This window comes from Mercenaria mercenaria, chromosome 6 (genome assembly GCF_021730395.1).
Source record: "Mercenaria mercenaria strain notata chromosome 6, MADL_Memer_1, whole genome shotgun sequence".
Lineage (NCBI taxonomy): Eukaryota > Metazoa > Mollusca > Bivalvia > Venerida > Veneridae > Mercenaria > Mercenaria mercenaria.
The window spans coordinates 58,173,388-58,295,283 of record NC_069366.1 but is presented as its reverse complement, the minus strand read 5'-3'; the positions used below and the strand labels follow the sequence as shown (position 1 = coordinate 58,295,283).

The 121,896-nt window shown below is 35.2% G+C and overlaps 4 protein-coding genes and 1 long non-coding RNA gene across 6 annotated transcripts; 1 reads left to right on the top strand and 4 right to left on the bottom strand.

Moving 5' to 3' along the window:
* Positions 1 to 575: 575 nt before the first annotated feature.
* On the top strand, positions 576 to 2,541 carry LOC128558137 (uncharacterized). Its single transcript, XR_008371540.1, has 3 exons — positions 576 to 657; positions 1,275 to 1,525; positions 1,877 to 2,541. It is a non-coding gene; the product is annotated as an uncharacterized LOC128558137 (long non-coding RNA).
* A 40,217-nt stretch (positions 2,542 to 42,758) lies between these two features.
* On the bottom strand, positions 42,759 to 50,361 carry LOC123548795 (uncharacterized). Its single transcript, XM_053546994.1, has 3 exons — positions 50,129 to 50,361; positions 46,376 to 46,524; positions 42,759 to 43,811 (listed from the first exon to the last, which is right to left on the bottom strand). The coding sequence occupies exons 1-3, from the start codon at positions 50,211 to 50,213 to the stop codon at positions 43,509 to 43,511; spliced, it is 537 nt and encodes a 178-aa protein (XP_053402969.1). The 5' UTR covers positions 50,214 to 50,361; the 3' UTR covers positions 42,759 to 43,508.
* Positions 50,362 to 56,897: 6,536 nt separating this feature from the next.
* Positions 56,898 to 73,233, bottom strand: LOC128557774 (carbohydrate sulfotransferase 14-like). Of its 2 annotated transcripts, none has more exons than XR_008371373.1 (3): positions 72,943 to 73,233; positions 63,138 to 65,700; positions 56,898 to 60,945 (listed from the first exon to the last, which is right to left on the bottom strand). XR_008371373.1 is itself a non-coding variant. In XM_053546040.1 (3 exons), exons 1-3 carry the CDS (start codon positions 73,025 to 73,027, stop codon positions 60,160 to 60,162), a joined length of 1,020 nt encoding a protein of 339 aa, XP_053402015.1. In that variant the 5' UTR covers positions 73,028 to 73,233; the 3' UTR covers positions 56,938 to 60,159. The 2 variants fall into 2 exon arrangements, 1 of the variants encoding a protein (XP_053402015.1); XM_053546040.1 differs by having other exon boundaries at positions 56,938 to 60,945; positions 63,138 to 63,286.
* Positions 73,234 to 81,791: 8,558 nt separating this feature from the next.
* Positions 81,792 to 99,707, bottom strand: LOC123548793 (carbohydrate sulfotransferase 14-like). Its single transcript, XM_053546041.1, has 3 exons — positions 99,567 to 99,707; positions 88,830 to 88,978; positions 81,792 to 84,334 (listed from the first exon to the last, which is right to left on the bottom strand). The coding sequence occupies exons 1-3, from the start codon at positions 99,649 to 99,651 to the stop codon at positions 83,549 to 83,551; spliced, it is 1,020 nt and encodes a 339-aa protein (XP_053402016.1). The 5' UTR covers positions 99,652 to 99,707; the 3' UTR covers positions 81,792 to 83,548.
* A 7,524-nt stretch (positions 99,708 to 107,231) lies between these two features.
* On the bottom strand, positions 107,232 to 121,709 carry LOC123550468 (carbohydrate sulfotransferase 14-like). Its single transcript, XM_045338896.2, has 3 exons — positions 121,700 to 121,709; positions 120,804 to 121,078; positions 107,232 to 108,111 (listed from the first exon to the last, which is right to left on the bottom strand). The coding sequence occupies exons 1-3, from the start codon at positions 121,707 to 121,709 to the stop codon at positions 107,323 to 107,325; spliced, it is 1,074 nt and encodes a 357-aa protein (XP_045194831.2). The 3' UTR covers positions 107,232 to 107,322.
* Between the last annotated feature and the right edge of the window lie 187 nt (positions 121,710 to 121,896).

The window sequence follows — 121,896 nt, the reverse complement described above, 5'->3', positions numbered from 1 at the left end:
ATATACATTGTCGTTTTTATACATGTATTAATACGTTATTACAAGAAATGCCTGTCATCCGTATCACCTAAACCAGTAAATGGCGCACACATCGCGTAATTAGGTTCTCTTGTATATTTTTGGTAAAATATTCTTAGCAGGCTGGGTACATTTCACGGGGGATATCATCTCGATCGGGATCAATCGTACATCGAATTGTATCCATAGAATACGGATGCCCCCACCTACTTCGCCATCTTTTATGGTCATATTCAGATGGGTTGTGCATCTGAGCAACTTTGATTCCATTCCTTCAAAAAGTGTATGAGGAGTTGAACACACCAGATTTCTTCACTATGGCCTATTTTGTGAAATTAAGAAAAAAAAAATAGTCACAGAAGATGTCCATTATTTATGGTCATCTTCACATCAGGTACTTCATCTATGAAACTTTCAAGCATATCCTTTCAGTAGTGTTTGAAGAGTTGGACACAAGATTTTTCTCTATATTCTATATAGCAAAAGTATCAAAGGGGCATAACTGCGGTAATAAAAGTCACAGCAAAAGTTCATTCCTTTATGGTCAGCTGCATATTACAGGGGTGGTATAGTACGTCATCAACAGGTGCGCGCAACACTTCCCGATGCGGCTTTTTTGTGTCAAAACATCTCGATTCGGTGAGTAAACTTGCGATTATTACATTGATAACGAATAGATTCGGAAATGACATATAGTCTAAAGTACCCGTACATGCGTCTAGTTTATCACTGACGTTTGCATTTTTCAAGAAAGCCTTCCGTTTAAGAGAACATTCGCGCACAATGCACTTCATGGAAACACTTCCCTATTCACCACACCATATTATGTCGCATAACAAGAGTTTACATGCATTTCTGATAAATCCGAGCATTGACGGGTGTTATTTTATGGTAAACAGATGTCAGTGATACCTTCATTAGTGACTGGAATCTAAACTTTCCGAAAAATCAGTAAACTAAAATTTTGCCTTCCCGGTTCACCAACTGAATTGATGTCCTTCCCGGCTCACCAATTTCCAGCATGACTAACATCGGGCTTGTGCTCCTGTAAACGTGATCACGCTTGCCTGGAAGTTCTATTAATTCGAATAACTGATTGTCAGAGTGCTTGCACTAGATGGTCCGTAAACTTCATTTAAGCATTTGAAGATAATATTAAAAGAACGAGGCATATCTTGAACATATGTTGTATACTATAAACGTGCATATGTATGATATAATTATGTTCTATCATGTCCTTATATTTGTTATTTTAGGTACATGAAAGATGAAAAAGGAAACAAAACTTCTAGTCTGCATCAATGGAATTGTCAATATATGTTAAAAAGGATTGCTGAGTGATCGGCATGCAAGACATAATTGACGTATTATATTTTCCAAAAGCTGTACGACATAATATTTGAGAAGTGGAGAACATCCTCTAACAATTACCACAGACAATGATTTCAACGCTCAACTAGGTCTCCGTACCAAACTTTGTCACGACTATGTCGGTTGCTGTTTGAAGGTATGGATATAAATAACTGATTTAATTTCAATAATGTTACAGTAGATAAACCTTAATAAGGGGTATAGTTAGATAGGCACTTCGACACATAATAATATACTAGTAAATAGAAGGTATTTTGGAAACCATTAGTTAACTTGTTACTCTTATTATTTTTTCATAACTATATATGGCGTGTCATCGAAAATAGTAGAGTATGGTGGCTTTGATTCCGAACTTGAGTGCAAGGCAAGTCTCGATGAGGCAAATAAGAATATGCATTGATAATATGCTAAGTAAAGCAAAATTATATAGTTAATTATTGTCACTTGCTGTTTTTTAAAGGAGCAATCTTTTAATATATTTTTAAAGGTATAAAGTCGCACCAATGCAGTTCATCACAATTGCTCGGGAAAAATGAGAAATTACTGTATCGCGCCAACGAAATGTTCCTATTAAGGAGTTTTAGATGTGCGTAGGGAAAGACCAAGAGTGACTGCAACCGAATTATAATTACCACGTAGTAGAATGGGACATCGATTGAATCTACACTAGAAAGCGGTTCAGGATTTAACATTTGACTAATGTTCAGATTTTGCTTGAAAATCTTAATGCACCCAATTACATGTTAAAACTCGAAGTGAGCTTGAACAGTGGTAGAACAATTTTACTTGCAATGTAAATTATTTTGCTTTTCTTAAACTGTTTAGTTGTTGAAAATGTTGTTGTATAAAAGATTATTTAAAAAAAGAAATTTTACTGATGTTTTATTTAAACCCTTACACAGTGGAAGCCGTTGTGACATAAACATACGCACATACACTTTCAAGACATAGCAACATCTTCCTTTTATCAGCTAATGTTATATATTTACATAAATCAACGAAAGTAGATTTATTACTTGATTGTAGCAATTCTAGATTTTATACACACTTATAAATACGAGTATTATGATAACGTTTCATTAACTCTGGACGTAATTCTTTATAACTCAACATTTAAAAAAATGAAGTTCACCTTAAGTTTCATTAAGATCGCATATCTGACACATTCTTTCCACATTGTATGTTAATTTTCTTCGATCAAGAAGTAGTGTACATCTCTATGTCACATATTCTCAACAGTTGGAAATATTCAGACACCACAGAAAGACATGAAGTGGAGATGCACTGCCTAAACTTCAAAATCAACAAAAATCAGAATATAATAAGTCTTGAAACCATTAAACTGGAAAATGTTGAGGTTTTGCGCAGTTACACCAATTATACCTCAGAAATTTCATTAAAACACACAAAAAATTGATAAAGTGGCAATGTAGTATAATCTGTGAACGTTTATTGACCGAAACATAGAGATAACAAGAATATTTACATTGTTGTGTTTTACCCGTTATGAGCATTAGTGTCAACTACATTTCATACAAAGTTTAATACTGCTGTTGCCTTTCATCAAAATCTGTCAAATGTTATTTAGAAGAAAGGAGAGGCACTGACAAGACTCTGTGACTTCAACACAGACAGACAAAACAAAACATGTTTCAATAAAAAACCACAATTGTTTGAAGTCATGCAAAATCACATTAAATTCCGTCTACAAAAGTTGTCCATGGCTAAATATTGTACGGTAGTGGTCACACGTAACAGTGAGCTGTTTTAAACGGTGTCTGCACATATTGCCAGTGAGTGAACCTCAAACAACGCCTACTTTTGTGGTCTTCATTTCTGACTTTTTCACAAACATCCACAACAAGGGGGTATTGTTCTTTCTACAATTCTGATTTTTTTGACGTGTCATTTTATTCCCGAGAAATGCATGAGTTACTATATGCAGTTTACGTTCATCTGTCTACGGATATCATACTGCTGAACCCCAAGTGTTTAGCTTCATAATTTAATTCTGATAAACAGAATATCTCAGGTGTTTCTGTTGTGATCTGAAAAAGAAAGAGTAAATCTGTCATAATATAGCCCTAGAAGGTAAATTAAACACTGTTTTTACTGACATAAACGTTCATTGCTAAATACTAGTTTTGCTGATATGGCAACCGAAGTATTATGCGTCAAAATAAATTGAAAGGCTACATATAATTAAGTCAAACACGATGCCACACGGGCGGTGAGCCGGGAAGTGCATCGTTTTACCTGGTGAACCGGGAAGGCGAAATGTTATATTACTGATTTCTTTGAAACTATAGATTGCAATAATTAATTAAGGAATCACTGACCTCTGTTTGCCATAAAAGAGCACCCGTGAAGGCATTTAGTCATTAGAAATGCATGAAAACTCTTTATGCGGTATAATATGGTGTGGTGAATGGGGAAGTGTTTCCATGAAGTGCATTGTGCTCGAATGTCCTCTTAAACGGAAGGCTTTCTTGAAAAATGCAAACGTCAGTGATAAACTAGAGACACATGCGGGTACTTTAGACTATATGTCATTTCCAAATCTATTCGTTACCAATGAAATAATCGCAAGTTTACTCACCGAATTGAGGGGTTTTTGACATAAAAAAGCCGCATCGGGAAGTGGATTGCGCGCACCTTCTGATGATGACGTACCTATTACACCCCCCTGTAATTAAGCTTGTTCATCTGTAAAATTTTTTAAAGCAAATCATGCTAAAATGTGTGGTAGGTTTCGAACACACAAAGGATTCCGGGACGTACGGACGCAGCAACGCTATAAACCTTCCCCCCCCACCCCCTCCCCCCACCCATACACACATACATAAATTGGGGGAATAAAATTATGAAAATTGACTTCTTCGGGACGAGAAACCAAGTGTTTTCTTCTTCTTACCGTAGATTTAGAGTACCAAATCCCCTTCGGGAAGTAGGTAAAAATTCCCCAAATTGGAAGTGTAACCATACAGTAGAAAGAGCCTTTTCTTAGCACCAATCGACCTGATATTTTCTTATCCTGAGGCATTTCAAATGAATGTTGCACGTATGGGCATGGGTTTGCTTTGACAAAGATGATATCTTCACTGCATATTGTTTTCTCTACATATAAACCTGTGTCATTTTCAATTTTATCTTTTATAAATGTTGAGAGCAATGTTTGTGATGGATTTATTTTTGATATACCTGTGAAAATTAGACCATTTTTGAAGGAATTACATCTCTGTTCAGTGACATAATCGTGTAAATCGGAATTACTACTTCTTAGTTTTTAAATGTGCCTTTTTTTTTAATGTACCTATTTTCTGATTTAACTGCCTTCAACTGTTCATTCACTGAGCTCCGGAAATCTCGAAAACCATCACAATAGTCACTCATATTTTGACATGAACTTTCAACATTCCCATGTTTCTGCTTTATTATACAGTTCTCTGTGTTTAAGCGATTCAATTTGGTTTTTATTTTCAATTGATGCCAACTTCGGCAAAGCTATTTCTATATTGGAGAATCTGCTGTCGAAATTGCTGTCTATATTGGAGAATCTGCTGTCTATATTGGAGAATCTGCTGTCGAAATTGCTGTCTATATTGGAGAATCTGCTGTCGAAATTGCTGTCTATATTGGAGAATCTGCTGTCGAAATTGCTGTCTATATTGGGGAATCTGCTGTCGAAATAGCTGTCCTAAATTGGGAGAATCAGCTGCCACCGTACACCTTTAGTCAAAATCTGCTAAAAAGGGTCGGTTTGGAACCATTGCGAAGATGAAGTATATGATAAGTATTGCTAATAACGGAGAAGGTATTCCTCATATGAAAGGTTCATTTGATACAGAGACTGCTTGTAGATCTGCTTCAGGATAACTGTGTGTCTGGTTTTACACCTATTAGCATTTTTTTTGATTCTGTTATTATCAATTGTTCCCCATACAAGACTGGTGCATTGATTTTTACGTTAATATTCACTGTACATGTAAATATTTGAAAGTCAGATTAATCGAGAAATAATAAACCGAGGATAATAGTAACGTCATTGTAAATTCCTCTACCATGCCTTTAAGGGACGACTAGAGCAAAAAAAAAATAGAAATACTTCTACAACGACTTGTTCTCCCTCGTGAACAGCATAATGGATCCTCATCAAACTTGGTCTGTAGCATTATTGTAAGTTCTCATACCAAATATATTTAAATGGGGGCACTTGGCCTTTTAGGGGCCACTAAAGGTAAAAATAGAAATGCCTTAAAACGTCTGCATCTGATGTAACACAGGATTAATCTTCATTAATTCGTCAAAAGTATGTAGCGTCATTTGAAGTTCTCCTCCCAATTTTGTTCATGAAGACGCTTAGCCACTTCTAGCGGCCACTGGAACTAAAATATCATGTTTAAAATAGAAAAAGTGGAAACTCCACAGGTCGCTCAACACGACAAAAATGTAAGTGCTGCAGACCCGGTTTGATTGAGCCTGTTCATACTTTTACTTATGAACCACTGGATGGATCTTCATAAAGGTTGGTCTGTAGCATTATTGTATGGTCTCCTCCGAAGTTTATTCAAATGGGGGACACGAGACACTTTTAATGGCAGGGGCATACCTGGGCATAAGCCGATACGCCTGTGAATGAAATAGCTTAAAATATGAAAAATGCAATGAAATGTAAAGCTAAACTAAAAGGGGTTAGGCGGCTTTTTCATGTTCTTCTATTAATAATATTATCTGATTGAGATTAAATTTTGTCAAATTCGTTTTTGAAATAGTAGATTTATTTGTTTTGTAATTATGTTGGAAAAAGTAACTGTATTTTTCTTTGAAGTATAAGGCGAAACAAACACAGCCAGAGCCACACATCGCCAAATAGGCCCGTCACAAATAGAAGCACAGACGCACATATGCACGCACGCACGCACGCATGCAAGCCTACAAATAATTCAGTGAAAACCGAGCTTTGGAAGCTTTCAGCAGTTATATTTTTCATCGATCACTTGAATTGTACTGATATAACCCCATGGATATTTATATATTTGATTCGACTGTGTATCCTGTACGACTGAACTGAAGATTACTAGCTGTTATACTAGTATTTAACAGCTATTAAATATTGCTTACATGTATTCAAACTGGTTGATTTACAGCACCATTTCTGGCTATTTTTTCCTACATACCCCTAGTTGCGATACTCCTTCAAATATGACGGTATCTTGTGCATGCCAGGACCAAGTGCTCGTTTTCTACAATGCGTCTAGTTACAACATTCCTACATAACATCGAACCTTGGTTTTCTCAATTTGAGCATGTTGGAAATACATTTGCACGAAAAGGATCATCGCCTGGTCGTCCGAGGTCTCGAGTAAGAAAATGCTTGCGCTAAATTCAACGTGAATATCGAGGTGCAACTACATCCAGATCCGGATACCGAAATACCAAAGCAAATTACGTGGTCTGAATTTTCGTTTTGCCAAAATTAGATGTTGTTAAGTTGACTAAAAAATGTTAAGTTTCGCATGAGAAAACTTGAAACATTTGCGATGTGTGGGTAGACGCATTTATCAAAAACCTGTCAAAATGCGGATGCATAACACATGCATTTAAATTAAACATTAACGATGATTTCAAAAACAATAACAACAAAAACTAGTATATACCCTTTCACTTGAAAAATTCAAAATTCGATAGATCTTTATCAAACGACTTCACCATCACTGTAAGGTTTTCTTCTAATTTTGTTCAAATGGAGGCACTTGACTCCTTTTAGGGACCACAGAGCTAAAAATTGAAATACCTTTAAATTACTTCTTTTCTTGAACCGCTTCATGGATCTTCGTTAAATATGGTCTTTACTTATTCAAACTGGGCAGTTGGCCTCTTTTACTGCCATAAAAATAAAAAATAGGGAAAAAAACTTTAAATGATTTCTTGTTACGGAATGCTCGGTCGATTGGGTCACTAAAGTTAAAAAAGAAATCCATTAATAAAACGTTTTTGATGAACCACTGGATGGATCTTCATCAAAGTTGGTCTGTAGCATCATTGTAAGGTCTCCACTCAATTATGTTTGTTCAGATGAGGACACTTGACACCTTTTAGGGGTCACTAGAACTGAAAAGAGCAATACTTTTAAAATACATTTTTTATGAACCCTTTGATGAACCTTTATCAAACTTGGTCTGTAGCATCAATATAAGGTCTTACACTTACTTGTTCAAATAGGGGCACTTGGTCCCTTTTAAGGGTCACTATACCTAAAAATAGATATGCCTTTAAACGACTTCTTCTTCATCAAACTTTGTCTCCTCCCAATTTTGTTTAAATGTGCCACTTGTACGCTTTTAGTGACCACTACAGCTAAGAATAGAAATAACTTTGAACAACTTTTTCTTATGGAAAACTTGATGGATCTTAGTCAGGCATAGCTAGTACCATCACGGAATGTCCCCTCCACATTTTTTTTTTTTCAAACTGGGGCACTTGGCTTCTTTTAGGGGCCACCAGAGTGTGAAATTGAAAAAAACAAAAACAATTATGAATAACATCTTCTCATAACCGCGTCATGGGTCTTCATCAAACTTGGTCTGTAGCATCATTGTAAGGTATTCTTCCAACTTATTCAAATGGGAGCACTTGGCCCGTTTTACGGCAACTAGAGAGAAAAATAGAACGAAAAAAAGCTTGGTATTTTGTATATTTTGGCCGTCACAGCAAAATGCAGAATAAGCCTTTAAATTACTTTTATTGACATGACCTGCTAAAAGGACGTTCACCAAACTTGGTCAGAGGCAAGGTCAAATGATCAAGGTCCTCTTCTGATGAGCGAAGTAGGCCAATAATGGAGATCTTGTTATGAACTAATGTTAGTTTGATCTACATGATAGTATATGGAGTTATGGAACTAAATGTGCATGATATGTATTCAGTACGTTGATAAACTCGTAGTTTCAAAAAGTTCAAGCCAGTGTTGTTGTTGTTTTTTTGTTGTTGTTTTTGTTTTGGGGTTTAACACCTGTTCTCCGCAAGTAGCTGCCAATTTCCCCATATGAATCAGAGATGAGGATGAATTATTTCAGAGACAATGTTTTTTTTTCAAATCGTCACGGAGAACATACGCCCCCCCCCCCCCCCCCCCCCCCCCCCCTCAACGAGGATCGAATTCACGACCTGCCCTCTCGGGTAGGCTTCCAGTGTTGAATCAATATAATATTTAAGTTACAATATGTTTTACTGTAAAAATGATTTACTTCAACAATGTGTGGAATGGAAGGTACTTGGAAATTTAACACTTTAAAATTTAGAGCTTTAAATTATCAGAATATTGTATCGACATAAAAAGGTGGTTTCAGGCTTGAAAATCTAGTAAATGTTTACAATTTTCTGAAAATACAAAAATTCTGGCTTAATGCAAAGATTTTTTCGTTTTGTCACAGGAGTCTAAAATTCTGTCAATAACACTCCAGAAGTCTATCTTTAAAAAAGTACCCATTACATGCTGTCCTATGCACAGCCTCATCTTTTTTTAATATACCCGTTTCCATTTCATGGTATTGAGAAGACTATGGCAATACTAATTACTAAGGGCCATCTTTAAATTGGTACCACATGGTCAGTAAGGTAATACATAACATTTTTATGTAGTTGATTGGCTGAGAACAGTAAAAAACTTCCTTACTTTCAAATAACCAGTACAAAATGTTCGAAAACAATAAAGGAAAGGATTTCAAAAATACAAATGTGAACACTTAAAATATACGAGTATATTATATATAACTATGAAATTAGTTAACGTGAGAAAACATATTATTATATATTCAGAATTCCTTAAAAGTGCAAATACTACAGTTCTAATATAATCTATTCAGTCTTTCTTTGTTTGTAATTTCTTAAAATTAGATAAAAAAAAAAAACAACAACAAAAAAACAACATATTATTTAATCATTCGCTACATATAACAAACAAGTATATGTTTTATGTGTATAAAAGCAATTTTTTAAATTTTAATATATTTGTTCAAGCATTGAATACTCAAAGTATGGCTGAGATTTCTTTTGCTGAAAAAAGGAAAATGAATTATTTTTAAATTAGAAAAATTTTCGGGTAAAAACCGTGGGGGCCTTACAAAGGTGGTTTTGTTTTGTTTTTAAACAAAAAACATTATAAAAATTAAATATATATATGATAAAAATTTTTGTCAATAAACAAGTATTATTTAAAGAAAATAGTCAACAAAAATACATGACTTCCGAATTTTACATATAGAAATATGTTTTTATCCCATACTTTGCCGTAATAAAGTTAAAACTTAAAAAATAACTCTTTTTAAAAAAGGTTTTAAGTCAATCAAAATTTTCTTTCGTTTCATGAAACATTTGAGCCGCGCCATAAGAAAACCAACATAGTGCATTTGCGACCAGCATGGATCCAGACCAATTTGCGTATCTGCGCAGTCTTTTTCGGGATCCATGCTGTTGGGCTTTTAAAGCCTTTTTGCAATTAGAAAAATCTTTTTGGGGAAACACATGGATCCTGACCAGACGGGACCCCAGGGCCCCTTTAATCGAATTTAAAAACCTAGATTTAAATTAAGACAAAAAAACGATCAAATTTCAGTAATACCTGGGGAACAAGGGGGGCTTTAAAGGGGGTCAAGCTTTTCCTTTGATTTAAACCTGGTGACCTAGTATTTTGACCCCAAAGGGACCCGGGTTGAAAAAATTTGGGCCTAAGATCCAAGAAAAACCAACTTTTCAATTTTGTGCCCAAAATAAAAAACCAAAAATAAAACCCTTTTATATGGCAAAAAAGGGCCAAAAAAAAAAAATTTTTTTCCCCTCAGAGGCGTAACCCCTAAAAAACCCCCCCAATTAGGAATCTACCATCTTAAAAAGGAACCGGGGAATTTTTATTGTGACTTAATTGTATGAAGTGTGGTTAAAAAAAATTTAAAAATTTTTTCCCTTCAATCGTGTTCAAAAGGGTAAAAAAAACCAAATTTTGGTTTTTTTAAAGGGGTCAATTGGGGCCGTAACCCGGGAACCTAAAAAGGGGATCAAGGGATTCAACATGGGTTCTAAAAAACTATTGTTTTTAAAAATATCTTAAAGATTGTATAAAAACAAATCATAAATGAAGCCCTCTAAAGGCGGGAAAAAACCCAAAAATAGAAAAATTTTGGGCCCTTTTTAAAAGGGCCATAACTCGGGAACCCATGAAAGGATCAAGTTGGAGCTTGTTTTTTAATATCAATTTGCAAAATATGGTCAAAAAGGGTTTTTCACAAACCAAAATTGAAAAATTTTTGGGGTACCCTTTTAAAAGGGGCCATAACCGGAACCAATAACGGGATCGGGCCTTTTTTTCCGAAAGAACCGAGTTTTTTTAATCCAAAAAAAACTTGTTTTCAAGTTTGAAAAAAAATAAAATTGCAAAATGTGGTCTCTATCTTTGTTCAAAAAGGCCAAAACGAAAATTTTAAGCCCTTTGGGGGGAAAAGCCCTCCGGAACGCATAAAGGGGAAGGGCCCCAGTTTTTCCCAAAAGGGAAACCCCGGAGAAAATTTTTCCATTACAATTTGGGTTTTAAAAGTTTGTTAAAAAATCAATTGCAAAAAAATGGCCCCTCTATCGTGTTCACAAAAAAAAATTGGGGAAGGGACGGAGGGACAACGGACAAAGGGGGCGATCAAAAAAGCCACCTCAGCCCCTTTTCACTACGTGACAGGGTGGCAAAAAGGGGTAACACCCATAAAAATACTGTTTTAAAAATTCGGGTTTTTCATACAAACGGGTTTTTAATTCCCTTAAAAAAAGGCCAATGTACTTTAAGTTTTTAATTCCCCCCTTAATTTAAATCTTTTTACTAAAATCTAAACAAAAGCATCTCAAACTTTTTTTTACAAAAATTTTTTTCCCAAAATTTTTGGAACTTCAAAAATAAAACTTTGACCACTTTTTTGTTTTTCCGGGTTAAAACAGATGTGATGGAAAAGGGAAAAAGCCAAAATATATAAAAGTCTTTTGTAAAAATTTCCCCCATTTTTTAAAGAATCAGCCCTTTGGGGAACTTGGGTTTAAAGTAAATTTTTTAACAGCTTATCACCGTTTCAAAAAGTGTAACCTGTTTAAATTCTTTTTGGGTTAATCAATTTTTCCACTGGCCCCCGATGTGCTGCAACAAAGTTTTTGATATCGTCTTTAAAAAAGGTTTTTGAAGCCCAAATAAATCAACGCATTTCAAAACGGGGCCGAAAACCTTTTCAAAATACGGATACATTTTTCCCTGATTATTTTTTTAAAAATTGGGTTTCGCCCTAAAAAAAAGTTGCAAAAAATTTTTTTAAAATGAAAACGAAGGGTCCCTAAAGTGCTTCCTATAAGAAACGTTTTTTCTCTATTTTCAGAAGAAAACCTTTCTAGGGTGCTTTTTACCAACATTACATGATACAAGTTTCCCCGACATAATTTGTGGGGAAAAATTCCTGCTTTTTTTTCCCGGGTAAAACCCCACCGTAAGCACTGTGAGCCCTTTTGAAATCCCCATTAAAGTTGTGGCAAGAACTAAAGCACGCGTTTTGTGTTCGTCAACCCCTTTTTAAACAGTTGAAAGCAAATTGTTAAGTTATAACGCGACTTCCAAAAAATTCTCGACGTACTACAATTTCATTGGGTTTAAAAGTCGTAAATTGTTTTCCTTAGAAATGTTGAAAATTTTCCCTTGAAAAGGGTTTTGCGGGTTTGTTTCGCTGAAAAGTTTTTTGCCCTTTTTTTCCATTAAACAACTTGTGCTTTATTTTAAAAATTGACAAGAATTTAAAAACAAATTTAAATCCCTTTTAAGTTAGGATCTCTGGGGACTTTCTATTAGGTTTTTTAAGAAAGCGACATTTATTTCATATATGATAACTCAATCCGTTTTGTTTTGAAAAAACATCGAGCCCTTAAATTCCTTTATATGAGCCCCAGGGAAACACCCAAAAAGGGTTTTTTTTCTCTATGGGTTTTGATGGAATTCCATGACTTCCCCAACAAAAAAGATTTGATATAATAATTTTAACCCCCCATCTAAAAAAGATAAAAGGTAAGGGTAGATTTCCCCGGGAAACCCAAAAGGGCCCAAAACACACCATAGACCTTTCATCTTAAACTAGGCCCACAACAAAAGAAAACTGTAACGAAAAAAATTTTTGAATGGGGACTTTCCAAAAAACTAACAACCCAAAAAATTTAAAAAAATAGCAAAATACAGAAAAAGGGGGGGTTTAAAGGTAAGGGAAAATAAAAGGGTCGGATGTTGGGGAAAGGTGGAGCAAGGGGGAAAAAAAACAGGGGGAAACCACGTTCCTTAAACGTATTTTTCCCCGGGGGGGGAATCACGTGACTTAAAAAGGGAGCTTAAAAACGGAAAAATGGCCGATCATTTTTCCGATTTTGTCAGGGGAAAAACCAAAGGGATTTCTACTGTTTAAAACCCTTTTTTTTAAAATGGTTTTAAAATATCCTTCATATCCCCTTAAACCCTTTCCCAAATTTTCCCCCGGGACCCAAACTTTTTTCCCATTCACCTTTTTTTTCCCCAGAAAAAAACTCAGGGAAAATTTTTATTCCCTTCGCAAATTTTTGGGATGACGGGGTTTCCCCGACTGAAAACAATTTTGTCCACAAAATAAATAATTAAATGAAGTAAAATGACAATTTCAAACCATGAAAAATTAACCAAGTACCCAGTCCAACATAAACATTAACGTACTAAAAATGGGAAAGCTGCCAAAAAGATTTTGAAATTTATGATATCGGAAAACCTTTTTGTAAAAAAGTTTTTGGGTATGTAGAAAATTTTACCAATTTAAATCCTCCAACTTTGAGCATGCTCTGGCAAACGAATAAGTTGCGAAATGTAACACCGTGTTTAAACCGCTCGAGAAAAAAACCCATCAAAGGTTTTGGGGGGTTTTTTAATTTCAAAAACCTTTTATCGTAAAATTTAAAATTTTTAAAAATTTCCATTCACAATTGTAAAAATTTTTAAATTGAACTCTTTTTTATAAATGTTTTCACCATTTTTGAAAAAAATAAAGTTTTCCAATTTAAACCCCAAAACCACCATGAAAAAACACAATTTCCCCGGTATTTTAAAAATGTAAAAAATGAAAAAGACAAAAAAGGGCCCCAAAATTTATAATGCGAAAAACTGCGTTCGGGATAAATGGTTAACCAAAGTTGATGTTTGCTTTCCTCTTTTAAAAAGAAAGAACTGTCAAAAGGGGCAAAGACAAGAAGGGAAATTGCCCTTTAGAAAAACCCCATAAAAATCGGGAAAAAATTTTCACCCGTGCCTTTTAAAGACCAAAGGTGTGAAAAAAGAATTTTTTTTGCTAAAGTAAAATTTTTCCCCCAGTCCAAAAACTTAAAAAAATAACCCAAAAACAACCCGTCAAATAAATTTATTTTTTACGTATGTAACGTACCCAAAAACACAAATTTTTGGATTGTTGACGTCGTTTTTTTACCAATGAAATTGGCCCCAAACCAACCCCATTTCCCCAACACTTTTGTAAAATCGGGGCGTTTAAAAGGGGAAAATTTTAGACGACAAGATAGGGGTTTTCAATGAAGGGGAAAGCGATCACTTAACATTAAAATAGGTTTTTCATTAAATTTTTTTATTTTTTGTCACATTTTAATTTTTCCCCGGGGAGCACCCCAACCCCAAACCGCTAGAGAGGGGGGAGCCCCCTATTCCAACACTTATCCATTTACGCTTTGCAGTTAAACCCCATTTGTCCAATAACCAAAAACATATTGGCCCAAATGATTTGTGAGGGTTTGGGTGGGGGGTGGGGCCCCGGGGGCCGGGGGGTTTAAGGGCCCCGACTTCAAATCACTTGCCCCCCATAATTTGGGTTCAAACCACACTCCCAGGGGGCTTCCCTTTTCCCTGGATGGCTTATTTAAGGTTGGTGGGTTTTAATTTAAGGGCCTACAAATTTAAATAATGCCCCAGGGCCGGGGATCTGGGGTTTTTTCCCCCCACGGCCCCAAAACTGGAGGGGGCCGCATAAAGACCTATAATTTTTTTTTCGGTGTGAGGCTGAGTTCCCAAAAAAAAAACCAAAACAAAATGCAAATTTTTTTTTAGACTGTGGGACTTCCCAAAATTTTGTTTTTATTTAATCACTTTTCCCTAGTCCTTCCCGTCATATTTAGTTTCTTTTGGTCCCCCAACTCCATCACTTTCGATCACTTGTTTTGTTAAAAGTAATTTTTTTTTTCTCTCACTGCTTTTTTGGGACCTCAATATGGTTTTTCCAGCAATTCGCAAAAAAATTGAAAGAAAGTAGACAGTTTTGTTAAAAAAAAAGGCCAAGATGGCCCCCATTCGCTCACCTGGTTTTTCAATTTCACTTTAGGACCAAAAAGGCCTTAAAAAAATATCTAAGTCCAAAGGACAGGAACAACAAAGGGGAAAAAAATAAAACCCAAAAAAAAAAAAATCTTACAAGGAAAAGATAAAAACAAAAAACACCTAACAATTTGAGGGACCATCCATGTTGTACCAGAAGGAAAATGGGCTCCGGGTTTTTCCCCCCCGGCCAATAAAAAAAAAGTTACAAAAAAAAAGCATTTATAGTAATGTAAAAAAGGGAAAAAATTAAAAAAAAAAAATTGTAAGTGAACAAAAGAAGGATCTGGCCCCCAAAAAAAATCGTTGACATAAATGAAATTTCAGGTTTAGTAAAACTTCAATTTGTTTCGGAGATAAACCCATTTTAATTTGAAATCAAGGGAGGTAATTTTTACCTTTAAAAACAGTCCCTTTTTTAAATTTCCCTTTTTGGGGTCAGTCCAACAAAAAGAAATAATGAAATTTTTAAATAAGTCCAAAATTTAAAATACTTACTGATATAAAACCATTTTGAATTTCAAACAGTGGAGGATTTAATATAAAAAACTCTGGAAAACCCCCAATTGGATCTGATTTGTCAAAGGAATCCAAATTTAAATTTTTTTTGAAATATTTTAATTTGTAACAAATAAAACCCCTAAATGAATTTTCTATATGACTGCAAAAGCCAAAATAGCCAATTCTGGACCTTTAAGGGGCCATAACTCTGGAACACATGATGGAATCTGGCCAGTTCAAGAAAGGAACCAAGATATTGTGGTAATACAAGTTGTGTGCACGTTTGGTTAAAATCAAATCATAAATGAAGCTGCTATTGTGCAGACAAAGTCAAAATAGCTAATTTTGGCCCTTTCAGGGGCCATAACTCTGGAACCCATTAAGGGATCTGACCGGTGTAAAAAAGGAACCGAAATCTTAGGGTGACACAAGTTTTGTGCAAGTTTGATTAAATTCAAATCATAAATGAAGCTGCTATTGTGCAGACAAGGTCAAAATAGCTAATTCTGGCCCTTTCAGGGGCCATAACTCTAGAACCCAAAATGGAATTTCGCCAATTGAAGAAAGGAACCAAAATCTTATGGTGATACAAGTTGTGTGCAAGTTTGGTTAAAATAAAATCATAAATGAAGGTGCTATTGTGCAGACAAGTTCAAAATAGCTAATTCTGGCCCTTTCAGGGGCCATAACTCTGGAACCCATATTGGAATCTGGCCAGTTCAAAAAAGGAACCAAGATCTTATGGTGATACAAGTTGTGTGCAAGTTTGGTAAAAATCAAGTTATAAATAAAGCTGCTATTGTGCAGACAAGGTCAAAATAGCTAATTTTGGCCCTTTCAGGGGCCATAACTCTGGAACCCATAATGGGATCTGGCCAGTTCAAGAAAGGAACCGAGATCTTATGGTGTACAAGTTGTGTGCAAGTTTGGTTGAAATAAATCATAAATGAAACCACTATCGTGCAGACAAGAAATTGTTGACGCACGGACGGACGCACGCACGGACGCACGGACTGACGACGGACGAAGGGTAATCACAAAAGCTCACCTCGTCACTATGTGACAGGTGAGCGAAAAAATGGAAAACGAAGACTCGTTATAGCTTACCTACAAATATTCATATTCATATATATGAACAAGATTTAATTACCAATCACATCACTCAAATTTCTATTATTGGAATATGGCTTTTCCTTGTGGATATTAAGTAATAGAAAGAACATTGAAACTAGAGGGTAAACGATTTGTACGAGGGGGCGTAGCCCCCGAGTATAAATCGTTTACCCGAGAGTTTTGATGTTCTTTCTGTTTTGTATCATAGCCATCCATATATGGTAGTTTAAGGCGTTCCACATTGCCATATACAGCAGTTCAGTGAGTACTTAAAATCCTTGCTTTATAAATGTGTAAAGCCCAGGTAAAACAAGTGAATGAAGTATTGCCATGCAATACAAAGTCCCCTACTGGAAGGCACCTAATTTTTTCTACTGCAGTATAACATAATGAACTGATATCTGTCAATGATGTATAAACAATATTGTACTACATATACAATATGTTATAACATTATAACAACACACTTGGATTAAAATGTGCATATATAAAAACCCACAGTTGTTTTCATATTGAATTTTTTGGGCTGATTATAAAAATGTTACCATGTAAGTTATTTATAGTAACAACAAAGGGAAATTAATCTTTAAAAAAAAAAAAAAAAAAAAAAAAAAAAAAAAAACAATAATAATAATATAAGTCCACAAGAAACTCTTTACCAGGTAGAGATAGGTCAAAATACACCTAAGAAATTGGATGTAACATGCATGCTGTACCACAGAAAAGTGGTCTCGATTTTTCTCTCCCGCCAGTAATAAAAAAGTTACAATAAAATCTATTCATAGTAACAACAAAGGGACGTAATTATAAAAACAAGGGTGCCTCATGGTGGTGAACATTTGGTCCAAGTTACATCAAAATCCCTCTATGCATGAAGAAGAAATGTTCCGTACAAAGTCATTCTTGAATTTGACCTTTGACCTCTAAATATGACCTTGACCTTAGAGCTAGGGACCTGGTTCTTGCGCATGACATGTTGTCTCATCCAGGGGAATATTTGTGCCAACTGATATCTAAATCCTGCTTTGCATGACAAAGTTATAGACCGGACAGGAAAAAAATCCTCTTGACCTTTGATCGCAAAGTGTGACCTTGACCTTTAAGCTAGGGTACTGGGTTTGCGCATGACACGTCGTCTCATCATGGGAAACATTTGTGCCAAGTAATAATAAAATCCCTTCATGGATGGCAGAGTTATGGACCGGACAGGAAAAAAACTCTGTTGACCTTTGACCCCCAATTGTGACCTTGACCTTTGAGCTAGGGGTCCGGGATTTGCGCATGACACGTCGTCTCATCATGGGGAACACTTGTGCTAAGTGATATTAAAATCCCTTAATGAATGTCAGAGTTATGGACCGGACACGAAACAGACCCTGTTCATGCTATGTTAACATTTGACTGCTAAGTGTGACCTTGACCTTTGAGCTAGGGGTCTGAAAGTTGTGCGTGACACATCGTCTTATTATGAGGTACATTTGTGCCAAGTAATATTAAAATCCCTTCATAGATGGGAGAGTTATGGACCGGACAGGAAAAAAGCCTTGTTGACCTTTGACCTCCAATTGTGACCTTGACCTTTAAGCTAGGGGTCCAGGTTTTGCGCATGACACGTCGTCTCCTCATGGGGCACATTTGTGCCAAGTAATATTAAAATCTCTTCATGGATGGGAGAGTTATGGACCGGACAGGAAAAAAGCCCTGTTGATCTTTGACCTCCAATTGTGACCTTGACCTTTGAGCTAGGGGTCCGGGATTTGCGCATGACACATCATCTCATCATGGGGAACATTTGTGCCAAGTAATACTAAAATCCCTTCAAGGATGGGAGAGTTGTGGACCGGACAGGAAAAAAGCCCTGTTGACCTTTGACCTCCAATTGTGACCTTGAGCTTTGAGCTAGGGGTCCGGGTTTTGCGCATGACACGTCGTCTCATCATGGGGAACATTTGTGCCAAGTAATATTAAAATCCCTTCATGGATGACAGAGTTATGGACCGGACACGAAATTGCGGACGGACGGAAGGACGGAATGACAGAATGACGGAATGACGGAAAAGAGCATTTCTATAGTCCCCAAAACTGGTTTTTAACCAGTAGGGGACTAATAAACCAATGCTAGAGCAGAAAATCAATAAAATACACTTCGCTGTCTACTGTTCCAGACACTCTGGCATACCTTCCTATCCAACAGTGCGGTAACTAGCATGCGGGTATTAAATACCTGCACACTTTTAGTTACCACACCCTGTACTCAAGAGTATACGAATTACCTGCACCAAATTTGTTAAGAAAAAACACCGAGCTATGATACAATCCTTTTTACTCCGAAATTACAAACATATTTGAATTCTAAAAACACCTTATTTACTTATAATTGATAAATACTAATAATGAAAATGTGATCAATTGATTTGGTGTGAGTAGTTGAATTTAATTGAATGAAGTTGTTAGATTATAGTAAATATTGTACGATCGTATTCATTCTAGATTTAAAAGCCTAAATACGTATACATACTTTACCTGTCCAGAAATTTATAATAGTTCGGCGTTAAGATGTATGTTGTTAAATCTCGTTCAAGTGAAATTAAAGAAAATAAGGCCTATTAAACAAACCCGATAGCAAGCTTAATAAGAAATTTAAATTGCATATCTTTTTTTGCGTTCAGAATCCGCGTCACACGAAGACTATTCCAGTTGTTTGATGGGATGGAGTGTGGAACACACACTAGTGAGGCAAACGTGATTTGAAGTCAGCAGCTTTAACCATGCGGCTACAGAGCCTCCTTTCAATTTAAAGCAAGATCTATAAGAAGATTCTTTCTGTAGCAGAGAACGCAGCCAAACATCTAAAACTTTATTTTAGTTTTGTAAACAAGCTAGTTAAATCTCAAAGGCAACACTCCGTGTGTCTAAGATATGACCACCTTGTTGCTGTACACGAAACAGTAGATGCCTGAAAAGTACTTGCTGAACAATTACCTGCCATCATATGAGCCGCGCCATGAGAAAACCAACATAGTGGCTTTGCGACCAGCATGGATCCGCGCAGTCTGGTCACGATCCATGCTGTTCGCTATCAGTTTCTTTAATTCCAATAGGCTTTGAAAGCGAACAGCATGGATCCTGACCAGACTGCGCGGATGCGCAGGCTGGTCTGGATCCATGCTGGTCGCAAAGCCACTATGTTGGTTTTCTCATGGCACGGCTCATATGAATAAGTATTTCTAAAATTATTTTAAATATAAAACAAATGTATCAGAAAAAGGTATATAACCTAATGTTTGGTTATTTCAAGGAATTTGAAATCAATTTCAAAGTTCAATGTTCTGATTTTATCTGCCTTTTGAAATTTAATATATATCTCTATCTTTGTTGGTATAGCTTACAGATAAATTCTGGATTTTAATTTTACGTTTAATTTATTTTTTTTACATTGTTTACTAAGGATCTCACTCTGATAACCCTTACTCAAAGACAATTTAAATAAGCGTGTTGTATTCCTGTGGAGCACGAAAAGTCATTGGCCATTCAAATAACTTCTTTTTATTGACATTTAACTGCACCAGTGACTGCTTTGATCGTTTTGTAAATGAGGCTGTCGTCAGCACAGAGCTTCATTAGAGAACTATTAAGAGTCTCGTATCGTTAATTAACGCTAAAAGTAAAAGTGGGTTCATAATGACTGTCCTTTCCGGGACCATAAAGTTGATGATTTAAATCCAAAGTCAGTACTTGTTGTTTCCAGTCTCATAAAAACATTTTCCAATCTCAAGAAAGAGCCCTTGATTCAGTAGAGATTTCAAAGTCTAAGAAAACGACATTTGCCACTTGCCTTCAGACAGTCCTGTTGCCCTGGAGATGATTTTTTCTTCTTCTTGGCTCAACTCATTTTACATTTTGCTGTTTAGCGGAGAGAAAACAAACTGCGAAATGATCTGTTTTATTCTTAACTATTGACATTTGACAGATAATTCACTTATCTATTTATTTACTGATTCATTTACTTATATATTTACGTCTCATCATTGTACACCAATTACATGTACATAATAAAATAGTGTTAAGTGCACATTCAGTTTTGAATTATACGAGACAATTTCTAAAGTATCCACTCTATCGTCTACAAATGAACATTCTTCTAAACATACCCATTATGTTACTCCTAAAGAGAGTATTTTAGATATTCTGATGAAAACTAGAAGTATGTATCTAGGACACGGATGACCCAACATACTGCGCCGTCCTATAAATAGTGAAGTTTTTTTAACAGACCATCTTCACATGAAGGATGTTCGACTAAAAATTTGAAGCAAATTTTATTCAAATAAGGTTGCGCACCTGAGAAACTTTGAATACATTCCTTCCAAAATTGTGTGAGGAGTGGAACTCACCAAATTTCTTCACAATTGCCTTTTTGTAAAATTAAGAAAGGGCCATAATTAAAAAAAATAGCACATAAAAAGTCCATAATTTATGGTCATCTCAAGGTCTTTCATCTGTGAAATGTTCATACATATATCCTTTCAGTAGTTTTAAGGAGTTAAATACATAAGTTTTTTCTCTAAATTCTATAAAGCATATATAGCAAAAGTGTCAAAGGGCCATAGCTGCTACAAAAATAGTCACATCAAAATTTCCTTCCTTTTTGGTTATATGCACATCAAGTTTGTTCATCTGTGAAAGTTTGAAGCAAATCCGGCTAATAGTGTGGTAGGAGTTTCGTACAGACGTACGGATGGACGGACGGACGTTCGGATAGCAGCAACGAATAAGAGCGGTGTGTAAAAAGTTTCTTTCTGTTAAAGTATTCCGAAAAAGTTATCGCGGGTTCGAAACCACACTAGATATTTTTTTTTCAATGTAATGTTATCGATACTGCTTTCATTCTCATATTATTTAATGTACCACATTTCATGAAATTTATTTTTTTTTTCTCTTGTAAAATTTATTTTCTTGAAACGCTGGTGACAAGCAATTTGTCTTCATATCACAGATAGGCCTAACATTTAAAGCAATTTTTATCCGAATTGTTTTACAAAGTTTTGATAACTTTCAATAAATGAACAATAAAAATTACGGTTAGTTTGATCAGGTAAGTAGTAAGTTTGCATATAAAACTTGGAAAAAAGATAGTTTGGCCTGACGCAGACTCGAACCAACAACCCTGAGAAGGGAGCAAAATTAAAAAAAAACTACAATGTTGAAGCCCAAATGGCAACAATTTCAAGCCCGTTGACACATGGCCTGAATGACTCGAACATTTAAGCCAGTTAAAACAAGCTTGACCCAAACTAAAGTTATTTAACAGAAACGATCATCCACACACAAGAAATAATGCTAAGTCCCCAAGAAACTTTCCCACGTAGAGATAGGTCAAAAAGCACCAATAAAATTGGCGTATCATCCATGTTGTACCATAGAAAAATGGTGTTGGTTTTTCTGTATGGCAAATAATAAAAAGGTTACAAAATAAGCTGTTTATAGGAACAACAAAGAAGAATTTCTAAAACAAAAGTCCACAAAAACAAATTTCTTTGCCTACAAAAGATCAAGTTTGAAGTCAATACCTTCAATGGTTAATAAGTTCTGCTCCGGACACCAAAAATGATGGACAGGGTTGACCTTTAGGCTCAGTTTGTAATCTTGACCTTAAACCTACAGACCAGGTTCATGTTCTCTGTACATTGTTTAAGCTCTGCTCCGGACACGAAATATAACAGACATATTATTACCTTTTAGCTCAATTTGTGAACTTGACCATTGGCCTACAGACCTGATTCTTGTGTTCTGCACATTGTCTCATCGCTACCTACCTATATGCCAAGTTTGAAGTCAATTCCTTGCATGGTTATTTAGTTATACTCCGTACTCTAAATATGATGGACAGTTTTGAACTTTTCGCTCAGTTTGTGACCGTGACCTTTCACTAACATCGTCTTATCGCCATCTATCTATATTCCATGTTTAAAAGCAATATCTTAGATGGTTATAAAGTTATGCTCCGGACAAGAATTATGACGGACGGACAGACGGACACACGCGCCATATCATCATACGTCCCGTTTTTCCAAAACGGGCGTATAAAAATGCTAAAACAGATGCACAAGATTAGTTATGCTAAATTATAGATCATTCTGCTTCATAATATTTGTACGTATCCCGTGATTTAGCCATTAATTCACTGTGTCAAATAAATAGTATGTTTAAACTTATCTGCGTGTGTTCTCAAAATTAAATAATTAAATGCTAGACTGAAAGCAACCAAAAAGAATGTTATATATATTTATCATCATACTGTTTAAAATTTATTCATAGCTGTAAAAATGTTTTGCATAAATGGAATCGGATTGGCTATAATTTAGTCTTCGTCTTTAGAAATCGACATTTCTTGCTGTTTTACGGATGTGTTACCATGTTTTAAAGATTATAAGAACTTACTGGTTGAAAATGATATCAACTGCCAATCACAGTTACGCGAGAGCCTAGTCGCCTCTGGTGATAGACCAGTTATAGATTATTTTTTATTGCATATCGCACTCCACCAAAAAACCAGTGCTTTTCTTTTAAGCACTATTTTAATACAACAGCAAACTGATAATAGACTTAGTAGTAAAAACTTGTAATATGAATTCTTTAAAGCTTTATTTTTACTTCTATATGGATAATGTTACTAGAGCAAGTACTTTTTGTAGTTTTGTAAATGACTGCACCAAAAATGGGTTTATTAACTAAAAGATGTACTAGCGGTTTTTTCTCTCTCTCAAGATATCCGCCATTTTGTAAAATGTTTCTTTGAATATTTCTTTCTAACAAATTTTTTTGTCAAAAAATAATGCTAAATAATTAGATTATGACTAACTCCATTTAACAAAAAGATTTTACCTGTTGCGGAAAAATCAACCATTATTACTGCCTGCCATGGCTGTTGCCTAAAACTGATGAACAATTAGGTAGGGGTCGGTAATTTCAAATATCTATTCAAGTACATCGGGTTTGGTTATGATATCTTTCTTACTGTTATATATAATGATAAGCTACAATTGAAATAAACGTTTTCAGCACAGCATTTCATATTATCTAGAAATTATGAATTAAAACAAAGAGATAAAAATATCAAGATTTTAAAGTGTTTTCTAAATATATTTCTTAGATGCAAAGTGACCCCAACATTTTTTCTTTACACTTTGAAGCATTTTTGTGTGTTATTAAAGCAGCAAAACATTTTTAAAATCTTAAATGCATATTTTTTTTGTAGATTTAAAAACGTTTTTCCATAGAAAAATGTTGGTGGGGTAATTATGCCAACATGTAAAAATGAAAAAGATTTGTTAGTGATATTAATGTTTATCTAATACTGATATCACCTTGTACACATAGTAACCTGTAAGAAATGAAATCCCGTTAACATTAAGTGAGATATTATATATTTATAGGTAATGGAGAAGTCTATCAAGGTTACAACACACTAAATAGCTGTTCTTCTTTATTAAATATTAAATTGACATATTTCCAATGGCCGCAGCACACATCAGGACCCATTTAAAATGTCTGTAACTTACATTTTCTTGAAGAATATTGTCAGTTTGATGCAAGTAACACAAAACTGCAAAATCAGCTAAGAAATGAGACCCCAAATTGTAGTGGTGGTGTATGATCTAAGTTTCCATGAAAAATTCTGTCATGTTGTTATTTCATTATGAAAATGCTACCTACATGTAAAGCATAGATGTGTCAAAACAATTGCAAAGAAAATAAGGAAAATAGCTCTACAGAGCAAAAAAAAAAAAGCTGAGGACTATTTGTATCCGCAATTATGCGACTACCAATGTTTTCGCGCCATTTTTCTGTTTAGTGTCTGTATGCCTCAATACCTCTCTTCAAACTAGGAGAATTTAGACTAATCTACTAATTTTACGGCGTTAGATTTCACTTTCTAGCGCAAATTACGGTGAGTCAGTCTAAAATGGCCCAATGCGCTTGCGCACAATTAAGTTTTGAAATCCTCTAAGACGAAAATAATTGTTCGATTGAAATAAAGAAATATAGTGTAATACTATTGTTACAGATGTTGGAAACGGTTTAGTTATTAACAAAAAAATATATAAATATGCATTTACTATTCTTTGTTCGGATTATTCAAAGATACGCATATGAACTGAATCACGTTAAAATGTATTTCGTTCAATTAATTAAATGAATTTGTTGTTTAACTGGCAGGTTCGTTTGTCCCGTTCGGAAGATCTGCCGGAATAAGAAGATGTTAATCACGTGATCAAAACAAGGCGGCAATTCGACACCTTACAAACTGAGTAATGAACTAGAACAAATAAGATATTTAGAATTTCTTTTTCAAATAGCACATTCACAATAAATATCTCTGAAAAATACATTTAAACAAGAATGATATATTTTTTTTCACTTCCGGCAGACGTCCGTTCGATTGGGATTTTCTGATAAGCTTTTCTAAAGCTTCTCGGGGGCCCAAACGGTTGAAAAACAAGCCTGTCAGGTAAGGCTCTCGCAAAAATGGTAAGATGCTAATTTGGCAGCTTTCACCAGGGCCAAGTTCTGTGTACAATTATTGCAGTGGTAGCTAATGAAATTCAGTAACTAGGAAACGCTTGGGCCTATAGTCCTCGGATTGGTGGAGGTTGATCATAATCTGAAGATGACCATGACCCCTAATAACTCACAGTGACCTGCAACAGGGAAAATGTTTTTCGTTTATAGCACAACCTATCATATAACCAGAGACATATCTAAGTCTCTGATATAACTTTCAAAGGAGCAACACTGAACCTCTCCTAGGTTTCTTTTTTAAAAGAAGCTTACTTGTTGGATTTGTATCGAAAAATATGCAAGAGTTCATTTGGCGAAAGAGCAGTGGGTGAACAAAATGCCCAATGGAATAAAAAACGAGTACGGGACCTGTGCATTTTCTACCCTTATTTGTCTTAGACACTAATGTTCTTCAAGCTCACATAGTATGAAACTAGAATGTGTCTGTAGGACACAGGGTGTGCCCCCTACTGGTACATTTGTCACAAATAAGTGGCAATAATTCAAATGTTTGCAATCTTAATGGGGTATAGCCTCAACAAACAGTTTATGAAAAGGATTCATATATTATTCTAGGCGCTATACTTTTTGAGCTATGAGCATCACAAAAAAAAATCCACTATTTTGGCTATTTCAAGGGCCATAACTCTGTAATAAGAGCTAAGATTCTAAAGAAGAATGCCAAGTGTGCAAGGTCACATCACGATAAAGACTCCAGCAAGGTTTCCTGAATTTACATCAAATACTTTTTGAGCTAGGTATATAATTAGGTGAAAAGTGCATTTTTTTTACTATTTCAGGGGCCATAACTTTAAAAATAAGGGGTGGAGCCAGCCAAAAAATTAGAGGTGTGCAAGTTTATATCATGATAAAGACTTATGCGAGTTTTCAACCATTTATATTAGATAATTTTTGAGCTAGGTGCGTCACAAGGTGAAAATGTACATTTTTGACTATTTCAGGGGCCTTAACTCTAAAAATAGGGAGCGGACCCATGAAAAATAGGAGGTGCACAAGCTCATATCATGATTAAGACTCATGCAAGGTTTCATGAATCTATATCAAATACTTTTTGAGCTAGGCATGTCAGAAGATGAAAATGTGCATTTTTGACTACTTCAGGGGCCATAACTCTAAAAATTGGGGGCAGACCCAAATGAAAAATAGGAGGTGCGCAAGTTCATATCATGATTAAGACTTATGCAAGGTTTCATGAATCTATATCAAATACTTTTTGAGCTAGGCATGTCACAAGGTGAAAATGTGCATTTTTGACTATTTCAGGGGTCATAACTCTGAAAATAGAGGGCGGAGCCAGATGAAAAATAGGAGGTGCGCAATTTTATATCATGATTAAGACTCATGCAAGGTTTCATGAATCTATATCAAATACTTTTTGAGCTAGGCGTGTCACAAGGTCAAAATGTGCATTTTTGACTATTTCAGGGGCCATAACTCTGAAAATAGGGGGTGGAGCCAGACGAAAAATAGGAGGTGCGCAAGTTCATATCATGATAATGACTCATGCAAGGTTTCATCAATTTATATCAAATACTTTTCAAGCTAGGCGCGTCACGAACTTCGGACGGACGGACGGACGCACGGACAAGACCAAATCTATATGCCCCCACCACTCATGGGGGGGGGGGGGGGGGGGGGGGGGCGGAGGGGGGCACAAAAATTCTTAACGGTAGAAAAAATCTGATTCCAAATCCTTGAATTTTTTAAAAAAATTTATCTTCACACAAAATGTTCATCTACTGTAAAACCATTTAATTTCGTGGGCATGAAATTTCGTTGTTTTGGTCAAAATGGCAATTTCATGGGGATATGAATTCGTGGATTTCAACCTTTGAACATGAAAGGAATCGGAATTTTTCTTCTTCGTTGGGATTAAATTTCGTGGATTGACTCAACCCTGAAATCCACGGAAATTAGACTCCTACGAATATTAATGATTTCACAGTGTATGCTGTCATTTTACCACAATAGAAATAATTACCCCACTCACTTTGTGCTTCCAGTCCTATAGCTTTACATACACTCCAAAAAATCTATTTAGATAGGGTATTTCAAAAAGTTTTAACTTATTAAAGTTATAACTATTTTCAATGACAAGTTTGGTCAGAATCTGAGAAAATAGATTAGTTTTAGCAATTATATGAATCTTATTGAAGACATCGTTTACATTTTAAAAAATTGTTACAGTTACAAATGGCTGTCCTAGGAATGATGTACAAATGGTATCTGGATCTCTAAAATAAATTACAATATCTGTCAGAAAAATCGTAAGAAGTCACAAATAACTAAAAGTATGTTACAAATTTGCTGCATGAAATAGTAAAGAAAATCAGTAAAAGAACAAAACTTACACAACAACACGCCCACGAGTATCAATATCTTGAAGAAAGATTTTGACAGAAATTTCCTCTTGTAATCAACATGTTGTGGTTGTGTATCCATTCCTGTCGTCCAGCATGTGCGTGAATTAAAGTTTTAATAAGTCACTCATTGGTCATGATAAGATTGTATCTACTATAGAAAAAAGAATATTCCGGCGAAATTGTTATATTTCATTCGTTTTATTTCAACAAAATCATACTGCATACTAACGCATATAAGGTATCTATTTATTTGGCTCATATAATTGACAAGTAAAAGCAAAACAACATCAATGTCACCCATCTGCTCGTAACATTAATTATGCAAATTATACCTTATTCGCTTTAAGGTAAAGAAGGTGTAATGAGCGGGAATTTTAAAAGCAAGTTGAATCCTTCATCACATTTTTAAATAATAGCAAAAGCTGATCTTCACCCGATGTATAATTTAGAGGTTATTATACCGGGCCTTAAGGCGATATTGGCGCACTAGGTGAGGTATTGGCCCGAGGGCAAATGCCGGTCTAGTATGCCAATATCGCCTTAAGGCACACCAGCCCTGTTTTATAACCTTTTTATTGCATATGTTCTACTATACTGTTAAAGTGAAAACGACATGAAAATAATTTCATGTTGCACAGCGTCTTTGAATGTTTATGCAATGCGCATAAAATAAATGTTAGTTTGTATATACTTGACATTCTGCCAGTGGAAGTATAAAATCTTGATGTTTTGATGAGCCGGAAGTGTGCCTGATATGGATTTTTGGCACACCTGGAAGTGTATCTGATATCGATATAATAATAATAGTTATAATAATAACTTTATTTTCTGACGGTTACATACTAAGTGTACAAATACAGATATTATACAACTTATTTCCAGTATGGCCTTCAACTGATATACATTCACACATACGCACAATCATACAGTCAATTTATAATTAAACATATACACAAAAATAGAATTACTTAAATTTTCTCGACAAACACGTCTCAAATTAAAGAAGCCTTAAATAAACGTAATATAACAATAACTATTTTTTAAAAGAATTACCATGCGTCACAAAGATTATACATGACAATTAAGATGTACAAAAAAGAAAGTCTGTCCCATAAGATAATAAATAGTTCCAGATTTGAATAATAAGATAATATGAATATTATTATTATTGGAAACGAATACAGTAAAGTCAGTTCAACAAAATTCTTGTAATTACAAGTAATTAATTGCTAAAAACTTTTGTAACAAGAGAAAATTCTTTAAATCATGCTTGAAAGCAGTTATATTATTATTACGAAGTTTAATGTAAGAAGGAAGTGAATTCCATATGTGTGCAGCTTTGTAGCTAAATGTTTGTTTCAGGTAATTCGTTTTAGGTTTAACAATAGAAAGGTCCATGTTTTCGGTTGAGCGCAGACTGTAATGATCATTATGAACAAAATGTAGTAAATCTGAAATGTATATAGGACAATCTCCTGTTTTACTTTTGTACACTAATAATGAAATATGGTATTTGCACCTGTTCTGAAAAGATAGAAGTTTTGAATTTCTTAATACTTCATCAAAGTTGCTACACTTTGATTTTGTAATTATTTTTATAGCGCGTCTCTGCAATGATGTAATTTTATCAGTGTCCGATTTGTGACAAAGTCCCCAGACATTACAACAATACTCCATGGTTGACATAATATATGCATTGTAATACAATAGTTTCATCTCATCTGTTAAGAAAAATGCAATTCTCCTAAGTAGAGCAATTTTTGAATTCAGTTTATTGGCCACGGTACTAACGTGGGATTGCCAAGACGTTGGCTTTCTTTCCATTTCACAGGATATCCCAGTAGAGGGGAACTTCTTTTCCATTTCATCTTACACCCCAATAGATGGGGGATGGGGGCTTCTTTTCCATTTCATGGCATACTTCTTTAGATTTGCACAACACAAAGTCGGATGGACGGACGGACAAGGGCAACTCCAATACCCCTTCCCCCCCCCACCCCCACCCCCCACGCAAAAAGAATTGCGGGGGCCCAAAGATGTAAGTAATATTTCCTCAGGTATAATGATTTTAACTTGACATTTGACCAAGGTGAGATCTGACAAAATGTGCCACCTTAAGATTAATAACATAACATAATAATTAATGCTCACAAAGAAACATAACACAAGAGTTCGCCAAGCGGGGGAATATACGCTCGAAGAGTTATAACAGAAGAGGACGGGAGCAAAATTTAAAGAACTAGAATGTTGAAGCCCAAATGGAAGCAATTTCAAGCCCGTTGACACATGGCCTGAATGACTCGAACATTTCAGCCATTTAAAACAAGCTTGACTCAAACTAAAGTTATTTAACAGAAACGATCATCCACACTCAAGAAATAATGCTAAGTCCTAAAAAATCTTTCCCACGTAGAGATAGGTCAAAAAGCACAAACAAAATTGGCGTATCATCCATGTTGTACCATAGAAAAATTGTGTTGGTTTCTCTACGTGGCAAATAATAAGAAGGTTACAAAATACGCAATTTATAGGAACAACAAAGGGAAGAAATTCTAAAACAAAAGTCCACAAAAAAAACAAACACATTTCTTAGGTTACAAAAAAGAAAAATCAAGTTTGAAGTCAATACCTTCAATGGTTAATAAGTTATGCTCCCGACACTAAAATGATGGACAGGCTTGACCTTTAAGCTCAATTTGTAACGTTGACCTAAAACCTACAGACCAGGCTCATGTTCTCTGCACATTGTTTAACCACTGTCTACCTACAAGCAAAGTTTAAAGTCAATCCCTCGAATTGTTAATAAGTTCTGCTCCGGACACGAAATATGACAGACATATTTTTACCTTTTAGCTCAGTTTGTGACCTTGACCAATGGCCTACAGACCTTGTTTTTGTGCTATGCGCATTGTCTCAGTGCTACCTACCTACATGCCAAGTTTGAAGTCAATTCCTTGCATGGTTATTTAGTTATGCCCAGGCTCGAAATATGATGGACAGTTTTAAACTTTTCGCTCGGTTTGTGACCTCGACCTTCCACCAACATCGTCTTATCGCCGTCTATCTATATTCTATGTTTAAAGTCAATATCCTAAATGGTTAAAAATTATGCTGCGGACACGAATTAAGACGGACGAACAGAGGGACACATGCGCCATAACATCATATATCCCGTTTTGGAAAAACGGGTGTATAAAAATGCTAAAACATTTACACGGGATTAGTTATGCTAAATTATATATCATTCTGTTTCATAAATATGTGTACGTATTATTGAGCCGTTAATTCACTGTGTCAAATAACTAGTATGTTCAAAGTCTTCCACGTGTGAAAAAATTATGCGTGTTCTCAAAATAAAATAATTAAATGCTACACTGAAGGCAACCAAAATGAATGTTATATATATTTATCATTTCATTCATAGCTGTAAAACTGTTTTGCATGAATGAAGTCGGATTGGATTTTAATATTTTAATATTTTATTTGAGTCTCATCCATTTTATACATATATTGGATATATTGGATTGGATATAATTTAGTCTTCGTCTTTAGAAATCGACATGTTTGCTGTTTTACGGATGTTTTAAGTATAGGATAGACAACGAGTGACCGTGTCTATTCGATATATGCCCGAGCGCAGCGAGGGTATATATCGAATAGACACGGTCACGAGTTTGTCTATCCGACTTAGACCACGTGACATAAAAGCTGTAATCACAAAACTGTGCCGTATAGCTTCTATTTCCGTAAGAGTAATATTATGTTTGTACCGTTAGCGCTTACTTACCAGTTGCCTATATGAATGTATGCATGTTAGTTTTCAAAAATTCTGTGTTCTCCAAATACATGTACCGGATTTACTAAAATTTGACGCTCATATACACTTTGAGTCAGCTGCAGTCGTTAGTGATGAGCACTTAAAATGTGAAAATACTCTAAATTAAAACTGCTAGACAATATTTTTTGTTTGGTGTGGGCATATTTGCGAAAAACTAAGACAGAAACTGATTCAAGACGATAGACAGTTTCCAAAACCATAAAGTAAAGGTAAACTGGTATTTTAAGTATATTGTTTAATGGTAAGTAACCACTTTTAATTGGTATCTTAAATTACTAAATTACTGCATTTTACTGATCAGCGTTAAATGTTTTGTTGTTAATTTTGATATATCTAATGCATAACACTCGTAGGAATAACAATATATCACATATGCTTTAATTGTTCTATTTTATTACAGATGTTTGCATTTGTAAGGATCGTGCAGATCCAGTGTTAGACCAACAAGAAAGCTATGGCAGAGATTGTGTTATCTCCAAATGAAAATGTCCCAGAAACAATTACAATTGTTGTCATTTTTAAGTGGGAACGTTTCAGTGATGTGAAAATTCCATATGTAGTATATACTAGAGATGGTACCTACCCAAATAAATCAAAGGGGGACAACTCTGAATTGACCGATAAACTGAAGCCAACATTAAACATTGATCAAAAGTGAAACAAAAAATCAAATAGATCCTTTTTCAAACAACTTATCAGGCAGACAAAATATGACCTACATTTGTTTAAATCCCTTTGTATTCAATATACAATATGCACGCTTTTCTCATGACTTACACTGACAGTTATTTTGTAAGTTTTAGTGAGGCCCTGATAGAAAGTTTAGTAATGCATGAAGATTATATAGAATAATGCATACATTCCTTTGAAGAAAATTAACGACTTTAAGAAACGTTATTATAATTAAGTTTTGATATTTTAGCCAGAGTTATTTATTTATTGTTCTCAATGATGATACATTGATTTACACAACATTTATATGTCAAAATGTAAAATGTATATAACCAACAATGAGAAATAACAAAAAAAAAGTGAAATTGGTAACACAAAAATTCATTGTCGACAAATATAATTACAATATTTTAAGGTAGTGGTTGTAATTACTACATGTTAGATGACAGGTAATGACTCTATGTAATGTATTTTAAGCAATTTTCAATTTAAACATTCCCTGGAGGGAACTAGCACGATCATTTGCTTTCCTTGAAAAATGAATAAATGCTGAAATTACTCTATTTGATGAATTTCGTTACAGGTCAACTACCCTAAACAAACTAAAAGGTGTTTATTTATTGTTGAAAAAAAGTAATCGGATAATTTCAGATATCAATATTTATTTAAAACTGATACTGTTTACACAACTTGAAAAAAGGTTTTTGTTGGGGCCTCTTATTTACAAATATATCAACAATTATCACCTGAATTGAGTGCATTCATGAGTGGAAAATATTGATGGTAAAATGGTGTAGGGGTTTGTTTACAATATAAAATCTTTCATAACTTCTTTAAGGTACATTTTTGGTATGGTTTTGGTAAGCTTATAATAAAGAGCATGTCATTTTCTTTCACTCAGAATTTTTTCAAGCGTTTTAGGCTCTTGGCTAGTCTTGGAATTTGACTTTATTAAAAAACAAAAGGAAGTTCAGTATAGGCTCTTTCAAAATTATGAAAGTAGAGTAAACTTACATTATACTCTATTGAATTTATTTAGCTGTGGGAGCTTTTGATATAGACTATAATTGGGGAAGTCCTAAAATCTTTGAAAAATGGCCAATACAAGAGTTGTCCATTTTGCTTCAGATATTTTGAGAAAGTCATTTTTTAGATATCAAATTTATCTATTTTAGACATGGAGAAGAGGAAAGCCATAAATATATTTAGAAAATTGGTGCACTTAGCTATCATTTCACTCTGAAGAAAAAACAGTAAAGATGAACTTGAATTTTTTAGGTACCATCTCTATATATACCCTATTGGTTCTACATTGTTATTCAGCGGATCCTGGATTTTTATATTTTCTATCTAATGTAAATACATGTGGTTATGGAAACTGTTATTTTTGTTGCTTTGTTTTTAATTTTCACACGTACAATGTATTAGTTATTCTAAGTTTCGTATTTCTGTCATGTCACCTCTTTTTATTGATATCAAGTAACCTGAGCCGTTTTAACAATATTATTTTATTTCACCCTCAGGTCATATGTTTTTATGAGACGTTTATGCTAATCTTCTTTTAAAACCCATAAATAACTAGTGAGAATATTGCAAAGTCATTTTACCCGATTAACCTGTATTGTTAGATAGCAAACTGACACGTAACCTGCGCGTTTAATGCTCCAGGTTCTCCCAATATATATATATACGACGTTACTGTTGTATATGAAATATAGACGGGTACAACACTGCTTTGCGATTGGCTATTTACGGATTATCGTGGTCTAACATGTTTTAAAGATTAGATGAAAATTCTACTGGTTGAAAATGATATCAACTGCCAGTCACAGTTACCCGAGAACCACGTCGCCCGATGATAGACCTGTGATAAAGTCTTTACATTGTATATCGCACACCACCAAATGAAATAAAACGGGTGCTTTTCTTCTAAGCACTATTTTAATACAGCAACAGCGCAGTCAGTCAGAATTATAAGAGATTTAGGTGGTAAAAACTTGTAATATGAATTATTTAAAGCTTTTTTACTTCTATAATTATGGATAATGAAACTAGAGCAAGTACTTTTTGTAGTTTTGTAAATGACTGCACATACCAATTAAGGATATACGAGCGTTTTTTTTCTCTCTCAAGATATCCGCCATTTTGTAAAATGTTTCTTCGAATCACAATTTCTTTCTAACAAATTAAATAATGCTAAATAATTAGATTACGACTTTTTACCAAAGATTTTACTTGTTGCGAAAAAAATCACCATTATTACTGGCTGGCAGTTGCCTAAAACTGATGTGAGATGAACAATGGGGTAAGGGTCGGTAATTTCAAATATCTATTAAAATACACCAGGTTTGGTTCTGATATCTTTCTGACTAATATAGAAATAAAGGTTTCCGGCACAGCACTTCATATTATCTAGAAAGTATAGATTAAAACAAACATAACTAAAAATATTAAAATTCATCAATTTTTATAGTGTTTTTTTCTAAATATATCTCTTAGATGCACATTGACCCCAACATTTTTTCTTTTCATTTTGAAACATTTTTGTGTGTTATTGAAGCAGCAAAATATTTTCAAAATCCTAACAGCAGACTTTTTTGGAGGATCTAGATACGTCTTTTTTCCACAAAATAAAGATGTTGGTTGGGGTAATTATGCCAACATGTAAAAAAATGAAAGAGATTTGTTAGTGACATGTATGCTTTTCTAACACTGATATCACCTTGTATTCATAGTAGCCTGTAAGACCTGAAATCCCTATAACATTAAGTGGGATATCACATATACTTAAAGTAGACCCCCACCTCCCCCCACCTCCATTTCTTCAAATTTACTAATTGTTTGAAATGCATTAAAAGTGGATAAAGAATAAAGAAATAAAAACGAGTGCGAGGAACTGTGTTTTTAACAGCCTTATTTGTCTTAGAAACTAATATCTTTTTCAAACTCACATAGTATGTAAACAATCTTAACGGTAGAAAACCTTTGATGCTACATCCTTGAATTTTAATTTGAAAAATAACTTTTATCTATACACAAAATATTGACCTATATGCTTTCCTCTTACCACAATAGAAATAATTAACTTTTAAAACATTTTGTTACCATCAAATCAATATTTCCATTTCAAAAAATACAGAAATTGACAAAAGAATATATTTTCAATCACAAGTTAGGTTAGATCTTGAGAAAAGGAAGATTATTTAATCTTATTAAAGTCAAAAAGTTGTTACAGTCACAAATGGCTGTCCTAGGAATGATGTACAAGTGGTATCTGGATCTCTCAAATGAATTACAATATCTATAATAGACAAATCTTAAGAAGCCACTTGTGTTACATATTAGCCGAATCAAAAAGTAAAGAAAGCCAGCAAAGAAAAACAACTTACACAACAACACGCCTACGAGTATCAATATTTTGAAGAAAGATCCTGACAGAAATTTCCTCTTGTTATCAACATGTTGTTCAACCATCCCTATGTTTTCTATATACAGTGGTCCGGCATCCACATGTTTAAAATCCAGTCTATTTTTTTTAATTAGTCACTGAACAAGTACAAAAACATGGCAAACATCACCAAAAATGAAAAACGTGCCTGCGCGTAATACACAATAGGTAAAAACTACCTAATTCGCTACAAGGGGTAACATATAGGTCATAAAACGTATAGGGCAGATTTTACTTTTATTTATATTTTACCCGATCAAATTTCTTTACGGTTATATGCTTTTTTTCCACATGATTTTTTTATGTTGATATGAACACGATATTTTTCCAGTTGTTAAAAGCATCATAAAAGCAAAGACGTTCGCGATATTAACCACTTAAGAAGATAATGCACTATTAGAATGACTTGTGACACTGATTCGTTGATTGCCATATATCATATTAATATATAAAATAAAACAAGGTAATTATGAAAGCAAGTTTGACAATTGTACTTTCGCAAGGGGCCTCAGTGGCCGAATGGTTAAGATCGCTGACTTAGAATCACTTGTCCCTGACCAATGTGGGTTAGGGGCTCACTCGGGGCGTTGAATTCTTTATGTGAGTAAACCATCCAGCTAGCTTACGGAAGGCCGATGGATCTACCCAGGTGCCCGCTCTTCCTCCGCCGTCAAAGCTGGAAAATCGCCTTATGACCTATACTTGTGTGGATGCGACGTTTTACACAACAAAATAAATAAATAAATGTACTTTCACAAATTTCACAGCGCAAATTTGAAGCCGACGGACACATATTTGTTCTAAATGACAATTAGCAATTGTTTTTAGCTCGACTATTAGAAGAATAGTCTAGCTATTCTACTCACCTTGGCGTCGGCGTCGGTGTCACACATTGGTCAAAGTTTTGCATGCATGTACATATGGCTATCATTTAAAGGCATATAGCTTTGAAACTTATCTTTTCTTTTTCTAGGTCAATTACCAACCTCACTGGATCAAGTCCCATAACTCTGACATGTATTTTGAGCAAATAATGCCCTCTTTCGGACTTAAAAATCCTCGTTAAAATTTTGCATGCAAGTTACTATCTCCAAAACTAATGCAGATACTGAGTTGAAACTTCACATGTGTCTTCGGAGTTATAAAACTAGTTGATAGCATCAAGTCTCATAACTCTGACTTGCATTTTGGCCAAATTATGCCCCTTTAGGACTTAGAAAATCCTGGGTAAAGTTTTGCGTGCAAGTACATACAGCTATTACTTAAAGGCATATAGATTTGAAACTTATTTTTTATTTTTCTAGATCAATTATCATCCTCACTGGGTCAAGTCCCATAACTCTGACATGTATTTTGGGCAAATTATGCCCCCTTTTGGACTAGGAAAATTCTGGTTAAAGTTTTACATGCAAGTTACTATCTCCAAAACAAATGCAGATATTGAAGTGAAACTTCACATGTGTCTTCGGGGTTATAAAACTAGCTGATAGCATCAAGTCCCATAGCTCTGACCTGCATTTTGGCAAATTATGTCCCTTTTGGACTTAGAAAATCCTGGTTAAAGTTTTGCGTGCAAGTACATACAGCTGTTACTTAAGGGCATATAGATGTGAAACTTATTTTTTCTTTTTCTAGATCAATAACCAACCTCACTGGATCAAGTCCCATAACTCTGACATGTATTTTTGACAAATTATGCCCCCTTTTGGACTAGGAAAATCCTGGTTAAACTTTTACATGCAAGTTACTATCTCCAAAACAAATGCAGATATTGAATTTGAATTGAAGCTTCACATGTGTCTTCAGGGTTATAAAACTAGTTGATAGCATCAAGTCCCATAACTCTGACATGTATTTTTGTCAAACTATATCCCCTTTTGAATTTAAAAATTTCCCATGCAAGTTACTATTTCCAAAACTAATGCAGATACTGGATTGAAACTCTATAGATCTTTTAACATTTAGAGTAATATTTTCCTGCTTCTGGAACAATAATTCAAATAGTCAAGCATTGGCTGTCTAACGGACAGCTCTTGTTACCTTAAATGTGCCTTAGGGCTTAGTTGAAACTGTATATTAGAGACCATATATATATGTCTTTTCGTTTATTTTAACAAATCATATCAGGGATGTCCTTTCCTTATATTTTTATAATTGCTCAAAAATATTAATTGAGATGTTTATTATAAAAAATAGTTGCCGTCTGACACTTAAAACACAATAAACTAGTTCTTTATAATATAAGCACTGAATGTACAATGAATACAGCTAATGAAGGCAGAAATCTCTTGGCCCGCTGCCAAGATCTTTTTTCTATTAATTTTCCTTGATTTTTTTTTAATTTCACAATAGTTTTGACAACTTTCAGAAATTTGAAATCATATCCCCACAGGAGTTTACTTCACCGGTTTGATTTTTTGGACTACCCTCCCGTGGGATGTCCAATTGGAGTTAAACACATTATTTACAACTTAATACAAAATGAGGTTCATCCCTGTTTGGCTTTTTACAGTAATTTTCTTACAATTTTTTTTTGTATGTTACAACTGAATGTTTTATCATTATTTTGCGTTTAAAACGATTTTTTAAAGAAAATCCAGTACATTTATGCGGCGAATTTGGTGAAATCTTTTTTAAATAACATTTTTCACTGATTCATATAATTGTTTCGGTGTCAACTTAAAAGAATGTGAAAACGTAAGTATAGCGGAGGAAAATCTTCCACATGAATGGTAGTTCAACTCCGCGAGAGCGGTTTCTTTTTCAAGCAAGAACGAAAACGAGAATTTTTTTTTGGAAATTTTAATTTTCAATATTTGTGGTTTAATGTCCTAATTCAAGTATTCACGTAAGATTAAAAAAAAAAACAACATTGTATCAAACGGAATGATAGCACCATCTCTCTGAGTGGGAGTTCAAATCTGCGGGAATTGTCACGGCGAAAACGAAATCGCTATCAAAACGTAAGCAAAGCCCCAAGTTCGTCTACCAAAATAGCCCTTGTTTTCACTTATTTTTATATTTGTTCACTTTTTAATCCCCCGCTACGAGTGGTGGTGGGTTATTCACGGGCTGTAAACACTGGCTCCCACTCTTTATGGAGGTGAGATCGCCAAAATGTTTTCACTACACAATTAAATTCTGAAGTTCGTTGGTTATGAAGACTGTTGTCGTATGGGAAAATCCCCTTACATTGCAAATATCAAATGTATACAACTAATGACGCTATGTTCCGAGTTCCATTACACATGTAACAAAAGAGACAAGATATATATTCAAATGCAGCTGAAGGAAAGCAGATCGTTTGCTGATAACTTAAAAGCGCTGAACACCTTGATATTAAATGTGCATTGGCTCCCACTCTGGTTCTAAGCGCCTTCTCTTTGTCGCTGACTCCTCATCTTGGCCAAAAATACACAGAGACGGTAGTCATCCGCCAACAAATCACGTAGATTTTACAGTAATAAGACATTATTTTCAACAACATCCGAACGATGGCTTTGAAATCTCTAACTTGTGTAAATTAGGGCGAAATACATAGACATATGTCTACTTTCGGTTTAATTTGGACCTATTTCAAAACTTTCAAAAGTTCTCAGGTCCGGAAATGCCTTCGTTCTGCAGATCGACCTGCATACGTAAGAAGTTTAACCAATTCTGAGTGGAATAGCATTGCCCCTTTTTTTAAATAAGGACTTAGATTTGTTACAGAAAGTAAAAATTAAACTCACCCCCTGTCTTTGTTTACATCTCTCGTCTAGTTCCGAGCCCGCCCGCTTAGCTCAGTAGGTAAGAGCGTTGGTCTACGGATCGCGGGGTCGCGAGTTCGATCCTCGGGCGGGGCGTATGTTCTCCGTGACTATTTGATAAACGACATTGTGTCTGAAATCATTAGTCCTCCACTTCTGATTCATGTGGGGAAGTTGGCAGTTACTTGTGGAGAACAGGTTTGTACTGGTAAAGAATCCAGGCACACTGGTTAGGTTAACTGCCCGCCGTTATGTGACTGAAATACTGTTGAAAAACGGCGTTAAATCCAAAACAAACAAACAAATCGTCTAGTTCCGGTCATTAGCGCCGCCTCGGAAGTATCTCTGGCTCTTTTTTCAACTCGCCTCCATATATAAAGAGTGGGAGCCAGTGTTTACAGCCCGTGCTATAGGAATAGTATCCGCCCGTCCGTCCGTCCGTCCTTCCATCCTTCGTCCGTTCTTCCGAGCCCACATCTGAATACTTAAGCGGCTATAGGAACAATAGGTAACTGTACTTTTTCTTTGATGTCATTCATTCCGTAAGGCTTTTATGTGGCTATTTGTCTTTTACGTGGCTAAATGAACAATAGAGAGAACAAAAGAGTAGCCACATAAATACCCATATGTACGAACGTCCGTCCGTCTGTAACACTTTCGTGTCAGCTCCATATCTCCTAAACCCCTTGAACGATTTTCATGAAACTTTGGTCAAATGATTACCTCATCAAGATGATATGCAGAACTCATGAGTCAGCCATGTTGGCTCAAGGTCTAGGTCACAACTCAGGGTCAAAAGTTTGAGCCTTCCATTTTGTGTCCGCTCTGTATCTCCTAATCCCCTTGAAGGATTCATATGAAACCTGGGTCAAATGATTACCTCATCAAGACGATGTGCAGAGCTCAAGGTCAAGGTCACAACTTAGGATAAAAAGTTTGAGCCTTCTATTTTGTGTCTACTCTGTATCTTCTAAACCCTTTGAAGGATTTTCATCAAACTTGAATCAAATGATCACCTCATTAAGACGTTGTGCAGAATTTATGAAGGGCGTTGTATAGAATTCAGTTCAAGCGAGTTTCTCTAACGAGAAGAACACCATCATTCAAATTCAGTTTGCGGTATTTATCATGTTTTGAAAGTATAATTCGTACAAAGCGTTTCAAAATTTAATATATTTATTTTTAAGAAAATGTAAGACAATATTGAAAAGGCATAAGAATATATTCAGAGCATATTGAAATATATTATTTTTGTTAAAATGTAAGATAATATCTAAAGTATCAGGTAAACGTAAACAGCAAGCATATTGAAATATGTCATAATGTAAGACAATATATACGAGATATACATACATATAATGATATAACATTATATTAGAAAGTAAGCTTCTGGTGAAAATTTGTTTTATGACAATTTTATGATAACAAATATGTTTGTAAGTATGTCTGAGCACGGTCCGTTATTGATATTCCGAGGAATAGTCTGAGGAGATCCACTGAAAGTTAGATCTCCATGCATGCCACGGATTCTGTGCCGTTCCTCTGATATTAAAAAGAATTAAAAGGGGGTTTACGCAGGCGGCCAATATTCCATTTACGAATATACGATCGAACCTGAGACTTTATCAGTTGTTTTTTTTTTTTTAAAGTATTTCTTGGAACTTCTATGACAGTTCTGATTGTGATATGCTTCATACATGTTTCATTGAGATGAATATATCTGTGCTAAATGAATGCAGATCTTGCAATAAAATCATCTCGCTGATTGCACAACAGAGTTGTAGGTTTATTTACTAGTTAAAGACCACTAAAATACATCTACCACACTCGGCGATTTTAGAATTTGATACACTTTACGAGAGTAATCAGACATGTTCTGCAGTTTTCCGAGATTCTCATCCATCGCCAAAACCATACGCGGACAACGGAAGAGGGTTGAGCTCGGCTTTGCAGTGAAAACGCATGCGCACGCCGTGAATCTCGCTCTTATTACCTGTCCTCGCCCATTTTGTCGTTTTCATTGCCAAGCCGGATTCAATCCAATTTCCTTTGTTGAAAAAAAAAATGGCGTGAGAACTACCTTGTCATTCTTTAAATATCATCGGCAAATTCTGGATATTTTAAAGAAGCATGTAAATCGAAAGCTGTGGGTTATTTGGTAAATATAAATGTATGAGAAATAATGGACAAATCACGGCGGGTAGTCAAGGGATTGAAACCTCTCTGGGAGCAGTTCTTGTGCGAAAAAGCAATTCAGATGATAATCGATGTTTAAAGTCCCCGCCTATTCATGTCGAAATGATATTAAGCCTCTCGATAGAAAATTGCCATACCCATAATTTAAAAAGTCGAACCGGTTTTCTGATAAACGCTTTAAGACTGTTTCATGGATTTCTTACCAGTACTTAAGAAACATATTCCGCACTAATCGGGATCCGAATCCTCGACTCTGTGTTCTGACATTACAAAAATAATCATAAAGTATGATTTTAAAACATGTTGTTGACTAATTGTTGTTGGCAGAAAATAACGCCCTTTTATAACAAGATCAATGGGTGACAGAATGCTTTCTCTTGACACATTGTTACAATACAATTTTTAAATTATTAACCGGTAAATAAGGTAGGTGCACAATTTTGTTCTCTGAATATACTTTCAAGTGATAAGGTAACTTTAAGAATTTGCTAGTCCTAAAATGCTTCTAAGAACTTGTCAGAGCTAATCGTGCTTTTAAGAATATGAGCTAAACATGCTTTTGTGCTAATTATATTCATTTTAAAAATGTAACATGATCAAAATACCTGATAAGTTCTGATTTTCATACATACTGGTTTATCTCCCGTAATATTGCCAACGTACATGAAGTTATTCCCCTTAATTAAATCTATTACATAGAAATCTAAACATTCTTGCATAAAAACTACTTTTTTCACTGGATCCGCCCATGTATAAACGGGAGAAAAATCGTGTGCAAACAAGGCAATTCACGTGCGGTTAATACATGATTTTTATTTTTGAAATGCTTTGCCAGGGACGTATGTATGTATTTCTGCGCAGACTGATATTTGGCATCTGCATCTTGTTTCTTCCATAATAACCTCTTCTTGTAGCATTATAGATACAATGTAATCCATAGTATGTTTAGCTGTATCAGTTTCCTACCCCAAACGTACTGCCCCCATCAATGTACGCACTAGCTTCTCTTAGAGTTTACACCCTTTACAAAGCGTCTGTTCAGTTATTGTAAATAACTGTGAATAAATAAGTATTGCGTGTAACTTGTGCTATTGCCCGTTTTTAGGTATTATATTAATGATTTTTGTTAGTACCAGTCGGTTTGTTTTTACCTGATTGTTCGCAGAATTCATATAATAAACCTCGAAAGCTAGTCACTAGCTTCGTACTCATCCCTACTCTGTTTGTTCGTACTCAAAATAATTCGAATGTAAAGTTGTTATTCTTAAAAAATTGTGTTCCTGTTTATCAATATTTTAGTTATATGCAAAATTATGTGTAATGTAACGTTTGTAATAACTAAAAATAAATAAGATGCTCAAAACCTTCAAATCAAGCTTTTAGTAGTGTTGTTGTTATGTGTGCCCGGATATGGATATTTAAAACATGTTTACCGTTTCCAAGAACAACAAGATGGTAAATAAAAAAATGTACCGGAATCGTCAAGTCATCACATATGAAAACAATGCATTTAGTCGTCGTGTAATGTTTTTTTTATGCAAGAATAGCGACAATACACATTTGTTTTGTGTATTAACGCCTGCAGAAGCCCTTGGGATATGTTTGTGACCTCGACCTTCGGTCTCGGTCACAAACAATCCCGCGGGCTTCTGCAGACGTTAATACAAAAAAAAACGTGTATTATCCCTACAACAACATCTCAACTTCTGTTACGAAATATTTCTTCAGAATTTGAAACTTGAAAAATAAAACATTGACCACTTTTATCTTTTTCAGTTCATCAGATGTGACGGATAAGGAAATCCAAATATATAATAGTCTTTGTAATATTTCTCCCACAATTTATGTATAATGTCATTTGGAACTTTGCTAAAATACAGTTTTAACAGCTTATCACTTGATTCAGAAGTGTAACCGGTTTCATTTCTTGTTGGTATATCAACTTTTCCACTGGCACCGATGTGCTGCAACAAAGCTTTAATATCATCGTTAAAATTGTGTTGAAGACCAATAAAGTCATACTGCATTTCACACGGCCGACACCTTTCGAAATACGGATACATATGTCTGTTTATGTTTTTCATTTGTTCGTCTAAAATAAGTTGCACATATTTTTTAAATGAAAACGAAGGGTCTCTAAAGTGCTTCCTGTAAGCACGTCTTTCTCTATATGCAGATAGTAACCTTTCTAGTGGTTCTCTTACCAACATTACACTGATACGATGTTTCTCAGACATAATTTCCTGGAAATTATTCATGATTTTCTTCCGTATTCACCCACCGTATGCACTGTGAGACTGTTGATATCACCGGTAAAGTTGTGGTCAAGAACGTAAAGCACGCGTTTTGTGTTCGTCGAAGCCACTTTACAGTTGTAGCAAATTGTTAAGTTATAACTGCGACTTCTCATAAATTCTCGATCGTATCTACATTTTGCGTTGGGATTAAGTCGTAAATTGTTTTCCTTCAGAAATGTTTGACATCTTTCCTTGACAAGGTTTGCGCGTTGTTTCGCTGTAAGTCTTTGTCCATTTTCATTAAACAACTTGTGCATTATCTGAAAGAGTGACAAAATGTTAAAAAACACATTTGATTCCACTTTTAAGTAAGGATCTCTATGAGGACTTTCTATTTTTTTTTAGAAAGCGATATTTATTTCAAATATGATAACTCAATCCACACGCTAACTTACTCATGGTAAAATCACTGTTTGGCACAGCCCATGACAAACACGCACAGATACATATACGCACACACAGAAGCAGGAAAAAAAAAAAACAGTCGGGCACCGCCTAAGGACTGCCGGCAGACAAAATTATGGTGGACACGATAACGTACTCATGGTAGAAGGAGAGGGGAAGCAAACAACAAAGAAGACTTACTCCACAACATAAAGTACGAGACGAACAGAAAACAAGTGAAGATAAGGGCACCGCCTTGGAACGGCCAGTAACCTATAGAGGAAAGTGGGGGTCTTAACACGTTTAGGGCATGCCAACCTCCCACTTACCCTATTTTCAACATGTTAGACAAGACGGTGTAAATAAAATCACTCCCCGCTCACAAAGGCTCTAACATTAGTGACAAATTACCAGATCACCGCCTAAGGACTGCCGGCAGACAAAATTATGGTGGACACGATAACGTACTCATGGTAGAAGGAGAGGGGAAGCAAACAACAAAGAAGACTTACTCCACAACATAAAGTACGAGACGAACAGAAAACAAGTGAAGATAAGGGCACCGCCTTGGAACGGCCAGTAACCTATAGAGGAAAGTGGGGGTCTTAACACGTTTAGGGCATGCCAACCTCCCACTTACCCTATTTTCAACATGTTAGACAAGACGGTGTAAATAAAATCACTCCCCGCTGACAAAGGCTCTAACATTAGTGACAAATTACCAGATCATATCAAGTAAAACATAAAAATAGGGTCAGTCTAAGGTATCAATACACCAATGCACTCAACAACTTGTCTGATGTCAAGAGCACCAAGAGCCTAACTTTTAAGGGCACGACTGAGCAAGCTGCAAGACAAAATTCCACTCCCTCCATCCGTTCTTATAGAATTTAGAAGAGCATCAAGGAGCACTACACTTAATTAGTCACCGCACCATCCAGTTGGAAAGCGTAGCGATTAACTGTAGAGGAGTTAACCATCCACCAAACATGCACTATGCTGTTGAAACGATTTTCGCAATGTATCCTCTTTTGATAATTTTTGTGACAAATTATGTAAATATTTGATTAAAATAAGCATTATGCTTAATTTTTCGAATTTTATAAACAGCATGTCCATAGTATACCGGGTGGGTAAGACCAAGTTTTAAAAGTGTTTTTATGTTTGTGTTATATTTCTTTAAAACGTTAGACGATCTGTTGTAAAATTTAGTGAAAGCCTTCCGTAGTTTATGATATCGGTAACCCTGTTGTATTAATGTTTTGGTGATATGTAGATTTCTACCATTAAAATCCTCCAACTTCGAGCATGCTCTTGCATAACGAATAAGTTGCGAAATATAGACACCGTGTGATGCCGCTCGAGAAACATCTCCATCAAGGCGTGGGAAGTTGACAATTTCAAAATTGAAATATTCTCTTTTATCGTATATTTTAGTTTCTAGATTTCCATTCACAACTGTTAAATTTATTAAGTTGTAACTCTTTTGGGTTAATGTGTTTCACCTTTTTTGAAAAATATACGTTATCCATATTTAAACCTAAAACCATCAGTGATTAGAACATTGCTACAGCGTGCAGTAAAACCGATAACAAATGAAATCGACAAAAAGTCCAAACTTCATAATGCGAAAAAAATACCATGAACGTCGGAAACTTTACACAGGGTCTTTTAAAGACATGGTGTGAATTCGAATTATCTACTATGTATAATTTCATCAGTCAAAAACTTACAAATATCATAGACAACAGTCAAATAAATGTGATGTGTACGTATGTAACGTACCAAATCACATTTCTGTGATTGTTGACGTCGTTTGTGACGTCAATGAAATTGGCCAATCCAACTAATCATCAACACTTTGGCAAAATCGGACGTCACAGTGAATTTGAGACTACAGAGATGAGGGTTATCAGTGAGGCGACAGCGATCACACAACCCTAACTAGCTGTTCATGAATGTGTTCTTTCATGTCACATTCTAATTTTTCTCGGGAAGCACCTCACAACCCCAAACCTGCTGGAGAGGGCCGGGCACATCCTTCCACTCTTATCCACGTCAGCGCTATGCAGTATCCATTCATTTGTCCAATAACCCCAATTACCACAAACATATTGGCAAATGAGTATGGAAGGGATGGGTGGGGGTGTGGGGGCTCCGTGGCCGAGTGGTTAAGGCCGCTGACTTCACATCACTTGCCCCTTACAGATGTGGGTCCAAGCCATACTCGAGGGTGCTCTTCATGTGATGGCTTACGGAAGGTTGGTAGTTCTATCAAAGTGCTCACTCATGTTGAAATAACGCGCAGAGGGGTATCTGGGGTGTTCCTCCACGACGAAAGCCAGAAACTCGTCATAATGACCTATAATTCTGTCGGTGTGAGGTTGAGTTCAACAAAAGTCAAAACAAAATGCAAATTTATTGAGACATGTGTACTTACATATTTAGTTTTGATATAATCACTTCCGTAGTCCTTCCCGTAATATTTAGTTTCTTTTGGTCTCGTATCTCCATCACTTCGATTATTTGTTCTATTAATGTATTTTGTTTCTCTCACTGCTTTAGGTATCTCAATATGTTTTGCCAGCACTATCGCAAAAAAAGATGAAAGAAAGTACACAGTTTGATAAAATAAAAAAGGGTAAACGAAGATTCGTTATAGGTTACCTACAAATATTCATTCGTACCCATTTCGTTAAACTTACTGATTCCTTTCAATGAACAAGATTTAGTCAGGGGCGTACCTGGGCATACGCCTATACGCCTTTGCGTACAATTCAAATTCGGCATCGTGAAAATTTAAAGGCTCAATATACTAAAAATGTAATAAAATGAAAAGCTAAAGGAGGTTAGGCGGCTATTTAAAGTTCTTCATTTGAACAATATCATCTGAATGTGATTATCTAATTCGTTTTCGAATTACTGGACATGCTTTTTATTTTTATTAATCGTAAATACAAAAAAAAACATAAAAAGTAAGTGTTGATTTCCTAGAAGCGTAGCAAACACAGCAAGAGACATAGATCGCCAAAAAGACATGTAATAAATGAAAACACGCACGCACGCACGCACGCACGCACAAGTACACAAACTGACAGCGAGACCAAAACGAACGGACAAAGGAACACACTATGCACTGTCAATGAAGAGCCAGTGGTAACACAATCGAATGATACATCTATTTATATCTTTCTTCTTTCTAAGTCATATACTGCTTAAAAAGAAGCAATTTTACAGATGAAAGCTGTTTTTCTTGTTTATCATATCTGCAGTTTGCAGTTCTCATTATAATCAATTTTTATCAGTGAAATCAATATTATTGTAACCAATAGCTCAAATGTAACAAACTGGTATACACGTGTATATTCATATTGGGCATCCCTTGGTTAAAGTTTTCTATAGAAAAAATCCACATAGATATGTCTCACAAGAATCAAAAATGCTCAAGTAGCAAACTTAAGTAGAAACATTCGAAAACATGTAAGCGAAGCAAGTGTATTAATGCAGTGGGAAAGATGTAGGTAAACCCTGAAACGCTTAGGAAGTTAAGTATAAGATGATCATTTAAAGTAAATTTACAATATTTTACAAGTTCGTTTTTATGTCTCAAAATAACTATCCAGCTTTTAACAGAGGACGACCCCGGATGAACTTATACCTGGATAAAGCCATGTATTGTTCACAAAGCCAGCTTAATGGCTTACTCTTATTAGAAAGTAGACATCTCGTTCGGTGTTTTGAACATACAAAGATACGAGTGGATACAAGCTACATACATGTACCATTTGATCCGAATTTTGTATTTGAAAATATGAATATTACTACATGTAGGTTATGTAAACATACAATTAACAGTACTATGCAATAGGTTTAAAATAAGACAAAATGCATGTCTAGCTAAAACAGTATAAATATTTAGTAATAGTACAAGAAGTCTAGCTAATGATTTAAATTTAATACACGTATACTTATTGGATGTTTTAGATTTAGAGCACCACTTCAGAGGAATCATTTTGCCACAAACTCCATGTTGCGATTCTCTGTCACAAAAGATATTCTATTGTGCACATCATAAGAGGAAGCCATCCAGCTTGCTTACGGAAGGTTGGTGGTTCTACCTAGGTGGCCGCCCGTGATGAAATAATGCATGGAGGGCAACTGGAGTCTTCCTCCACCATCAAAGCTGGAAAGCTAGAAAGTTCCAATATTAACATAAATCAGTATCGGTGCAAAGTTATACCCAAAATCTATTGTGCATGCAAGTTTCTACGGCAACGACCGCTCGTTTTCTACAAACATACCAACAAAACACCATGTATGTCAACTGAACCTCGATGTACTCAATTTGGGCCGGTCAGAAAATTTTGTTTGCACAAAAACAGGACACCTGTCTCATTCTGCTGTTCAAGGTTCAAATGACATGTGCGTTATTGGTAAATCAAGAGAGTATCAAGAGAACAAAAATGATCAGCCGGTATCCCGGGTAAGAATAAAAGTTACGCTAAATATAACACTCTTGGAGTGATAATAAAGATTTTTAATGGCTGCAATTTAATCTAATAATCTGTATCCAAATCTGGATACCGAAAAACCATTTAGCAAATTACTCAGTTTAAATTTGCATTTGCCAATATTAGATGTTGTTTACGTTTACTAGAAAGTTTCGTTTCGTGTGAGAAAACTTGAAACATTTGTGTGGGTAGATATACATTTATCAAAAACCTGTCAAAATGAAGATGCAGAAGTCATGCGTTAAATTAAACATTGAAGAAGATTTCAAAAACGATAACAACAAAAAACTAGTTGCACATGATTCAAATATGCGATTTGTTCACAAATATGCGATTTGTTCACATGTGTAGCAGTTGGTAAGAGTTTAGATGCTAACAGACTCATGGTTAGGTCCCTTTGGCGATACACAATATGCCTGCGCGGGTCTTGGCAGTTGCAAAATAGAATATAGGGGCCTATCATAGAATGACATATGTAGCATTTGTGCCAGAGTGTTTGAGCTACTGAAGAACACAATTTCCAGGGTAAAGTTACATAGGACTCTACACGAAAAATGGTTATATTCCTCAAAATATCCGAGGCTGTTCCAGTTGCAATTTTAGAAACTGTCACGAACACTGCTAGTAAGCATAAGCGGTGTGATAAACTATGAATTTAAATGATCATCTTTGAAGTATGTAGTACAAATGTGACAAACAAAATATATTAACTCTGGAATATAGCAACAGAACGCATCTCCTGCCGAAAAAGACTCAACATTTTCAAGGGGAGGCCCTAAAAACTCAATCCATCAGGAGATGGAGACCCCCTCCGTCACCTACCCCGCTCGCGCAGCATCTCGCTTGGTTCGTAGCTATGCTGCTCATATCTGGCGTACAGTTCAAAACCATTCAGGTACGCCCCTGTTAGTTACTTATCTCATCACTCAAATTTCTATTATTGGAATGTGTTTTTTCCTTGTGGATATTAATCCTTTTAACTCCGAAATAACAAACATATTTGAATTCTAAAAACACCCTATTTACTTATAATTGATAAATACTAATAGTGATAATGTGATCAATTGATTTGGTGTGAGTAGTTGAACATAATTGAATGAAGTTGTTAGATTATAGAAAATATTGTACGATCGTATTCATTCTAGATTTAAAAGCCTAAATACGTATACATACTTTACCTGTTCAGAAAATTATAATAGTTCGGCGTTAATATGTATGTTATTAAATCTCTTTCAAGTGAAACTGAAGAAAATAAGACCTATTAAACAAACCGATAGCAAGCTTAATAAGAAATTTAAATTGCATATTTTTTTTCGTTCAAAATCATAGAAGCACAATCCGAGTCACATGAAGACTATTCCAGTTTTTGATGGGATGGAGGTTTTGAACACACACTGGTGAGGCAAAAGTGATTTGAAGCGAGCAACATTAACCATACGGGTACGGAGCCTCCTTTCAATTGAAAACAAAATCTATACGAAGATTCTTTCCGTAGCAGAGAATGCAGCCAAAAAGTTGTTACAGTCACAAATGGCTGTCCTAATAATGATGTTAAAGTGGTATCTGTATCTCTCAAATGAATTACAATATCTATAAGAAAAATCTTAAGAAGCCACAATTAACTAAAAGTGTGTTACATATTAGCCGAATCAAAAAGTAAAGAAAGCCAGCAAAAGACTTACACAACAACACGCCCACGAGTATCAATATCTTGAAGAAAGATCTCGACAGAAAGTTTCTCTTGCAATCAACATGTTGTTCATCCATCTCTATGTTTTCTGTATACAGTGGTCCGGCATCCACATGTTTGAAGTCCAGTCTGATTTTTTAATTAGTCACTAACTGGTCATGATAAACATGACTAATACCACTCTATGCTTTTCTTAAGATTCAAAAAGAGAAATCTGCAAAATTGATATTTACATAAGGATATTTAATTCGTTATTTCAAAATGTATAGATTTGTGTATACTACATTTTATCGCATTTAACTATTTATTTTAAGGGATAATCTCAAAACTTTTAATGCTAGGTCATAATACTTGTTTGGCCATTACTGTTTCACACAACAATGAAATTCAGTTAAGTGTTAAACTTTGTTGGGTTTTTTTTTTCAAAAAAAAAAAAAACAAAAAAAAAAACGCTATGGCCTATTGTCAGAGGAATCACAAAGTGAAGCCAGTGGACATCTTCCTCCCTGTTTCTAGCATTAAAGTGTACGCTATCCAGTTAGTTCCTTGTAAAGCTTGAACTTAAAGCTGCTGCATATTATCTTTAAACCTTAGTCGTTCTGCGTTGCAACTAATAGACGTCTCCTTTTTAATTTTACGGAGTTTTTCTGCATTGATCAGTTAAGATTTAATTTTCTTAAAAGGTTCAGTGAAGATTTTTGCGTAACACGAAGACGTGGTGTAGTTATTTTTCTAATTTCTTAACAGGTAATCCTGTGCATATCTAAGCATGCCGAACTCGTGGTGTACTTTTGATGTCAATCGCACGTCCGTCATCAGCCTCCGTACCTCTTCTTCTTAAGGCCTTAAGGGGACGCATACTTTGAAATTAGAAAAAAAGTGGGTGGGGTATTATAAAATTTACCTGCAAAAAAGTACACGGTTTTGGTAAATGAAATGAATACTGTTTCAACTGTTATAAGTACACAAAGGATTGCTCACTAAAATAAAAATGAGAAAAACTGAAACAAGAAAGTTATTGTTGAATTACATAAGACTTCTTGTGTACATTCAAAGTCAACAATTAAGACTTTTTGGTGCGAAAATAATAGTGCTTCACTTTGTCCAAACATTTATCAATGTCCTACAGATTCTAATTTAAAGAAAGAATGTGAAATAAGTTCACTGTCTTGCTTTTCATTTGGCATATGTGAGCTAAAACACATTATTTAGTTTGTTTACAAAGTAGTGCATAAGAAAAGATACGGTGGTCAAGGAATGCCACATTACAAAACTAAAAGAGTATATTCCCCTTAATACATTAAACATTTATCATTACAGAAGTCTAGTGGCTTACAATAAAGGCCTAGAAATGTTGCCATTATTAATTTTTAACTTGGTATTCATGAATTGCAATGCACTTAAATATCAAAATACATTCAAACAAACTTTTGAAAATGTACTGTCTTAAAAATCCCTAAAATAAGGTATGAAATTTTGTTGAGAGGTCCAATCAATGTGTACATGTGCAAAAGCAACATTCTAATCTTGTTCACAAAAGTTACTAATACACAGCAGGAATGTCAATGATCAAAACTGGACGAATATACAGTTATCCTCATTTTAATGTCATTTATAATTTGTCCTTGAATTCTCCACCATACTTTTCATAACTCTGTTTGCACGAGTTGCACGAGAATGCTGTCATTCACGTAAAAAAATGGGGTCAAATAAGTTGTAAATGCAATATCATGTAAACGTAGTTAATGGATTATGCAGTTCAAGATAAACTTAATCTCATAACGTAACGATCATGTATAATGTTGTAACAACAACTTTACTTACACTAATTTAAGTAGCAGTCGGTTTATAAGTGACTTTATCGATTCATTTTGTGTTTTGTTATTGTTGTCAAAAGTATAACGGAAGTGCCTCACAACTGAAGCGGAAACCAGTTTGATGCGCAAAGTAGTCCACTGTAGGTAATATTTTTTGACAAATGTCCACAGAAATTAATAATTTTCTAATATTAAAGACGAATATCTGAATAGGATTCATTATTTGATAAGAAATTATAATCATCGACATGTTTTTTTTAAAAATCGTACACGTGCTGACACCTAAGTTTTCTCCCGTCGTTTATTAGAGTTACCTTTCGTCCGGCGCAGTAATACATTTGCAGTGAATCGCCGAGAAGTCGTGGGAAAATTAAAAACCATGTAAACAAACTAAAATTAACCACATTTTCAAGATTAATTTCAAGTGATCGGCATTATGCATTTAACCCGCCTGACCTGTGTAGCATCTTAGATATCTGTTCTAAGGTATTCATTGTGTAGAATGTCATGTTATGCCCTTGCAATGCTAATCCCACTCTGATTTTTTTGTTTACATTTTTTATCAATGAGAAATATGGCGTCCATCCCGAGATGAACTGACGTGGCGTTAAATTTTTACATGTTTAAGCAAACCTGGTGTGTTAGAAAGAAAATCTCATCCCTTCAACATTATTTGGAACACTGTTATTGTAAAAAACCTGTTTTTTCCTTATACAAAAGCTTAATATTTTGTGTTGAATGTACTTTCACAAACACCTCTGTTTTCCTATTACATTCATAGTACCACATCCTTATCCACAAAATACTGAATATTACAGGTGTCCATCAGTATTATATCAGTTTAGGAATATGTTTTTTATTTTCCCACCATCGATTTCTTGAATATGCACCCCTTCCGCATTGCTGTATGAACTGTGAATGTAGCAATATGCGTCCCCTTAACAAATTCTGTATTTCAGGTAACATGCTAAAAATATCAGGGTAGGTAGGTCGGAATTTTTTTCGGGGGATTTTTTTATTAAGTGAGATTTTCCAGAAATTATTTTTGTGTTAAAAAATGAATACAAATAAGGGGGATATGCCTTTAGAGCATCGGTAAATTGATTTCTAACATCACTGACCATGTGTAAAGCATAAGAAGTGCAGTTTTGCCATTTTTCATTAAAAAGTTGAAAAAAAATTCTCCAAGGCCATAAAAACATTTAGGGTAAGGCCAAAAATTTAGGGTAGGCCGGGATACCGGAAACACATTTTTACACCTAACCATACAGCAAGTTTTGTCCAATCAGGAATATTTCTTGTGGGTGCTCTTTTCGATACATAAACATTTAGTGATTCCCGGAACGTAAGAATTCTGCTCCTCGCTGACTCTTTTTCAAAACTATTTCACAGAAATATAATGATTGAATCTTTCAGAATTTTCTTTATCAGATATCGCTATTGTGTACAAATGTTTAGTATATGACTATGGCCCTCACCCTCAGCCAAAACCTTTAGATCATTTCTTTATGTAAAACATGGCCGCCAGGTTGGGGGAGGGGCGTGGGTGGCAATGAAGTTTTCCATATAGTCTATAGCTATAACGGCACTTTTGAGAATTGCCTTTTTAAGAACTGCTAAGCTGATTTAACTTGATTTCACGGAAATCTTTCTTTTGTGCCAAATTCCTTCAGATCAGTTGGTACGTTAAAGAATGTGACCATCAGGCAGCGGAAAGGGGTTTCTTTATGCAGTTTGAGGTCTTATTTGTAAGAAAACGAAACGGCATAAATATTCTACTCTGAATCTACTGTTAGGTTTTCAAAGCTATTTGAAAGAAATATGTCTTCTAAAACTTACCTGTTAGGGCTGTGGGAAATGTGGCGTTGTGGCAATTTTCAGGAGTATGTATAACGTAAGTTCGAAAGAATCCAGGCGGCATTTTATTATTTAACACATAATGGTAGGAAATAAAGGTATGAAATAGGATAATAAATGGTTTTCTGCTTAGCGCCATACAAAACAAGACATATAGAGAACATATAAGACCAATGTAAATGAGACTTTGGTTTTCAAGTTTAGCCTGTGTACTTTTTCATTTTCTTTATTTTCGCCGGAAACTGAAGGTCGTCGGACGTCATTTTCTCTGTTGTCAAAAACATACGTATGCTTGGCGAGATCGGATAAATATGTGCCGGTGTAATGAAGTATTTCGACCCCCATAGAATAATGACCCCCCGGTCATTATTCTATAGAAAAAGTGACCCCCCGGTCATAGTATTATGACTTCCAGATCATAGTACTATGACACCCCCACGTGAAGTAAACTGAACCTCACGAAGGATATTGACTCCCATAAAAAAAACGACCCCCGGTCATTTGGTCAAATTTAGTGATAACTCATGTATCTAAGGCCTAATTGCTGCATTTTATGCCCCCACTCGGGGGAGGGGGCATATAGATTTGCCCTTGTCCGTCCGTCCTTCCGTTTGACCATTAGCCCCAGATACCATCACTTGACACAGAAATCAGAGCATTCCGCAACAGGAAAAGGGATTCTATTTCCAGACGCTGTATCTTGGTGTATACATTTTTTTCAGGAAAATAGCAATTCACAATACGTTCACAAAACACACCAGTGTCAATAATCCCTGCAAACTTCGGTATGAAGTAATTCTTCAGAAGAAAACTGCACAAGAAACTGCTAGCATAGAACTTAGTATTAATAAAAGTTGCAATACTTAACAGTGGCAGTAAAGTACGGTAGCGGCAACAATAGAAAGTAGTAGTAGTAGTAGTAGTAGTGGCAGTGGTAGTGGCAGTTGCAGTAGCAGCAGCAGCAGCAGCAGCAGCAGCAGCAGCAGAGGAATAAGTGACAGCAACAACAGCAGCAGGAGAAGAAGAGGTAGATGTACAAGACGTATTAGTGGAAGCAGGTATAGTAGTATCAGTAGTAGCAGTTGTAGTAGTAGTAGTAGAAGTAGTAGTAGTAGTAGTAGTAGAAGAAGAAGAAGTACATGTAGTAATAGCAATATAAGTAGCGGCACCAGTGGTAGTAGTACAATCAAAATGTTAACTATTGTATTATGTAAATTTTGTATAATTCATGATATTTCCTCAAGCTCAAGTAGAGACAAATTTCAAAGTGATAGTCACTATCCAAAACGTTCGCAGAGAATTCATTTAACTATTAATTTTGATAAAAGAAACATCAAACTATTGGTATACAATTATAAAACACAAAATAAAACTGTCAATATAATTTTTTCTAGGTTGCCTTAAGTAAACGGATTTAATTAGACAGAATTCTAACCCCAACATGGAAAAATTAAGGTCGAATTCTGCGGGTCTGTTTTGAATTTTGCTCACCACTTCATTCAAAAATAACCTTGGGGCAGAAGTAAAACCTACCTATATTTCTTCCACAATATGTAATCTAAAGAGTGAATGCAAAATAGAGAACTTTTACCGCATGTAACTCAGTATTTTTGAAGAAGTCTAACTCTACCCTTCTGTTTCAGAGGTAAATTCACTTTGAACAGCAAGAAATCGCTTATAAACTTGAAATTTTTCCACTTTTGTACAATAAATCAATAATAAGTCTTGAAAGAAGTAAACACTTACTAGAAAAAAATGAAAATAAGGAAAAAAAATTGGTCCCAGTGGGGCTTGAACCTACGTCCCCCTGAAAATTGCAGTCAAAGTAGGTTTATGATAGGAATTGAATACTCTTCAAAAAGGAGTACTCTATTATGGGTCTAATACTTTAAGACCTGTACTTGTGACGATGCGACGTTATACACAACAAAATAAATAAATAGATGTACTTTCACTAATATTTCACTGCGCCAATTTGAAGCTGACAGACACATATTTGTTCTTAATGACAATTAGCAATCGTTTTTACCTTTAATGTGTCTTAGGGCTTAGTTGAAACTGTATGTTAGAGACCATTTATATATTTCTTTTCATTTTTTTTACCAAATCATATCAGGGATTTTCTTTTCTTATATTTTCATAATTGCTCAACAATATTAATTGAGATGTTTATTATAAAAAAAAATAGTTGCCATCACACTTGAAACTAGACATTGTTACAATAAACTAGTTCTTGATAAACAGTGAATATACAATGAATACCACTATTGAAGGCAGAAATCACTTTGTCCGCTGCTAAGATCTAGGCCTCTAACTTAGAGACGCCGACTTTGATTTGGTTTGCAAATCTGGAAATTTAGAAACTTAGCTATCTATTTTTCTATTTAATTTTCTTGATTTTTTAAAATTTCTCAATAGATTTGACAACTTTCAGAAATTTGAAATCAAATCCTCACAGGAGTTTACGTTGCCGGTTTGATTTTTTGGGCGAATAGCCAAAGAGTGAACAATACGGTTCAGATTCTCTTAATACCATATGCCTACAAGCAACAATAAACAATCACCCCGAAATAGTCCTAACATTTCCGCAGAACAGTAATAACATGTATGGCATATAAATATGTATAGCTGTCAAAAATGTCGAAGCTCAATTACCAAAGTACCATCATAAAGTCCTTTAAAATGATGCTTATAATTTACTGTCATTATCATGTTTTCAAACTTATATTACGTGAATGTGCGGAAGGGCTTGAACCGTAAGGCAGTTCTGCACGTTTGATACACCGGAAGTGATTGCGTAACGTCATTTATCCGGAAAACGTATCTACGTTTTCTAGTAAAACCTGGATTAGGCGGACGGAAATGAAAATCATTTATAAATGAACGGCAGCCCGCGACTAAATTTATTACAATGGCACTGTTACTCTCTTTCTAAAGTTAAACTATGATATTAAAACATTTGGCATGTTAAATAATTCAAAATGATGTCTGAAAGTTAGCTTGAAATGTGCGTTTCACTTTAATCGTGATCAAATGTCTCAAAAATAAGCACAGGGACCTATTAATTCCATTTCACCAAATTATAGACCATATATTTATTTAAGACTTTGAGAAGTTTCATTAAAATCTAGAAAAATTTCTATTCGTGAAAATGTTATGAAAGTAGCGATTTTCCCATAGACTTCCATTATGAAAACTTGCGTGAGGTCCAATTTTTTCAGGTCAGTCTAGCAAAAAATCAGGCACATGATCCTATCGTTTTTATTTGCTGAACTTTCTAAGTATATTCTGAAGTTTTGAAAAATCAGAGTTTCTACATTGTAGAAAAAAAATTCGATACAAACGTGAAAGCATGTATTTTACAAATGTCGGATCGTATTACACAAACACTTGTATGTAGTTCCATTACCTTTACTATATTTGTCCTAAAATGCACAAACAGACTAGACAACAGACTTGTTCAATTTTTATCACATGTTTTTATCCACTTTTGGTCTCAAGGTAAGGTATATACATCATAGATTCATAGAGAGCTTAATTTTTCCCTTGTGCATAAAAAGAATTAAATTGCCGAAATTGAAATTCACTCGAAACCAATATGATTTTGATGGGCAAGCTGATCAACATTTTAGAATGGACAATTCGTTCGAGGATATTCAGAAACTATATTTGGTACGAGTCTTATTTTATATATAAACTGCAAAATGTGTAATCACAACAAATTTCTGATGATAGAATCGTTGATGACACTGTTTTTAATAATAAGATGTTGATGTTTGTCTTGAGAAGAGAAAGAAACGTAAACTCTTCCTAATGACCTTTCCAAGATTTATTTACACAATCTAACTGTCATATCGGCTATCAATTTTGCGTACTGGTACAAATGTTGAAACAAATACAGAGGCTGTAACATGTTCTCCTGGTATTTTTATTTATGGACAATTATGATTAAAAGTGTCAAATTTTATGAATCCTTGTCGCTACGCAGTGAAAAAAGGCCCGCTGTGAAATTTTGAAATCAGTCTGCAAAAATTGAAGCGAGCGGAAGCTGATTTTCAAAAGGAAACCTTTTTTATTCTAAAAAAAAATGGAGCGGGAAATCCTTTGACCAAGCAATCAGTTTGGTGTGGCTTAAAGTAGTAATGAAATACCACTATCGGCTTTAAATTGGTGTTATTACATAAAAGCCATATAAAAGGTGTTATTATATAGTAAACTTGATAAGGAAAAATCTATCTGGGATAAAACATTAGGCTTTAATTCTTCTATGTAAAATTCTGAAGTCTTTTCTGTCAATATTATTTTTTTTTTAAAGTATGATCATAAGAAAAACACCCTTATAAAACGGTCTTTACGGTTTGATAAACATTCAAGCATAATGTGCTCTGATGTATGGGTGTTTGTACGAAGGGCGTTATATAGAATTCAGTTCAAGCGAGTTTCTCTAACGAGAAGAACACCTTCATTCAAATTCAATTTGCGATATTTATCATGTTTTGAAAGTATAATTCGTACAAAGCGTTTCGAAATTTAATATATTTATTTTTAAGAAAATGTAAGACAATCTTGAAAAGGCATAGGAATATATTCAGAGCATATTGAAATATATTATTTTTATCAAAATGTAAGATAATATCTAAAGTATCAGGTAAACGTAGACAGCATATTGAAATATGTCATAATGTAAGACAATATATATGAGATATACACACATATAATGATGTAACATTATATTAGCAAGTAAGTTCCTGGTGAAAATTTGTTTTATGACAATTTTATGATAACAAATATGTTTGTAAGCATGTCTGAGCACGGTCCGTTGTTTGATATTCCGAGGAATAGTCTGAGGAAATCCACTGAAAGTTAGATCTCCGTGCATGCCACGGATTCTATGCCGTTCCTCTGATATTACAAAGAATTCAAAGAGGTTTTACGCAGGCGGCCAATATTCCTTTGACGAATATACGATCGAACCTGAGACTTTATCAGTTTTTTTTTTAAAGTATTTCTTGGAACTTCTATGATAGTTTTTATTGTGATATGCTTCATACATGTTTCATTAAGATGAATATATCTGTGCTAAATGAATGCAGATCTCGCAATAAAATCATCTCGCTGATTGCACAACAGAGTTGTTGGTTTATTTACTAGTTAAAGACCACTAAAATACATCTACCACACTCGGCGATTTTAGATTTTGATACACTTTACGAGAGTAATCAGACATGTTCTGCAGTTTTCCGAGATTCTCATCCATCGCCAAAACCATTCGCGGACAACAGAAGAGGATTGAGCTCGGCTTTGCAGTGAAAACGCATGCACACGCCGGGAATCTCGCTCTTATTACCTGTCCTCACCCATTTTGTCGTTTTCATTGCCAAGCCGGATTCAATCCACTTTCCTTTGTTGAAAAAAGTGGCGTGAGAACTACCTTGTCATTCTTTAAATATCATCGGCAAATTCTGGATATTTTAAAGAAGCCTGTAAATCGAAAGCTGTGGGTTATTTGCTAAATATAGATTTATGAGAAATAATGGACAAAACACGGCGGGTAGTCAATGAATTGAAACCTCTCTTGCAGCAGTTCTTGTGTGAAAAAGCAATTCAGATGATAATCGATGTTTAAAGTCCCCGCCTATTCATGTCGAAATGATATTAAGCCTCTCGATAGAAAATTGCCATACCCATAATTTAAAAAGTCGAACCGGTTTTCTGATAAACGCTTTAAGACTGTTTCATGGATTTCTTACCTGTACTTAAGAAAAATATTCCGCACTAATCGGGATCCGAATCCTCGACCTCTGTGTCTGACATTACAAAAATAATCATAAAGTATGATTTTAAAACATTGTTGTTGACTAAATTGTTGTTGGCAGAAAAATAACGCCCTTTTATAACAAGATCAATGGGTGACAGAATGCTTTCTCTTGACAACATTGTTACAATACAATTTTTAAATTATTAACCGGTAAATAAGGTAGGTGCACAATTTTGTTCTCTGAATATACTTTCAAGTGATAAGGTAACTTTAAGAATTTGCTAGTCCTAAAATGCTTCTAAGAACTTGTCAGAGCTAATCGTGCTTTTAAGAATATGAGCTAAACATGCTTTTGTGCTAATACATAATTATATTCATTTTAAAAATGTAACATCATCAAAATACCTGATAAGTTCTGATTTTCATACATACTGGTTTATCTCCCGTAATATTGCCAACGTACATGAAGTTATTCCCCTTAATTAAATCTATTACATAGAAATCTAAACAAAAGCATCTCAACTTCTGTTACGAATATTTCTTCAAAATATGGAACTTGAAAAAAAACAACTTTGACCACTTGTAGCTTTTTCAGTTCATCAGATGTAATGGATAAGGAAAGCCAAATATATAATAGTCTTTGTAATATTTCTCCCACAATTTATGTATAATGTCATTTGGAACTTTGCTAAAATACAGTTTTAACAGCTTATCACTCGATTCAGAAGTGTAACCTGTTTCATTTCTTGTTGGTATATCAACTTTTCCACTGGCACCGATGTCCTGTAACAAAGCTTTAATATCGTCGTTAAAATGGTGTTGAAGACCAATAAAGTCATACTGCATTTCACACGGCCGACACCTTTCAAAATACGGATACATGTGTCTGTTTATGTTTTTCATTTGTTCGTCTAAGATAAGTTGCAAATAATTTTCAAGTGAAAACGAAGGGTCTCTAAAGTGCTTCCTATAAGCACGTCTTTCTCTATATGCAGATAGTAACCTTTCTAGTGGTTCTCTTACCAACATTACACTGATACGATGTTTCTCAGACATAATTTCCTGGAAATTATTCATGCATTTTCTTCCGTATTCACCCACCGTATGCACTGTGAGACTGTTGATATCACCGGTAATGTTGTGGTCAAGAACGTAAAGCACGCGTTTCGTGTTCGTCGAAGCCACTTTACAGTTGTAGCAAATTGTTAAGTTATAACTACGACTTCTCATAAATTCCCGATCGTATCTACATTTTGTATTGGGATTAAGTCGTAAATTGTTTTCCTTCAGAAATGTTTGACATCTTTCCTTGACAAGGTTTGCGCGTTGTTTCGCTGAAAGTCTTTGCCCATTTTCATTAAACAACTTGTGCATTATCTGAAAAAGTGACAGAATGTTAAAAACAAATTTGATTCCACTTTTAAGTTAGGATCTCTATGAGGACTTTCTATTAGGTTTTTTAGAAAGCGATATTTATTTCATATATGATAACTCAATCCGTTCGTTCGAAAAACATCGAGCCCTTAATATTCTTTATATGAGTCCTAGGAAGCACCAACAAGGTTGTTTCTCTATGTTTTAGATGTGAATATTCCATGACTCCGAACAAAACGTTTTGATATAATAATATACCGCCATCTAAAAAAGATAAAAGGTAAGGGTAGATTTCCCGGAAGCCCAGAGGACCCAAAACACAGCCATAGAGCCGTGCATCGTAAAGTAGGCCCACAACAAAAGAAGCTGTAACGAAAAAAAATATTGTAGATGGGTTGCTTCAAAAATCCAACAACAAAGACATCATAAATATATGCAAAATACAGAAAATGGGGGTTAGGTGGTAAGGGTAGATAAAAGGGTCGGATGTTGGGGAAAGGTGGAGCAAGGATGAATATAAAACAGGGAAAGCCACGTTCCTTAAACGTAGTATTCCCAGTGTGGGGAATCACGTGACTTAAAAAGGCAGCTTACACGGAAAAATGGCCGACAATTTTTCCGATTCGTCAGGAAAATCAAGGTATTTCTACTGATAAACCTTTGTTTTAGATGTTCTAATATATCCTATCATATGCCCCTTACCTTCCGATTTCCTCCGGTACCCATACTTTGTTCCATTCACCTTTATTTTCCGAGAACACTCAGGAAGTTTGATTACATTCGCAGTTTTTGGGATGACGGTATCCACGGACTGACACAATTTTGTCCAAAAAATACTAATTACTGAAGTAAATGACAATACAATCACATGAAAAGTTAACCAAGTACCCAGTCCATCATAAACATGTAACGTACTGGAAAAATGCAAAGCTGCCAAAAAGAGTCTGTAGTTTATGATATCGGTAACCCTGTTGTAATAATGTTTTGGTGATATGTAGATTTCTACCATTCAAATCCTCCAACTTTGAGCATGCTCTGGCATAACGAATAAGTTGCGAAATATAGACACCGTGTGATGCCGCTCGAGAAACATCTCCATCAAGGTGTGGGGAGTTGACAATTTCAAAATCTCTTTTATCGTATATTTTAATTTCTAGATTTCCATTCACAATTGTTAAATTTATTAAGTTGTAACTCTTTTGGATAAATGTGTTTCACCATTTTTGAAAAATATACGTTATCCATATTTAAACCTAAAACCACCAGTGATAAGAACACTACTCCAGCGTGTAGTAAAACTGATAACAAATGAAATAGACAAAAAGTCCAAACTTGATAATGCGAAAAACTGCGTTCGGGATAAATGGTTAACCAAAGTTGATGTTTGCTTTCCTCTAGAAAGTGAAAGAACTGTCAAAGGACAAAGACAAGAAGGTAGTTGCATGTTAGAAATACCCTATACATCGGAAACTTTACACAGGGTCTTTTAAAGACACGGTGTGAATTCGAATTATCTGCTATGTATAATTTGTGTACGTGTGTAACGTACCAAATCACATTTCTGTGATTGTTGACGTCGTTTGTGATGTCAATGAAATTGGCCAATCCAACTATTCATCAACACTTTAGTAAAATCGGACGTCACAGTGAATTTGAGACGACAGAGATGAGGGTTGTCAATGAGGCGAAAGCGATCACACAACATTAACTAGGTGTTTTCATGAATGTGTTCTTTCATGTCACATTCTAATTTTTCTCGGGGAGCACCCAACAACCCCAAACCTGCTAGAGAGGGCAGAGCACATCCTCCAACTCTTATCCACGTCAGCGCTATGCAGTTACCATTCATTTGTCCAATAACCACAAACATATTGGCAAATGAGTATGTGAGGGTTGGGTGGGGGTGTGGGGGCTCCGTGGCCGGGTGGTTAAGGCCGCTGACTTCAAATCACTTGCCCCTCATAGATGTGGGTTCAAGCCACACTCGAGGGTGCTCTTCATGTGATGGCTTATTGAAGGTTGGTGGTTCTATCAAGGTGCCCACAAATGTTGAAATAATGCACAGACGGGCATCTGGGGTTTTCCTCCACGGCCAAAGCTGGAGGTCGTCATATGACCTATAATTCTGTCGGTGTGAGGTTGAGTTCAACAAAAACCAAAACAAAATGCAAATTTATTGAGACATGTGTACTTACATATTTAGTTTTGATATAATCACTTCCATAGTCCTTCCCGTCATATTTAGTTTCTTTTGGTCTCCTAACTCCATCACTTCGATCACTTGTTCTGTTAATGTATTTTGTTTCTCTCACTGCTTTAGGTACCTCAATATGTTTTACCAGCACTATCGCAAAAAAAAAATTGAAAGAAAGTAGACAGTTTGATAAAATAAAAATGGTAAACGAAGACTCGTTATAGGTTACCTACAAATATTCATATTCATATATATGAACAAGATTTAATTACTAATCACATCACACAAATTTCTATTATTGGAATGTGGTTTTTCCTTGTGGATATTAATCCTTTTTACTCCGAAATTGCAAACATATTTGAATTCTAAAAACACCCTATTTACTTATAATTGATAAATACTAATAATGAAAATGTGATCAATTGATTTGGTGTGAGTAGTTGAACATAATTGAATGAAGTTGTTAGATTATAGAAAATATTGTACGATCGTATTCATTCTAGATTTAAAAGCCTAAATACGCATACATACTTTACCTGTTCAGAAATTTATATAATAGTTCGGCGTTAATATGTATGTTATTAAATCTCGTTCAAGTGAAATTGAAGAAAATAAGACCTATTAAACAAACCCGATAGCAAGCTTAATAAGAAATTTAAATTGCATATTTTTTTTGCGTTCAGAATCCGAGTCACATGAAGACTATTCCAGTTGTTTGATGGGATGGAGTGTGGAACACACACTGGTGAGGCAAACGTGAGTTGAAGTCAGCAACATTAACCATGCGGCTACGGAGCCTCCTTTCAATTTAAAGCAAGATCTGTAAGAAGATTCTTTCTGTAGCAGAGAACGCAGCCAAACATCTAAAACTTTATTTTAGTTTTGTAAACAAGCTAGTTAAATCTCAAAGGCAACACTGCGTGTATCTAAGATATGACCACCTTATTGCTGTACACGAAACAGTAGATGCCTGAAAAGTACTTGCTGAACAATTACCTGCCATCATATGAATAAGTATTTCTAAAATTATTTTAGATATGAAACAAATGTATCAGAAAAAGGTATATAACCCAATGTTTGGTTATTTTAAGGGATTTGAAATCAATTTCAAAGTTCAATGTTCTGATTTTATCTACCTTTTGAAATTTAATATATATCTCTATCTTTGTTGGTATAGCTTACAGATAAATTCTGGAATTTCTTTTAGATTGTTTAATAAGGATCTCACTCTGATAACCCTTACTCAAAGATAATTTAAATAAGCGTGTTGTATTCCTGTGGAGCATGAAAAGTCATTGGCCATTCAAATAACTTCTTTTTAATGACATTTAACTGCATCAGTGACTGCTTTGATCGTTTTGTAAATGAGGCAGTCGTCAGCATAGAGCTTCATTAGAGAACTATTAAGAGTCTCGTATCGTTAATTAACGCTAAAAGGAAAAGTGGGGTCATAATGACTGTCCTTTCTGGGACCACAAAGTTGATGATTTAAATCCAAAGTCAGTGCTTGTTGTTTCCAGTCTCATAAAAACATTTTCCCATCTCAAGAAAGAACCCTTGATTCAGTAGAGATTTTCAAAGTCTAAGAAAACGACATTTGCCACTTGCCTTCAGACAGTCCTGTTGCCAACTTTTAGACTGTGATTATGTGATATCCTTTTAATAAGAAAGTCAGTTAGGATGTTCTGTTTGTCATGATACTAAAGTTTGGTGACGCGTGATCTGTTCTGCCACTCTTCTTTAATATTGGTACAACGTTGACCAGATATCAATCCTTTGAGAGTTAGTCTTAATTTAAGGATGTCTGATATATAGAAAGTTAGTCATAGAGAGATATCCCATTTATTGATTATTCCTTCATGAGACGAGCCGGAATTATATATGGACCAGTTGCCTTTTATAGTTCAAGATTCCTTAAATATTTACGTAATTATGATATCTTGTACAGCTGGGAACCTACAGACTGGCGCCATTGTACTAAACTGTGCAGGTCTTTTATACAAAGGCTGTCATGAATTAAGAAATAATGTATAGAAAACCCGTGTTTTAACATTATTAACACACAGAAAGAGGTTATACCTCCGCGGAATAACTTCACGAGGGCGAAGCCCGAAAGAATTATTCTGGCGACGTATAACCGGTTTTGAGTGTATTAATTTAGGTAAATTACGATTTTGCTATACTTTATTTCGATTCCAATATGCACTTAATCTTAAACAGTAGATAAAATAATAGTCGCAACAAAAACATTGACGTCATCGCACAATAACGTGACGTCATTTTAGCGTAAACGTGTTTTAACAGAAACCACCAGTGTATTATAATTGACGGTTGGCAATATCTGGTTTTGGGAATTATCCAATCATTGTTTTGTAGTGGGAAGACTCTGGTATTGTGGGGAAAGTGTTTGTTTAACAAAACGCTGTCTCTAGAAGTGGTACACGTAGTGTTGCTAGTGAGGACTCTGTAAGCAAACTGACATGTGTCTTTTAATCTTCATTGATGTCACTTTTGTCCTGGAGATGTTTTTTTCTTCTTCTTGGCTCAACTCATTTTACATTTTGCTGTTTAGCGAAGAGAAAACAAACTGTGAAATGATCTGTTTTATTCTTAACTATTGACATTTGACAGATAATTCACTTATCTATTTATTTACTGATTCATTTATTTATATATTTACGTCTCATCATTGTACACCAATTACATGTACATAATAAAATAGTGTTAAGTGCACATTCAGTTTTGAATTATACGAGACAATTTCTAAAGTATCCACTCTATCGTCTACAAATCCACGTAGATCTACATTTGTTATATACAATGTAATCTATTTAAGGCTTATCTTATTTTGACCTGAAATGATCATTCTTCTAAACATACCCATTATGTTACTCCTAAAGAGAGTAAATTTTAGATATTCTGATGAAAACTAGAAGTGTGTCTCTAGGACACGGATGACCCAACATACTGCGCCGTCCTATAAATAGTGAAGTTTTTTAACAGACCATTTTCACATGAAGGATGTTCGACTAAAATTTTGAAGCAAATTTTATTCAAATAAGGTTGCGCACCTGAGAAACTTTGAATACATTCCTTCCAAAATTGTGTGAGGAGTGGAACTCACCAAATTTCTTCACAATTGCCTTTTTGTAAAATTAAGAAAGGGCCATAATTAAAAAAAAAAAGCACATAAAATGTCCATAATTTATGGTCATCTCAAGGTCTTTCATCTGTGAAATGTTCATACATATATCCTTTCAGTAGTTTTAAGGAGTTGAATACATAAGTTTTTTCTCTAATTTCTATATAGCATATATAGCAAAAGTGTCAAAGGGCCATAGCTGCTACAAAAATAGTCACAGCAAAATTTCCTTCCTTTATGGTCATATGCACATCAAGTTTGTTCATCTGTGAAAGTTTGAAGCAAATCCGGCTAATAGTGTGGTAGGAGTTTCGTACAGACGTACGGATGGACGGACGGACGTGCGGATAGCAGCAACGAATAAGAGCGGGGGTATAAAAAGTTTTCTGTTAAAGTATTCCGAAAAAGTTGTCTCCCTTTGATAATGAATGCCATTTGTAAAGAAATAAAGATAAACAATTGCTGAAAACTGTGTTCCTCCTTGTTATGTGAAATTTCACCACTCGCACGCTATTCAAACGCATCAAAACGACTATATGTAACAGTTCTTTGTACATGGTGAGTTTTTAAAGGCGTTTGACTGTCCGGAAGTGGGCCCTTTTAGGCAGTCCTTTTCCGGAATTTAAGGGGACGCATACTTTGAAATTAGAAAAAAGTGGGTGGGGTATTATAAAATTTACCTGCAAAAAAGTACACGGTTTTGGTAAATGAAATGAATACTGTTTCAACTGTTATAAGTACACAAAGGATTGCTCACTAAAATAAAAATGAGAAAAACTGAAAAAAGAAAGTTATTGTTGAATTACATAAGACTTCTTGTGTACATTCAAAGTCAACAATTAAGACTTTTTGGTGCGAAAATAATAGTGCTTCACTTTGTCCAAACATTTATCAATGTCCTACAGATTCTAATTTAAAGAAAGAATGTGAAATAAGTTCACTGTCTTGCTTTTCATTTGGCATATGTGAGCTAAAACACATTATTTAGTTTGTTTACAAAGTAGTGCATAAGAAAAGATACGGTGGTCGAGGAATGCCACCTTACAAAACTAAAAGAGTATATTCCCCTTAATACATTAAACATTTATCATTACAGAAGTCTAGTGGCTTACAATAAAGGCCTAGAAATGTTGCCATTATTAATTTTTAACTTGGTATTCATGAACTGCAATGCACTTAAATATCAAAACACATTCAACAAACTTTTGAAAATCTACTGTCTTAAAAATCCCTAAAATAAGGTATGAAATTTGGTTGAGAGGTCCAATCAATGTGTATATGTGCAAAAGCAACATTCTAATCTTGTTCACAAAAGTTACTAATGCACAGCAGGAATGTCAATGATCAAAACTGGACGAATATACAGTTATCCTCACTTTAATGTCATTTATAATTTGTCCTTGAATTCTCCACCATACTTTTCATAACTCTGTTTGCACGAGTTGCACGAGAATGCTGTCATTCACGTAAAAAAATGGTGTCAAATAAATTGTAAATGCAATATCATGTAAACGTAGTTAATGGATTATGCAGTTCAAGATAAACTTTATCTCATAACGTAACGAACATGTATAATGTTGTAACAACAATTTTACTTACACTGATTTAAGTAGCAGTCGGTTTATAAGTGACTTTATTGATTCATTTTGTGTTTTGTTATTGTTGTCAAAAGTATAACGGAAGTGCCTCACAACTGAAGCGGAAACCAGTTTGATGCGCAAAGTAGTCCACTGTAAGTAATATTTTTTGACAAATGTCCACAGAAATTAATAATTTTCTAATATTAAAGACGAATATCTGAATAGGATTCATTATTTGATAAGAAATTATAATCATCGACATGTTTTTTTTAAAAATCGTACACGTGCTGACACCTAAGTTGTCTCCCGTTGTTTATTAGAGTTACCTTTCGTCCGGCGCAGTAATACATTTGCAGTGAATCGCCGAGAAGTCGTGGGAAAATTAAAAACCATGTAAACAAACTAAAATTAACCACCTTTTCAAGATGAATTTCAAGTGATCGACATTATGCATTTAACCCGCCTGACCTGTGTAGCATCTTAGATATCTGTTCTAAGGTATTCATTGTGCAGAATGTCATGTTATGTCCTTGCAATGCTAATCCCACTCTGATTTTTTTGTTTACATTTTTTATCAATGAGAAATATGGCGTCCATCCCGAGATGAACTGACGTGGCGTTAAATTTTTACATGTTTAAGCAAACCTGGTGTGTTAGAAAGAAAATCTCATCCCTTCAACATTATTTGGAACACTGTTATTGTAAAAAAACCTGTTTTTTCCTTATACAAAAGCTTAATATTTTGTGTTGAATGTACTTTCACAAACACCTCTGTTTTCCTATTACATTCATAGTACCACATCCTTATCCACAAAATACTGAATATTACAGGTGTCCATCAGTATTATATCAGTTTAGGAATATGTTTTTTATTTTCCCACCATCGATTTCTTCAATATGCACCCCTTCCGCATTGCTGTATGAACTGTGAATGTAGCAATATGCGTCCCCTTAATGTTTAGATCATATACTGACACTTGTTTCGTAAAGTAATATACATGTTTTATATGCTGTTCAATTTTCATGTTTAACAACTCTTTCTTTCTATGATTTGGTGTTGTTTGATTTTTGTTTCTCAAAACGTAATGCTAAGCCTTTTTGTACGTAAGTATTGACCTGGCACTCATTAATCTTCGCCAATATTTTCGGACGTTTTACTTTATATACGGAATATTTGTATTCTGAAAAATTGAAAATATCTTTATTACTAAAGTAACCTATACAGGTAATCGAGGACACGTGGTGTAATAGTAAGATGTCTGTCTTCTAAGCACGTTATCGCGGGTTCGAAACCACACTAGATATTTTTTTTCAATGAAATGTTATCGATACTGCTTTCATTCTCATATTATTTAATGTACCACATTTCATGAAATTTATTTTTTTTCTCTTGTAAAATTTATTTTCTTGAAACGCTGGTGACAAGCAATTTGTCTTCATATCACAGACAGGCCTAACATTTAAAGCAATTTTTATCCGATTTTTTTCTTACAAAGTTTTGATAACTTTCAATAAATGAACAATAAAAATCACGGTAAGTTTGATCAGGTAAGTGGTAAGTTTGCATATAAACCTTGGAAAAAAGATAATTTGGCCTGACGCAGGACTCGAACCAACAACTCCGAGCCCCCTCTCCCACCTCATAACATAATAATTAATGCTCACAAAGAAACATATCAAGAGCTCCGCCAAACGGGGAAATATACGCTCGAAGAGTTATAACAGAAGAGGACGGGAGCAAAATTTAAAGAAATAGAATGTTGAAGCCCAATTGGAAACAATTTCAAGCCCGTTGACACATGGCCTGAATGACACGAACATTTCAGCCATCTAAAACAAGCTTGACTCAAACTAAAGTTATTTAACAGAAACGATCATCCACATACAAGAAATAATGCTAAGTCCACAAAAAATCTTTCCCACGTAGAGATAGGTCAAAAAGCACAAATAAAACTGGCGTATCATCCATGTGGTACCATAGAAAAATTGTGTTGGTTTCTGTACGTGGCAAATAATAAGAAGGTTCCAAAATACGCAATTTATAGGAACAACAAAGGGAAGAAATTCTAAAACAAAAGTCCACAAAAAACAAATTTCTTAGGTTACAAAAAAGAAATCAAGTGTGAAGTCAATACCTTCAATGGTTAATAAGTTATGCTCCGGACACTAAAATGATGGACAGCTTGACCTTTAAGCTCAGTTTGTAACGTTAACCTAAAACCTACAGACCAGGCTCATGTTCTGTGCACATTGTTTAACCACTGTCTACCTACAAGCAAAGTTTAAAGTCAATCCCTCGAATTGTTAATAAGTTCTGCTCCGGACACGAAATATGACAGACATATTTTTACCTTTTAGCTCAGTTTGTGACCTTGACCAATGGCCTACAGACCTTGTTTTTGTGCTATGCGCATTGTCTCAGTGCTACCTACCTACATGCCAAGTTTGAAGTCAATTCCTTGCATGGTTATTTAGTTATGCCCGGGCTCGAAATATGATGGACAGTTTTAAACTTTTCGCTCAGTTTGTGACCTCGACCTTCCACCAACATCGTCTTATCGCCGTCTATCTATATTCTATGTTTAAAGTCAATATCCTAAATGGTTAAAAAATTATGCTGCGGACACGAATTATGACGGACGAACAGAGGGACACATGCGCCATAACATCATATATCCCGTTTTGGAAAAACGGGTGTATAAAAATGCTAAAACATTTACACGGGATTAGTTATGCTAAATTATATATCATTCTGTTTCATAAATATGTGTACGTATTATTTAGCCGTTAATTCACTGTGTCAAATAACTAGTATGTTCAAACTTATCCACGTGTGAAAAATTATGCGTGTTCTCAAAATAGAATAATTAAATGCTACACTGAAAGCAACCAAAATGAATGTTATATATATTAATCATTTCATTCATAGCTGTAAAACTGTTTTGCATAAATGAAGTCGGATTGGATATAATTTAATCTGCGTCTTTAGAAATCGACGTGTGCTGTTTTACGGATGTGTTAACATGTTTTAAAGATTAGATGAAATTTCTACTGGTTGAAAATGATATCAACTGCCAGTCACAGTTACCCGAGAACCACGTCGCCCGATGATAGACCTGTGATAAAGTCTTTACATTGCATATCGCACACCACCAAATGAAATAAAACGGGTGCTTTTCTTTTAAGCACTATTTTAATACAGCAGCCGCGCAGTCAGTCAGAATTATAAGAGATTTAATTGGTAAAAACTTGAAATATGAATTATTTAAAGCTTTTTTACTTCTATATGGAACCGCCTCGGTAGCCTAGTGGTAGAGCGTCCGCTTCGAGTGCGGGAGGTCGTGGGTTCGATCCCCGGCCGCGTCATACCAAAAGACGTATAAAATGGTACTAGTAGCTTCCTCGCTTGACGCTCAGCATTAAGAGGGTAGTGCTAGGACTGGTCAGCCCGGTGTCAGTATAATGTGACTGGGTGGAGTATCTACGGCGTGATATTCCAGTGAGGCAGCACCATAAAGTTGGGCATTGTGCTCACTGCTACAAGTAGACACCGTCGTTTATATGACTGAAAAATTGTTGAAAAAGACGTTAAACCCGAACACACACACTTCTATATGGATAATGATACTAGAGCAAGTACTTATTGCAGTTTTGTAAATGGCTGCACCAAAAAATGTGAATTTAGCCAGAGCAGCCAGAGTTAGGGTTAGGGTTAGAGTTGGTTTCTGGCTACTCCGGCTGTCCTGGTCCCACACATACCAATTAAGGATATACGAGCGTTTTCTTCTCTCTCAAGGTATCCGCCATTTTGTAAAATGTTTCTCCGAATCATGATTTCTTTGTAACAAAATTTAAAAAAAATAATGCTAAATAATTAGATTATGACTAATACCATTTAACAAAAAAGATTTTACTTGTTGCGAAAAAAATCACCATTATTACTGGCTGGCAGTTGCCTAAAACTGATGTAAGATGAACAATGGGGTAGGGGTCGGTAATTTCAAATATCTATTAAAATACACCAGGTTTGGTTCTGCTATCTTTCTGACTGATATAGAAATAAAGGTTTCCGGCACAGCACTTCATATTATCTAGAAAGTATAGATTAAAACAAACATAACTAAAAATATTAAAATTCATCAATTTTTATAGTGTTATTTTTCTAAATACATCTCTTAGATGCACATTGACCACAATTTTTTTTCTTTTCATTTTGAAACATTTTTGTGTGTTATTGAAGCAGCAAAATATTTTCAAAATCCTAACAGCAGACTTTTTTGTGGATCTAGATACGTCTTTTTTTGACAAAAAAAAAAGATGTTGATTGGGGTAATTATGCCAACATGTAAAAAAAACTGAAAGAGATTTGTTAGTGACATCTATGCTTTTCTAATACTGATATCACCTTGTATTCATAGTAGCCTGTAAGACCTGAAATCCCTATAACATTAAGTGGGATATCACATATACTTAAAGTAGACACCCCACCCCCACCCCACCCCCGACTCCATTTCTTCAAATTTACTAATTGTTTGAAATGCATTAAAAGTGGATAAAGAATAAAGAAGTAAAAACGAGTGCGAGGAACTGTGTTTTTAACAGCCTTATTTGTCTTAGAAACTAATATGTTTTTCAAACTCATATAGTATGTAAACAGTCTTTACGGTAGAAAACCTTTGATCCTAAATCCTTGAATTTCAGTTTGAAAAATAACTTTTATCTTTACACAAAATATTGATCTATATGCTTTCCTTTTACCACAATAATTAACTTTTAAAACATTTTGTTAGCATCAAATCAATATTACCATGTCAAAAAATACAGAAATTGACAGAAAAATATATTTTTAATCACAAGTTAGGTTAGATCTTGAGAAAAGGAAGATTATTTAATCTTATTAAAGTCAAAAAGTTGTTACAGTCACAAATGGCTGTCCTAATAATGATGTACAAGTGATATGTGTATCTCTCAAATGAATTACAATATCTATAAGAAAACTCTTAAGAAGCCACAATTAACTAAACGGATGTTACATAGTAGCCGAATAAAAAAGTAAAGAAAGCCAGCAAAAGAACAAAACTTACACAACAACACGCCCACGAGTATCAATATCTTGAAGAAAGATCTTGACAGAAATTTTCTCTTGCAATCAACATGTTGTTCATCCATCTCTATGTTTTCTATATACAGTGGTCCGGCATCCACATGTTTAAAGTCCAGTCTAATTTTTTAGTTAGTCACTAACTGGTCATGATAAACATGACTGATACCACTCTATGCTTTTCTTAAGATGCAAAAAGAGAAATCTGCAGTATTGATATTTACATAAGGATATTTAATTCGTTATTTCAAAATGTATACATTTGTGTATACTACATTTTATCGCATTTATCTATTTATTTTAAGGGATAATCTCAAAACTTTTAATGCTAGGTCATAATATTTGTTTGGTCATTACTGTTTCACACAACAATAAAATTCAGTTAAGTGTTAAACTTTGTTGGGGTTTTTTAAAAAAAAAGTGGACATCTTCCTCCCTATTTCTAGCATTAAAGTGTACGCTATCCAGATAGTTCCTTGTAAAGCTTGAACTTAAAGCTGCTGCATATTATCTTTAAACCTTAGTCGTTCTGCGTTGCAACTAATAGACGTCTCCTTCTTAATTTTACGGAGTTTTTCTGCATTGATCAGTTAAGATTTAATTTTCTTAAAAGGTTCAGTGAAAATTTTTGCGTAACACGAAGACGTGGTGTAGTTATTTTTCTAATTTCTTAACAGGTAATCCTGAGCATATCTAGCGCATCTAAGCATGCCGAACTCGTGGTGTACTTTTGATGTCAATCGCACGTCCGTCATCAGCCTCCGTACCTCCTGTTCTTAAGGCATTAACAAATTCTGCATTTCCGGTAACATGCTAAAAATATCAAGGTAGGTAGGTCGGAATTTTTTTCGGAGGATTTTTTTATTAAGTGAGATTTTCCAGAAATTATTTTTGTGTTAAAAATGAATACAAATAAGGGGGATATGCCTTTAGAGCATCGGTAAATTGATTTCTAACATCACTGACCATGTTTAAAGCATAAAAAGTGCAGTTTTGCAATTTTTTTATTAAAAAGTTGAAAAAAAATTCTCCAAGGCCATAAAAACATTTAGGGTAAGGCCAAAAATTTAGGGTAGGTCGGGATACCGGAAACACACATATTTTACGCCTAACCATACAGCAAGTTTTGTCCAAACTAATCAGGAATATTTCTTGTGGGTGCTCTTTTCGATACATAAACATTTAGTGATTCCCGGACCGTAAGAATTCTGCTCATCGCTGACTCTTTTTCAAAACTATTTCACAGAAATATAATGATTGAATCTTTCGGAATTTTCTTTATCAGATATCGCTATTGTGTACAAATGTTTAGTGTATGACTATGGCCCTCACCCTCAGCCAAAACCTTTAGATCATTTCGCTATGTAAAACATGGCCGCCAGGTTGGGGGAGGGGCGTGGGTGGCAGTGAAGTTTTCCACATAGTCTATAGCTATAAAGGCTTTTTTTGAGAATTGCCTTTTTAAGAACTGCTAAGCTGATTTAACTTGATTTCACGGAAATCTTTCTTTTTTGCCAAATTCCTTCAGATCAGTTGGTACGTTAAAGAATGTGACCATCAGGCAGCGGAACGGGGTTTCTTCATACAGTTTGAGGTCTTATTTGTAAGAAAACGAAACGGCATAAATATTCTACTCTGAATCTACTGTTAGGTTAAGCTATTTGAAAGAAATATGTCTTCTAAAACTTACCTGTTAGGGCTGTGGGAAATGTGGCGTTGTGGCGATTTTCAGGAGTATGTATAACGTAAGTTCGAAAGAATCTAGGCGGCATTTTATTATTTAACACATAATGGTAGGAAATAAAGGTATGAAATAGGATAATAAATGGTTTTCCTGCTTAGCGCCATACACAACAATGCATACAGAGAACATTAAGACCAATGTAAATGAGACTTTGGTTTTCAAGTTTAGCCTGTGTACTTTTTCATTTTCTTTATTTTCGCCGGAAACTGAAGGTCGTCGGACGTCATTTTCTCTGTTGTCAAAAACATACGTATGCTTGGCGAGATCGTACAAATATGTGCCGGCCCTCTTAAGGATATCGTTATATAAAGAAGATTATTTCTACTATGAAATTTGGCCAGCAATATTCTGAAAAAAGAAGAAAAACCACAGTGGTGTGATCCGATTTAGTATGATCTATAGACAGGAAAATGTTTGCATTTATTTGGACGACAACTTGGTAAGCAGGGTAGTCCGTTATAGCAAAACATGTAGTCAATCGACAATAACAGCCCAAAATGATAGCCAACAAACAACCTTTTTTATTATTTGAACCATTAATGTTTTGAGAAAGTCCCTACACTGTACGCTAAGGCATCGGATTACTTCGCAAATGTCTCAGTATGTAAAAACTACCTGATTCGCTTCGGGTAACATATAGTCCATAAAATGTATATGGGACGGATTTTACTTTACATATATTTTACCCGATCAATTTCTTTACGGTTATACGCTTTTCAGCTCATCTGAGCTATAGCTATTGTGTCCGTCCGTCCACACTTTACTTTAAACAACATCTCCTCCTAATCCACAAGTTCAGTTTTGATGAAACTCACAGGAATGATCCTTGGATGACCCACTTTCAAAATTGTGCAAGGAATTGAATTCCACACAGAACTCTGGTTGTCATGGCAACCGAAACGAAAAACTTTAAAAATCTTCTTGTCCAACACCGCATGGCATAGAGCCTTGATATTTGGCATGTAACATCATCTAATGGTCGTCTATGAAGATTGTTCAAATTATGCCCCTGGGATGAAAAGAGGCTCCGCCCCGGGGATCCCAAATTTTACACAGAGTTATATAGGAAAAAAACTTTAAAAATCTTCTTGTCTTTAACCACAAGATCTAGGCCTTTGATATTTGGGTATGTAGCATTACCTTGTGGTCCTCTACCAAGATTTTTCAAATTATTACTGTAGGGTGAAAAGAGGCCCTGTCCCGGGGTCCCAAGTTTTACATAGACTTATATAGGAAAAAACTTTAAAAATCTTCTTGTATGAAACTGCAAGGTCTGGGCTTTTGATATTTGGTATGTTGCATTGCCTAGTGCTCCTCTACCAAGATTATTCAAATTATGCCCCTGAGGTGAAAAGAGGTCCCACACAGGAAGTCCCAAGTTTTACATAACTTATATAGGAAAAAAACTTTAAAAATCTTCTTGTCTGAAACCACAAGACCTAGGCCTTTGACATTTGGTATGTAGCATTGTGGTCCTCCCCCAAGATTGTTCAATTATAACACTAGGGTGAAAAGAGGCCCTGCCCCGGGGGGTCCCAAGTTTTACATAGCCTTATATAGGAAAACAAATCTTCTTGTCTGAAAGTTCAAGGCTTTTAAAAGCCTTTGATATTTGGTATGTAGCATTGCCTAGTGGTTCTCTATCAAGATTGTTCAAATTATGCTCCTGGGATGAAAAGAGGCCCCGCCCCGGGGTCACTTGTATGGGAGTTATATAGGAAAAAATACTTCGAAAATTATCTGATCATATTTCTTAGACTGTTTAATTATAATTAACTGATGACACCAAGAAATTAGGGATCACTTGACTGTGACCTTGACCTACTGGCATACTATTTTGTTTTTTAAAATATAACCTTGAAATTTGGATGACATATACAGTTATGCACACCGTTTTTAACAGCAAAGAAATTTAGACCACGTCAATAACTTTCGATAAAGATTTCAATACTCATCTTTAATGTTCTTAGCCCTGACCTACTTTCTTGTTTTTGAAGCTACAGCAAAAAGATTTGAACCACATGTATAATGTTTGATACAGATTTCAATAATCTTGAATAGTCTTAATCGTGACCTCCTGACCTACTTTTCGTTTTGAAGATACAGTATAGAAAATTGGACCACCTGTATATTGTTTATTCAGATTTCAATACTCATCTTGAATAGTCATAATCGTGACCTTCTGACCTACTTTCTTGTTTTTGAAGATAAAGCATGGAAATTTGGACCACATGTAGAACTTTTGATACAGATTTCAATACTCATCTTAAATATTATTAACCCTGACCTACTGACCTACTTTCTTATTTTTAAGTTTTTTGTTTGTTTTTGAAGCATTAGCAAAGACATTTGTTCAAGCAAACAATTAAACTTTGGTGAGCGATATAGGGCCATCATGGCCCTCATCTTTCAAATTTTTATGTTGATATGAACACGGTCTTTCCCGTCAACATTTAATCGTCCCTATCGGATGAGTGTACTATACTGACTAAAGGTTATGGTTAGGTTTAAACACGGGTTTAAAGCAGCATGCCTCCAGATTTGGAGGCAAATTGAAGTTTGGTCATATTATGAACATTAGAATATGAATTTTTGTTTCTAAAATATTTTAAAAGTTCCAAATCAAGAAAAAAAAGATGACCGCATTGGGAATCGAACCCCGGACCGCCGCGACAATAAAGACATTTTTCCGTCGTCGTAACCAATAGTGCTACAGCTGAAGTAGTAATTAATGACTACAAAATATAGATATTTATAATCGAGACAGTATACCTTGAGTAAAAGCGTGACAAACGCTTTTCGATTTTCATCGTAAAAAGTAGTAAAAACAGCAAATTCTCATGTGTTTCCGTAACATAAAGTTTGTCAGTAATTAAGTTTTAAAGCCTTCTTAAGAAATATAGCATTTATTTCAAGATATCTATTTTTTTCTTGTTGTCGAACGATCTGGAGGCATGCCGCTCCACTACCGTCCATGAACCATCAATCAAACCGAGCCTGCAACATTTTCGTATTTGTCTTGTTGAGCGACCTGTGAAGTTTCCACTTTTTCTATTTTATTATCACAGCAGCGTTGTTTGTGCCGTGTGGCGGCCGTAAAAAGTCTCCCCGTACATTCAATCAGGGCTGTTATATTTCGATCTTCTCAGATCGTTCAGCACGACTTTTATGTTGTGTTATTGGTAATGTTTAGTTTCTCAGCATGACCATTTCGGCCTGGGTGGTTCCAATACTCCCGCTTTCATAGCCTTGGGTATTGTATAATCACCCCATAGATATGGTGCCTGCTTTTTAACTTTGTCTTATGACAGTTCCTGTGATATGCAGGCTCCATAACCTCAGATCCCCTTTCTAAATTCTAGTTTGTTTAGTTCTGCCCATTGTTTTCTCGTTTGGGACAAACCTACTACTTCATCTGGGGACCAAACGCCGCTTTTCATGGAATTACACGCCACAACTCGTGTATCATTGAAGGTTCCATGTTCACCGCCGTTTGAATACATCTGCGGATGTCTCTAAATTGCTTTTTTACTTTTAGCATGTGTAAATGTTGAGTTCTGCTCAACCCGGGGCTAGAGGGCGTGGACGGTAGCATGCATTTCCACTACCGTCCATGAACAGGCTCAATCAAACCGAGCCTGCAACATTTTCGTATTTGTCGTGTTGAGCGACCTGTGAAGTTTCCACTTTTTCTATTTTAATGCCGACCCGGTCTTTTCTTTCAGTTGATAAAAGCATCATAAAAACAAAGCCTTCGCGATATTAACCACTTAAGGCTTAGAATTACGCTTTGAGAAGCAAAAATCAAACAACACCAAATCATAGAAAGAAAGAGGTGTTGAACATGAAAATTGAACAGCATGTAAAACATGTATATTACTTTACGAAACAAGTGTCAGTATACTGATATAAACATTGAATTCCGGAAAAGGACTGCCTGAAGGGGCCCCACTTCCGGACAGTTAAACGCCTTTAAAAACTCACCATTTTCAAAGAACTGTTACACATGTTCGTTTTGATGCATTTTCAATAGCGTGCAAGTGGTGAAAAGTCACAAAAAAAGGTGGAACACAATTTTCAGCAATTATTTATTTTTATTTATTTATGTAGATGTAGATGTATTTCTTTACAAATGGCATTCATTTTCAAAGGGAGACAACTTTTTCTCGACGGATACTTAAAATATTCGGACTCCCTTTGAAAATGAATGCCAGTTGTACTTAAAATATTCGGAAAAAGTTGTCTCCCTTTGAAAATGAATGCCATTTGTAAAGAAATAAAGATAAACAATTGCTGAAAACTGTGTTCCACCTTGTTATGCGAAATTTCACCACTCGCACGCTATTGCATCAAAACGAACATGTGTAACAGTTCTTTGAAAATGGTGAGTTTTTAAAGGCGTTTGACTGTCCGGAAGTGGGACCCCTTTAGGCAGTCCTTTTCTGGAATTCAATGTTTATATCAGTATACTGACACTTGTTTCGTAAAGTAATATACATGTTTTTACTTGCTGTTCAATTTTCATGTTAAACAACTCTTTCTTTCTATGATTTGGTGTTGTTTGATTTTTGTTTCTCAAAGCGTAAATTCTAAGCCTTAAGGAGATAATGCACTATAAGAATCGTTGATTGCCATATACCATGTTAATATATAAAATAAACAAGGTAATTATGAAAGCAAGTTTGACAATTGTACTTTCGGAAGAATGGTTAAGATCGCTGACTTAGCGTTGAATTCTTTATGTGAGTAAGCCATCTAGCTAGCTTACGGAAGGCCGACGGATCTTCCCGGGTGCCCGCTCGTGATGAAATGATGCACGGAGGAGCACCTAAGGTCTTCCTCCACCATCAAAGCTGGAACAACGCCTTATTATTATTATTATTATTATTATTATTATTATTATTATTATTATTAAGGACCCCTAATAGTAATGTTTAAAGAATGGCATTTGCTTTGTATATTCTTAAATTTGACCGAGTTTCGCACTGTGTTGCAATTTTAAACAACTTTTACCTTGCCGTTTTTTGTAAATTTTGTATAATTCATGATATTTCCTCAAGCTCAAGTAGAGACAAATTTCAAAGTGATAGTCACTATCCAAAACGTTCGCAGAGAATTCATTTAACTATTAATTTTGATAAAAGAAACATCAAACTATTAGTAAACAATTATAAAACACAAAATAAAACTGTCAATATAATTTTTTCTAGGTTGCCTTAAGTAAACGGATTTAATTAGACAGAATTCTAACCCCAACATTGAAAAATTAAGGTCGAATCCTGCGGGTCTTTTTTGAATTTTGCTCACATCATTCAAAAATAACCTTGGGGCAGAAGTAAAACCTACCTACATTTCTTCCACAATATGTAATCTAAAGAGTGAATGCAAAATAGAGAACTTTTACCGCATATAACTCAGTATTTTTGAAGAAGTCTAACTCTACCCTTCTGTTTCAGAGGTAAATTCACTTTGAACAGCAAGAAATCGCTTATAAACTTGAAAATTTTCCACTTTTGTACAATAAATCAATAATAAATCTTGAAAGAAGTAAAAACTTACTAGAAAAAAAATGAAAATAAGGAAAAAAAATTGGACCCAGTGGGGCTTGAACCTACGTCCCCCTGAAAATTGCAGTCAAAGTAGGTTTATGATAGGAATTGAATACTCTTCAAAAAGGAGTACTCTATTATGGGTCTAATACTTTAAGACCTGTACTTGTGACGATGCGACGTTATACACAACAAACTAAATAAATAGATGTACTTTCACTAATATTTCACTGCGCCAATTTGAAGCTGACAGACACATATTTGTTTTTAATGACAATTAGCAATCGTTTTTACCTTTAATGTGTCTTAGGGCTTAGTTGAAACTGTATGTTAGAGACCATTTATATATTTCTTTTCATTTTTTTACCAAATCATATCAGGGATTTTCTTTTCTTATATTTTCATAATTGCTCAAAGATATTAATTGAGATGATTATTATTTAAAAAAAATGCCTCTGACACTTGAACCTAGACATTATGTTACTATGAACTAGTTCTTTATAAGCAGTGAATGTACAATGAATACTACTATTGAAGGCAGAAATCACGTGGCCCGCTGCTAAGATCTAGGCCTCTAACTTAGAGACGCCGACTTTGATTTGGTTTGTAAATCTGGAAATTTCGCAAACTTAGCTATCTTTTTTCTATTTAATTTTCTTGATTTTTTTTAATTTCCCAATAGTTTTGACAACTTTCAGAAATTTGAAATCAAATCCCCACAGGAGTTTACTTCACCGGTTTGATTGACTCGCGAAAACTCTTCCTAATGACCTTTCCAAGATTTATTTACACAATCTAACTGTCATATCGGCTGTCAATTTTGCGTACAGGTACAAATGTTGAAACAAATACAGAGGCTGTAACATGTTCTCCTGGTATTTTTATTTATGGACAATTATGATTAAAAGTGTCAAATTTTATGAATCATTGTCGCTACGTAGTGAAAAAAGGCCCGCTCTGAAATTTTGAAATCAGTCTGCAAAAATTGAAGCGAGCGGAAGCTGATTTTCAAAAGAAAACCTTTTTTATTCTAAAAAAAATGGAGCGGGAAATCATTTGACCAAGTAATCAATTTGGTGTGGCTTAAAGTAGTAATGAAATACCACCATCGGCTTTAAATTGGTGTTATTACATAAACGCCATATAAAAGGTGTTATTATATAGTAAACTTGATAAGGAAAAATCTGGGATAAAACATTAGGCTTTAATTCTTCTATGTAAAATTCTGAAGTCTTTTCTGTCAATATTAAATTTTTTTTTTGAAAAGTATGATCATAAAAAAAAACCTATATAACGGTCTTTACGGTTTGATAAGCATTCAAGCATAATGTGCTCTGATGTATGGGTGTTTATACGAAGGGCGTTGTATAGAATTCTGTTCAAGCGAGTTTCTCTAACGAGAAGAACACCTTCATTCAAATTCAATTTGCGATATTTATCATGTTTTGAAAGTATAATTCGTACAAAGCGTTTCGAAATTTAATATATTTATTTTTAAGAAAATGTAAGACAATCTTGAAAAGGCATAGGAATATATTCAGAGCATATTGAAATATATTATTTTTGTTAAAATGTAAGATAATATCTAAAGTATCAGGTAAACGTAGACAGCATATTGAAATATGTCATAATGTAAGACAATATATATAAGATATATATATATATACATATAATGATATAACATTATATTAGCAAGTAAGCTCCTAGTGAAAATTTGTTTTATGACAATTTTATGATAACAAATATGTTTGTAAGTATGTCAGAGCACGGTCCGTTATTGATATTCCGAGGAATAGTCTGAGAAGATCCACTGAAAGTTAGATCTCCGTGCATGCCACGGATTCTATGCCGTTGCTCTGAAATTGAAAAGAACTTAAAGGGGTTTTACGCAGGCGACCAATATTCCTTTGACGAATATACGATCGAACCTGAGACTTTATCAGTTGTTTTTTTAAAGCATTTCTTGGAACTTCTATGACAGTTTTGATTGTGATATGCTTCATACATGTTTCATTGAGATGAATATTTCTGTGCTAAATGAATGCAGATCTCGCAATCATCTCGCTGATTGCACAACAGTTGTTGGTTTATTTACTAGTTAAAGACCACTAAAATGCATCTACCACACTCGGCGATTTTAGATTTTGATACACTTTACGAGAGTAATCAGACATGGTCTGCAGTTTTCCGAGATTCTCATCCATCGCCAAAACCATTCGCGGACAACAGAAGAGGGTTGAGCTCGGCTTTGCAGTGAAAACGCATGCACACGCCGGGAATCTCGCTCTTATTACCTGTCCTCGCCCATTTTGTCGTTTTCATTGCCAAGCCGGATTCAGTCCACTTTCCTTTGTTGAAAAAAATGGCGTGAGAACTACCTTGTCATTCTTTAAATATCATCGGCAAATTCTGGATATTTTAAAGAAGCATGTAAATCGAAAGCTGTGGGTTATTTGGTAAATATAAATGTATGAGAAATAATGGACAAAACACGGCGGGTAGTCAATGGATTGAAACCTCTCTTGGAGCAGATCTTGTGTGAAAAAGCAATTCCGATGGTAATCGATGTTTAAAGTCCCCGCCTATTCATGTCGAAATGATATTAAGCCTCTCGATAGAAAATTGCCATACCCATAATTTAAAAAGTCGAACCGGTTTTCAGATAAACGCTTTAAGACTGTTTCATGGATTTTTTACCAGTACTTAAGAAGCATATTCCGCACTAATCGGGATCCGAATCCTCGACCTCTGTGTCTGACATTACAAAAATAATCATAAAGTATGATTTTAAAACATTGTTGTTGACTAAATTGTTGTTGGCAGAAAAATAACGTCCTTTTATAACAAGATCAATGGGTGACAGAATGCTTTCTCTTGACAACATTGGTTACAATACAATTTTTAAATTATTAACCGGTAAATAAGGTAGGTGCACAATTTTGTTCTCTGAATATACTTTCAAGTGATAAGGTAACTTTAAGAATTTGCTAGTCCTAAAATGCTTCTAAGAACTTGTCAGAGCTAATCGTGCTTTTAAGAATATCAGCTAAACATGCTTTTATGCTAATACATAATTATATTCATTTTAAAAATGTAACATCATCAAAATACCTGATAAGTTCTGATTTTCATACATACTGGTTTATCTCCCGTAATATTGCCAACGTACATGAAGTTATTCCCCTTAATTAAATCTATTACATAGAAATCTAAACAAAAGCATCTCAAATTCTGTTACGAATATTTCTTCAAAATATGGAACTTGGAAAAAAAAACTTTGACCACTTGTAGCTTTTTCAGTTCATCAGATGTGATGGATAAGGAAAGCCAAATATATAATAGTCTTTGTAATATTTCTCCCACAATTTATGTATCAGGTCATTTGGAACTTTGCTAAAGTACATTTTTAACAGCTTATCACTCGATTCAGAAGTGTAACCTGTTTCATTTCTTGTTGGTATATCAACTTTTCCACTGGCACCGATGTGCTGCAACAAAGCTTTGATATCGTCGTTAAAATGGTGTTGAAGACCAATAAAGTCATACTGCATTTCACACGGCCGACACCTTTCGAAATACGGATACATATGTCTGTTTATGTTTTTCATTTGTTCGTCTAAAATAAGTTGCAAATAATTTTTAAATGAAAACGAAGGGTCTCTAAAGTGCTTCCTATAAGCACGTTTTTCTCTATATGCAGATAGTAACCTTTCTAGTGGTTCTCTTACCAACATTACACTGATACGATGTTTCTCAGACATAATTTCCTGGAAATATTTCATGCATTTTCTTCCGTATTCACCCACCGTATGCAGTGTGAGACTGTTGATATCACCAGTAAAGTTGTGGTCAAGAACGTAAAGCACGCGTTTTGTGTTCGTCGAAGCCACTTTACAGTTGTAGCAAATTGTTAAGTTATAACTGCGACTTCTAATAAATTCTCGATCGTATCTACATCTTGCATTGGGATTAAGTCGTAAATTGTTTTCCTTCAGAAATGTTTGACATCTTTCCTTGACAAGGTTTGCGCGTTGTTTCGCTGTAAGTCTTTGCCCATTTTCATTAAACAACTTGTGCATTATCTGAAAAAGTGACAGAATGTTAAAACCAAATTTGATTCCACTTTTAAGTTAGGATCTCTATGTGGACTTTCTATTAGGTTTTTTAGAAAGCAATATTTATTTCATATATGATAACTCAATCCGTTCGTTCGAAAAACATCGAGCCCTTAATATTCTTTATATGAGTCCTAGGAAGCACCAACAAGGTTGTTCCTCTATGTTTTAGATGTGAATATTCCATGACTCCGAACAAAACGTTTCGAAATAATGATATACCGCCATCTAAAAGATAAAAGGTAAGGGTAGATTTCCCGGAAGCCCAGAGGACCCAAAACACAACCATACAGCCGTGCATCGTAAAGTAGGCCCACAACAAAAGAAGCTGTAACGAAAAAAAATAGTGTAGATGGGTTACTTCAAAAATCTAACAACAAAGACATCATAAATATATACAAAATACAGAAAGTGGGGGTTAGGTGGTAAGGGGTAGATAAAAGGTTCAAATGTTGGGGGAAGGTGGAGCATGGATGAATATAAAAAAGGGAAAGCCGCGTTCCTTAAACGTAGTATTCCTACAACGTCGCAGACACGAACGTAAAAAGACAACAAAAAAACAAAGACAAATATCAAACAGGGAATGCCACGCACCAAAAACGCAGCCTCCTCAAAACGAAACCCACAGCACGCAGACGCGTGCACCACACACACACACACTGCCAACACATCAGGACAAAACGAACAAACAAAGGAACACAGTGGGGCACCGCCTTGGAACGGTCAGTGACAAAAACACCACTGGGGAGCTTAAACCGGTTTATGGTGCGCACCCAACCTCACTCTTACCCCCACCATGTTCCAAAGACACGGGACAGTGTAAATAAAAGTAATCCCCTCCAGGTGAATCTCTTACACACGTAATGGAAACAAAAAGGCATGGCATGTAAAACACAAAAATGCTCGTGTATAAATATATAAAAAGCAAACCTTAAGAACCAAAAACGTATGTATTCAATGCCTTTTCAGAAGACAGAGCAACAAGAGAAACACCCTTAAGGGCCCAACGAAACAGGCCAGAAGACAAATATCAAAACAGTTCAGTCCTGGTAGGATTTATAAACTGCTTATCATAGAGTCCTCCCCCTCTTCCGTCAGACACAATCAAAGAGGGAAGCGTAGTGTCCAACTGTAAACGGGTTGAAAACTAAACATGCGGTATGTCTCAAAACAGTTGGGTCGTAACCTCTTTAATAAAACGTTTTATAATTTTACCAAATACATTTGGAAAATTACAATGACCCAATATCTTACGAAGTTTGTAAACCACATCCCCATAAAAACGGGTTTAGAAATACCTTCTCGCAGAAGTGTCTTTAAATTACTATTGAATTTTAAAACTAAATCAGAATTACGATAGTAAAATTTAGCAAAATATTTACGCAATTTGTAATAACGGTAGCCTTGCTGAAGAAGTTTACTTGTAATATATTGATTACGTTCATTGAAATGCCTGACATGACTACACGCTCTGGCAAAGCGAATTAATTGAGAAATATATACCCCATAAGATGTAGCCTCAGGTACATCCCCATCCAAATGGGGAAAATTTACAATACTAAAATTAAAATCATCCCTCTTGTCATAAATTTTGGTATGAATAATATTGTCATAAACAGAGAGATGTAAATCTAAAAATGACGCATCAGTATCCGAATTGTTAGTTTTAATTAAATGAAGCTCCCTAGGATAAATAGTACCCACCAAATGACCAGAAAACGGATTATCCATATTAAGAATATCATCCAGATAGCGTGATGTATTATTAAATGCAGTTATAATATCTGCCTGCGTATCTGGAGAAAGGCTCAACATAAAGTCTCTTTCATAACAATACAAAAACAAATCTGCGACAAGGGGTGCACAATTTGTTTCCATGGGAATACCAACAACTTGTCTAAAAACTGCATTCCCAAACCTGATGTAAATGTTGTTCAATAAAAAGGAAAGGGCTTTACAAACTTCGTCACAGGTCCACATTGTATAATGTTTAATAATATTGCTAGTAAAAAAAGCTTTATCAAAATTACACACACATACAACTAACATACACAGATAAACAAACAGACAAGCAAGAAAAACATCACTGTGGGGCACCGCCCATGACAAACACACATAGATACACTCACACACACACACACACATAAGAAGAAAAAAAACAACAGTCGGGTACCACCTATGGACAGCCGTCGGACACAATTATGGTGGACACGATAACTTACTCATGATAAAATCACTGTGGATCACCGCCCATGACAAACACGCACAGATACATATACGCACACACAGAAGCAGGAAAAAACAACAGTTGGGCACCACCTAAGGACTGCCGGTGGACAAAATTATTGTGGGCACGATAACTTATTCATGGTAAAAAGAGAGAGGAAGCTAATGCGAAGAAGCGTCAATGCAAAGGAAAGGGATGGGATTGGGCGATGGGGGTAAAAGGGGGTAGCATGGGGAAAGCGGAAAGAAACGCAAACAAGACAACCTACACAACACAAGGTACGAGACGAACAGAAAACAAATTGAAGATAGGGGCACCGCCACGGAACGGTCAGTAACCTATAGAGGAAACTGGGGGTCTTAACACGTTTAGGGCATGCCAACATCCCACTTACCCTATTTTCAACACGTTAGACAAGACGGTTAAATAAATTCACTCCCCGCTGAGACAGGCTCTAACATTAGTGACAAAATACCAGCTCTCATATCAAGTAAAACATAAAAATAGGGTCAATTTAAGGTATTAATACACCAATGTACTCAACAACTTGTCTGATGTCAAGAGCACCAAGAGCCTAACCTTTAAGGACACGACTGAGCAAACTGCAAGACAAAATTCCACTCCCTCCGTCCGTTTTTATAGGATTTAGAAGAGCATCAAGGAGCACTAAACTTAATTAGTCACCACACCATCCAATTGGAAAGCGTAGTGATTAACTGTAGAGGAGTTAACCACCCACCAAACATGCACTATGCTTAACGATTTTCGCAATGTATCCTCTTTTGATAATTTTTGTGACAAATTTTGTAAATATTTGATTAAAATAAGCATTATGTTTAATTTTTCGAATTTTATAAACAACATGTCCATAGTATACCGGGTGGGTAAAACCAAGTTATAAAAGTGTTTTTATGTTTGTGTTATATTTCTTTAAAACGTTAGACGATCTGTAGTAAAATTTAGTGAAAGCCTTCCGTAGTTTATGATATCGGTAACTCTGTTGTAATAATGTTTTGGTGATATGTAGATTTCTATCATTAAAATCCTCCAACTTTGAGCATGCTCTTGCATAACGAATAAGTTGCGAAATATAGACACCGTGTGATGCCGCTCGAGAAACATCTCCATCAAGGTGTGGAAAGTTGACAATTTCAAAATCCCTTTTATCGTATATTTTAATTTCTAGATTTCCATTCACAGTTGTTAAATTTATTAAGTTGTAACTCTTCTGGATAAATGTGTTTCACCAATTGTTTGAAAAATATACGTTATCCATATTTAAACCTAAAACCACCAGTGATTAAAACATTACTCCAGCGTGCAGTAAAACTGATAACAAATGAAATCGACAAAAAGTCCAAACTTGATAATGCGAAAGACTGCGTTCGGGATAAATGGTTAACCGAAGTTGATGTTTGCTTTCCTCTAGAAAGAGAAAGAGCTGCCAAAGGACAAAGACAAGAAGGTAGTTGCATGTTAGAATGTCATAAATACCCTGAACATCGGAAACATTACACAGGGTCTTTTAAAGACATGGTGTGAATTTGAATTATCTACTATGTATAATTTCATCAGTCAAAAACTTACAAATATCATAGAAAATAGTCAAATAAATGTGATGTGGTACTTATGTAAACTGGTCAATCCAACTATTCATCAACACTTTGGCAAAATCGGACGTCAAAGTGAATTTGAGACTACAGAGATGAGGGTTGTCAATGAGACGACAGCGATCACACAACCCTAACAAGCTGTTTTCATAAATGTGTTCTTTCATGTCACATTCTAATTTTTCTTGGGGAGCACCCCACAACCCCAAACCTGCTGGAGAGGACTGGGCACATCCTCCCACTCTTATCCACATCAGCGCTATGTAGTTACCATTCGTTTGTCCAATAACCACAAACATATTGGCAAATGAGTATGGGAGGGTTGGGTGGGGGTGTGGCGACTCCGTGGCCGAGTGGTTAAGGCCGCTGACTTCAAATCACTTGCCCCTCACATATGTGGGTTCAAGCCACACTCGAGGGTGCTCTTCATGTGATGGCTTACGGGAGGTTGGTAGTTCTATCAAAGTGCCCACTCATGTTAAAATAATGCGCAGAGGGGCATCTGGGGTGTTCCTTCACGACCAAAGCTCGAAACTCGTCATATGGCCTATAATTCTGTCGGTGTGAGGTTGAGTTCAACAAAAACCAAACCAAAATGCAAATTTATTGAGACATGTGTACTTACATATTTAGTTTTGATATAATCACTTCCGTAGTCCTTCCCGTAATATTTAGTTTCTTTTGGTCTCGTATCTCCATCACTTCGATTATTTGTTCTTTTAATGTATTTTGTTTCTCTCACTGCTTTAGGTATCTCAATATGTTTTGCCAGCACTATCGCAAAAAAAAGATGAAAGAAAGTAGACAGTTTGATAAAATAAAAATGGTAAACGAAGATTCGTTATAGGTTACCTACAAATATTCATTCGTACCCATTTCGTTAAACATATTGATTCCTTTCAATGAACAAGATTTAATTACAAATCACATCACTCAAATTTCTATTATTGGAATGTGTTTTTTTTCCTTGTGGATATTAATCCTTTTTACTCCGAAATTACAAACATATTTGAATTCTAAAAGCACCTTATTTACTTATAATTGATAAATACTAATAGTGAAAATGTGATCAATTGATTTGGTGTGAGTAGTTGAACATAACTGAATGAAGTTGTTAGCTTACAGAAAATATTGTACGATCGTATTCATTCTAGATTTAAAAGCCTAAATACGCATACATACTTTACTTGTTCAGAAAATTATAATAGTTCGGCGTTAATATGTATGTTATTAAATCTCTTTCAAGTGAAATTGAAGAAAATGAGACATATTAAACAAACCCGATAGCAAGCTTAATAAGAAATTAAATTGCATTTTGTTTTCGTTCAGAATCATAGAAGCACAACCCGAGTCACATGAAGACTATGCCTGCTTTTGATGGGATGGAGGTTTTGAACACACACTGGTGAGGCAAAAGTGATTTGAAACCAACAACATTAACCATACGGCTACGGAGCCTCCTTTCAATTTAAAACAAAATCTATATGAAGATTCTTTCTGTAGCAGAGAACGTAGCCAAACATCGAAAACTTTATTTTAGTTTTGTAAACAAGCTAGTTAAATCTCAAAAACAACACTCCGTGTGTCTACGTTATGACCACCTTATTGCTGTACACGAAACAATATATGCCTGAAAAGTACTTTCTTAACAGTTACCTGCCATCATATGAATAAGTATTTCTAAAATTATTTTAGACATAAAACAAATGTATCAGAAAAAGGTATATAACCTAATGTTTGGTTATTTTAAGGAATCTGAAATCAATTTCAAAGTTCAATGTTCTGATTTTATCTACCTTTTGAAATTTAATATATATCTCTATCTTTGTTGGTATAGCTTACAGATAAATTCTGGATTTTAGTTTTACGTTTAATTTTTTTTACATTGTTTAATAAGGATCTCACTCTGATAACCCTTACTCAAAGACAATTTAAATAAGCGTGTTGTATTCCTGTGGAGCACGAAAAGTCATTGGCTATTTAAATAACTACTTTTTATTGACATTTAACTGCATCAGTGACTGCTTTGGTCGTTTTGTAAATGAGACAGTCGTCAGCATAGAGCTTCGTTAGAGAACTATTAAGAGTCTCGTATCGTTAATTAACGCTAAAAGGAAAATTGGGTTCATAATGACTGTCCTTTCCGGGACCACAAAGTTGATGATTTAAATCAAAAGTTAGTACTTGTTGTTTCCAGTGTCATAAAAACATTTTTCCATCTCAAGAAAGAACCCTTGATTCAGTAGAGATTTTCAAAGTGTAAGAAAATGACATTTGCTACTTGCCTTCAGACAGTCCTGTTGCCAACTTTTAGACTGTGATTATGTGATATCCTTTTAATAAGAAAGTCAGTTAGGATGGTCTGTTTGTCATGATACTATTAAAGTTTGGTGACGCGTGATCTGTTCTGCCACTCTTCTTTAATATTGACCAGATATCAGTCTTTTGAGAGTTAGTCTTAATTTAAGGATGTTTGATATATAAAAAGTTAGTCATAGAGAGATAACCCATTTATTGATTATTCCTTCATGAGACGAGCCGGAATTATATATGGACCAGTTGCCTTTTGTAGTTCAAGATTCCTTAAATATTTACGTAATTGTGATATCATGTACAGCTAGGAACCTACAGACTTGCGCCGTTGTACTAAAATGTGCAGGCCTTTTTATATAAAGGCTGTCATGAATTAAGAAATAATGTATAGAAACCCCGTGTTTTAACATTATTAACACACAGAAAGAGGTTATACCTCCGCGGAATAACTTCACGAGGGCGAAGCCCGAATGAATTATTCTGGCGACGTATAACCGATTTTGAGTGTATTAATTTAGGTAAAATACGATTTTGCTATACTTTATTTCGATTCCAATATGCACCTAATCTTAAACAGTAGATAAAATATAGTAGCGCTCTTTCTTGGTCGCAACAAAAACATTGACGTCATCGCACAATAACGCGACGTCATTTTAGCGTAAACGTGTTTTAACAGAAACCATCAGTGTATTATAATTGACGGTTGGCAATATCTGGTTTTGGGTATTATCCAATCATTGTTTTGTAGTGGGAAGGCTCTGGTACTGTGGGGAAAGTGTTTGTTTAACAAAACGCTGTCTCTAGAAGTGGTACACGTAGTGTTTACATTTTGAAATTGCTAGTGAGGACTCTGTAAGCAAACTGACATGTGTCTATTAATCTTCATTGATGTCACTTTTGTCCTGGAGATGATTTTTTCTTCTTCTTGGCTCAATTCATTTTACATTTTGCTGTTTAGCGAAGAGAAAACAAACTGTGAAATGATCTGTTTTATTCTTAACTATTGACATTTGACAGATAATTCACAATCATATCTATTTATTTACTTATTCATTTACTTATATATTTACGTCTCATCATTGTACACCAATTACATGTACATAATAAAATAGTGTTAAGTGCACATTCAGTTTTGAATTATACGAGACAATTTCTAAAGTATCCACTCTATCGTCTACAAATCCACGTAGATCTACATTTTTTATGTACAATGTAATCTATTTAAGGCTTATCTTATTTTGACCTGAAATGATCATTCTTCTAAACATATCCATTATGTTACTCCTAAAGAGAGTAAATTTTAGATATTCTGATGAAAACTAGAAGTGTGTCTCTAGGACACGGATGACCCAACATACTGCGCCGTCCTATAAATAGTGAAGTTTTTTAACAGACCATCTTCACATGAAGGATGTTCGACTAAACTTTTGAAGCAAATTTTATTCAAATAAGGTTGCGCACCTGAGAAACTTTGAATACATTCCTTCCAAAATTGTGGGAGGAGTGGAACTCACCAAATTTCTTCACAATTGCCTTTTTGTAAAATTAAGAAAGGGCCATAATTAAAAAAATAGCACATAAAAAGTCCATAATTTATGGTCATCTCAAGGTCTTTCATCTGTGAAATGTTCATACATATATCCTTTCAGTAGTTTTAAGGAGTTGAATACATAAGTGTTTTCTCTAAATTCTATATAGCATATATAGCAAAAGTGCCAAAGGGCCATAGCTGCTATAAAAATAGTCACAGCAAAATTTCCTTCCTTTATGGTCATATGCACATCAAGTTTGTTCATCTGTGAAAGTTTGAAGCAAATCCGGCTAATAGTGTGGTAGGAGTTTCGTACAGACGTACGGATGGACGGACGGACGTGCGGATAGCAGCAACGAATAAGAGCGGGGGTATAAAAAGTTTCTTTCTGTTAAAGTATTCCGAAAAAGTTGTCTCCCTTTGATAATGAATGCCATTTGTAAAGAAATAAAGATAAACAATTGCTGAAAACTGTGTTCCTCCTTGTTATGTGAAATTTCACCACTCGCACGCTATTCAAACGCATCAAAACGACCATATGTAACAGCTCTTTGTAAATGGTGAGTTTTTAAACGCGTTTGATTGTCCGGAAGTGGGCCCTTTTAAGCAGTCCTTTTCCGGAATTTAAGGTAAAGGTCCATGTTTTGGAGAAATAAGTTCGAACGTCATCAAATCATAGAAAGAAAGCATTGTTTTACATGAAAATTTAACAGCGTATAAAACATTTATATTATTCTACAAAACCATTGTCAATTTGCTGATATATTTATTGAATTCCGGAAAGGGACTGCATGAAGGGGCCACACTTCTGGACAATTCAGCGGCTTTAAAAACTCACCACTTTTTAAAAGCTGTTACAGATCTTCGTTTTGATGCATTTGCAACATCGTGCGAGTGTTTAAACTTTACATAACTAGGTAAAACATCGTTTTTGACAATTGTTTACATTTTTTCTTTACAAATGGCATTTTTATTTAAAGGGGGACAACTCATTAAGAATAGTTTAAGTATCCAACTCTCTGGGACAGAACAGTAAATCATGTATTGGACAGATAAGTTTTTGTCATGGTGCTGTTCATTTACTAAAAAAATCTGTTGTTTTGTGATACTGCTAAACCTTAATGTTTATATCATATACTGACACTTGTTTCGTAAAGTAATATACATGTACATGTTTTACATGCTGTTCAATTTTCATGTTTAACAACTCTTTCTTTCTATGATTTGGTGTTGTTTGATTTTTGTTTCTCAAAACGTAATGCTAAGCCTTTTTGTACGTAAGTATTGACCTGGCACTCATTAATCTTCGCCAGTATTTTCGGACGTTTTCGTTTATATACGGAATATTTGTATTCTGAAAAATTGAAAATATCGTTATTACTAAAGTAACCTATACAGGTAATCGAGGACACGTGGTGTAATAGTAAGATGTCTGTCTTCTAAGCACGTTATCGCGGGTTCGAAAGCACACTAGATATTTTTTTTCAATGTAATGTTATCGATACTGCTTTCATTCTCATATTATTTAATGTACCACATTTCATGAAATTTATTTTTTTCTCTTGTAAAATTTATTTTCTTGAAACGCTGGTGACAAGCAATTTGTCTTCATATCACAGACAGGCCTAACATTTAAAGCAATTTTTATCCGAATTTTTTTTACAAAGTTTTGATAACTTTCAATAAATGAACAATAAAAATCACGGTAAGTTTGATCAGGTAAGTGGTAAGTTTGCATATAAACCTTGGAAAAAAGATAATTTGGCCTGACGCAGGACTCGAACCAACAACCCTGAGATTGACAGCTGAACACTTAACTCCGAACCGCCCCGCCCCCCCCCCCCCCCCCCCCCCCACACACACACCCCGGAAAAAGAATGGCGGGCCCAAATGTGAGTAATATTTCCTCAGGTGTAATGATTTTAACTTGACATTTGACCAAGGTGAGATACAAAATGTGCCACCTTAAGATTAATAACATAACATAATTAATGCTCACAAAGAAACATAACAAGAGCTCCGTCAAACGGGGGAATATACGCTCGAAGAGTTATAACAGAAGAGGACGGGAGCAAAATTTAAAGAAATAGAATGTTGAAGCCCAAATGGAAACAATTTCAAGCCTGTTGACACATGGCCTGAATGACTCGAACATTTCAGCCATCTAAAACAAGCTTGACTCAAACTAAAGTTATTTAACAGAAACGATCATCCACATACAAGAAATAATGCTAAGTCCACAAAAAATCTTTCCCACGTTGAGATAGGTCAAAAAGCACAAATAAAATTGGCGTATCATCCATGTTGTACCATAGAAAAATTGTGTTGGTTTCTGTACGTGGCAAATAATAAGAAGGTTACAAAATACGCAATTTATAGGAACAACAAAGGCAAGAAATTCTAAAACAAAAGTCCACAAAAAAACAAATTTCTTAGGTTACAAAAAAGAAAAATCAAGTTTGAAGTCAATACCTTCAATGGTTAATAAGTTATGCTCCGGACACTAAAATGATGGACAGCTTGACCTTTAAGCTCAATTTGTAACGTTAACCTAAAACCTACAGACCAGGCTCATGTTCTCTGCACATTGTTTAACCACTATCTACCTACAAGCAAAGTTTAAAGTCAATCCCTCGAATTGTTAATAAGTTCTGCTCCGGACACTAAATATGACAGACATATTTTTAGCTCAGTTTGTGACCTTGACCAATGGCCTACAGACCTTGTTTTTGTGCTATGCGCATTGTCTCTGTGCTACCTACCTACATGCCAAGTTTGAAGTCAATTCCTTGCATGGTTATTTAGTTATGCCCGGGCTCGAAATATGATGGACAGTTTTAAACTTTTCGCTCAGTTTGTGACCTCGACCTTCCACCAACATCGTCTTATCGCCGTCTATCTATATTCTATGTTTAAAGTCAATATCTTAAATGGTTAAAAAATTATGCTGCGGACACGAATTATGACGGACGAACAGAGGGACACATGCGCCATAACATCATATGTCCCGTTTTGGAAAAACGGGTGTATAAAAGTGCTAAAACATTTACACGGGATTAGTTATGCTAAATTATATATCATTCTGTTTCATAAATATGTGTACGTATTATTTAGCCGTTAATTCACTGTGTCAAATAACTAGTATGTTCAAACTTATCCACGTGTGAAAAAATTATGCGTGTTCTCAAAATAAAATAATTAAATGCTACACTGAAGGCAACCAAAATGAATGTTATATATATTTATCATTTCATTCATAGCTGTAAAACTGTTTTGCATGAATGAAGTCGGATTGGATATAATTTAGTCTTCGTCTTTAGAAATCGACATGTTTGCTGTTTTACGGATGTGTTAAGTATAGGATAGACAACGAGTGACCGTGTCTATTCGATATATGCCCGAGCGCAGCGAGGGTATATATCGAATAAACACGGTCACGAGTTTGTCTATCCGACTTAGACCACGTGACATAAAAGCTGTAATCACAAAACTGTGCCGTATAGCTTCTATTTCCGTAAGAGTAATATTATGTTTGTACCGTTAGCGCTTACTTACCAGTTGCCTATATGAATGTATGCATGTTAGTTTTCAAAAATTCTGTGTTCTCCAAATACATGTACCGGATTTACTAAAATTTGACGCTCATATACACTTTGAGTCAGCTGCAGTCGTTAGTGATGAGCACTTAAAATGTGAAAATACTCTAAATTAAAACTGCTAGACAATATTTTTTGTTTGGTGTGGGCATATTTGCGAAAAACTAAGACAGAAACTGATTCAAGACGATAGACAGTTTCCAAAACCATAAAGTAAAGGTAAACTGGTATTTTAAGTATATTGTTTAATGGTAAGTAACCATTTTTAATTGGTATCTTAAATTACTAAATTACTGCATTTTACTGATCAGCGTTAAATGTTTTGTTGTTAATTTTGATATATCTAATGCATAACACTCGAAGGAATAACAATATATCACATATGCTATAATTGTTCTATTTTATTACAGATGTTTGCATTTGTAAGGATCGTGCAGATCCAGTGTTAGACCAACAAGAAAGCTATGGCAGAGATTGTGTTATCTCCAAATGAAAATGTCCCAGAAACAATTACAATTGTTGTCATTTTTAAGTGGGAACGTTTCAGTGATGTGAAAATTCCATATGTAGTATATACCCTTTTGGTTCTACATTGTTATTCAGCGGATCTTGGATTTTTATATTTCCTATCTAATGTAAATACATGTGGTTATGGAAACTGTTATTTTTGTTGCTTTGTTTTTAATTTTCACACGTACAATGTATTAGTTATTCTAAGTTTCGTATTTCTGTCATGTCACCTCTTTTTATTGATATCAAGTAACCTGAGCCGTTTTAACAATATTATTTTATTTCACCCTCAGGTCATATGTTTTTATGAGACGTTTATGCTAATCTTCTTTTAAAACCCATAAATAACTTGTGAGAATATTGCAAAGTCATTTTACCCGATTAACCTGTATTGTTAGATAGCAAACTGACATGTAACCTGCGCGTTTAATGCTCCAGGTTCTCCCAATATATATATATGACGTTACTGTTGTATATGAAATATAGACGGGTACAACACTGCTTTGCGATTGGCTATTTACGGATTATCGTGGTCTAACATGTTTTAAAGATTAGATGAAATTTCTACTGGTTGAAAATGATATCAACTGCCAGTCACAGTTACCCGAGAACCACGTCGCCCGATGATAGACCTGTGATAAAGTCTTTACATTGCATATCGCACACCACCAAATGAAATAAAACGGGTGCTTTTCTTCTAAGCACTATTTTAATACAGCAACAGCGCAGTCAGTCAGAATTATAAGAGATTTAGGTGGTAAAAACTTGTAATATGAATTATTTAAAGCTTTTTTACTTCTATAATTATGGATAATGAAACTAGAGCAAGTACTTTTTGTAGTTTTGTAAATGACTGCACATACCAATTAAGGATATACGAGCGTTTTTTATACGCCCGAAGGGACGTATTATGTTATGACGCTGGTGTCCGTCTGTCCGTCCGTCCGTCCGTCTGTCCGTTAGCAATTTCGTGTCCGCTCTGTAACTCTTGAACCCCTTGAAGGATTTCAAGGAAACTTTACACAAATGTTCACCACACCGAGACGATGTGCAGACCGCATGTTTTGGATTTCTCACTTCAAGGTCAAGGTCACACTTAGGAGTCAAAGGTCATATCAGTTTGTTTCGTGTCCGCTCTGTAACTCTTGAACCCCTTGAAGGATTTCAAAGAAACTTGACACAAATGTTCACCACACCAAGACGACGTGCGAGCGCATGTTCTGGATGACTTGCTTCAAGGTCAAGGTCACACTTAGGGGTCAAAGTCATATCAGTTTGTTTCGTGTCCGCTCTGTAACTCTTGAACTGCTGGAAGGATTTCAAAGAAACTTGGCAGAAATGTTCACCACATTGTAACGATGTGCAGAGCGTATTTTCCGGGTGACTCGCTTCAAGGTCAAGGTCACACTTAAGGGTCAAAGGTCATATATGACTTTGCTTTGTGTATATTGCTCTGCATTGCAGTGGTCTTGTTTTTATTTGGCAGATCTCTTTTTTGTACTTACAATATTGTTTTTGTTTTTTGAATTACTTCCCTTTTATGTTACTATAAATAGCTTATTTTGAAACTTTTTTATTATTGGCCGTAGGGAAAAACCGAGACCACTTTTCTGTGGTACAACATGGATGGTACCTCCAATTTTAAGGTGTATTTTTACATACCTATACCTGATAAGGATTTTTTTGTAGACTTTGATTTTTTTTTCAAGGTCAAGGTCACACTTAAGGGTCAAAGGTCATATATGACTTTGCTTTGTGTATATTGCTCTGCATTGCAGTGGTCTTGTTTTTATTTGGCAGATCTCTTTTTTGTACTTACAATAATTTTTTTTTTGAATTACTTCCCTTTTATGTTACTATAAATAGCTTATTTTGAAACTTTTTTATTATTGGCCGTAGGGAAAAACCGAGACCACTTTTCTGTGGTACAACATGGATGGTACCTCCAATTTTAAGGTGTATTTTTACATACCTATACCTGATAAGGATTTTTTGTAGACTTTGATTTTTTTTTTGTGTGCACTTAGATTTGTTTTTTGAAGTTTTCCTTTGGGGCTACAACAGGTAAGTTCTTAAAATTTTGCTCCAATCCTATGATGTAAGCCTTCGGGCGTATATTGCCCCGCATGGCGGCGCTCTTGTTTTCTCTCTCAAGATATCCGCCATTTTGTAAAATGTTTCTTCGAATCACAATTTCTTTCTAACAAATTAAATAATGCTAAATAATTAGATTACGACTTTTTACCAAAGATTTTACTTGTTGCGAAAAAAATCACCATTATTACTGGCTGGCAGTTGCCTAAAACTGATGTGAGATGAACAATGGGGTAAGGGTCGGTAATTTCAAATATCTATTAAAATACACCAGGTTTGGTTCTGATATCTTTCTGACTGATATAGAAATAAAGGTTTCCGGCATAGCACTTCATATTATCTAGAAAGTATAGATTAAAACAAACATAACTAAAAATATTAAAATTCATCAATTTTTATAGTGTTTTTTTCTAAATATATCTCTTAGATGCACATTGACCCCAACATTTTTTCTTTTCATTTTGAAACATTTTTGTGTGTTATTGAAGCAGCAAAATATTTTCAAAATCCTAACAGCAGACTTTTTTGGTGGATCTAGATACGTCTTTTTTCCACAAAAAAAAAAGATGTTGGTTGGGGTAATTATGCCAACATGTAAAAAAATGAAAGAGATTTGTTAGTGACATGTATGCTTTTCTAACACTGATATCACCTTGTATTCATAGTAGCCTGTAAGACCTGAAATCCCTATAACATTAAGTAGGATATCACATATACTTAAAGTAGACCCCCACCTCCCCCCACCTCCATTTCTTCAAATTTACTAATTGTTTGAAATGCATTAAAAGTGGATAAAGAATAAAGAAATAAAAACGAGTGCGAGGAACTGTGTTTTTAACAGCCTTATTTGTCTTAGAAAACTAATACTTTTTCAAACTCACATAGTATGTAAACAATCTTAACGGTAGAAAACCTTTGATGCTACATCCTTGAATTTAATTTGAAAATAACTTTTATCTATACACAAAATATTGACCTATATGCTTTCCTCTTAACACAATAGAAATAATTAACTTTTAAAACATTTTGTTACCATCAAATCAATATTTCCATGTCAAAAATTACAGAAATTGACAAAAGAATATATTTTTCAATCACAAGTTAGGTTAGATCTTGAGAAAAGGAAGATTATTTAATCTTATTAAAGTCAAAAAGTTGTTACAGTCACAAATGGCTGTCCTAGGAATGATGTACAAGTGGTATCTGGATCTCTCAAATGAATTACAATATCTATAATAGACAAATCTTAAGAAGCCACTTGTGTTACATATTAGCCGAATCAAAAGTAAAGTAAAGCCAGCAAAGAAAAACAACTTACACAACAACACGCCTACGAGTATCAATATTTTGAAGAAAGATCCTGACAGAAATTTCCTCTTGTTATCAACATGTTGTTCAACCATCCCTATGTTTTCTATATACAGTGGTCCGGCATCCACATTTTTTAAAATCCAGTCTATTTTTTTAATTAGTCACTGAACAAGTACAAAAACATGGCAAACATCACCAAAAATAAAAAAACGTGCCTGCGCGTAATACACAATAGGTAAAAACTACTAATTCGCTACAAGGGGTAACATATAGGTCATAAAACGTATAGGGCAAAATTTTACTTTTATTTATATTTTACCCGATCAAATTTCTTTACGGTTATATGATTTTTTTCCACATGATTTTTTTATGTTGATATGAACACGATATTTTTCCAGTTGTTAAAAGCATCATAAAAACAAAGACGTTCGCGATATTAACCACTTAAGAAGATAATGCACTATTAGAATGACTTGTGACACTGATTCGTTGATTGCCATATATCATATTAATATATAAAATAAAACAAGGTAATTATGAAAGCAAGTTTGACAATTGTACTTTCGCAAGGGGCCTCAGTGGCCGAATGGTTAAGATCGCTGACTTAGAATCACTTGTCCCTGACCAATGTGGGTTAGGGGCTCACTCGGGGCGTTGAATTCTTTATGTGAGTAAACCATCCAGCCAGCTTACGGAAGGCCGATGGATCTACCCAGGTGCCCGCTCTTCCTCCGCCGTCAAAGCTGGAAAATCGCCTTATGACCTATACTTGTGTGGATGCGACGTTTTACACAACAAAATAAATAAAAAAAAAGTACTTTCACAAATTTCACAGCGCAAATTTAAAGCCGACGGACACATATTTGTTCTAAATGACAATTAGCAATTGTTTTTAGCTCGACTATTAGAAGAATAGTCTAGCTATTCTACTCACCTTGGCGTCGGCGTCGGTGTCACACATTGGTCAAAGTTTTGCATGCATGTACATATGGCTATCATTTAAAGGCATATAGCTTTGAAACTTATCTTTTCTTTTTCTAGGTCAATTACCAACCTCACTGGATCAAGTCCCATAACTCTGACATGTATTTTGAGCAAATAATGCCCCCTTTTGGACTTAGAAAATCCTCGTTAAAATTTTACATGCAAATTACTATCTCCAAAACTAATGCAGATATTGAGTTGAAACTTCACATGTGTCTTCGGAGTTATAAAACTAGTTGATAGCATCAAGTCTCATAACTCTGACTTGCATTTTGGCCAAATTATGCCCCTTTTGAACTTAGAAAATCCTGGTTAAAGTTTTGCGTGCAAGTACATACAGCTATTACTTAAAGGCATATAGATTTGAAACTTATTTTTTATTTTTCTAGATCAATTATCACCCTCACTGGGTCAAGTCCCATAACTCTGACATGTATTTTGGGCAAATTATGCCCCCTTTTGGACTAGGAAAATTCTGGTTAAAGTTTTACATGCAAGTTACTATCTCCAAAACAAATGCAGATATTGAAGTGAAACTTCACATGTGTCTTCGGGGTTATAAAACTAGCTGATAGCATCAAGTCCCATAGCTCTGACCTGCATTATGGCAAATTATGCCCCTTTTGGACTTAGAAAATCCTGGTTAAAGTTTTGCGTGCAAGTACATACAGCTGTTACTTAAGGGCATATAGATGTGAAACTTATTTTTTCTTTTTCTAGATCAATAACCAACCTCACTGGATCAAGTCCCATAACTCTGACATGTATTTTTGACAAATTATGCCCTCTTTTGGACTAGGAAAATCCTGGTTAAACTTTTACATGCAAGTTACTATCTCCAAAACAAATGCAGATATTGAATTTGAATTGAAGCTTCACATGTGTCTTCAGGGTTATAAAACTAGTTGATAGCATCAAGTCCCATAACTCTGACATGTATTTTTGTCAAACTATATCCCCTTTTGAATTTAAAAATTTCTGGTTAAAGTTTTGCATGCAAGTTACTATTTCCAAAACTAATGCAGATACTGGATTGAAACTCTATAGATCTTTTAACATTTAGAGTAATGTTTTCCTGCTTCTGGAACAATAATTCGAATAGTCAAGCATTGGCTGTCTAACGGACAGCTCTTGTTACCTTAAATGTGCCTTAGGGCTTAGTTGAAACTGTATATTAGAGACCATATATATATGTCTTTTTGTTTTTTTTAAAACAAATCATATCGGGGATGTCCTTCCTTATATTTTTATAATTGCTCAAAAATATTAATTGAGATGTTTATTATAAAAAATAGTTGCCGTCTGACACTTAAAACACAATAAACTAGTTCTTTATAATATAAGCATGAATGTACAATGAATACAGCTAATGAAGGCAGAAATCTCTTGGCCGCTGCCAAGATCTTTTTTCATTAATTTTCCTTGATTTTTTTTTAATTTCACAATAGTTTTGACAACTTTCAGAATTTGAAATCATATCCCCACAGGAGTTTACTTCACCGGTTTGATTTTTTGGACTACCCTCCCGTGGGATGTCCAATTGGAGTTAAACACATATTTACAATTTAAATTTACAAAATGAGGTTCATCTCTGTTTGGCTTTTTAAGTAATTTTCTTACAATTTTTTTGTGTATGTTACAACTGAATGTTTTATCATTATTTTGCGTTTAAAACGATTTTTGAAAGAAAATCCAGTACTTTTATACGGCGAATTTGGTGAAATCTTTTTTAAATAATATTTTTCACTGATTCATATAATTGTTTCGGTGTCAACTTAAAAGAATGTGAAAACGTAAGTATAGCGGAGGAAAATCTTCCACATGAATGGTAGTTCAACTCCGCGGGAGCGGTTTCTTTTTCAAGCAAGAACGAAAACGAGATTTTTTTTTTTGGAAATTTTAATTTTCAATATTTGTGGTTTAATGTCCTAATTCAAGTATTCACGTAAGATTAAAAAAAACAACATTGTATCAAACGGAATGATAGCACCATCTCTCTGAGTGGGAGTTCAAATCTGCGGGAATTGTCACGGCGAAAACGAAATCGCTATCAAAACGTAAGCAAAGCCACAAGTTCGTCTACCAAAATAGCCCTTGTTTTCACTTATTTTTATATTTGTTCACTTTTTAATCCCCCGCTACGAGTGGTGGTGGGTTATTCACGGGCTGTAAACACTGGCTCCCACTCTTTATGGAGGTGAGATTGCCAAAATGTTTTCACTACACAATTAAATTCTGAAAGGCGTTGGTTCGTATGGGAAAATCCCCTTACATTGCAAATATCAAATGTATACAACTAATGACGCTATGTTCCGAGTTCCATTACACATGTAACAAAAGAGACAAGATATATATTCAAATGCAGCTGAAGGAAAGCAGATCGTTTGCTGATAATTTAAAAAAGCGCTGAACACCTTGATATTAAATGTGCATTGGCTCCCACTCTGGTTCTAACGCCTTCTCTTTGTCGCTGACTCTCATCTTGGCCAAAAATACACAGAGACGGTAGTCATCCGCCAACAAATCACGTAGATTTTACAGTAATAAGACATTATTTTCAACAACATCCGAACGATGGCTTTGAAATCTCTAACTTGTGTAAAATTAGGGCGAAATACATAGACATATGTTACTTCGGTTAATTTGGACCTATTTCAAAACTTTCAAAAGTTCTCAGGTCCGGAAATGCCTTCGTTCTGCAGATCGACCTGCATACGTAAGAAGTTTAACCAATTCTGAGTGGAATATCATTGCCCCTTTTTTTAAATAAGGACTTAGATTTGTTACAGAAAGTAAAAATTAAACTCACCCCCTGTCTTTGTTTACATTTCTCGTCTAGTTCCGAGCCCGCCCGCTTAGCTCAGTAGGTAAGAGCGTTGGTCTACGGATCGCGGGGTCGCGAGTTCGATCCTCGGGCGGGGCGTATGTTCTCCGTGACTATTTGATAAACGACATTGTGTCTGAAATCATTAGTCCTCCACTTCTGATTCATGTGGGGAAGTTGGCAGTTACTTGTGGAGAACAGGTTTGTACTGGTAAAGAATCCAGGAACACTGGTTAGGTTAACTGCCCACCGTTATGTGACTGAAATACTGTTGAAAAACGGCGTTAAATCCAAAACAAACAAACAAATCGTCTAGTTCCGGTCATTATCTTTTTTCAACTCGCCTCCATAAAGAGTGGGAGCCAGTGTTTACAGCCCGTGCTATAGGAATAGTATCCGCCCGTCCGTCCGTCCGTCCTTCCATCCTTCGTCCGTCCTTCCGAGCCCACATCTGAATACTTAAGCGGCTATAGGAACAATAGGTAACTGTACTTTTTCTTTGATGTCATTCATTCCGTAAGGCTTTTATGTGGCTATTTATCTTTTACGTGGCTAAATGAACAATAGAGAGAACAGAAGAGTAGCCACATAAATACCCATATGTACGAACGTCCGTCCGTCTGTAACACTTTCGTGTCAGCTCCATATCTCCTAAACCCCTTGAACGATTTTCATGAAACTTTGGTCAAATGATTACCTCATCAAGATGATATGCAGAACTCACGAGTCAGCCATGTTGGCTCAAGGTCTAGGTCACAACTCAGGGTCAAAGGTTTGAGCCTTCCATTTTGTGTCCGCTCTGTATCTCCTAATCCCCTTGAAGGATTCATATGAAACCTGGGTCAAATGATTACCTCATGAAGACGATGTGCAGAGCTCAAGGTCAAGGTCACAACTTAGGATAAAAAGTTTGAGCCTTCTATTTTGTGTCCACTCTGTATCTTCTAAACCCCTTGAAGGATTTTCATCAAACTTGAATCAAATGATCACCTCATTAAGACGTTGTGCAGAATTTATGAAGGGCGTTGTATAGAATTCAGTTCAAGCGAGTTTCTCTAACGAGAAGAACACCATCATTCAAATTCAGTTTGCGGTATTTATCATGTTTTGAAAGTATAATTCGTACAAAGCGTTTCAAAATTTAATATATTTATTTTTAAGAAAATGTAAGACAATATTGAAAAGGCATAAGAATATATTCAGAGCATATTGAAATATATTATTTTTGTTAAAATGTAAGATAATATCTAAAGTATCAGGTAAACGTAAACAGCAAGCATATTGAAATATGTCATAATGTAAGACAATATATATGAGATATACATACATATAATGATATAACATTATATTAGCAAGTAAGCTTATGGTGAAAATTTGTTTTATGACAATTTTATGATAACAAATATGTTTGTAAGCATGTCTGAGCACGGTCCGTTGTTTGATATTCCGAGGAATAGTCTGAGGAGATCCACTGAAAGTTAGATCTCCATGCATGCCACGGATTCTATGCCGTTCCTCTGATATTAAAAAGAATTCAAAGGGGTTTTACGCAGGCGGCCAATATTCCTTTGACGAATATACGATCGAACCTGAGACTTTATCAGTTTTTTTATAAAAAAGTATTTCTTGGAACTTCTATGACAGTTTTGATTGTGATATGCTTCATACATGTTTCATTGAGATGAATTTATCTGTGCTAAATGAATGCAGATCTCGCAATAAAATCATCTCGCTGATTGCACAACAGAGTTGTTGGTTTATTTAAATAGTTAAAGACCACTAAAATACATCTACCACACTCGGCGATTTTAGATTTGATACACTTTTACGAGAGTAATCAGACAAGTTCTGCAGTTTTCCGAGATTCTCATCCATCGCCAAAACCATTCGCGGACAACGGAAGAGGGTTGAGCTCGGCTTTGCAGTGAAAACGCATGCGCACGCCGTGAATCTCGCTCTTATTACCTGTCCTCGCCCATTTTGTCGTTTTCATTGCCAAGCCGGATTCAATCCACTTTCCTTTGTTGAAAAAAAAATGGCGTGAGAACTACCTTGTCATTCTTTAAATATCAACGGCAAATTCTGGATATTTTAAAGAAGCATGTAAATCGAAAGCTGTGGGTTATTTGGTAAATATAGATGTATGAGAAATAATGGACAAATCACGGCGGGTAGTCAATGGATTGAAACCTCTCTGGGAGCAGTTCATGTGCGAAAAAGCAATTCAGATGATAATCGATGTTTAAAGTCCCCGCCTATTCATGTCGAAAAGATATTAAGCCTCTCGATAGAAAATTGCCATACTCATAATTTAATAAGTAGAACCGGTTTTCAGATAAACGCTTTAAGACTGTTTAATGGATTTCTTACCAGTACTTAAAGAAAAATATTCCGCACTATTCGGGATCCGAATCCTCGACCTCTGTGTCTTACATTACAAAAATAATCACAAAGTATGATTTTAAAACATTGTTGTTGACTAAATTGTTGTTGGCAGAAAAATAACGTCCTTTTATAACAAGATCAATGAGTGACAGAATGCATTCTCTTGACAACATTGGTTACAATACAATTTTTAAATTATTAACCGGTAAATAAGGTAGGTGCACAATTTTGTTCTCTGAATATACTTTCAAGTGATAAGGTAACTTTAAGAATTTGCTAGTCCTAAAATGCTTCTAAGAACTTGTCAGAGCTAATCGTGCTTTTAAGAATATGAGCTAAACATGCTTTTGTGCTAATTATATTCATTTTAAAAATGTAACATGATCAAAATACCTGATAAGTTCTGATTTTCATACATACTGGTTTATCTCCCGTAATATTGCCAACGTACATGAAGTTATTCCCCTTAATTAAATCTATTACATAGAAATCTAAACATTCTTGCATAAAAACTACTTTTTTCACTGGATCCGCCCATGTATAAACGGGAGAAAAATCGTGTGCAAACAAGGCAATTCACGTGCTGTTAATACATGATTTTATTTTTGAAATGCTTTGCCAGGGACGTATGTATGTATTTCTGCGCAGACTGATATTTGGCATCTGCATCTTGTTTCTTCCATAATAACCTCTTCTTGTAGCATTATAGATACAATGTAATCCATAGTATGTTTAGCTGTATCAGTTTCCAACCCCAAACGTACTGCCCCCATCAATGTACGCACTAGCTTCTCTTAGAGTTTACTCCCTTTACAAAGCGTCTGTTCAGTTATTGTAAATAAAATGTGAATAAATAAGTATTGCGTGTTAACTTGTGCTATTGCCCGTTTTTAGGGATTATATTAATGATTTTTGTTAGTACCAGTCGGTTTGTTTTTACCTGATTGTTCGCAGAATTCATATAATAAACCTCGAAAGCTAGTCACTAGCTTCGTACTCATCCGTACTCTGTTCGTACTCAAAATAATTCGAATGTAAAGTTGTTATTCTTAAAATAATTGTGTTCCTGTTTATCAAATATTTTAGTTATATGCAAAATTATGTGCAATGTAACGTTTGTAATAACTAAAAATAAAAATAAGATGCTCAAAAACCTTCAAATCAAGCTTTTAGTAGTGTTGTTGTTATGTGTGCCCCGGATATGGATATTTAAAACATGTTTACCGTTTCCAAGAACAACAAGAATGGTAAATAAAAAATGTACCGGAATCGTCAAGTCATCACATATGAAAACAATGCATTTAGTCGTCGTGTAATGTTTTTTTATGCAAGAATAGCGACAATACACGTTTGTTTTGTGTATTAACGCCTGCAGAAGCCCTTGGAATATGTTTGTGACCTCGACCCTCGACCTTCGGTCTCGGTCACAAACAAACCCGCGGGCTTCTTCAGACGTTAATACACAAAAAAAACGTGTATTATCCCTACAACAACATCTCAACTTCTGTTACGAAATATTTCTTCAGAATTTGAAACTTGAAAAATAAAACATTGACCACTTTTATCTTTTTCAGTTCATCAGATGTGACGGATAAGGAAATCCAAATATATAATAGTCTTTGTAATATTTCTCCCACAATTTATGTATAATGTCATTTGGAACTTTGCTAAAATACAGTTTTAACAGCTTATCACTTGATTCAGAAGTGTAACCGGTTTCATTTCTTGTTGGTATATCAACTTTTCCACTGGCACCGATGTCCTGCAACACAGCTTTAATATCGTCGTTAAAGTGGTGTTGAAGACCAATAAAGTCATACTGCATTTCACACGGCCGACACCTTTCAAAATACGGATACATATGTTTGTTTATTTTTTTCATTTGTCTGTCTAAAATAAGTTGCAAATATTTTTTAAATGAAAACGAAGGGTCTTTGATAATGTGCTTCGCATAAGCACGTGAATCTCTATATGCAGATAGTAACCTTTCTAGTGGTTCTCTTACCATCATTACACTGATACGATGTTTCTCAGACATAATTTGTTGGAAATTATTCCTGCATTTTTTACCGTATATACCCACCGTAAACGCTGCGAGACTGGTGATATCACCAGTAAAGTTGTGGTCAAGAACGTAAAGCACACGTTTTGTGTTCGTCGAAGCCACTTTACTGTTGTAGCAAATTGTTAAGTTATAACGGCGACTTCTCATAAATTCTCGATCGTATCTACATTTTACACTGGGATTAAGTCGTAAATTGTTTTCCTTCAGAAATGTTTGACATCTTTCCTTGACAAGGTTTGCGCGTTGTTTCGCTGAAAGACTGTGACCATTTTCATTAAACAACTTGTGCATTATCTGAAAAAGTGACAGAATTTTATAAACAAAGTCGGTACAACTTTTAAGTTATGAACTCTTTGAAGACTTTCTGTTAGGTTTTTAGAAAGCAATATTTATTTCATATATGAAAACTCAATCCGTTCGTCCGTAAAACATCGAGCCCTCCACATTCTTTATATTGGTTATAGGAGGTACCAACAAGGTTGTTCCTCTGTTTCCTCAGTTATCATTCCTAATAAAAGTTGCTACTGCAGACGAAAATTTTTATTTCACTATAAAATTGTAAATAATGTCAAACAGGTTAATAGCATGTTTTACCACTATTACAATAAATAGATGTCAGTTTAATATACCGGTATTTTGACAGGCCCGGTTCCAGGGCCGGTCCGAAGGGGCCCGTGCATCCCCCCCCCCCCCTCACGCCTCCCCTACCCCAGTTGGGTGAGAAGTGAGAAGCATTTAGACAAAACAATGCACCAGAGGCCACCATTTCATACCTGTATTTTAAAATTTTCCGGGGACAGAGTCCCCTGACGCCCCCCTAAAATTATAGAATGACAGGGATACCCCTCCCATACATCAATTTTTTGACCGAAAAATGACCTAGAGTCCAGAATTAAAACCTTTATTTAAAGGTCCAATACTAAGGAAAGTGAACATTTTAATTTCTTTTAAAAAGCACAGAAACTATTTCATTTTTTTGGAAAATGAAAGTTGGTATATAGAAATTCGAAATAAATCGCAGTATATGTACAATTATTTTTCTATGAAGTATGAAGAAAGTTAAAAAGACCTGGGGGGTCATTCTGTCGATTCATTGAAATTTCAACATAATACACATACATTTCTTTGAGTTCCAAAGACCTTCTGTAAATTTTGACCTGCCAATCTTCATTATTTAGTGTCTTGCAGAAGTCTATGCACTGGCTATGAAAAAAATTGCCAACTCACTTTCCCTTAGTAATGGACCTTTAAAAATTTTCTAGAGGGAGAGCCCCATGACCCCCCCCCCCCCCCCCCGCCCCCCCCCCACTAAAATGAGGGGAGTGCCCATTCAGTACTTCAAAATTTAGACCCAAAAATGCACCAGAGGGCACGATTTCATACCTGTATATAAAAACTTTCAGGGAGGAGACCCCACTCTTCCCCACAATATGGACAGAGGCTCCTCCCCGTACCTACCTCCTCTCGGCGCTATGCACCACGCCGTCGACGCTTTTTCTTCAAACTGCTCCCCCCCCCCCCCCCCCCCCCCCCCCCCCCCCCCCCCCCCCCCCCCCCCCCCCCCCCCCCCCCCCCCCCCCCCCCCCCCCCACACACACACACATACACACCCCCAGTCAAACATCCGGATCCGGGCCTTCTGTTTTGATATCATTTTATATTCAGACACGTCAGTAAAGAAAGTTAAGTAGTCTTCAGAAAATCTACCAGATATAATACTGACTGTATTATGCTACATTTTCATCGTAATCTAAACACTGCTAAATGCCAAATAAGTATCAACAATGCTATGGAGAAATGATCCGATGTAACTGCATTTGGGGGGGGGGCTCCGTGGACGAGTGGTTAAAGTCGCTGACTTCTGATCACTTGCCCTTCATCGATGTAGGTTCGAGCCTCACTCGAGGCGTTGAATTCTTCATGTGAGGAAGCCATCCAGCTGGCTTACGGAAGGTCGGTGGTTCTGCCCAGTTTCTATAGCTTTAAATGTACCCATGACGTTTGTGTCAAACATTGTACATACCAAATTCAAACTTTGATCTTCCCTAATCGGTTAAGTTTCTCCCGTATTGCAGTATCATAGCCAAGGATGATGGTATTGCACATATATCAAAACAATATCTTAGAACTTTTCATTTGGAGTCTTTGTATTCTTTCTGTTTAGTAAGAATACAGCGAAACCTGACTTAAGCAGCTAGCCAAGGGAGCAACACCGCGTGATTGCTTAAAACAGGTATCTGCTTAAGTCATATTGAAATTCGAAAAATAGTCAGTTCGTTGATTGATTGGCTATTTAAGACAAGTGGCTGCTTAATACAGATGACCGCTAACGCAGGATTTACTGTATCACAGTTTAACATACTATGTTGTTATAACATGTGAGCAAAATGTCTCTCCGAGTCTTTATTTTATCTAAAATCACACCCTCTAAGCCTTCAAATTTTAAAATTTCGTTTCTTTTCGTTTCTTTTTATTTTCGAAAAATGATGTTATACCTGTATGTATGTATGTTTGTTTGTCGTGCTACGTGCCTATCATGTGCACTGTATATCTACGTAGGATATAATAGCCTTTGACCAGAAGCCACAAATATTTGTTGTTTCTTTTCCTAAAACTTTCTTCTGTTGAGGTTCCACTGACCCACACAAGCGGAAGAGGATTCTCCTTTTCACACTCTCCATCCCATTACTTCCATGTATATGTGATAAAATAGGCCTGTTTAATGTGCGTGAAAGTAGCCAGAGCAGCCAGTGTAGCCAGAGAAATCAGAACTCTGGTTACTCTGGCTAGCCAGAGTAGCCAGAGTTCAGCCAGAGCTGCCAGAACTCTGGTTACGCTGGCTGGCCAGAGTAGCCAGAGTTCAGCCAGAGTAGCCAGAGTTCAGCACGAATAGCCAGACCTCTGGTTACTCTGGCTGGCCAGAGTAGCCAGAATTCAGCCAGAGTAGCCAGAGTTTCTAGGCTTTAAACATGTTCTGGCTACTCTGGTCAGTCAAAGTAGCAACAGTAGCCCGAGTCACCAGGATATCATTTGCTCTGGTAACTCTGTCTGTTTCTAGGATTTAAACATGTTCTGGCTATTCTGGGCAGCCAGAGAAGCCAGAGTAATCAGGTCCCGCGTTCGCAAAATATTTTCAGTCTAAGCTGAGTTTGATTTTGAAACTTAATATGTCATTTCTATCTAAATAGCATATTTAAAACTGAATTTCAAGTTAATAACTATTTTTAAGTGGCTAATTAAAGTAGCTCTGGTTACTCTGGCTGGCCAAAGTAGCCAGAGTTTCTATGATTTTAACATGTTCTGGCTACTCTGGTCAGCCAGAGTAGCCAGAGTAACCAGAGTAGCCAGAGTAACCAGGCCACGTGTTCACAAAACATTTTCCGTCTTAGCTGAGTTTGATTATGAAACTTAATATGTCATTTCTATCTAAATAACATGTTTAAAACTGAATTTCAAGTTAATTACTGTTTTCAAGTGGCTATTTAGAGTAGCCAGAGTAGCCAGAACTCTGGTTACTCTGGCTAGCCAGAGCAGCCAGAGTTCAGCCAGAGTAGCCAGGTTCAGCCAGAGTAGCATTAGTTTCTAGGATTTTAACATGTTCTGGTTACTCTGGACAGCCAGAGTAGCCAGAGTAGCCCGAGTCACCAGGATTTCCTTTGCTCTGGTTTCTCTGGCTGCCCAGAATAGCCAGAGTTTCTAGGATTTTAACATGTTATGGCTTCTCTGGTCAGCCAGAGTAGCTAGAGTAGCCAGAGTAACCAGGCCCCGTGTTCAAAACATTTTCCGTGTTAGCTGAATTTGACTTTGAAACTTAATATGTCATTTCTATCTAAATAGCATGTTTAAAACTGGATTTCAAGTTGATAACTATTTTCAAGTGGCTATTTATAGTAGCCAGAGTAGCCAAAACTGTGGTTACTCTGACTGGCCAGGGTAGGCAGAGTTCAGCCAGAGCAGCAATACTTTATTAGGATTTTAACATGTTCTGACTACTCTAATAAGCCAGAGTAGCCAAAGTAGCTGAGTCACCAGGATTTCATTTGCTCTGGTTTCTAGGATTTTAACTTGTTCTGGCTACTCTGGTCAGCCGGAGTAGTCAGAGTAACCAGGATTTCATTTGCTCTGGCTACTTAGGCTAGCTAGAACAACCAGAAAAAAATACAGTAAAGCCTGTTTCGAAATGACCCTTTTGGTACTCTCATGTTTGATTTTTTGTGTTTTATGTATCAAGTGATTTATAAAACGGACTTCAAAGAATTGTCTTATTTTTCAGACAGCAGCCAGAGTAGCCAGAGTTTCTAGGATTTTAACATGTTCTGGCTACTCTTGTCAGTCAGAGTAGCCATAATGACTAGAATTGTATTTGCTGTGGCTACTTTGGCTAGCCAGACTTTCCGAGATGGCCGGTGGTACTAGCTACTCTGGCTAACCAGAATAGGCAGAGAAAATAAGTAAAAATTGTCGCGAAATCTACATCTACATATTAAGTACTCCCGACAATCAATTACTGATTATAAATGTGAGGTCGGGGCAGTTGTGAAAAGTATGTTGCTATGTTACATGATACATGATATTTATGTGTTAAGAGAGTAATAGAGGTAATATATACAGCTATGTTAAAAATAATAATAATGATAAAAAAAAGCAGGATGATAACATTAATACATATACAGGTCTAGGACATGTGAAGCACTGAAGGTTCACACTGTCTTTGATGTTATTATGGAAGGTGTTCCAGTATGTGATCGCACGGGGGAAAAGGAGTTGATATGATATTGTGTTCTTGAAGATGGAATGATGAAATTCAAATTTGTGAAACGAGGTTACGTGATATTTTGTACAAGATTATTTAAGAGTTTCAAGCATTGAGATAGAAAAGGTACAAAGAGCTACAGCCAGATGTGTTATGAATGACTACTCATACCAAAGCAGCGTAACATCAATGCTTGAAACTCTTAAATGGCAGACACTAGAACAGAGAAGAATACATGCATCCCGAATAATGTTGTACAAATAACCATTAATCAAATTATTCAGTCTCAGTTTCAGTTTTAATATTGCATATGCCATGTTTTTGTGATTTTTCTACACATCTGCGATATGTCACATGTTTAATTGTTAAGCGCCCTTGAACGTATATTTTATATGAAATGGGCGCTCAACAAATCTGGTACAATAATAATAATAATAATAATAATAATAATCTCATATGCTAAGTTTCTTCTGCCATGGATGCAATATGGTGTTACAGTATTCTAATTGTGGGCGAACGTATGTTTTAGGCAGTTTCTTTGAGAATTATTGTTATTACATAGTACATTTCTTTTTATAAGTCTGAGAGTGTTACTAGCTTTTGAAGATGTAATTTCAATATGTTTTTCCAAGTTAAGTCATCACTAATAGTAATCCCAACATATTTAGCATTTTCTGTAGTTTTTAGTATTTGATTAAGTAATTTATATGGAAAGATGATTTTTTTGAGATTCCTATGACTTCGCATTTATCAGGATTGAATTCCATAGACCAATTACGTTCTCATTCTTCTAATTTTGTCAAATCATGTTGAAGTTTGTAAGAGTCTATTAACGAGTCAATGTTGAGGTATATGATGGTGTCATCAGCAAATAAACGTATTCTACCTTTAACAGTCAGGAAGGTCATTGATAAAACAAAGAAAGAGACAAGGACCAAACACTGAACCTTGAGGAAACCCCTGATAGAACTGGTAAGGAGTGTGAGCCTTCAACTGCTACAGATTGAGAACAGTAACTAAGGAAAGATTGAATCCAGGTTAGAGAGGTTCTGTTGACAAAAAGTTTCATGAGTTTATGATCGATTTGTCGAAATCCATTACAGTGAGATCTGTTTGTTTCCAGATTGGAGATTGTCAAAAATTTCTTGATTAAAGGATAACAGTTGAGCCTCACAACTATGTTTGGAACGGAAGCTATATTGGAAAGGTGTGAGAAGATGTTGACTATTTTGGTTCTCTCAGAGTTGATTGTTTTGTGTTTTATGTATCAAGTGATTCATAAAACGGACTTCAGCCAGAGTAGCCAGAGTTTCTAGGACTTTAACATGTTGCGAAATGACCCTTTTTGTACTCTCAGGGTTGATTTTTAGTGTTTCATGTATTAAGTGATTCATCAATCGGACTTCAAAGAATTGTCTTACTTTTCAGTTAGCAGTCCTATAACTGTTTAATCCAAACCACAGTCAATATCGTTTCATACATATACACAAGCAATACCGAGTTAATACAACATGGAATGTTGATTGTCTGTCTGATGGCATAAGGTGACCATAATCGATTTTTGAATGGTATTCTGCGTTTTGATTGGCATGTCATAGGTATCTACCTTTTTCCAAGGGTTTAGTTAAAATACAGTTATGAAGCCGCTTTAAGCGTATGTGTCAACATGTCAACAATTTTCAACTTCCACAACTTTAAAATGCCAATTTCAGGAATTAGTTGCTGTCAACAATTTATTCTCCAATTTCTTTTATATTATGTCTGCAAGTTTAATCTATTTGGTACAAATTCAAGGCAAACACTGAAGTTAAATAAATACAAAACCTGAAGCCTTCAAATGAATATTCTTTATTTTTACAGCAAAGTTATATGAAATTCACTGCAATTATTTATGATATCAATATAAACAAGAGGATCCATATGTTCCTGAATATGGTCCTGAATCGCTCACTTGGATCTTGTGGGTAATGACAGTCATAGTAAAAATTCACAATTTGTAATTGTTAACTCTAAATTCTGAGCATTCTGGAAATTTTAAACTTATATTGTATAAAATTAGAAGTATATTGATAATCCACAGAGAGGGGTAATATTGCCCTGGGAGTGTTGATTCAGTCAAGTTTGAAAGAACTCCATTATAAATTTTGCTAATTTACATGCAAAATTTTTCAGCTCTTATCCTTGTGGCTCTGAAAAAGATTTTTGCTATGTAAGTATATCATGTTTTTTCTATATAAAACTAAGTAGGAGCCATTATGACTCTGGGGTATTGATTTGAACAATTTTTGAAAAAAGTCCCACTTGCAATTGCTACATGTAAAATATCTTAACTCTTGTCATTGCATTTCTTTTGGGAAGATTTTAAAAGTTTTCCTGTAAGACTATGCAAGTTCATTAGCACAAACGGGGGCAATTTTGACATCAGAGGACATGATTTGCTCAATTTTAAGAGAGCTTCACTAGCCCATGCTACATACAAAATATCTATACTCTGGGCCTAAAGGAAAATAAGAATATTTTTATAGGTTTTAATATATTACTCTATGGGAAACTTATAAGCCCTAAGGCAAATCCAGTATGACCCCGGAGGCCATGATTTGAACAATTTTGAAAGAGATATACTTGCCAATGCTTCTTGAAAAATATCTAAGCTCTGGGTCTTGTGATACTTGAGAAGATTTTTAAAGGTTTTTATATAAAATGGAATAAGTACTGAGTTCAGTCAAAGAGTCTGACTCAATCTGATAGACAAGACATAAATTGATCACAAAATCTCACCTTGTCACACAGTGACATCTGAGTTAAAAAAATCAAGTATAGTGTATGAGGGTCATTCAATATATAATGGGAACTATCAAATATCATTTAATTTGACTTAATCTTACCTATCAGTTTTGTTCAGTAATGTAAATGGACTTTTCACCATTTTCACAAACACTGTTATGAGGAAATATCTTTACTGTTTATATGCCAACGCTATTTTCAAAGCATACTGGACATGGACACAAATTAAGGAAATTGTGCCCCATTAATCGTCGTGCCGTGCCGGGCTTAGCCTTTATTCTTGCATAAAAACTACTTTTTTCACTGGATCCGCCCATGTATTAACGGGAGAAAAATCGTGTGCAAACAAGGCAATTCACGTGCTGTTAATACCCGATTTTTATTTTTGAAATGCTTTGCCAGGGATATATGTATGTATTTTTACGCACACTAATATTTGGCATCTGCGTCTTGTTTCTTCCTTAACAACCTCATCTTGTAGCATTATAAATACAATGTAATCCATAGTATGTTTAGCTGTATCTGTTTCCAACCCCAAACGTACTGCCCCCATCAATGTACGCCCTAGCTTCTCTTAGAGTTCACTCCCTTTACAAAGCGTCTGTTCAGTTATTGTAAATAACTGTGAATAAATAAGTATCGCGTGTAACTTGTGCTATTGTTCGTTTTTAGGTATTATATTTATGATTTTGGTAAGTATTAGTCGGTATGTTTTTATCTAATTTCTCGAAGAATTTATATAAACAGCTTGGAAACTTGACCTATGTTCGTACTTATCCGTACTCCAACTGCGTGTCCGTACTCAATATAACTCGAATGCAAAGTTATTGTTCTTGAAATTGTGATCGAGTTTACCAAATTGTGAAATGATATGAACAATTATTGATAATTTTATGTTTGTAATAATGAGAGATAAAAAATCGCTTAAAAACCTTCAGGAGGTGCTTTTGATAGCGTTGTTAATTTCCGGGCCCTGGATACGGATATTTAAAACATGTTTACCGTTTCCAAGAACAACTGGAATGGTAAATAAAAAATGTACCGGAATCGTCAAGTCATCACGTATGAAAACAATACATAAATCGCCGTGAAATATATATTTATGCAAGAATAGCGACAATACACGTTTGTTTTGTGTATTAACATCTGCAGAAGCCCTTGGGATATGTTTGTGACCTCGACCTTCGGTCTCGGTCACAAACAATCCCGCGGGCTTCTGCAGACGTTAATACACAAAAAAACGTGTATTATCCCTATATTCGCCGTGAGGTAATTTTGACCCCAACATGGCAGGAACATATATGTCCGTCTCCGTCAGGGCTCAAACTCGCGACGGCCGGATTAGATGACAGACTCTCTAGCCACTGAACTATGGAGGCGGAATAATTAAAACAAGGTTTCTCAAAAAGGTGCAACATCATACAAAATGGTATTTGCAATATGTCAATTAGTAACTTGGTTTTAGCCATGGGCAACCGAAATCGAGCGTATGGATGATTGACTTCATGTTTTCATCAAAATAATATCTGTCAAGAGCCCTTCCACATATAAGACATGAATCATTTGCATTTCATGTGAAATACCAACTAAATTTAAATAAGGGTAAGACATAAATCAATAACTTAAAAATTTCAAAATTATTATTTCACAGATAAGACTTCCTGTAACAAAAACATACTATTTTGTTTTATTTTCAACATATATATAAAATGAATAATTAAGATAATTTGTTTTTCATTAAGACAAAACTAAATAAGTTTTTAAAGTCACAATACACATGAGAACAGTGTTATCAAAATATCAATAAAAGTAAAACGGTAACTTATTTTTGCTGACAGGAATCTAGAAACATTTTCTGAAAACCAAAATGAGATAAAACTTAGAATACATGGTTCATATTAAAATACATACCTTAAAATAAAGTTTTATATTGTGTTTTTCTAACTTTATTATGCCTTAAACATGTAAGCTTTCTTATCAAACCTGAATCTGGACCAGTCTTATCAATTTTGAAGCAATGGCAGGCTTTTTCCAATCAGTCATTTGACCCCATTTGCTTATTATAAACCAGACAGGACCAGTATTCGTAAATGACCTAAATATCATCCAATAACAACTACTGCTCAGGTAAATTTATAGCCACTCAAGTCCTGAAAGCCATTCTTCAAGGTATCGTTTTACAACATGACCTAATAATATGACTATTATTCGACTTGTCCTAGATATCATCTTAATGTGACAACGTTTATATTAGACTGAAGCCAGCTGCTAGAGTGATGAGGAACACGAATTTAATGTATATTTGACTATGTGAACATACTTAATATCAGATGCATGTACTGTGAAGTCCAAATTGAATATGACATAGATATTTTTACCAATATAGCATGTTAATACAGTTTCTTAACATTTTGTTGAAGATTTACTAGGTATGCAAATGTTTCAAGAGGTTATACAAATATATCAAGAAAATAATATACCCAAGTGGCAATTGCAAGCAAATAATAACAAAACATGGCAACGGTATAATAATAACATATGAATATCTTTCGAAAGTTATAAAATATCAAGCTATACATGCATATTACAAACAGCATTATATTAAAGCAACTGAATGTACTACAAGTTTTATACATGCTTTCTATTTAGAGGACTCATTTATACATGTATGGTAAGTCAATTCCTGAAAGCAAATAGTTAACCTTACACCGTTGTTCATGTATTGAGTGGTACAAAAACAATTTTATCAAAAAATGAAAATTTACATATCTAGTCACATCCCATTTGATTAGAATTTCATCATAAATAAATGAAATAATGTAATGATACAAACATACCAGGGTCGTCAAAGCAACATGTGGCTGACCGATGCACATTTAGTAATGATACAAACATATATTTACCAGGGTCGTCAAAGCAACATGTGGCTGACCGATGCACATTTAGTAATGATACAAATATATGTTTACCAGGGTCGTCAAAGCAACATGTGGCTGACCGGTGCACATTTAGTAATGATACAAATATATATTTACCAGGGTCGTCAAAGCAACATGTGGCTGACCGGTGCACATTTAGTAATGATACAAACATATATTTACCAGGGTCGTCAAAGCAACATGTGGCTGACCGGTGCACATTTAGTAACTTTATAATAATAATGCAAATACATTGTTTCAATTTAGCGCTTGATTATTACAATTATCTGTCAAGTATTTCAAAAATAACATGACACACACTTTGAACTGACCAAAATTTACATTTAGGACATTTTAAATAGATTATTTTTTGTTATTTAACAATTTTCTATTATTTAAATAATGTAGTCCAGTTTATATTTTCAGCTTGATCCAATATTTTACAAGTCCTAACCCACTTTTGATATAAGTTTGTTTTTGCATCAATAAATAGTACCATTTTCTTCCACATGTATAACATTTCGCTGAAATAGCAAACACTTGTTCTGGACAATTTGGAACAAAGAAATCGTCAATTAAACTGCTTTGTGATTAGTATAAGTTATTACCTGTCTTTTCCTCTGTTCAGCACACATGAAGCGAACATTGAATGATTCTTAAAGTTACATCAAATATTAGAAGATGAACACTTTACAGTAGAATGTTTTTTGTATATAGTTATGCATACCATAGCCTTGCAATCAAATAAAAATAGTGAAAGTGGACGTATCTTAAAAAGATTCTCATTCTTGGTTTCTTTTTTTTTGTAAAATGGTTCATTATCTTTCATGTTTAAATACAAAAACGTTTGTATGCCAGGAAAGGAAAACGACACCGTTTGTCTACGAATTTCTGGGGCAAACCTCCTACAATGTAACATTTAAGTGAACCAAGAAATGGCATAGTATTAAAGATACTATCTTATTAATCATAAATATAACATGTACCGTGCTTACAAAAAAGTTTTATGAACACGGGACCTAGTTACTCTTTCTGGCTGACCAGAGTAGCCAGAACATGTTAAAATCATAGAAACTCTGTCTACTCTCGCCAGCCAGATAACCAGAGCTACTTTAAATAGCCACTTGAAAATAATTATTAACCTGAAATTTAGTTTTAAACATGCTATTTAGATAGAAATAACATATTAAGTTTCAAAATCAAACTCTGCTAAGACGGAAAATGGACCTGGTTACTCTGGCTACTCTGGCTGACCAGAGTAGCCAGAACATGTTAAAATCCTAGAAACTCTTGCTACTATGGCTGAACTCTGGCTGCTCTGGCTGAACTCTGGCTACTCTGGCTACTCTAAATAGCCATTTGAAAATAGTTATTAACTTGAAATTCAGTTAAACATGCTATTTATATAGAAACGACATATTAAGTTTCATAATCAAATTCAGCTAAGAGCTGGCTACCCTGAGTGACCAGAATAGTCAGAACATGTTAAAACCTAGAAACTCTGGCTACATTGGCCAGCCAAAGTAACCAGAGCAAATGAAATCCTGGTGACTCGGGCTACTCTGGATACTCTGACTGACCAGAGTAGCCAGAACATTTTAAAATCCTAGAGTTATGACTTCTCTGGATACTCTGGCTGAACTCTGGCTAAACTCTGGCTACTCTTGCTAGCCAGAGTAACCAGAGTTCTGACTTCTCTGGCTCTGGCTACTCTGGCTAAACTTTGGCTGAACTCTGGCTACTTTGGCTACTCTGGCTACTCAGGCTAATTTCACGCACATGCCTGTTTACCAAATGGTCAGTCATGTTTTCCTGAGACCCACATCGAAAGACAAATATATTACAAACAAACCAGACCGCTGAGTGAAAGGTACATTTTTGTATTTTCGTTATACAAAACAACGCACCAGAATGTGTTCTTTCATGTCACATACTGTTTTTTCTCGGGGAACACCCCACAACCTCAAACCTGCTGGAAAGGCCGGTGCACATCCTCCCATTCTTATCCACCTCGGCGCTATGCATTTACCATTCATTTGCCCAAGAACTACAAACAAACGCGCATACTCATTTGCTTCGGTAAAATTTAGTCGCTCGCAACGACCATGAAGACGATTGTCTTAAAATTTTAGAGACACCTCATCAAGGACTGAGTTAAAAAATGCTGAAAGAGTTCAGTGAAATGTAATACAATGGCCGTCTAGGCCAGTTGCTTATATACTGACCGGGGGGAGGGAGTGGCTCCATGGCCGAGTGGTTAAGGCCGCTGACTTCAAATCACTTGCCTTTCACCAGCCGCACTCGGGGCGTTTAATTCTTCATTTGAGGAAGTCATCCAGCTGGCTTACGGAAGGCTGGCGGTTCTACCCAGATGCCCACTCTTGTTGAAATAATGCACAAAGGGGCACTGGGGTGTTTCTCCACGGCCAAAGCTAGAAAATCATTATATAACCTATAATTCTGTCGGTGTGAGGTTAAGACCAACAAAACAAAAATAAAATGCATTTATTTAATGAGACACATGTACTTACATATTTAGTTTTGATATTATCACTTCCGTAGTCCTTCCCGTAATATTTAGTTTCTTTTGGTCTCCTAACTCCATCACTTCGATCACTTGTTTTGTTAATGTATTTTGTTTCGAGATGTTTCATGGTCATTTCCTCTGTTTGGTATCTGGCTCCTTTACATTTCGCTTTCGAGATTTTCTCTTGAATATTGGAAGTTGCATTTGATATTTTTGGTTGACCGAGTTCTGTTCGGTTTTCTCTCACTGCTTTAGGTATCTCAATATGCTTTGCCAGCACTTTGCAAAAAAAAAAAAAAAAAAAAAAAAAAAAAAAGAACGATGAAAGAAAGTAAACAGCTGGATTAAATAAAAATGGTTAGCAAAGTGTCGTTATATGTAACCTATAAATATTCATTCGTACCTATTTCTTTAAACATATTGATTCATTTCAATGACTTAATTACTTATCACATCACTCAAAATTTCTATTCTTGCAATGTGATTTTTCTTGTGGATAATAATCCTTTTTACTCCGGAAATACAATTATATGTGAAATCTAAAAACACCTTATTTACTTATTATCAATAGATTGTGAAAATGTAATCAATTAATTTGGTGTGAGTAGTTGAACATAAATGCATAATGCAAATATCATACGACCATATTCATTCTAGATTTAAAAAACTTACACATACATATTTTAATTACCTGTTCAGAAAATTATGATAGTTCGGCGTTAATCTGTAAATTATTAAATATCTTTTTAAATGAAATTGAAGAAAAAAATGACTGAATAAACAACACGCTTGCAAGCTTAATAAGAAATTCAAATTACATTATTTTTTGCGTTCAGAATCAAAGAAGCACAGTCCAAGTCACATGAAGACTATTCCAGTTTTTGATGGGACGAAGGATACCCTTGGACATTATTTCAAACCAGGGCGGACACCTGGATAGAACCAATGGCCTTCCGTAAGCCTCACATGATGAATTGTACACCCCATGAGTGGTTTCGAAATCGAATTTGTGAGGCGAAAGTGATTCGAAATCAGCAACATTAACCATGCGGCCTCGGAGCCCCCTTTCAAATTACAAGTTAATTTTTGACTCATTA

Excerpts from the sequence above, each read along its gene's own strand:
- LOC123548795 (XM_053546994.1), bottom strand. The coding sequence starts at position 50,213 with ATGGATGAACAACATGTTGATTGCAAGAGAAACTTTCTGTCGAGATCT. Across the intron at positions 46,525-50,128 it reads ACTCGTGGGCGTGTTGTTGT|TGCTGGCAAAACATATTGAG; the intron begins GTAAGTCTTTTG and ends TTTTTGCGATAG. Across the intron at positions 43,812-46,375 it reads ATTATATCAAAACTAAATAT|ATAATGCACAAGTTGTTTAA; the intron begins GTAAGTACACAT and ends TCACTCTTTCAG.
- LOC128557774 (XM_053546040.1), bottom strand. The coding sequence starts at position 73,027 with ATGGATGAACAACATGTTGATTGCAAGAGAAAATTTCTGTCAAGATCT. Across the intron at positions 63,287-72,942 it reads ACTCGTGGGCGTGTTGTTGT|TGCTGGTAAAACATATTGAG; the intron begins GTAAGTTTTGTT and ends TTTTTGCGATAG. Across the intron at positions 60,946-63,137 it reads ATTATATCAAAACTAAATAT|ATAATGCACAAGTTGTTTAA; the intron begins GTAAGTACACAT and ends TCACTTTTTCAG.
- LOC123548793 (XM_053546041.1), bottom strand. The coding sequence starts at position 99,651 with ATGGTTGAACAACATGTTGATAACAAGAGGAAATTTCTGTCAGGATCT. Across the intron at positions 88,979-99,566 it reads ACTCGTAGGCGTGTTGTTGT|TGCTGGCAAAACATATTGAG; the intron begins GTAAGTTGTTTT and ends TTTTTGCGATAG. Across the intron at positions 84,335-88,829 it reads ATTATATCAAAACTAAATAT|ATAATGCACAAGTTGTTTAA; the intron begins GTAAGTACACAT and ends TCACTTTTTCAG.
- LOC123550468 (XM_045338896.2), bottom strand. Across the intron at positions 108,112-120,803 it reads ATAATATCAAAACTAAATAT|ATAATGCACAAGTTGTTTAA; the intron begins GTAAGTACATGT and ends TCACTTTTTCAG.